The sequence below is a fragment of the Talpa europaea genome (assembly GCF_964194135.1).
Source record: "Talpa europaea genome assembly, chromosome: 12".
In the NCBI taxonomy this organism is placed as follows: Eukaryota; Metazoa; Chordata; class Mammalia; order Eulipotyphla; family Talpidae; genus Talpa; species Talpa europaea.
Genome location: NC_140079.1, coordinates 46435239 through 46559791, shown reverse-complemented (window position 1 = coordinate 46559791; position 124553 = coordinate 46435239). Strand labels below are relative to the sequence as shown.

Here is a 124553-nt window from a genome sequence, read left to right as displayed (position 1 = left end):
GTGGAGGAGATAATTCTAGAACTTAGGTGCTCAGAGGAGGATGGGTTTCATTGTCCCACTGGGGAATGTTTCTGTGATGTATGTCCAGAGAGGCCCTTTTTAAGAACTCAGATGAGGTCTGCTCAAGTACAAAGAGGGTTCATGAAAAGATCAGGGAATTTGCAGGAAGTCTAACTGGGACTCCCAGGAGGAGGTTGGCCTCGATCAGAGATTAGCACACTTTGTCCGTAAAAGGCAGACAGTAGTTCAGGCTTTACAAGCCAGGCTGACTATGGCGCAATTCCTCAACCTTGTTCTGTAATGCTAGAACTCTCACAGTTGTGGGCATGGTTGTGTGACAATAAAACCCCAGTCACAAAATAAGCAGCAGGTAGATCTGTCCCTGAGGCCGTGTTGTGCTGACCCCTAACCCAGTGGTCGTGCAGGAGTCAAGAATCCCCAGCCTGGGTGAAACCAAGCTAGACCACTCAGACTCTGTTCCCGGGAAACAAAATCAGGACTCTGGGCTACTGACTGAACTGGCCTGGGGGGGCCAAGCTGGGTGGTCACAGAGCCTGAGGTTGCTACGCTGGTCACAGACCAGCAGATGAACAGTGAGATGAGTTAGTCAGACAAGAGAGAATGATGAAGTAGATGCAAAGAAAAGAACAATGTAGGTCATGTGTCTGAGCATGTTCACCGAATCGTTCTTTTAACTGGTATAGGTGTTGAAACCTTCACTATAAGATATTGGGGTGGTGGGCAAGTACTGAGAAAATGAGGGTATCAAACCATAGAGAAGGGTTTACAGGTAAATCGTGGAAATAGGTCTTCACAATTCAATCTTTTGTGGTGTATTTAGAAGGTTGTATCATCTAATTCCAGAGCATTTTTATCACCCTGATGGGAAACTACAAATCCATTAAGCAGACACTTTCCATTCCTTTGCCTCCTCACCTCTGGCAACTACTCATTGACGTTATCTTTCTGGATTTGCCTATTCTGGACATTTCACGGGATTAGAAACATACGGCCTTTTCTGTTTGACTTCGTTCGTTCAGCACACCATGGTGCTTCCGTGTTGTAGCACATATAGGCACTTCATTCCCTAATGAGGCTGAATAAATATTCCATTGTATAGATATTCCACAGTTTAGGAGCCTCCCTGGTGGCCTAAGGGTTAAGTCTAAGTGCTGTTACTGTGAAGGCCCACCACAAAAGACCTGAGTTCGAACCCTGGCCAGGTAGCTAACCCACCTGGTGCAGCAGACCTCTCCAGTCTCGCCCGCCACTCCCCTCAGTAGTGAAGTCCAGTCAATCCGCCTGTTCTGTTCCCCACTCTGTCTCTGGTGAATTCTCTCACCGCCTCCCCTTCCCCCACATCTCTGGCCTACACCCCAGTTCTTCCACACGAAAATTAATAAATAAATTATTTTTTTAAAAAAGGTAAAAAGGATTATTTTAAAAAAAGAATTTAGATATGCCACAGTTTATTTACTCAACAGTTGATGGATATTTGGGGGTTTTTCCATTTTTTGACTAGTTAAGTATTGCTGATAAGAACATTTGTGTACAGGTTTTTGCAGTTCTCTTTGGTATATGCCGCAGTGAAATTGTTGGGTCATAGGTAACTTTATATTTACATTTAGCCTTTTAAGGAACTACCAGACAATTTTCCAAAGTAGCTGTAGCAATTTTCATCCCCAGCAGCAGTGTATGATGGTCCCAGTTTCCCTCTATCCTCCAGTGTTTGCCATTGTCAGTCTTTTTGATTATAGCCATGCTAATGAATGTGAAGGTTTTGACTTGCTTTTGCCTGGCAGATAATGACATTACACATCTTTTCATGTGCTTGTTGGCCATTTGTGTATCATCCTGGGAATTAGGTCTATACCAAACTTTGCCCATTTTTCAATTGGGGTATTGTAGATAATGCTCTGAGCATACGCATGCATACATTCCTTTGATTTAGTGTTTTTACAATCTTCAGGTAGATACCTGTGAGTGAAATTGCTGGATTATATTAGTAACTCCAGTTTTAGTGTTTTGAGAAACTTCTGTATTGTTTCTTATAGAGGCTAGACTGGTTCACATTCCCACCAACAGTGTATGAGAGTTCCTGTTTTCACACAACCTCACCTTGTTTCTGGTTTTTTGATATGGACTGTTCTCATGGGTGAGAGGTGTTATCTCGTTGTGGTTTTGATTTGCGTTCCCTGATAATAAATGATGATGAGCATTTTTTCATGTGCCTGTTGGCCATCTGTGTGTTTTCTTTGGAGAAGTGTCTGTTTAACTCTTTTGTCCATTTTTGATTGTTTTCTTGTGTCGAGTTGTATGAAGACTTTATAGATCTTGGATAAATCCCTTGTTGGATTTGTGATGTCTGAGTATTTTCTCCTGTTCAGTAAGGTGTCTTTGTTTTAATGAATTTCTTTCACTGTGTATTTTGCTTTTGTTTTCCTTGCCATTTTTACTTAGATCACTAAAAAGTCACTGATGTCAGTGTTGGGGACTGTTTTGTCTTTTTTTTCTTCTGTGTGTTTTATGGTTTCAGGTGTTACATCCAAACCATTATGAAATTAATTTTCATGTATGGTATGAGATAGTGGTCTAGTTTGATTCAATTGCATGTGGTTGACCAGTTTTCCTAATACCATTTACTAAAGATAATTTCTCCTTTGATACTTTTGGCTCCTTGTCATAAATTAACTATCCATATAAGTGTGAGACTCTCAGTTCTAGTCCACTGATTTGTGCATCTATTTTTATTCCGGTACCATACTGCTTTTGGTTATTTTTGCTTTGTAGTGTAGTTTGAAGTCTGGCAGGTCTACTGAAATACACTGCTGAGGGGAGCAGTGGGTAAGACAAGAGAGGTCTGCTGTGCCATGTGGGTCAGTTCTCTGGCAGGGGATTGAACTTGTGCTGCGGTGGCTGTTGATAGCTTCATAATGCTGAGATTTAACCCCTTGCGTCACCAGGGAGGCCCATAAAGGTTTTTTTAATTGTGAAGGATGCCATTGACTTGCAATAGTAGAAAATAGGCTAAAATGTTATGCAGGGCCTCCCTGGTGGTGTAGGCAGTTGAGCGCAGCACTGTGAAGCTGTCTGCAGCCTCTGCAGTGCTGGTTCAATCCTCGCCGGCCTTGGAGCAACCCGCCTTGGAGCAACCCACATGGCGAGCAGATCTCTCCTGTCTTGCCCGCTGCTCCCCTCAGCAGTGTATTTCGTCAGGCTGCCTGTTCTGCTCCCCACTCTGTCTCTGGTGAATCCTCTCACCCTCCCGTGCATCTGGACTGTACCCCGGATCTTGTATAAATATAATAAAATCTTAAAATAAATAAACAAACAAACAAATAAATAAATAAAATGTTTCACATTCATATGAAGTGGGTACCTTTTTTTCTGGTACTTTTTAAGCTCCTTTTTTTTTTTGGTCTTTGTTTCTATTTTACTTTACTTTTGATTATTTTTTCTTTTTATCTTTACAGATACCTTTAAAAAGGTTTTAAGTATACAGTTCACAGTGATAAGTGTACCCACATTATGGTGTAACAGAAGAATTACTTATAAATATATAAAAATATAATGTAAAATATAATGTAAATAATCTTAAGAGTGGTAATATAAAGTCTTTTTTAATGTTCTCAGAATATTAGCTTCCCACTGTCATGGATATTTCTGCTGTCTGGCTTTTTTAGGCTGTTTGGCTCCTGAGCTGCTGATGTGGATCCTGGTACACACCTTCTCAGATGCCAAGTCTCTCTTCCTCCATTCCTGGTGACTTTAAGAATGTTTTTAACTGGAAAACCAGTGACCTTCCCAGAAAGCCCAAGCTCGTGGTGGGTGAAAAAATGTTTACCAAGATGCACATGGCTTCTAGCCATGTCACTGTTTTCTTTTCAAAGATACTTTTGATTTAGTCTCAGCATTGAAATGCTGTCTACTTCAGTTGTTTTGGGGGTTTATTTGAGGGATGTGATGATACTGCCTTCTCAACAGATGAAAAGACATGTCTAAGAGTGTTTTATTAAATTGGAGTCCCTTTTCTGTCAGACTTCCACTAGAAACCCATATCTGGATATTTCTTGGTTTATTTTAAAGAACCATCCTTTTGGTTTGAATTATACAAATGTTTAAAAGTCATTCCTTCCCCATCCCGACAGACTCTGCTCAGCTTGTGCCCCAGGACTTTCAAGGGTGAAAAATGACCGAATCCCATTGAAGAGGGATACAGAACAACTGGTGGGGTGGGTGGGCATTACGAGAAATTTTGGCTTGAAGTTCTCTGTTAAATAAAGTAGCTTTTGAGGCCATTTATTATTGTACAGTTGCTGGAATGAGAGTGATTTCTATGATGATATTGGGACTGAATTTGAAAAGTTGGGGTTTGTGGGTCTGCTCTTCAAGTGGGGGATCTCAAGATTGAAAACAGTGAGCCTCATTCAAGGAAATATGGTGTTTTGCACAGAAATCCACTTTGAAAGGGAGTACTTGCTTTAATTGCCAAAATGAAATGACCACTGGCCAGTTGGTACCCAGCTCCCATGGGTATTTGGTTTGTTTATTGTGGTTTTGAAATCTTGACCTGTAGGTAAACCTATGGGAGGAAAAAGTAAATATGCAGACTTTTCTAACTAAATACACTGAAAATAAAGCCCATTTCTAAAGAGGACCTTTTGTTTATATACTTTTTTAACCACGATGTTGATTTCCAACTTGAATTGTTCTGAATTATGCTGTGGGAAACACCTAGGATTTACTTTGGAGCCTGTGGACAAGTCAGAAAAGAGGAAATGTTAGGTGTTCCTTTTTGGATTTTGCTCAAAAAGGTCAAGTAGAAATTGGGCAAATACGATTTTGACCTGGTTGTGCTGGAAGTATTCGAAGACCAGTGATGTGGTTGGGACTTCACTTGACTCTGGTTGGGACCAGAGTCAAGTCCACTGGTATTACTACTCAACTAACATCATTCTCTGTCATTGCCTCTGTAACTTAGTCTCATGTCAGTCCTGGACCACATGCACCCCATGGTGTGTAAGTGATGGAGTGTATCTGCTGATAGGAGCTGCTTTGCCTAAGCCCTTGTCTTTGTCGACAAGAACCAAACTGCCAAGATGTTGGCTGGTCAGGGTCATGCGGGCGAGTAGTGTGAGGAAGTTGTGCAACTTTCTTCAGACCGCCCTGACACCTCAGTGAGGCAAGACGTTTGTGTGTTACAGGGATGGGTCGAGCTCTGAGAACAGAATGCATTATTGAGGTTTTATGTCAATAGTTGTATTTTTCTACAGAGAACTGTTATCTCATTGTTAAATTCTTATAAGCTGGGAACTTTGGGGGATGCATGTTGGAGGCTGCTGGACCTTTTTAAAGTTGTAGCTCATGGACACATGTCTTTTGGAACCTTTCAGTAACCTGCATTGGTACCAGAGGTGATGGAAGTCTTGATTTTTTGAGTGCATGGGGTCCCTGGCATTTAAGCGCTTATGTCCTGGGTCACTTAGATGTGAGGGCAAATCCCATCCCTGTGCCTTGCTGGTGGAACTTTGGTGGATTCCTTCCCCTCTGCACACTTCCCCTCTGCATGCGTCTTAAGTGGGCATGAGTTATGTGTGGGGTCATTGCTCCATGCCTATGGGTATCCTCTTCTTGCCGACGTTCTTTCCTGCCACTAGCTCATGCACTGTGAAAGCTGTCATGGCATTCAAAATAACTGGAAAGAGGGCCTCCCTGGTATGCAGGGCTTGGAGACACAGTGCTGTCAAGCTATTACCAGCCACTGCAGTGTGAGTTCAATTCCCAGCCAACTAGAGGGCTGACCCACATGGTGCAGCAGACCTCTCCTGTCTTGCCCGCTGCTTCCCTCAACAGTGTATTCAGTAGATCTGCCTGTTATGCTCCCCACTCTGTCTCTGGTGAATCCTCTCACACACCACCCCCCGCCCCCTGCGCCCCTGGCTTACACCCCAGTTCTTGTATGCATAAATAAATAAATCTTTAAAACATAAAGTAACTGGGCTTCCCTGGTGGCGCAGGTGGTTGAGCTCCGCACCGTGAAGCTGTCCGCAGCCTCTGAAGTGCGGCTTCGATCCCACCTGGCTGGCGAGAGACCCACATGGCGAAGCAGAACTCTTCTCTCGCCCGCTGATCCCCTCAGCAATGTATTTGTTTAGTCTGCCTGTTTTGTTCCCCACTCTGTCTCCGGTGAATCCTCTCACCCTCCTGCGTGTCTGGCCTGTACCCCCCTTCCTGTATAAAAATAAATAAATTTAAAAAAAAATTAAAGTGACTCGAAACAGTTTCCATGATGGACAGCCTTTTCCCACTTCTTTCCTTTTCAGCATTTTCCTTTACCTGTTTGAATATACAACATTTTCTGAACATGGATAAGGCGGTTCAGGTTCTGTGATCTTCATTTCAGCATCATATCCTTTGTATTTTCTGGGCTGCCAGAGCACTTTCCTGGTGTTCTTTTTAATCCTGTATGGCACCAATAAATCTCTCTTTGACTTTGGCCCTGTGGCTGGGCTGAGCTTGTACTTTGTCCACTGTTAGGAACTCAGCTATGGCCAGCATTGTGACCTTTGCTGGTTTCCTTTTGGGAGTACCTGAAAAACCTACATCTTTACATCACTGTTGTGGCTTGTGGTTTTCGTTTGTTTTATTAAGTCTCTTACTACCAATGCAAATTTATTTTAGAAAAATTATAAAATGTGGCTTTGTTGTCAGGGGAAAAAGCCACCCATAATCCTGTTCGCCATGAAAATTCCCTCTTGGTGCACATCCTTCTCTTTCTCTGTGCACATGCATTGGATACGGTACTTGCATTTTTTTTCCACACAGTATTTTTTTATCTACTAATCTGCTTTTTTCATCTGATAATGACTATATTTCTATATTTTTTCCTGAACTGCCATTCTTTAATAACTGCAAATAAGCAATGGTAAGGGTGTATCATAATTAAACTAGTCTTTCATTGCTGAACACTTGTTTTGTCTCCTCTTTTTGACTACTGTAAGTAACATCATGATGACCAGCTCATCAATTCATACCTAATGACTTTTGGGGGTTACTTTTAAGTAGAGATCTTTCTTGACAGCTTCAGGCTAAGAACCTCAAAGAAAAATGCATCTTTTACAATTTATATCCTTGTCTACTTACTTGTTTTTTGTTCGTTCCTTTGTACTTATGTATGTTTACACATAATACTGAAAAACATGGTTCTAGATTCCCATCATTTCTGACTAGGAACAGTGTTAGGGAGTTAGGCCACTTCAGTTTTAACCTATGAATGAGGACAAAGTGTTCAGCTCTACCCAGATGACTGTTTCTCTGTGTAAGTGACATTAGTTGATGTCACACCAGCTTACTTTCCATTTTGGCCTTAACCACCATCTAAGTAATAAATGCCTACGACTGTTCGCCCTTGAGCAATTTAAGTGAAGTAGCTGCCCAGGCAAGCAGTCACATAGAGAACAAAAAGAAGACTGAGTTTGAAGCAACTGGCCCCAAAACCTTTGCTTTGGGGTTCATGTTGGAAACCCCCTTTTGCTTGCTCTATCCTTTCTTGCTATGTCAAAAAGTAGAGCCCATCCCTGCTCTAATTTCTTATTGTACTTCGGCTCCAGACACTCTAGAGCAGAAGTCGAAAGCTATGCCCTGCTAGCCTAGTTCGGCCCACTTCCTGTTTTGGTAAATAAAGTTTTATTGGCACCCGGATATGCCCCTTTTAGTACATATTATAGCCTACCGCTGCTTTGACTGCTTTCATGCCATAACAGCAGAATTTCAACATGTAGAGCTGAAAATATTGCCTATCTGGCCTTTTATGGGAAAAATTTGCTGACCTTAGAGCTAGGGGGTGGTGGAGATTCCCAACGTGCTCCTCCATGCAGAGCCACTAAGGTAGAACCAGCTCTGTACCTTGTGGTCTGGATTTTAACAGACACTTGCAAGCGTGTATTTCAAACTTGCTGAAAATTGAGCTAGCTGTTTTCAAGTGATATGGTTAATAGGTCAAACCCAGTTTCATTTCTCTGGATAGTTAGGGGCATCATCCCTCCTGGGTTCCCTGAGATTCTTCCTCTGGGTAGCAGCGATATGGTAATGATATCAGCTCTCATCTGAAGTGGTTAGATTTGAAAAGCCAGCCAGACTGTCATTAGCAAGGCATTTTCTTTTTGTTTTCAACCATTTCATTATCTCCTTAACCAAGCTAGAGTTTATGAAATATTTGACAATTCTCCTGATGTTTTCCTGTGTTTATGAAAAACATTCACAGTTTGTGTATAAAGCAAAAGGAGCTTGTTTTTTTTTTTTTAAAGATGTAAATTCTACTTACGGGATTTGTTTTCCCTATTCCCTTGATTTTCATTATGATGCAGAGAAAAGCCCTTGATCCATTCTGAGCCCCTCTCTAGCATTTGAGAGTTCTTCGAAATGAAAGTTTGGTGATAGCAGGTGTTCCTGGATGAGAACTCTGCAAACGAGTCTATAGCAAATTGCAAATTCAAAATCGACATATTTCAATTAAAAAAATGCAAGAACAAGTCCAAGGTACAGCCCTCTGTGACTTTCTTTTCAACCCAAGGGCTCTTTTGGGTTGGAAAAGGGATCAACAAACTGCCCCCCACATCTGACCCCATGAGATAGAATGACTTGTATATTGTTAAATGGTTGAAAAAGATCAAGAAGGAAATTCAAGGTTTTTTCCCCTTTTTTTTGCATAGAAGAACTGGGGTGTAGGCTAGAGGTGTGGGGATTGAGAGGTTTCACCAGAGACAGAATAGGTGGATTTACTGAAATACACTGTTGAGGGGAGCAGTGGGCAAGACAGGAGAGGTCTGTTGCACCATATGTAGGTTAGCTCCCTGGCTGGGGATCGAACTCGGGCTCAACTCATGCCTGGTAATAGTGGTAATAGCACTGAGACTTAACTCTACACAGCTAGGGAGGCCCAAATTCAATTTTCTCACCCACAAATAAGTTTTAGTGGGGTGCTACCACACCTGTTTGATTATGTATGTATCGTTGGTGATCACTTCTGAGCTACAAGGACAGAATTGAGTCCTTTAGACAGAGACCATTGGTCTACAGAGCTGAACACATTTACCATCTGACCCTTTTGGAAAAGTTTGCTAATAGTTTGCTTGAACAATCTAAAAAAAAAAAAATATGCATCTGATGTGGTGGATCCTGTTCATCTGTGTTCACTTCATCTTACTGTCATAGCTGTTGGTGTTAAATGTGGACCACAGAGTATGGTGGAACTACAGAAGCTACTTTAGAGGTAATAAAGCTTCAGTGCATCTAACTATAGTTTACTGGATGAATTGGAGAAGAAAGTGGAAAAAACAGTTGTGACGGAAAGCAAGATGGAGGTCTAGGTCAGGCTCAGGTTCTGTTGTTTAGAGTGTGACACGGGGCAGCATCTCATTTTGTGCCTCCATGTCCTCATCTGTGATCCCTCACTGTGGACAATGAGGACAAGAGCATTAATACTGGCCCCTAACTCACCTGACATAGGGTAGACACTCAGTACAGTGGGGTGTTTATATCAGTGTCATTATTCTTAATAAATTAAGGTCATATTAAAAAAATTTGATGGGGTTTTGTAAGGTATAAATGAGGGCTTAGTCAGCTTGGGCTATCACAACAAAATAGCACAAACTGGGCAGCTTTAACAACAGACGTTTATTTAAGTAGTTCTGGAGGCTGGAAGTCCAAAATCAGGTGCCAGCAGCATTGGTTACTGGTGAGGCTTCTCTCCTTGACTTGCAGATGGCTGCCTCCACAGCATGGCCTCACATGGCCTCCCTCGGTGAGTGCATGCGTCATGTCTCTCTTCTTATGAGGGTATCAAACAACAGGCGTCCACCCTTATGACGTCATTTAATCTCAGTTAGCTCATTAAATAAAGGGGCTCAGTTAGCCCCTTCTATAAATACAGTCATTGGGCAGTAGGACTTCAACATAGGAACTTGGAGGTGGGCACAATTCAGCCCATAGCATATGGTCAAGGATCTGGCCTGTAGAAGATAATCCATAGCTATTCATTCATCTCCTTGGCTAATGCTATGCCTCAAACATTAAATATTAAAAAACAAAAACCAAAAAAACCCTCCATGTGGTCTAGGAAAACACCCTGGGAATTGCGACAAAGGGTCTTAGTCTCCTGTGGTCCCACAGGAAAGTATTTGTGTGAAAGTGGGTTGTCGCTTCAGCCGTTGTTTTAGACTGTGACATCTCCCATGAATCAATCTCATGGTGGGAAGTGGTCTTAGTGAAATTAGATGTGTAGAACTTTAGATTCCACGTTAGTAGTCTCCTCCAGGGATGTCCATGCTGCTCTGGACCATGGTATGAGTAGTGAAGGCCTGTGTCGGCAGTTCAGTAGCCACTGGCTGTTATGTGGCTGTTTCACCTTCCACCTTAAGTACCATAAACTACCCAAATCCTCAGGCACAAGTAGCTACATTTAAGAATACTGCATTGCAGAAAACTCAAATTGGGCAGCTGCTTCAAGCTGTTTTCCCTGTGTGGCTGCTGTAACAAATGACCACAAACTTCACAGCTTAAAACCACAGATTTGTTATTTTACATTTCTGTAAAATCATGGTATTGGCAGAGCTGGTTCTCTCTGGAGGCTCAAGGGGAGAATGTTTCCTTTCCTTCTCCAGTTTGCAGAGATACCAGCATCCTGGGCGCATGGCCCCTTCCTCCATCTTCCAGGCCAACAATGGCTGGTTGAGTCTTTCGCATGATGCTATCTCTCTAACTCTGACTCTTCTTCCCTCTTCTCTATTTAGGATGCTTATGGTTACCTTGGTAATGCAGGATAATCTTATCAAAGTCAGTTGATGAGCGACATTACTTCCATCTGCAGCCTTGATTCTCCTTGCTGTGTATCATAATTTATTTAGGCTTGGGAAATTAGCATGGGGACATCTTTGGGAGTGAGCAGGAGCATTCTGCCTGACACAGAGCCAGACAGTAACTATTTTTTGACTTTGTGGACCCCATAGTCTCTTTCTCAACTATGCAACTCTCTCATTGTGAAGTGAGCACAGCCAGAGACAAGACAGGATTTGACCTGGCTGTGTGATTGCTTTTCTTTTGTCTTAAATGAAAAACCTCAAACTCACACAAAGGTAGACCAGTGCAGCAGAGTTCCCACATACTTATCAGAGGGCGTTTCTTTAAATCTTTGTTTATACTTTGCTATATCAACTGATTTACCTGTAATCAGAAAAGAAAATACACACACACACACACACACACGTAAACAGGTGGAACATCCAGAAAAAATAAGAAAAACCAACATTATGTTTTGAGGTTAAAAAGGAAAAAGACATCCTTTTCTGCACTTGTCTTCCATGATTATGCCTGCGAGCCTGGGACATTGTCAGAAGTGGTAGCTCATGTGGGTTTGTGGGTCAGACCTTTTCCATTAGAAAGGCAACCGCTTGCTTATGTCTCCTGGCCTCTCCTTATAAAACTGTGGTGGTAATAGAACCTTGTCCAGGCTGTTGGGTCTTTTTTTTTTTTTTTTAAATGTAATTTTTTTTTAAATTTTCTATATTTTTTACATCATTTTTCATTTTTGCACAATGTATGCATTTTCATCTTGGTTATAGTCCCTATATAATTCCCACTCCCCTTGTTTTGATCCTACTCCCTCCTGCCCCCCCCCCCCATAGTGTGTCTCTGGTTTATAGTTGCTTGTTGATTTTGATTTTTACTTTATTATAATTAGTCTTTTTCCTGGTCCTTTATTAAGGTTTTCTAAATTCCTGCTATGAGTGAGACCATGTGGTATTTTGCTTTTTCTTTCCAGCTTATTTTGCTGAGCACGATCCCTTCCAGCCCCATCCATGTTGCTGCAAATTACATGAGTTTATCTTTTTTTAATTGCTGAGTAATATTCCATTGTATATATGTACTACATCTTCTTGATCCAGTCATCTATTTTGGGGCATTTGGGTTGTTTCCATAGCTTATCTATTGTAAATAGTGCTGCTATAAACATAGGGGTACAGGTGCCCTTTTGAATTAATTTTTCTGTGTCCTTTGGGTAAATACCTCGGAGTGGAATTGTTGGATCATATGGAAGCTCCATCTTTAGCAGATTGAGAAATCTCCACACAGCTTTCCATAGTGGTTGGACCAGTTTGCACTCCCACCAGCAGTGCAGGAGAGTTCCTTTTTCTCCTCATCCTCGCCAACATTTGTTGTTGCTAGTTTTTTTAATATGTACCATTCTCACTGGTGTAAGATGGTATCTCATTGTAGTTTTGATTTACATTTCCCTGATTACAAGTGATGTTGAACCTTTTTTTCATATGCCTGTTGGCCATTTCCTCTTTGCAGAAGTTTCTTTTTAGCTCTTCTGCCCATTTTTTGATTGGATTATTTATTTTGTTTTTGTTGCGTGTCATCAGCTCTTTGTAGATTTTTGTGATCAGTCCTTTATCATTAGTGTTGTGTGCAAAAATTTTCTTCCAATCAGTGGGGTGTCTCTTTGTTTTGGTTACTGTCTCTTTTGCTGTGCAGAAGCTCTTTAATTTGATGTAGTCCCAGCTGTTTATCTTTGCCTTCACTATCTCTACTTTGGGTGATGTGTCTGTAAAGATATTACTGAGGTGTATGTCATGTAGTGTTTCACCTAGAGTTCCTTCAATATATTTTATGGTTTCCGGTCTTATGTCCAGTTCTTTAATCCATTTTGAGTTGGTTTTTGTGCATGGTGTGAGGTAGTAGTCAAGCTTCATTCTTTTGCATGTAGCAACCCAGTTTTCCAAGCACCATTTATTGAACAAACTTTCTTTGCTCCATTGCATATTCTTTGCTCCTTTGTCAAAGATTAGTTGACTGTAAATCTGTGGGTTTATTTCTGGATTTTCTATTTGGTTCCATTGATCTGTGTGTCTATTCTTGTTCCAATATCATGCCATTTTGATTATTATGGCTTTGTAATATAGTTTGAAGTCTGGGCGTGTGATGCCACCATTCCTTTCCTTTTTTTTTTTTTTTTCAAAGATTTATTTATTTATTTATTTATTTATTTATTTATTTATTTATGCAAGCACTGGGTACAGTCAGAAGCACGGGAGGGTGAGAGAATTCACCGAGCCAGAGCAGGCAGAAGGACCAAAGTACCCTGCTAAGGGGAGCAGCGGGTGGCAGGAGAGGTCTGCGCGCCATGTGGGACCCATGCCCAGCAGCCGGGGATCATACCGGGGCTGCAGGGGCTGCGGGCAGCTTCGCAACCCAGCGCTCAACAGCTGAGCCACCGGGGAGGCCCCACCTTTCCTTTTTTTTTTCCCAGGAGATCTTTGGCTATTTGGGGTTTTTGGTGGCTCCATATGAATTTCATCAATATTTGTTCTATTTCTTTGAAGAATGTCCTTGAAATTTTTATTGGAATAGCATTGAATCTGTAAATTGCTTTTGGTAGGATGGCCATTTTGAGAATGTTAATTCTTCCAATCCATGAGCAGGGCATGTCTTTCCATTTCTTTGTGTCTTCTTCAATTTCTTTTAACGGTGTTTTACAGTTTTCTTTGTATAGATCCTTTACCTCTTTTGTTAGGTTTATTCCCAAGTATTTGATTTTTTTTTGGTTTCAGTAATAAAAGGGATGGTTTTCTTGATTTCTTCAGATTTATTGTTTGTGTATAGGAAGGCTACTGATTTTTGTGTGTTGGTTTTGTATCCTGCTACTTTACTAAACTGATTAACTAGTTTAATTAGTTTTTCTGTGGAGTTTTTGGGGTTCTCTGTGTATATTATATCATTTGCGAATAGTGATAGTTTGACTTCTTCCTTGCCTATTTGGATTCCTTATATGTCTTTCTCTTGTCTTATTGCTCTAGCTAGGACTTCCAGTATTATATTGAAAATCAATGGTGAGAGTGGACATCCTTGTCTTGTTCCAGATCTTTTTTTTTTTTTTTAAAGATTAATTTATTTATTTATACAAGCACTGGGTACAGTCAGAAGCACAGGAGGGTGAGAGAATTCACCAGAGCCAGAGTGGGGAACAGAACATGCAGAGTGAGGAAATACACTGCTGAGGGGAGCAGCGGGCGTGGTAGGAGAGGTCTGCGTGCCATGTTGGACCCTTGCCCGGCGGCTGGGGATCGAACTGGTGCTGCAGAGGCTGTGGGCAGCTTCACAGCCCAGCGCTTAACCGCTGCGCCACCAGGGGAGGCCCTTGTTCCAGATCTTAATGGAAATGCTTTGAACTTATCACTATTGCGAATGATATTGGCTATGGGCTTGTCATATATGGCCTTTATGATACTGAGGTGTGTTCCTTGTATCCCGAGAATTTCAAGGGCTTTATCATAAATGGTGTTGTACTTTGTCGAAAGCTTTCTCAGCATTTATTGACATTATCATATGGTTTTTATATTTCTTTTTGTTGATGTGTTGGATAATGTTGATTGATTTACGGATGTTGAACCATCCTTGTGTCCCTGGAATAGATCCTACTTGGTCGTGAGGAATTATTTTATGGATACTATTCTGTTCAGGCTGTTGGGTATTGACATGATTCTCTAGTTCTGAGATGTGCTTCAAGACAAATGGGCATAGTTGCCTGCATGATATGGGGGGAGACCCTGACCTTGGAGCAAGGAAAGTTGGGTATGGATAGATTCCTGGTTTATCTACTTTGCATCAAAACTGTACTCTCACGTGGGCATTCATGGCCTTGGCCACATTGAACAGTGCACTGCAGATTCAAGAAAGGAATTTTGATAAATGGTGCACACACACATGAGTGAGTGTGAAGGGGGGAGGAAAGAGAATGATTAGTGTGTGTGCACATGTGAGCATCATATGGAACGTGTGGTACATGTGTTGGTGTGTGTGTGGTGTGTTATTGTCTATGATGTGTGTGGCACACATGTCATGTATGAACTGTGTGGTGTGTGCACATGTGGTTTGTAAGATTGTGAGGTGCATGTGGTGTAGAATGTGCCTTGTATGGTGTGCTGTATGTGGTTTCTGTGAGATGTGTTTATGTGGCTTATGGAGAGGGGTAGCCATGTGTGATGTGTGCAGGCAGGATTGGAGTTCTTTCTTGAACTGCACCTTTTACTATGTGAACAGATGTCACACTTATTGTGCCAGGGCTTTATATTTGTCATCTCTACCCTCTGGCATAAGCATAGTTCTCCAGAGTACTGTCATCTTGCCTATCTTCCCAATGAGGAAGTTGAGGTGGGTCCAGGGAAGTGACCTGGTCACAGTCCCATAAGTCATTGGCAGGGCTGGTATGAAGCCGCCCCGGTCCCCTGGCCTCTTCCCATCCAGCGCCACTGCTTCCTGTTCATTTGGCTGACCCCTTGCCTGCTGATGCAGATTGAGTGAGTTTGTGCAAGGAAGGTATATGGCATGCCCAACACACAGTAGGTCTCACTGGTACAACCTGTCTGAAACCCCAAGCACCAGACCCAATCAACAGTTTTCCCACTTGCTGGCCACCCATCCAGCCGATGACATGTCTGGGCTAGTGCCCTCTCATTGGGGAACAGTATATCTGTAGCTAAACATTCCACAGAGACATATAGTCAGACAAGCCACGACTATACGGGCCTCAGACAAGCTTTGCCACCGAAGGGGTTTGTTGCAAACTTAAAAGTCTGAGCTTTTAGTGTTTTGAGGTTTGGGGATGATGGGGAGGGAATTGTGGTCTGTGCTCAAGTCCCTGTCCTGGCTGTCACTGAGGATGTCGCCTCTCCTTTTTGGGACATGTCTGTCTGTGACGGGGCCACCCCAGAATTTGATGCCCACCCCATCCTGCTGTGTGTTTGTAAGAAATACTTTCAGAAGTGTGTTTCCTCATCATGTTGCTTCCTATGTTTGGGGGTCTTAACACCTTCATTGGACAGTTTGGGGTCTTCTGTTGTGGCTTCCATCTGTTCTGCCCTCCAGTGTTTTCAGCACAAACTCCTGTCTGCTACTTGGGGAGATGCCTTGTACCTGATTGGGTTCCGGTGTTTCCTTGCAGGTCCAGGAATTCTGTACGCTAGGCTGGAGTCATCATCCAGCCCCAAATCCAACCACATGACTTTGGCTCCTCTGATGAGCAAGGATCAAGACACCTAGTTGGATAGCTCGGTGGCTGATGTGAGTCCACTTGGGAATGACATGTGCAGTGTGTGATGTGTGGTATGTGACAAGCGGGCCAAAGACTAAGGCCAGATGACATGAGAGACCCCTGAGTTTTTAGAGCAGGTCACAAAAAGATTCAAACCCAATGTCAGAAAGAGCCATTTAGAGTACAAAAGGCTAATGGTGGATAAAAGTCACAAATTATAGCTTATCCCACAGTAAAGAATAAAAGATTGTCTTCTTTACTTCTGTTGGCACTTAAAGTGTTTAACAGATTCATTCACTAGAGAATTAGAATAACAGTTACTGATTTTCTTTGCTTCCTGGTAGTAGTCAAGAACATACACCAGCATTAGCAAAATAGCCTCTAGTCTAACAAAGGATTAAATAATTTATCAAATGATTAGATCATCTGAACATTTCAAATGGGTTACTGGCTACTTCAAGTTTTTTTAAGATCTTTTAAAAAGAAAGAAAGCAAGAAGAATAGTTTTGTGACTACAAATTCAAAACAGACAAAAACATGTTTTCAATTTCCGAAATACATTACCTGATTGGGGTTCTGAAGAATTAAATATAAAGAAACTGATACATAGCTCCTAGAAAACGCATGAGGAGCAGAGAAACAGGAAAGATTTCCTTTGTGTGTATGCTGCTATCATGTTTTTGTTTGTGTGTATGTTGCTATCATTTTTTTTTTTTTTTACATTTTAAAAGACAGGTTTATTAGGAAAAGGAGAAAAGAGAAAGAGACACCTGGATAGACACACTGGGCAGAGAGCTGCTGCTCCTGCTTTCAAAGAGAAAAGGTTTGTGATAGAAACGCCCGCATAGTCATAGTAAGGCAGGAGAGCTGCATGTGTACTTGTTTTTATGTATGATTATTTTGTTGCCTGTACTTAACTGAAGGAAGATTGGTATAATCAAGAAAATAAGCAAAAAACCTGCCTGGATATGTTATATACAGCAGATCAGAGTAGAGAAGGGTCATAGCTGTGGTGGGACAGGGCAGGGGTTCAGGAGAGGACAGAACATGTGAGCAAAGGCAAACACAAGCTGGGAGGTGAGCAAACATGGAGGTACAGCTCAGAATTAGTTTGATCTGCAATCCCAGCTGTGCCCTTGGGTCTCTGTCACTGTGGGTGAGTCTCATCACTCTTCAACCTCAGTCTCCTTCACTGTGTCATTTGAAGAGTTCATCAGGTCCCCAAAGTGGTTTCCTTCAACATTGTTTCATTATAACAGTGATGAGAATAAAAGTTGTTTTATTATAATGTTGACTACCTTTACACCCCTAAAATGAACAAAACCATATTATTCAAGGACTTGCTTTTTTTAACCTTGTTTCACTTAAAGTTACAGTTTCCAAGATCCTATCTGTGACTTTAAGTGAGGACTGAACTGTACAATAGTAACTGTGTCTCAGTTAGCTAATGCTGGGTAACAAATGTCCCCCCATGCTAAGTGGCTTAAAACATCCATTACAGTCATGTGTTGCATAACATATAGGTCAACAAAGAATCACATATACAATAGTGGTACCAATTGGCTGTACCATTTAGGTTTGTGTAATTACACTCTGATACACACAATGACAAAACTGCCTAGTGAGACATTTTCTGAATGTGTCCCTGTACTCAGTACATGCTGCCGCGGACCAGCACAGCAGTAGACGATGAGGCCACCTCAGGGTTGAGAGAAGCGTGCAAGGTGGTCAGGGCGTTGGTGAAAGAAATGACAAACAGACACACTTCAAGAGTGAAAATCTGAGTGTAATTTTCTTTGAGTTTGTGACCAGTATATATGTTTTCCAAAAGCACAGGGACAATGAATATCAATGAAATCAGCTTGCTCATGGGCTCAGCCTATCATCATCAGGGTGGTGATCTACATAACAAGCAATGACTTTTATAGAAGAAAGAAGGAAGTTTAGAAAGACAATAAGGGATTAAAGTTTGTAGTTCTAGAAAGACGGATAAGATTTTTAGCATTCTTGTAGTGGTTCCTGGTGGTCCTTTATCTTTTGATAAGCTTCTGTCTTTTCAGGGAACTTCCGCTGTACTTCCTCTGCTTCAGGGTGTTATGCTGTTCTCCCCCTGTGCGCTGGTTGCCCAGCCTGACCTAGGGATGGTTAGCCCTAAAGGTCACTGCAGGGGGAGGTGCAGCAACATGCTACTCTCTGTAGTGTTTCTCATTATTACTAAGAATAATAACAGACCTGGGGCAGCAGGAAAAACAGACTGTTAGGACTGGGGAGATGTTCACCAGTCACCTGATAGCAAATCCATGGTCAGGATTTGGAAATTACAGGCATGCTCCACATTAGCAGTACTGGAATCAGAAGGTGAGAGCAGAAGTTACTAGAGGTTATGTTAGGGGGAAGTGATGTCCTGAGTTAATCCCATACAGGCTTTGTGGACTCCACCCCCACTCCAGACTAAAACCATCAGGACATTGGGGAAGACAAATCCCATCACCACCAAGGGGAGGGTGGCTGGGACCTGAGGGTGGAGTTGGGCAGCCAGGTTGGATATAAAAAACCAAACACGTGGGCCTAGGGCTCTCTCTGGCTCGCGATCGCTCGCCTCTCGGCTTCACCGCTCCTGGCTGGCGGCCAGCTCTCAGAGCGCCATTTTGGGGTTCCTGATCAGCGGATCGGGTAGGACTCATTTAAAACTTTGTCTCCCGCTTTTCTCCCAGAGCTGTATATTTCCTCATTTCCCCTTCCCTTGTAAATAAACCTTTTATTAACCTTTCACGTGTGCCTGCAGTAGAGCATTGATAAGTCCTTTTAAGCGCGCGGGTGAGGACCCACAGTCAGGCACCCCGTTTTGTATCGGGGTTGCTCTACAACAGTTTGGCACCCAGCGTGGTTTCCAAGTTACACCCGCGGTTGACCAGCCCAAAGTAACATTCCTTGCGTTGGTCACCATAAGCGCACTAGTTCTGCAGGACTAGCAGTATAATATTTGTCGGAAGTGATGTCCTGAGTTAATCCCATACAGGCTTTGTGGACTCCACCCCCACTCCAGACTAAAACCATCAGGACATTGGGGAAGACAAATCCCATCACCACCAAGGGGAGGGTGGCTGGGACCTGAGGGTGGAGTTGGGCAGCCAGGTTGGATATAAAAAACCAAACACGTGGGCCTAGGGCTCTCTCTGGCTCGCGATCGCTCGCCTCTCGGCTTCACCGCTCCTGGCTGGCGGCCAGCTCTCAGAGCGCCATTTTGGGGTTCCTGATCAGCGGATCGGGTAGGACTCATTTAAAACTTTGTCTCCCGCTTTTCTCCCAGAGCTGTATATTTCCTCATTTCCCCTTTCCTTGTAAATAAACCTTTTATTAACCTTTCACGTGTGCCTGCAGTAGAGCATTGATAAGTCCTTTTAAGCGCGCGGGTGAGGACCCACAGTCAGGCACCCCGTTTTGTATCGGGGTTGCTCTACAACAGTTAGAGCAACCCCAGGACTTGAGATGCCTAAAAGGCAAACATGTTCTAGAAAATGTGAAACTGCAGGGAAAATGACAGAACTCGCCTGTCATTCTACCCATCAGAGATAACTACCATAAATATTTTGGTGTATTTACAAAAAAGAACAGGCCAGAGGTGGGGGGTGGTGGTGAGAGGATTCACTAGAGACAGAGTGGGGAACAGAACAGGCAGATCTACTGAAATACACTGCTAAGGGGAGCAGCAGGTGAGAAGGAGAGGTCTGCTGCGCTATGTGGGTCAGCTCCATAGCCAGGATTAAACTGGGCCCTCAATGTGGGCCTTTGTGGTGGTAGCGCTGAAACTTATCCCCTAGGCCCCAGGGAGGCCCCATTCAATACTGATTTTTAGTGACTTAGACGATTGGATTGGCTTTATATGTCCTTTTATTTTTTTTTTTTTATTTATTTTTTTTTTTATAGAGGCATGTTTTTATTTATTTGTTTGTTTGTTTGTTTTGTTTATACATGCACGGGTACAGTCAGAAGCGCGGGAGGGTGAGAGAATTCACCAGAGCCAGAGCGGGGAGCAGAGCAGGCAGAAGGACCGAAGTACACTGCTGAGGGGAGCAGCGGGCGGCAGGAGAGGTCTGCGCGCCATGTGGGACCCTCCTCCGGTGGCCGGGGAGCAGCCAGGTATCGAACCGGCACTGCAGAGGCTGCGGGCAGCTTCGCAACCCAGCGCTCAACCGCTGCGCCACCGGGGAGGCCCTATATGTCCTTTTATTGATCTTTGAAATTTAATCTACAGTAATATACAGCTTGGTGAATTCTACATGTGTATATACCCATAAGACTGCTCTCCAGAAATAGGTTGAGAACCATGTGCCCCTCCCAGTCATAACCACCTCATTTTTGAGAACTGAACCTGTTTATTTACATACACCTCCGTTACTACTTAAATTGCTTTCCAGTCTTCTGCCCCTATAAATGCTGCTGCAAATGTCCCTGTATACACACATTTGTCTGCATCTGATTGCTTCCATTGGATGAATTTCTAGAAGTTGTGAAATACCAGGTCAGAGGGTATGACTGCATAGAAATGCTCTCAGGAGAAATGCTGCAGAACTGCATCCCAGGAGCAGGCTTTGTGCATCTTTGTATTCCCTGGCTTAGAGAAAGATAAAAACTATTTTGAGTTCTCTTGCCTATCTTTGAAGCCCTTCCTAAAAGCAGCAACATATCAGGGGCTATTCAAAACCAGTTGAAATTGGTTTTACTTTTAGAGTAAACAGAATTTGCTGCAAAGTCAAACAGAGCTCTGGAACCCAATCTCTAGATACTTCTAGAGCTCAAATGTACATTGATAATACAATGATATGGCCGAATGAGTTAGTAAATGAGAAAGTGTTTAAAATATTCCTCCAGACTATTAAACTCAGAGCAAACATACAGGTCAAAGTGGGGTGGTAGATTGGCTTACCTTGTTTTTCCTTTAAATCGCCAAGAGCCCTCACAATACCATATTGAGGTAAGTCCAGTTGTAACAGGGTGGTCCCCAGGAAAGGGGGAGGTTCCCTGCCCCACCCTGGGGAGGTTCCCTGTTACACAGTAACTTGCCTCTTTAAATTGCCTAACTGCCAGCAACTTATTTAGACAGAGGGGCTGGTCTGTCCAGTATGTTCCTGCTGTTCCTGGCTACCACTGAGTGTCACAGTGGAATGCTGGTCCAGGGAAGTTGTAAGCTACCTGCTCATAGCTTCTATCTACGAAGCTCTTGCTTGTTATGCTTGGGCCACTGCAGCTGTCTAGGGAGAAGGAAGCCTGTTCCCTCCCTGCCACACTTGGCTGAGGATGCTCTTTGCTCAGGCTTTTGAAACAAACGTACTTACCACCTTCCCTTGGCAAAGAGATAGTATAGTCATGGACTCAGCTACTTCCTCTCCTTCCCTCTCTTGGTGCTTCCTCATCAAGAGTTCTATCCAGCACCTAGAAGCAGCAGCTAACATTTTCAAGACTCCTGTTAAGTATCTATACTTATCTCTTCACTTTTTACCATTACAAGCACCCTTTTATGTATGTTAAATACGGAATAAAACTGTATCTCTATGTGTCTACTTGCATCCTGTGTATCTAGTATCTGTTATGTTTAATAAAGTTCATTCATTATTGAACCCCACTGTCTATCAGATCTGTGAAACTGACCTGTATACAGATGTCTGTGTGTGTATATACAGATGCCATGTGTCTGAATCCGAGATGTTCATCCACTCATTTCACAAAGATTTAACAAGCATTTTTCTGTGTACTAGGGACATAAGAGTGTATCGATGACCTTGAAAAGCTCACAGACATCCTAGTATTCTTAGTTTAAAAAGAGCAGGTAAGTTGGGTGTTTTTCAGATTCTTAAATAACTTGATCCTGCAAAACATTGCTTATTTCTTTATAATCTTTGGTTTGAAAAATAAGATACTGTACATCTGAGCTAGAAATATAGACAGGATGGAAATTGCTTGGGAAAGAGGTTTATTTTACTTTTTTTTTTTTTAAAGATTTATTTATTTATTTATACAAGCACTGGGTACAGTCAGAAGCACGGGAGGGTGAGAGAATTCACCAGAGCCAGAGCGGGGAGCAGAGCAGGCAGAAGGACCGAAGTACACTGCTGAGGGGAGCAGCGGGCGGCAGGAGAGGTCTGCGCGCCATGTGGGACCCTCCTCCTGCGCCACCGGGGAGGCCCTATTTTACTTAAGAGAGATGAAGAGTATTTCCAGATGGGCGAGTTTTCTTCCCTGACAAGTGTTATGTAAACCATTTCACAAGTGTAGAAGCAAGCGACCACAGCCACGTGTGGAAACAGCCACTTTTGCAAATAAAACTTCCCAGAGCCATGGCAAATATAAGATTAACAGGTATAGCACAGATCCAAGGGACATATGTGGTTATCATTGGCAGCCTCTCTCCAGATTTATATCTGGGTCCTCCCGAAACAACGAGGGGAAAGAGGATTTCCCCCTAGGCTGTGGATATTAATCCACTCACCCCAGTTCCTGACAGGATTTCTAGCAGAGCTGGGGGTTGGGAGGAGCCTGGCCAAAAAGGAAATAAGGTGGAGAGGGGAAACCCTTGGATGTGACATAAACAATTTTGGGTTAACATCTCTGGGTCACCTTGGGTCTCAGTTTCCTCTTGTGTGAGACATTTGGTTCAGACAGTGAGGGTTTCAGCTTTCGGACACCGGCACGCAAAGCAGGGTGGAACCAGTGATTCTCAGTAGGTGCAATTCTGCCCGCCAGGAGAAATCTGGCAGTGGCCAGGGTCATTTTAGGTCGTCCTTTCCGGTAAGGGGGGGTGCTCCTGGACGAGGGGGCTGCGCTGGGGGAGGGGATACTCCTGGCATCTAGTGGGTGGGGACCAGGTGTGCTGTTGCACACCGTGCACCGTGTAGGATGCCCCTACAACAGAGGGCGCGGGGGTTGAGGTTCCCGGCGGAACTAAGGTTTACAATCTGAGGGGCAGCTCCAAGAGGGTGACTTTGGGACGCAGTCGGGGCGGGGGCTCCTCTAAGACGCGTTTTACTGGTTCCCGTAGGGGCTTAAGGGGCCGCAGATCCCCGTCCTGCACCCACGCCCCCCCGCCCCGCGTCCAGCATGTAAACCCTTCCGCTGGCAGCATCTAGACGTGCACGGTCTCACTCCCAGGACTGTCCCCCTCACTCCCAGGACTGCCCTCGAGCGGCTGGCACGGGCCCCCAACCCAGAAAGCTAGGCATCTCTCCAGCCGATGACTCCGTGCTCCCAGTCGGCGTCACGCGGGGATGCTTTCCTACCTAGGAGGAAACTGCCACCGGTCCCTACTACCCACAGCCCAGCGTTCAAGGGACGGGTGCGCTGGGCACGTTTAAGCTTCCCTGCCGGGCAGGGGGCGGGGCTTGCAGAGAGAGCCGTTGCCCCGCCCAACCGCCTCCCAACGGCTTCCCCGAAGAGGCGGTGGAGAGGGTACGCTGCGAGTCAACGCGCATGCGCGCGCATGCGCAGCAGAAGGGGCGGAGCGGGCTCGAGGCCCCGCCTAGGCCTGGCGCCTAGACCCGCCCCATCTCCCAACCTCCTCAGCGTGGCGCCGACGCTGCGTGCGGCGCGGGTTACCCAGAATGCTCCGCGCGGGGGCAGCTCACTGGAGTTTGCTTCTCGAGGCGGCGGCAGCGGCGGCAGCGGCTCCGGCGGCTCCTCCTCCTCCTCCGGTGGCGGCGGCGCCCCGGGCCCCGAGCCCCGGCTCCCCTCTCCGCCACCCCCGCGCGCCCTCTCCTCCCGCGGCGCCGTGGGGAACATGAGGCTCCGCTCCCGGAGGCCGGCGAGTGAGTGACCCACGTCCCCCGCCTCAGCCCGCCCGCCCGCCCGCCGGCCCGGCCGCTCCCCCCCGCCTCGCCCAGGCAATGACAGCGGCTCCGGCGTCTCCGCAGCAGATCAGGGACCGGCTGCTGCAGGCCATCGACCCCCAGAGCAACGTAAGTGCCAGTCACAGGCGCCGGGACGGAGGCCGCGTGGGCCCGGGACCCTCCCCCTCTCGGTTGCCCCTCGCGCCCTGGGCTCTGGGGGACCTGTCCGACGCCCATCTCTCCCCGACAGTCGCTGCCATGCCGGCCTCTCGTTCTCCGAGCCCGGCCCGGGGGCATGTCGGCCAGCCCGGCGGCGTTCAGTACGAGAGGCCGAGGCTTCCGTGCGGCCTGGGCGAGGGGAGCTGACGGGGGCCCAAACTGGAGCTTTTCCTCCCCACCCACTCCAGCCTCAAGGACACTTGCGGCTCCTGAATGAGCTCACCCGCCTTTCTCTCCCCCGGGGACCGGCGACCCCCGGGAAGCCCTCCCGGCGGGAGGTGGGGAGAGAGAAAGGTGGTGGAGCAACTGGTGTCCTGGGTATGACTGGGGTAGCCGGTGCTTGCCGCGTCTCGGCCTCCTGGGTGATCAGGGAGGACCTTCTTGCCTCTCCTCTAGGCAGGAAGCACCTTTTTGCCTTTGGAGGGAAGCCCCAGACTTGCTTTACTGTAGCCCGGTGTCGAGGGCTGTAGGAGAGTCCCCCTGGGTCCTGCCACTCCTCATGCCTTTGCCCGATCTCTCTTGAAGTCTCTGCCAAGGAAAGATGATCTTGGGGAAGGTGGGATCCTTCCTGTTGCCTTTCTGGGCCTAAGTGCCCATTGCTCTCCAACCTGACTGAGCTTCGCCTTTGGGTATGAATTGGAGATGATTGTTTTCCCTCCCCTTCCTTCAAGAGCCCTGCTTCCGCTGTCCCTTCCCCCAACCTGGGGGCCCAGCCTGGTGGCTTGTGACCTAGACTGTCAGGGTTAACTCCGGTTGTTGCTTTCTCAGGTGCTTTTCCACTGAGGCCACTCTTTGCAGAGGGACCTCCCCTTCCCTCTCACCCCCCTCCAGTGTATGTAGGGGAAGACTCACCTGTTCTCATATTTTCTCCAGGGGGTTCTTGGCTAGAGGGGTCATTTTCCCCTGTGGCAGGAGCAGGTTGAGCAATAGGAAGATACTGTGGCATCCAGGTATGAAGTGAGTCCCTGAATTTGTTGGGAGATCAAGAAGTGCCCATTGAGATCACTTTTTAAAATGCTGGGAATGGAAGAAAAAAATCATCTTGGGCTTGGCCAGGTAATTCTGGTTTTCCTCTCTGTGGGGGCTTTTCCTTTTGTGAGCTTAGCTAATTACACTTAGCAGTATGCTTTAGCTTGGTATTTTTGGAATAATTCACATTGGCTTACACATTTTTCGTAGACACTGAGGAGTTATGATCACTGTTAGGGTCTGATTTCTGTGTCATAAGTAATTCTCTTACCACTGGATTTCATGCCCCATTAAAATTGAGTTGGTGGAAATTGCCTTTAACAAATGTTGTATACATTTTTGTTATGACTTTGGGGGTGGTGTAGGCATAAGCTATATAAAACCTTCCAGAATTTTTGCTGTAACTGGTGTCACTGCAATTCCCAGAACTCAAATATTAGCAGATAAAACAAGTAGCATGAAAAATGTAGCATTGGTAGGTTTTGGTAGATTTGTCAATCAGAGTGCAATTTCTTGAATTCCATGTGCTGGCTTGCCTTTGGGAGAATCTGAGAGCTTGCTGAGATAATAGCACTGATCCTTAATGCCACCTGGGAGAGCTTTGGGATCAGGAGGCACTTTGACAGGCTGTCAAGATGTTGTAGATTAGTCAGGGCAGTGACCTTAGGGGTTCCAGTGTTGTGTAAGGCTGTCATCTGAACATCTGAAGGGTCCTAGGAGGAGAGGAGTGTGAGGAGGCAGAGGGATTAGTCAGTAACAGGGAGAGGGAACAAACCTCAGTTCTGGGTATCCTAGTGTTTTGCTTGGAACATAAGCCCTAGGTTAGGTTACATGGTATAGAATTGGGGGCCTATAGTGATAATGTGCATGGAACCCTACTCACCTAAGTTTGGTGGATAGAATTGGGAAATATGAGCAGTGAGGAAAGTGCTTCCTTTAAGTGTAGCCACTGTCCTAGACCATAGATGAGCATTGTTAAAAGCATGTGACAAGAGCAGGAGCTCCAGTGCAGCTTGGAGCAAACCCCACATAGATGTTCAACTCAGAGAGTGGAATAAGTTGCAGGTGGAGCTGGTGCACCCTGTCTGCAGTTTCTCTCCATCCACCGGAGCTCAGGTGGGAATGAATGACTCCAGCAAGGCATTGAGTATACAGCCAGCCTTGTCTACCTTGCCCAGTTATGAACTTCACTTCTGGATAGTTAGTTGACACATATTTAAGATGCTCATGGAAAAAGAAATGGGGACAGTGTTGAAGAGCCAACACTAAAATTAAACCTCTTTTGAACGATGCTACAGAGAATTGTGTCATGTAGTTACCTTTGTGGGCATGCAGTTATGGTTAATAAACTTAGCTTTTGCTTAAAAAATCAATGTCAGGGAGCTGACCTAATATCCACAATTATCTGAGAAGTTAGGGAAGTGACCATCTCCTTGACAGAGGCATTCTTTTTTTTTTTTTTTTTTTTTAAGATTTATTTATGCATACAAGAACGGGTACAGGCCAGAGATGGGGGTGGTGGTGACAGGATTCACCAGAGACAGAGTGGGGAACAGAACAGGCATAGTGAATGAAATACACTGCTGGGGGAGCAGCGGGTGAGACAGAAAAGGTCTGCTTCGCCATGTGGATTGCTCCCTGGCCGGCTGGGGATCGAACTTGTGCTGCAGAGGCTGCGGATTGCTTCATAGTGCGGTGCTTAACCCCTTGCACCACCAGGGAGGCCAGACAGGCGTGCTTAATGGAAAAGTGGTTTCTATGCTCTAAATTCTGCTTTCTGGAATACTTCAAATTTCTATAGCAGCAGGTCTCAGTAATTTCTGCCAACTCATAAATAAAGAAATCTTCTATACTCCATTTCAAAAAGCAACTAACAGGTTTCAGACCAACTGAAGTCCTACTCTGTTAGTGGTGTGTGTCAGCCCAGATGTTGAAAATCTCTCAGCAGTGCTGCTCAAGTTCCGGCTTAACCTTGCTTCCTTGTGGATGGAGTTGAGGACTATCCTCCTGCCCAGAAATCAGCTAGGCCACCGGGCACTGTCTCCTCAGGAGGTGGTTGGTTCCTGCTTATATCAGGCAGATGAGAATCATTTCATGAAAGTTGAGGCTCTGCTTTGCTGACCAGAACACAGGCTCCGTGCATATGCTGGTTTTGCTCTTCTCTTGAGAGCAGGAACATGGGCACACTTTCTGAGTCCTGGTAAGCTGGCAGTCCCGAGTCCTCTTGGACTTGTGACAGAGAAGCTACTTGGCATTCCTTTGACCAAAAAGCCTGTGACTGCACTGTGCCCACACTTCAGACACAGAAATTCCATTGCAAAACTCCAAGATGGTGCATCCCTATGAGAGGTGAGAAAATGGCACAGACAGGTGAGTGGCACAGTGCTCAGAGCAGAAGAGATCCACAAGAAAGAGGACTTGGACTCATTCTGCATAGACAGCTTTATGAGTGCCTCCCAGCAGGCAGGTTCTCCATTGACCAGCCTCCTCATTCTGTAGATGGTCAGATGCCAAGGTGAGGTGATCAAGGTGTCCTTGCAGAGAGGCACAGGCAGGCAGGATGATTTCCCCACCGAGGAATTTAAAGCTTTAGGTTCCACTTAGCTTTGCTGGGCTGCAGTATCCTCAAGCAGATCCTCAAGCAGAAACACCCATAAAGCCCCACATCTAGGGCTCAGATTTGGAAGGGGCAGCAGAGGCTAACATGAATTGCTCTATAAGTTTGTATACTTAACATGACTTTGTGCTACACTTTGCTAGTCCCCTGCAAAGGATGGTGGGGGAGGGGGCGTGTGTGTAAGAGAATTCCCTTGCCTGCAGGTACAAATGCTGGAAGTATTATGATGGGAGGGAGGTGCTTAGTGGGTTCTTCCATAGGCAAGAGTGACAGGATGCTTTTGTTTCTTACTGATTTATTTGAGGTAACTGGCCCAAAGTTAGGGACTTAACCTGAAGTTACAATGATGGTGCTGGTGCTTCCAACCCTAAACATCAATGTGCTGCTCTCAGATGAAAGGATGCCTTCGGAAGAGTCCAGAGAGGGCAGTGTTACTTGTGGTGCATCTTCTATCCCAGACATGTCTGTATGCAGTTACACCTTGGGTAGATTTACCTGTGATAGATCTGACTGGTCAATGGCATTAGGCAGCCTGTCCTTGAAACATCTTAAGGTGTCTGTCAGGGACCCTGTGCTAGAATCAGGGACAGAACCTTGATGTAGCATCAGATACCGTGGAACTTTTCATGAGTCTTATGTTTTAACTTTCTTTTCTGCTGGAAGCACTTTTGATGTTCACTTAAGATGCCAGGTTCCTGGGCCTCCCCGGTGGCGCAGCGGTTGAGTGCTGGGTTGCGAAGCTGCCTGCAGCCTCTGCAGCACCGGTTCAATCCCCAGCTGCTCCCCGGCCACCGGAGGAGGGTCCCACATGGCGCGCAGACCTCTCCTGCCGCCCACTGCTCCCCTCAGCAGTGTACTTCGTCAGTCTGCCTGCTCTGCTCCCTGCTCTGGCTCTGGTGAATTCTCTCGCCCTCCCGCGCTTCTGACTGTACCCAGTGCTTGTATAAATAAATAAATAAATCTTAAAAAAGGAAAAAAAAAAAAAAATTTAAAAAAAAAAAAAAAAAGATGCCAGGTTCCTGCAGAAAAGAGGAATCTTATACATTATAAAGTGGAGGACTGTTGGTTCTGTTTTTCTCCAGTATATTAAAGGATATGAACTCTAAACATATGGACCCTTCCTGGTCATCCTGGCTGCCCAAATTTAGTGATGTTCCTCTTGGCTTATACACTGTTGCCAGGGTGTATTAGGATAGTGGTATGGCATTTTAGGGCTTTTGGGAAACCACAGGTGACAAATGTTGGTTGTGGGGCAGTGTAAGTGCTTGTTGTGACTCCTTTTATCCCTCAGAAGATGGACTTTACATTCAGTCCTCTCAGCGGTCCTGGTAATCCTCAGGTGGTTTTAGTTGGAGTGTGTTGTCCTGCCTGGAGTGCTGTCCAGTCAGCCTGTGCGAAGGGCCTTTTATCTTGGTATAGATGTAAACGGATTGTAATCACCCAGGTCCTGGGCTCAAGATGCAGGACCTGCACCTGAAGAGTGCCAGACTTGGAGGGTGAGGGGTGATTTGGGGGGGGGGGATGTTCTCCTGTACCTCAGTTTGAATATCTGCATGAACATCTTCTTCAACAGAGCTCCAGTTTAATAGAATTAGCCTGACCTGATCTAACTGATCTAGTGGTGGGCTGCCTGCCCCAACCCCCATTATAACTTGCCTGCTGGAAGCTGGGTGCTTTATCTCTGCCAGTGGAACTAATATAGCCTTTTCCTTTTATTCCTGGTGGTAGTCTTTCCTGAGTCCTCCTAGTTCCTTTGGGGTCCACTAACTGACAGAATGGGAGACTGAGCTTGTAAGCTCATGGATGGCTACAGGCCATGCATTTTTAGCCTAACCTTGCTAATGCCCAGCTTAGAGCCCCTTCTGGAAGTGTTTTTCTTCACATTCTACCCACACTAGTAGAAGGTACTAACAGGGATTCCCTGAACTGGGAGCATTTCCTGCGTAAGGAAAATCTACCAATTTCTCCCATTTGTTCAAAGTCTTCTCAATGAATCCCAGGTCTTCGGAGGCAATACACTTAAATTTTAACCATCAATTGAGACATACTGCATGGAGAGATGTGGTAAACTGAGGTCAAATGCACATTTCTAGCAAGTGCTTATAGTGCTGGGTGTGGAGTGTGCAGACCTGGAAGTACCCAGCCCCTATCTAGAGCCTGTCAGGGCAGAGGGTAGGCATAGAGTGTGCACATGGGAGGTTGGGGGATCAGGGTGGTCTGACAGGGCTGTAGCTCTTATGTCCAAATGGAAGAGTTCTTCATGTATTTTATTCAAAAATAGTTTCATAGTTCAGAATTCTTAAGAGTGTGAAATGCCTTTCTAGAATAGTTCATCATTTGAATTTTCAGGAAAATCTTCGAGTTGGGGGTGGGAATTTCTTATTTTCTCTCTGGCTTGAGGTAAAGCTGGAAAATTATTGAACGTTGTGCTGTCTGGGTCACAGGATGAGGAAGGGGGAAGATGTTAGAATCTGTGAGGGCCTGGGAGGCCTGTGCAAGTATTTGAAGTTTTCCTTCTAGGCTTAAGTTTGCTCTGTGTGGCCTTTGAAGGCAAACCAAGACTGGGGAAGGCAGGCATTCCTGGGACTGGGGTGTAGCCCTGGGCCTTCCAGCTGGGCCCCAGACTCCTGGCCTCTGGGTTCCTCAAAGTTCTGTAACTCTGAAACCTGTTAAAGAGAAGGGTTATGTCAAGTGAAGTGCCTCTGTCAGGTAGATGGGGCTACAAGCCTTTGAATGCTCCTGGGACGACTACAGAATTTTCTGGATTCATCCATTGAGGAAGATGAATTTTGGAAAGCTTTTGGGTAGTGGAGGCTATAAAATGAATAGGTGCTGTTAGCTGAGTACTTACCATGTGTCCTATGTGATTTATGTCCTGGTTTGGTCTCTGAAACCACCACCACCTCTCACGTAGGTGCTTCATCTTTATTAGGGAAGAGCAGAAATTCAGGGATCAGCCCAGCATCATAAAGGGTCATATTGGAAGCTAAGTCCCATGGGCTCAGAAGCCAGTGGGATTAGGGATTCTAGTGCATTTCTGAGGTTTAGCCTCATAGACATGGAATGTTTGGCTTTACATTTACATTTCTCTCCCAGTTTTACAATCCTGTCCCCTTAAATTATTTTAACCTACTCATTCCTAACTCCTGTGTCAGGGTCAGTTTTTGTGATTGGAAACACTCAAGAACTTCTCATAATGACAGGTGTACTTTGAATCGCTAGTTTTTTGAGAAAACTCAATGACAGACACTACTAATCAAGACGTGCTTTGAAATGAAGTTATATCCTAGCATCAGAATAGCATCTACTTAAATCTGCAAGCTGACCTTTTTGTATGTGTGACATCAAGGATTTTGACATCTTTGTGTCACCTGTTTGGACGCCCTGTTGTCCCATTGCTCTTTTTTTCCTGGAAGCCTTGCCTGCTTTAATCTAAGGTTGTTTACCTCAGGTGCTGCATGTAACTTAAAAACTGTATTCCTGCTGGTAACTGGTCTTGTTGACTGCCTTTTCCAAACTTCGTGCAGGCTTCTTGGTAGCAGAGCATGAATTGCTCACCAAATGTCTAGAGCGTGGGAGCACTCGATGCTAGGAAAGGGCTGTATTCAGAACTAGCATGGTGCTGGCACTTCTCAGCTTCATGTGCTTCCTCTACTGTAATCCAGAGAGGCAGGTACTAATGAGAAAGCAGGCCCAATGGACACACGATTGGAAACACCCCATCCCCCCAGTCCCAGAGAGGCTGTTGGTATGACACAGGCTCTCCATCTCTGCCCACTCCAGCCCCTTAGCCAGGCCATCTGTGATATGCTTTGTGCTGGGTAAGAAGATTGTATCTGAGATGCTGTGCTTCTCTTTACCCCAACAGAGAGGGTGGCTCTTGATTTTAGAATCCTGCCTGCCCATGTTCCTTGGACACCTCTGCAAATGCCACCTTGTGATCCTTCAACTTTTCGGTCATGTGACAAAACCATTCCATCCTTGGATGCCTTCCGGCTCCTCTGGGCTTCATTTGTTAGGGCCAGGAAGTGGGTGATGCTTTTCCTAGGCCACACCTCTGGTGGGTCAGCCTCGTGGCTGCTTTGTGCACAGAATGATTTTGTAGGTGGCTACCTGGGACTGGCCTTAACTGGTGTGTTTGGAGTTCTGTGGCGTAGACATTAGCAGTCAAGTGAGTTACTGATGGAGCATTCAGCTATGTGTGACCATGATTGTACTGTCCTCCAGGTCCTGGTTTGCCCCTTGGCCCTGCTCTTACCTTCAGCATGGGAAGCACACTCTTCTTTAGCCCTTTCACATACCCCCGGTCACGCTTGATTCTCTGGGCAGCCACTGGAACCAGCAGCTGTCCACAGCATACTTGTGCATACTGGGAGCTGGCTTTTGCAGGTGCCATCAATGGCTTATTTTAATTGCCACCTCCCCACTAATTCCAACATAGCTCTCTTAACCCAGCCATCAGCCCGGTCCAGCTTAGGTAAAATGTGGAGCCATGATCACATCCTCTTTCCCTGGAGTGACCCCCAAGGTAGCTAACTGCTCTTTTCTTCTAAAGGCCAGCACCCCCTAAAAGCCACTTCCGGGAGTCACTTCCCAATTTTAGTTACCCCTCTCTTTATTTTGTGTGTATGCCTGGAAGCAGTTGTCAGGCTGGCTCTTTAGCTGTCTGTGGGGTGATGGCGAGGAGGTATGGGTATATAAAATAGGAATAGTTTGCTCTCTGCTATTGTTTCACATTGTTTCTGTCAGGTGTTCACTTAAATAATTGCCTGCACACCTATCTTCCACTTCCTAACTGTTGGTCAGCCTCCTCCAGAGAGAGGGCAGTACTATGTTCAGATAAGAACCTAAGCAAAAGGGATGATTGACTCATGTCACTCAGAGGCCGAGAGGTGGGTCTGTTCTCAGGGAAGATCCTGGTTTTCTCCCTCTCTGTCTTTCCTTTTGTTGTGTTGACTTCACACAGTGGACTGTCTTCCCCAACCCCTGCCAACTCTGGATTCGTCCTCTCTGACCATTATTCAAGGCAGCCCTCTCAGAAGCCCAAGCAGACATTTTCCAGCATCTACTCGGGGCTTTGGGTTAGCAGAGTATGTTGGATGGTCACCCCAAATCTGGATTTGGAGTTAAGCACTCACACAGGTCCAGATTGGAGGGAATGCCCCTGGGAAACATCAGGATCCTGTTCGTGGGTCAAGGGGGTAGTGGGGTAGGGAGCAAACTGGCAATATCCCCTGGGTATGTACTGGTTTAATCACCTTTGATGTGTATCTTCAAATAGTTGAATGTGGTGCCGGACCTGGACAGGTGGGTCTAGATGACAAAATGAGCATGTAACTAAAATGTGAGGTCCACAGTAAGTAATGGGGAGGTTTGGTTGGTGTGCAGTCACAGTGTAGGGTTCTGAATGCCCATGCCTTCTGACCAAACCTGCAGACTCTAATTTGCCTGTAGTCACACTTGCATACCTTGCTGCTACCTTGTCTTAGTGCAGTGCCATGGTACAACTCTGACCCCTTCCTAGGCTGAGGAGTACTTCAGAGTCCAGAAGAACCTCATTCTTCTGGTGCTGCAGTAGCTGCCTATACTACCTGAGAGATGGGCTCAGGCCGGAGCTCAGGGCTCTGCACTCTGTTGTTGCTCAGCAGCACAGACGGTCTGGGGGTTTGGTTGGCTGATTGTCCTACCCATTTCCTCTTGTCCGTCTCCTCCTGGTTGACAGAGACTGGTACTTGCACTTTTGGGCCTTGTCTCCTCCCCCTGGGTTAACTGAGAGTGGTAGGTCAGGTGTTTTCAAATGACCAGCTTCATTTTTTCCTCCCTCTTTTCCCGGGAGACTGTGCAGCACGTGGTATCCACTGTCCTCTGCTGGATGCTGGCAACTTGGCAGTGACAGGAGTGGGCCACATGTTAAGCTTTAGGTGCTTCTGTTGGGTTATGAATATTTCACTTTCACTTCTATTTTGGAGGAGCTTCTCAAGCATTTAAAGTTCTCCCTTTGCAGGCTGGTTGACCAGCCAGTGTTACCGCTGAGCTTTCCAAAGGCAGATACAACGCATGCCCCCACCGTGAGTGTGAACTTGTTACCTCTTCCCACCACCCCTTTTGCTGAGGTACGGGTGCTGTTTGGCATTGATATTGGATGGGAGAGGGGACAACTTCTTTGTCTTTGCCACTGGGTGTGTGTCTTCTGTCTTGTAGATAGACTTCTCCCATGTGGTGGGAAACATAGCAGCTCTTGAAGGGTAGGCCAGTTTGAAAACTTGTGGAGAAGCACTCTGACTTGACTTGGGGTGGGCTGAAGGGGGCCTTTTTAAAAAACAGCAGTACCTACAGGGATTCAGGGGCTCACGGGAGAACCAGGGCCTGCTGTGCAGATAAAACCACTAGCTGCTTCCGGACTTTTGTAGCCCCCCCATGTGGCAGAACATTGCTGCAGGTGTCTAAGGATTTCTGATGAGTGTGCTTGTCAGCCCTGAGCAGTTAGGGAAGTAGGTTCCTATTCATCGCCTTGAGGGTGTGGCTATTTTGTTAAGCACACAGTGGTCATGGTTTTCAACACGATTGGGCCAATAGAGCTCCTCCAAATTGGGCAATAGAATTTGGCATCATCTGGTTTGTAAGATGAGCTGAACTTGGGCACGAGTGTGCTGCTTGTGTTTGTCACTCACTCCAGGATTTCTTAGAGGGTCACTGTGCTGTCTTCAGTGCCTACTGGAGGGTTGGTGCTGAATGCCTGTGGAGACCTAACACTGAGTGATCCCTTCTGTTTCCAAGAGCCCCCTTTTTACCTCACTGCTTTTCCATCTTTTCCAAACCTCCTGCCCATGGGGCTTCCTTCCCCCCATCACTTTGGCTTTGCCTAGCACTATTGGGGCCCCATCTGGCCTTTAAGGCTTTCCCCAAGTGTTCAAAGCCACAGCATCTGGTAGTGTGTGATCCTTGCTCTCCAATGCTGAGTGTTCTGCTGTAAGTGCAGTCAGCCCTTTTTAAAGTGCCCTCTTTGCTCCATATACCCTCACTGTGCTGTTGGTTGGTGGTTCCATGATCCACTACTCTGCAGGCCACCTACTACCCTGGGCTACTACTGTGGGGTCCCTCTCCCATACTGGCCCCCTTCCTGCAAACGGCATCTTCAGGGAGGTTGAACGCAGCCGTTTCCCACCTAGTCTTGCCTCCTGCACTGACTTCAATTGGGCACCCCAAAACACAGACTGGATATTTTACCCCTCCGCTGGGCCATGTATCTGTCTGGATAGTGTATGAGCTTTTTAGATGGCATGTAGTAGAGCAGTCAATCTCCAGGTGAAAACTTGGGTTTTGAAGTTGGGCAGAACTGATTTGGAATCTTAACTCTGTTGTTCACCATGCAGCTTTGTATGTGGTTAGGTTTGCAGCCCTAATTTTTGCAGGAGGTCTGTTGAGAGTGGCTCAGGCCCTGAACCTGAAGAGTCAGGATGCTTAGTGTTGTACTAGCAGTTCTCAGACTTAGTCCGGCTCCATTCTCTTTCTTGTTTTCCTCTATGCTATGTCTTTCCTCCTTCCTCTCCCTCCCAAGTCCATGCCCCTTGAATGGGCATGTGAACTAGCCAGTCATAGGGCTTCATTTCTCTGACTAGTGATTGGTTTGGCGTTAGGCCTGTGGCCCAGTCAAAGCCTAGGAAAATTTTAGCACTTTGCTCAAGTCTGGGATCGACTTGGATAGGAGAAAGTGTGAGCTGGTAGCTGTTGGAATCTACTGTCTGGGGGCAGCCTGCCCAGCAGTGAGGCTAATGTAGAGGAACAACAGGAGGACTGAGGGACCATGATTGGGCAGGCCAAAGTGAGGCCTACCCAAAACCTTCTGCTGGGTGAGTCAGTTGATGAGCTTCTTTTCTTGATGAAGCCCATTTGAGCTAGCTTTTCTGTCACTTGCAGCCAAGAAAGTCTACACAGAGTTAACTGAGTAAATTGTGCTCCAGTCTCTGGCTTCAGCAGCACTACTTTCCCTGCTCCAGCCATTTTTCATGGCTCTTGGGTCAGCTTCTGACCTTATGCTCCCCCAATGCTGAGTGCTCTGCTGGGTGCGTCCCAGTAAGACCAGATGTCCTGGGAGGTTGTGGGCAGCACTGTTTCCTGGATGTGCTGGCATCTTGGTCCCATCTTCCTACAGCAGTTTAACCCCTCTCTGACCTTCCTCCCCACCCTAATTTTTAACTCGCTCATGCATAGTGAACCCATTTGTTATGTTGGGGCCAGTAACTGGCTTACCTAGATGTGGGGCTACTTCTGATTTCAAGCTGTGATGAGTACCAGTTGTGCCTAACTTGGAATTAGGAACATGGATTTTTTTTTTTTTTAAAGATTTATTTATTTATACAAGCACTGGGTACAGTCAGAAGTGCGGGAGGGTGAGAGAATTCACCAGAGCCAGAGCGGGGAGCAGAACAGGCAGAAGAACCAAAATACACTGCTGAGGGGAGCAGCAGGCATGGCAGGAGAGGTCTGTTGCGCCATGTGGGGCTTCTCAGCCCAGCGCTCAACCGCTGCGCCACCAGGGGAGGCCCCAGGAACATGGATTTTTATAAGATTTCAGGTTTGGTGGGACCTGGGTGGTGCAGCTGCCTACTGTATGGGTGATGGAATGACTGGTTCCTGGAGATACACTCCTCTCCTGTGATGAAGCCCTGGGGTGCTTCCAGTGGTCCATAGGGTCTCTTGGAACTGTGCTGGTATGGTCTGTTTTGGGCCTTAGGCCTGTACTATGTGCTTTGCACAGTTCTAGAGATAGGACCTGGGGGCGAGGGGCAGCTAAGCTGTTGCAGCTGCTTCCCCAGCCCACTCCTCTTCGGGTTAGGCCTGGGCATTCTCAGGTTAGGTCTGGGTACTTCCCTAAGTGGGCCTAAGAGGCTTGAATTCATATAGTGGCTTCAAGTTGTACTGGTGCTTTTATCTGGGTGACCTTGGGCGTATTGCTTATATTTGAGATTTGGTCTCTGTCTGTGTGACAAGGGCTGTTGGGTCTACCATCTGGTGGTGTCATTGTGAGGTACTATCATGTCAGTGCTTGGCTTCTGTTTAATCACTGAAAAGATGGTGAAGGAACTGGTTCTCTCTGTTACAAATAGGGATAGAGGGAGGGAAGTTATCTTTGCCCAGAGCCTTGCAGGTGAAAGGGGATTTTAGATCTACCAATGTGTAATGGACCTGCCACTGCAGTTGAACTTAGAGGGACTGGATTGCCTTCATTCTAGTGAGCGGTCCTGCTTAACAAATTAGGTGCTCACTGTCTTTTGGTGTAATTTTTATAAGGGCTATCTCATTATGCACTATATCTGTGGGTCTATTAACCAGAAACAGAGGACTGCTATATGTTCACTTTGTACTCGGTCTTATCCTACTTTATAAATTAAGCTGAGGCTCAGCCAGATGAAATAGCCAGTTACTTGGTTACCACATAGGTGGCCTAACCTTTGCTTTTCATCAGGAGATCACACTACCTTGTGCAGAGTAAAGGGTGTATGAGAATCTTGCAGAGCTCTCTCCTTCCTTTTGGAGCACTACATGCTAACAGAGGTGGTCTCTATCTGTGCTATCTCAAATGGCAGCCATGAGCTCCATGTGCTAGCGAGCACCTGATCCGTGACCGGTAATATCAAGGAACTAATTTTTTAATGTAATGCCATCCTGAATTAGGCAGTATGCTTCTAGGACCTGGGATCACTTATGGTTTAGTTAAAAGCTTGGGGCCATGCTGTCTTTTTCCAAAAGGAAAGGGAAGAGGGGCTGTTTCTGGGCTGGCCTGGGGTGGAGAATGGAGCTCTTGTTCCCTACCAACAACCTTTGGTCCTGACTCCTCCCCAGCTAGAAAGTGCTGACTTGAACTCCATGAGGTCTTTTCCTGTGGAAAAGAAAGCCATCTTCCCATTTCTTTTTTTTTTTTTTTAATTTTCTAGAGGCATGTCTTATTTATTTATCTATTTGTTTGTTTGGTTGGTTTATACATGCACTGGGTACAGTCAGAAGCGCGGGAGGGTGAGAGAATTCACCAGAGCCAGAGCAGGGAGCAGAACAGGCAGAAGGACCGAAGTACACTGCTGAGGGGAGCAGCGGGCGGCAGGAGAGGTCTGCGCGCCATGTGGGACCCTCCTCTGGTGGCCGGGGAGCAGCCAGGGATTGAACCGGCGCCGCAGAGGCCGCGGGCAGCTTCGCAACCCAGCGCTCAACCGCTGCGCCACCTGGGAGGCCCATCTTCCCATTTCTTAAGTGTAGGTTGATAAATGGGGCAGGCAACCAACTAGAACTTCTCTGAGCTTCTTACCCCACATTAAAAAAAAAAACAGGTGAATGGACAGACAGAAAGAAAAGTGTTTAACAGGCAGAAGTTAGGGGCTTAGAACTGGGTTCACATCTCTACAACTCTGTCTTCAAGCTGTATGTTCTGGGGCAAACCACAGCAAATATTCTCCAGATAGTGCTGTTCTCTATAGTGAGGACAAGCCCTGCCCTACTAATGAGTGAATAATAACTGAAGGTAATGTAGTGGGCATCGACCACACATAAGCTGCCTGCCCACTTTTCTGGTGGTAGGGTTTTTCCCCTAGATGAGCTTGCAGATATTTAACTTTGTATTTCACAGTTGCTGTTCTTTCTCAAAGATAGTCTTCTCTTTACTATGAGCAGTTACAGCATTGCATAATTTTACACATTTCTAAAAGCTCCCTATGGGTTGGGGGGGGGGCGGGGGGAAGAACAAGAAGAAACTGGTTGTAGACCAAAATCCTAGCCTTACAGAAGCAAAAGCACACTTGTTCTGCAAAGTGCTCAAATTGGAACTCCCAATCAGGTTTAAAAATGCCTGAGCTGTTCTAAATTCCCCTGTACTGAGATTGCAGATGGGTTGATCAAAACATAAACATGTGTGTGCTAAATTGCTCTTAGGAAGCAGTGTCTTTCCAGCTGGAGACCGAACTGAGAATCTCAGAGACATGACCAGACAGAATGTTGATGTGATTAATAACCAGAAAGTACATCTTGTATTCAAACATGTGGGAATAGCCTTGTCAGGTGATCAATTTGTGGCTGTAGGCTGACCTGTTGCTCTTCTCCATCCCCTAACCTACCTTCCCACCCAGCTTTTGACCCACAACACCCTGCTTCAGGGATCCAGGAGCTGCTTCCTATGGACCCTATGGAAACTTTTACCTTCATGTCTTTTTACCTAGGGTTTCACTCTTGGGAATTTATTTACAGATGCATGATGATTTTAACAGTATGGTAATGGATATATTCTTGTAATAATCACTATTGTTAAGTAAATGTCCTGGGAGGAGCTTAGGAAACTCGGTATAGCCACAGAGTTTGATAGCAAGGAACCTGAAGAACCATCCTGAACCTCTGTTCTGGAGGAAAACACAGAGCCCCACCAAGATGAAAGGAAGGAGTATTTTGTTAGTCAAGCACAAAGACCCGGATTTTGAGTAAAATGGGAAGCATTTGTGTGGGGCAATAGAAACAGTTGTTTTGTTTTATTTTGTTTTCCCTATGGTCCATTGTCTTTTCAATTAAACATTAAAAAAATGAAAATAGGGCCTCCCTGGTGGCGCCGCGGTTGAGCGCTGGGTTGCGAAGCTGCCCGCGGCCTCTGCGACGCCGGTTCGATCCCCGGCTGCTCCCCGGCCACCAGAGGAGGGTCCCACATGGCGCGCAGACCTCTCCTGCCGCCCGCTGCTCCCCTCAGCAGTGTACTTCGGTCCTTCTGCCTGCTCTGCTCCCCGCTCTGGCTCTGGTGAATTCTCTCACCCTCCCCGTGCTTCTGACTGTACCTAGTGCATGTATAAAACAAAACAAGCAAACAAACAAATAAATAAAACATGCCTCTAAAAAAAAAAAAAGAAAATAAAAATAGATAGCTTCAGCCTGAAGAGTACTTGAGGCCCATTGCGAGCAATCAGACATGGAGTGGATACAGGATGTGTACATGGAAAGGGAGGAGGTTCTGTGCATTTCTGGGAGGTACTGGGTAGCTGTGCAGCCCCTCACTCCCTCAGGTCTCCTCTTGCCTTGTGCTGGGCATACCAGCCCTGGCTGAAGGGACAGTGCTGGTATGAAGGGACAGAGAGTAGAGAACACCAGAGGTATGGTGAGCCCAGGTCTAACCCTCAAATCCTTGTCTTTTATTTCTTAATAAATGAAGTTGCAACCTCCTTCCTGTGCATCTTCCAACAAAACCCCTACAATAGAAGAGATTGAAGGCTTGGTGGGAAGGGGAGACCCCAGAGACTGTGCTGAAGTTGGGGGGAGCACTGTGAGAGGTTTGTGAGAAGACAGCCTTGGAGGTACAGAAACTGGGGTGGGGGACAGTTGTAGATAGCATCTGGTTTCACACATGTATCTGAGCACTCAGGATTGCTAAGAGGAGGCATGCGGGCCCCTTCAACCACATTTCTGTCTTGGCTGGGTCAGTTGCAACACTCTGCTTTCTTTACATCCGAGTGATAAACTACTCACTGCTTGAGCAAATAGGTGTCTGCTTAGCACCTTGTGAAGTGAGTAAGCCTGTGGGCACATGTCTGTCAGACAGTGCCATATGGCCCCTATCTTCCCTGGCATTAGTGTGCCCCAGGCTTTCAGTTCCGTGCACCCTTGCCTGCACACAGCTTCCTGTTCCATGGCTTGCCTCTGAAGGTGTCCACCTTCATCTCAATAATCTCACTTCCTGGGGCAGGCTGGTACCTGTGCATTTTCCACAGGAGCAGCTCTTTCCAGCTGCATTCTGACCTTGTCACTCTGACCTGAGCATGGCTGATTAAGGTCCATTGTGTGACCTGCTATGCCCCCCCATATATCTAGTGTTCTCTTCTCTCTTTGTGGGTGTGTGCCCCATGGGACCTGGCCGGTCCTCATCCTTCTGCTCTAGCTGCAGAGTTCTGTGTACCCTAGGTCTTGAGGAAGTACCCAGCACTCTGAACATCCCACAGATACCTCTTGTTCACTCTGAAGTTCCCTCCTCTTGGGTTTGCCTGCCTGCCAAGCAGGAGTATCTTCAAGGCCATCGCTGTGTTTTATCTGTGTTTCTATGACAGACCTTCACCAGGCCCCCTTGAGTGAGGCATCTTCTTCATTGGGATGAAGAACCTGTGCCTGGACACCAAATCCAGCTATGTGGCTTTGGGCAGATAGGTGACATCTTTTTTTTAAAGACTTACTTATTCATGCATAGAAGAACTGGGATATAGGCAGGGGCGGGGTGGCATGGTGGTGAAAGGATTCACCAGAGACAGAGTGGGGAACAGAACAGGCAGACTGACCAAAATACACTGCTGCAGGGAACAGCAGATGAGACAGGAGAGGTCTGCTGCACCATGTGGGTAGCTTCCTGGCTGGCCGGGGATGGAATTCGTGCTGCAGAGGCTGCGAATAGCTTCACAGTGCTGTGCTTAACCCCTTGCACCACCAGAGAGGCCCAAGATGGGTGACTTCTGTGCCTTATCTTCCTCCCTATAAAAAAGGAGTGATAATTTATAGAGCGTCACATAAGAGTTTCTTTTTTTTTTTTTTATAAATACTGTTGTGAGGTTTTTTTTAATAATATTTTTTTATTTATTTGTTGATTTATTTATATTTATACAAGCACTGGGTACAGTCAGAAGCGCGGGAGGGTGAGAGAACTCACCAGAGCCAGAGCCGGGAGCAGAGCAGGCAGAAGGACCGAAACACACCGCCGAGGGGAGCAGTGGGCGGCAGGAGAGGTCTGCGCGCCATGCGGGACCCTCCTCCAGTGGCCGGGGAGCGGCCGGGGATGGAACCAGCGCTGCAGAGGCTGCAGGCAGCTTCGCAAACAAGTGCTCAACCGCTGCGCCACCGGGGAGGCCCTCTTTTTTTTTTTTTTTTAAAGATTTATTTATCTATTTATACAAGCACTGGGTACAGTCAGAAGCGCGGGAGGGTGAGAGAATTCACCAAAGCGAGAGCGGGGAGCAGAACAGGCAGAAGGACCGAAGTACACTGGTGAGGAGAGCAGCGGGCAGCTGGAGAGGTCTGCGTGCCATGTGGGACCCTCGCCCAGCGGCCAGGGGTTTCCCCGGCGCTGCAGAGGCTGCAGGCAGCTTCACAGCCCAGAGCTCAGCTGCTGCGCCACCAGGGAGGCCCAAGAGTTTTCTTAATAGGTCAAGTTATGCCTGGCTGACCTCCTCCTTTCTGTATGTCTTCCAACAACCCCTACAATAGCAGGGACTGTGGCTTATTGGGAATGGGAGACCCCAGAGACTTGCTTGTGCTGGGGGTTGGGGATGGCACTGTGAGAGGTTTGTGAGAAGACAGCCTTGAAGGTACAGAAACTGGGGTGGTGGTACTAATAGGGCTTAGAAAATAGGACCATGAATACTTCAGGAGGCCTTTGGGGTCTGGTGGTAAGTGCATGTCTCAGATTCTTAGTCCAACACTCAGATGCAGGGCCCCTTTTGGATACTGTTGGTAGATGTGTAGTTACAGGGGCCCCAGATAGGGGGACTGCTGGGCATGCTGTGAAGAGAAGAGGCCAATCAAGATGCCCCCCCACACACACACACACACACATGCACACACACACTATACTACACCCAAGCTAGCAGCTTACCATTTGCCTACAGGGGGCTCTTGGTTTAGGAGGATTCTGAGACCAGGTTGGGGCTCAGGAGTAAGGGCCCAGTCAGTGGTCAGTTTCCTATATGGCAAAGGAGGGCTGTGTCTGCTGTCCCCTTACTCGGCCTGATGGGAACCAGGGTTGTATCAGAAGGAGGCAGAATGGAACCCATTTGAAGTAGTGTGTAGCTAGAGGCAGGAGAAGGCCTCCACAGAGACAACGTGGACAGGAAGGACAGGAAGACCCCTGGAGAGGTATTCCACAGCTAGGAACAGCCACTGACTGCACTCATAACTGCTGCACTCAGTACTGTGCCACCCATCTCGAACAGTATGGAGGGGACAATTTCTGTCCCTCTTGTCTGACTTGCAGTGCTTCTGTTATCAGCCGGGGTGGGGTCTCAGGGCAGGCACTATGCACAGTCTGTTCAGTCCTGAGCAACCTATAAGTTGATGACTCTATCCTGGAATAGGTGAATCCTAAGGTCAGGGAAGGGAAGTGACTTGCTCTGTTCCTTATAGGGTGCTTTAGGGAACCCATCCCTGCTCAGGGACAAGCATGGGGAGGGACTATGGGCACAAATGGGCAGCAGGGCCTGCATCAATGAATCCCATGAGGTCAGCATGCTCCTGAGATGATGGGCACCACCCTGTCCCTTTCCCAGGCAGCCCAGCATCCACACGACCAGCCTAGTTCCCAAACCCATCTTGTGTTTGCCTGCTTGTCCCTCCTTGGCTTGCAGGACCCTTCTCCCTACCCCCTAACCCCCAGTCTGTCCTTTGGGAGTCCTATGCTCTGCTGGTGTTACTTACCTGTCTCCTGCCACCACCAGGGGAGGCCCTATGAAAATTGCTAGAGAAGGAGGTAGCCTGAGATACCCTGGTCAGAGCTGGGCAGAGGCAGGGACTCGGAGTTCTCAGGGGTTTACTCCTGCCCCCTTAATGTGTGGGGTTTGGGTTAGAAAGATGATGATTAAGGAAGCACGGTTCTGCTCTTCCTCCAGCTGCTGCTGCAGGCCCACACATCTGCTTCCTCATTGCAGCTTTTCATGGGCTGCATGGCATTTGTTTTGTAGGGGACAAGTCTCAGGCTTTTCTGTCAGTTGAAGAGGATACCAGTAAATCAGTAGAGACTGGGAACTGGGGCCTCAGCATTGCCCACCTTGGAAAGGGCTTTACAGTTTGAAGGCAAACTTGCTTTATTTTGATAGCCAATGCGTTTATCTTAGTGGGAATAAGAAAAAATAGAACTTTGCTCCTCAAAGCCCAGATACTATTGCTCAGACTAAAGTGGGAAAAAAATGTAAAGGACAAACTTTAGGTGGTATATAGAATCCAAGTTTTCTTCCCACCCTAGCATCTGGGATTCTTGGGGGTCCCCTCTCTGAGCTGTTTGAAGGTGTGTATCCCTAGTGCAGAGGAGTTTGAGTGGGACTCCAGATTCGGTATGCGTTTTCTTTTTTTTTTTTCTTTTTTTTCTTTTTTTAAGATTTATTTATTTATACAAGCACTGGGTACAGTCAGAAGCACGGGAGGGTGAGAGAATTCACCAGAGCCAGAGCGGGGAACAGAGCAGGCAGACTGACAAAATACACTGCTGAGGGGAGCAGCGGGTGGCAGGAGAGATCTGCGCGCCATGTGGGACCCTCGCTGGCAGCCGGGGATCGAACCAGCGCTGCAGAGGCTGCGGGCAGCTTCGCAGCCCAGCGTTCAACTGCTGCGCCACCAGGGGAGGCCCTTGGTATGCGTTTTCTTACCCAGTCAGTGTACCGTATATTTTAAGATATTTTTTAAAGTTTTATTTATTTATGCATACAAGAACTGGGGTACAGGCCAGAGGGGCGGGGGCGGGAGAGAGGATTCAGCAGACAGAGTGGGGAACAGAACAGCGGGTCTACTGAAATACACTGCTGAGGGGAGCAGCAGGTGAGACAGGAGAGATCTGCCATGCCATGTGGGTCAGCTCTTTGGCCATCCGGGAATCAAACTCATGCTGCATTGGCTGTGGATAGCTTCAGTGCTGTGCTTACCCCCTTGCGCCACCAGGGAGACCCTGTACTGTATTTTTTATTACTTTTGTTTTCCTTATTGTAGCCAGTAGGTTTCTATTCCATAACATCCCACTTTCAGCTACCAGTGAACTCATAATATTTGGGTTGTAATCTTGTAGCCTTCTTGCTCCCTTATGCTTATTATAGATGCTGGGCACAGCTTAGTGGTCCTGTCTGTCTGTATTTTGGTTGCAGGTGGCCTGGGGGCTGTGGACCTGTGCCACCTAGCTTGGTGGCAGGGCTGACAAAGCGCATGCTCAACTTTGGAATGCTTAGGATGCTGGGACTGTTGGCTACTGCAGCACAACTTGTGTCTAGCTCACAGCCTTCAGAGGGTGTGCAGGGGATATCAGCTGTTGACATGACTTCTCAGTGGTATGAGTATTCTGGATTTCATTTCAGCTGTCTTGTGGTGGGGGGGGGGCAGAAGAATAGAGCACTGGACCCTAGGGCAGGACAGGATATGCTACCAGTTAGTATTGCTGAATTAGTGAGAAAGATGAGGTGCGTGTGGGTAGCAGACCAAACCCTCCCATTTGGGACCTGGGCCAAAGGCTAGTCATATCTGGATAGACTTGGAATGATCAAAGAGTCAGCTTAAAAACGGCCCTAGTGAGTGGCTATGTGATGATACAGTGGGAGCCTGTATGGATGATGGTTAAGAGGTACCATGCAGAACATGGCGGCGAGGAGACGCTGCGAGTAAGATCTCCCATTAAAAAAAGTTAATAGGGAGGAAAAGCGGCAGGTCCCAGTGAGAGCTGGGACACGGAAGATAAACGGACGACTCCAGCAAGCTGCCCAAAGAAGAAAGTGGCCATAAAAGAGGACCAGAAGGGAGGGAAGCGCAGAACCCTATTCTCCGACCGGCAGAGAGGAGGGAAACAACAAACCAAAACGGCCAACAAGAAAAACGGACGCAGCAAGTGGGAATGTGAGTGGAAAGGAACTATTTCAGCCACCACACCCCGTGAACGGGAGCTGTGGAGAACCCTGCAGGATCCGCCGCGGAGGTGAGCTCCAGGCGCCATTAAAGAGAGCCCCGCCCCCCAGGAGGAGACCAGCACCAGCACACAGCCCCGGCCGCCCGGTAAGCTTGCGCGGAAAGTGGCGCGCTGAAAAAGCAGACGCGGATCCGGATCGGATCGCAGCTGCCCAGGTCCCCGCACCTGCGACCTAGGCTTGCAGGGAGACCGCGGAGGCCCTCCCTGAGTGAGCAGGAACAAGGCGCCCAGGCAGGGAAGCGGGATTCAAAAGGCGCCATTCCCGCGCCACTGATCTGGGCTACAGCCTGCGTCCTGGAACTGAGGGCTTTGGAACTGAGACCCGGGGCACGAAATTAGGGGCGTGGGTTCCCCACGAAGGTGGGGCACAAGGCAGACACAGCACCCCAAAGCCGTTGAGGTGTATCCTACCATCCCCGCTCTGCTCCCTGTCCCACGGGGTGGAAAATCAGCTCCCCAAGGGCTCTAGGAGAGATCTCTGGCGCCACCTAGCCACTTGAAGCCAGCAGAGGCTCCTGAAGGAGCTAGTGGCCAGCTGGGGAGTTAGCCCACACTGGGCCCCTTCCCAACAAGTAGTCTGAGCCCACAGGGAGAGCGAGCACCCACAGCCGGGGCAGACCAGGCGCGCAGAAGAGTGTGCCTGAGACCAGAAGCGCAGGGAGTGTGTCCCACATCACCATTTTAGAACAGGGACATTTCTTTAGTAAAGACTACCTGCAGAAGGCTTCCTCAGGAGCCAGAGGTGAGCGGGGGAAGTTCGCCCACGCCAGACCCCCTCTGGCCTGCAGTCCAAGCCCAGAGGGGAGCAGGAACCCACCGCCGGTGCAGACCAGGCGCACAGGGGAGTGTGTCCCCACATCGGCATTTTAGAACAGGGACCTTTCTCCAGTAAAGACTGCTTGAAACTGACAGATGACTCCTGGAGGAACCAGAGGGGAACAGAGAAGCCCACCCAAGATGCCGGCCAGTCCCAACAACACAGTGTCCCAACGCATACGGCAAATTAGAAAACAGACAGTAGGGAGGAGAAGAACCACACGCAACCTAGCAACTCTCCAGAGAAAAAGCACACCACAAAAAGAAAACCAGCCCCCAGATTGCAACGACAATAACTTGGAAGAATTTCTGAGCCTTCCAGAAAGAGAATTTAAAATTGCCGTGATTAAAAAACTGACAGAAGTCATAAAGGAAAACAATGATAAGGGAAAAATAATCAACGATCAGAAGAATGCAATTGAGTCCCTAGAGAGGGAAAACAATGGTCAGAAGAAAGAAATTGAGTCCCTAAAGAGGGAAGTAAAAGAAATGCAGGAGATCAAAGAATTAATGGAAGAACTAAAGAATTCTGGGAAAAGCAATGAAAGCAGAATAGATGAAATGGAAGAACGAATAAGTAATCTTGAAGACACAGAAATAAAAAGAACCAAAACAGAAAAGGAAAGAGAAGTACGAAGGAAAAAGAACGAAGAAAGACTTCGGGAACTATCTGACTCCATGAGGAAAGGAAATATAAGAGTTATAGGAATACCAGAAGGAGAGGAGAGAGATGTAGGAACAGAGAAAATATTCAAAGAGATAATTGAAGAGAACTTCCCAAATGTGAAGAAGGAGCTGAAAATTGATATACAAGAAGCAAGAAGAACACCAAACTTCCACGACGAAAGGAAAAATACAGCAAGACACATAATAATAAAGCTCCCAAGAATCCAGGACAAGGAAAAAATAATGAAGCTGGCAAGAGGGAAGAAACAGATAACATTCAAAGGAAAACCAATCGGGCTGACATCAGACTTCTCCGAAGAAACACTACGGGCAAGGAGAGAGTGGAGGGACATAGTCAACAGACTCCAAGAAAACAGATGCCAACCAAGAATACTCTATCCCGCAAAGTTCTCCTTCCTCTTTGAAGAAAGAATATGGACCTTCCCAGACAAACAGAAACTCCGGAATTTCATTGCAACTAAACCCCCACTCCAAAAAATACTACAAGGAGTCCTAAAGCCAGAACCTCAGAGGGACGAATAACAATGAAAGAAGGCCAAAAAAAAAAAAAGGTTATTAAAAGAATAAATAAATAAAATCAAAGGAAAGACAAACACAATGGCAAATACAGATGTTAACATATCAATATTAACTCTAAATGTAAATGGACTAAACTCTTCAATAAAAAGACACAGAGTTGCAGCCTGGATTAAGAAACAAAACCCAACCTTTTGCTGTCTCCAGGAAACACATTTAGCTACAAAAGATAAAAATAGGCTCAAAGTTAAAGGATGGAAAACAATCCTAAAGCAAATGGACCAAAAAAGAAAGCAGGAACAGCTATACTTATATCAGATAAAACAGATTTCAAACTCAAAAAGATAAAAAGAGACCCCAATGGTCACTACATTATGATCAAGGGGACAATACTTCAAGAAGAAATAACACTCATTAACATATACTCACCAAATGAAGGAGCACCAAAATATATCAGACAACTGTTGACCTCTCTGAAAACAGACATCAGAGAAAACACATACGTAGTGGGAGACTTCAACACACCACTATCAACAATGGATAGATCAACAAGACAAAAAATAAGTAAAGAAACCAAAGCTCTAAATAAGGACCTAGAGCAATTGGGCTTAACAGACATCTATAGAACACTAAACCCCAAAAAAACGGAGTACACATTTTTCTCAAGCGCACACGGATCATTCTCCAGGATCGATCACATACTGGGGCACAAGACAAACATCAACAGATACACTAAGATTGAAATCATATCAACCATCTTTTCTGACCATGAAGGCATCAAACTAGAAATAAACCATAAAAAAGAAGGCAAGGAACTTTCCTACCTCATGGAGATTAAAAACCACACTACTGGAAGACCATTGGACTAATGAGGAGATCAAAGAAGAAATTAAAAAATTTTTTGAATTGAATGACAAGGAGGACACCAATATCCTAAATGTATGGGATGCAGCAAAAGCAGTAATAAGAGGAAAATATATAGCAATAGAAGCTCACATCAAGAAACAAGAAAGAACGCAAAGAAACAACCTAATCTCGAAGCTCAAAGATCTAGAAAAAGAACAACAAAAAAACCCCAAAACCAGTAGAAGAAAAGAAATAATAAAAACCAAAGCAGAAATAAATGAAATTGAAACTAAAAAAACAATCCAAAAGATCAATGAAACCAAGAGCTGGTTCTTTGAAAAAATCAATAAAATAGACAAACCCCTAGCCAGGCTCACAAAGGAAAAAAGGGAGAAAGCACAAATAAACAGGATCATCAATGAAAGAGGAGAAATCACAACAGACACAGCAGAAATCAAAAGAATAATCAATAACTACTATGAACAGTTATATGGAAACAAGTTTAACAATCTAGAGGAGATGGACAAATTCCTACAACTCTACAATCACCCAAAGCTAGATAAAGAAGAAATAGAACACCTAAACAGACCAATTACAATTAGCGAAATTGAAATGGTAATCAAAAACCTCCCCAAAAACAAAAGCCCAGGTCCTGATGGATTTTCAAATGAATTCTACCAAACATTCAGAGACGAATTAGTGCCTATCCTTCACAAACTCTTCCAAAAAATTGAGAAGGAAGGGACAATACCAAACACGTTTTATGAAGCCAACATTACACTAATACCAAAACCGAACAAGGACAACACAAAAAAGGAAAACTACAGGCCAATCTCCCTAATGAACACTGATGCAAAAATCCTCAATAAAATTTTAGCTATCAGAATCCAACAATGTATCCATAAGATAATTCACCACGACCAAGTAGGATTCATTCCAGGGACACAAGGATGGTTTAACATCCGAAAATCAATCAACGTTATCCAACACATCAACAAAAAGAAATATAAAAACCATATGATAATATCAATAGATGCTGAGAAAGCTTTCAACAAAGTGCAACACCCATTCATGATAAAAGCCCTTGAAATTCTTGGGATACAAGGAACATACCTCAACATCATAAAGGCCATCTATGACAAGCCAACAGCCAGTATCATTCTCAATGGTGAAAAGCTGAAAGCAATTCCATTAAGATCTGGAACAAGACAAGGATGTCCACTCTCACCACTGCTTTTCAATATAATACTGGAAGTCCTAGCCAGGGCAATAAGACAAGAGAAAGACATCCAAGGAATCCAAATAGGAAAAGAAGAAGTCAAACTATCACTATTTGCAGACGATATGATATTATACATAGAGAACCCCAAAAACTCCACAGAAAAGCTAATTCAACTCATCAATCAGTTCAGTAAAGTGGCAGGATACAAAATCAACACGCAAAAGTCAGTAGCCTTCCTATACACAAACAATAAATCTGAAGAAGAAGAAATCAAAAAAACCATCCCTTTTGTTATTGAAACAAAAAAAATCAAATATTTGGGAATAAATCTAACAAAAGAGGTAAAGGACCTATACAAAGAAAACTATAAAACACTGTTAAAAGAAATAGAAGAAGACACAAAGAAATGGAGAGACATCCCCTGCTCATGGATTGGAAGAATAAACATTATTAAAATGGCCATCCTTCCAAAAGCAATATACAGATTCAATGCTATTCCAATCAAAATTTCAATGTCATTCTTCAAAGAAATAGAACAATTATTGATGAAATTCATATGGAATCACAAAAAACCCCGAATAGCCAAAGCTCTCCTGAAAAAAAAAGAAGGGAATGGAGGCATCAGACTCCCAGACTTCAAACTATACTACAAAGCCATAATCATCAAAACTGCATGGTATTGGAACAAGAACAGACATACAGACCAATGGAATCGAATAGAAAATCCAGAAATAAACCCACAGATTTATGGTCAACTAATCTTTGACAAAGGAGCAAAGACTATATGCATTGGAGCAAAGAAAGTTTGTTCAATAAATGGTGCTGGGAAAACTGGGTCGCTACAAGCAAAAGAATGAAGCTTGACCACTACCTCACACCATACACAAAAATCAACTCAAAATGGATTAAAGAACTAGACATAAGACCTGAAACCATAAAATATATAGAAGGAAATATAGGCGAAACACTACGTGATTTGCACATCAAAGACATCTTTACAGACACATCACCCAAAGCAGTGATAGTGAAGGCAAAGATAAACAGCTGGGACTACATCAAATTAAAGAGCTTCTGCACAGCAAAAGAGACAATAACAAAAACAAAGAGAAACCCCACCAACTGGGAGAACATTTTTGCACCCAACACTAATGATAAAGGACTGATCACAAAAATCTGCAAAGAGCTGATGAGACTCAACAACAACAAAGAAAATAATCCAGTCAAAAAATGGGCAGAAGAGCTAAAAAGAAACTTCTCTGAAGAGGAAATGCAAATGGCCAACAGGCATATGAAAAAATGTTCAACATCACTTGTCATCAGGGAAATGCAAATCAAAACTACCATGAGATACCATCTTACACCAGTGAGAATGGCACATACTAAAAAAACTAGCAACAACAAATGTTGGCGAGGTTGTGGAGAAAAAGGAACTCTTCTGCACTGTTGGTGGGAGTGCAAACTGGTCCAACCACTGTGGAAAGCTGTGTGGAGATTTCTGGACCTACTAAACATAGAGCTTCCATATGATCCAGCAATTCCACTCCTAGGTATTTACCCAAAGGACACAGAAACATCAATTCCAAAGAACACCTGCACCCCTATGTTTATAGCAGCACTGTTTACAATAGCTAAGCTTGGGAAACAACCCAAATGCCCAAAAATAGATGACTGGATCAAGAAGATGTGGTACATATATACCATGGAATATTACTCAGCATTCAAAAAAGATAAACACATGCAATTTGCAGCAACATGGATGGCGCTGGAAGGGATCATGCTCAGCGAAATAAGCCAAAAAGAAAAAGAAAAATACCGGATGGTCTCACTCATAGCAGGAATCTAGAAAAATAAGGGACCAGGAAAATGAATAACTATAAGAAAGTGAAAATCAAAATCAACAAAAAACTATGAACCAGAGACACTTTTTGGGGGGTGGGGGGCGGGAGGGGAGGGATTGGGGTCAGAATGGGGGGGCTGCAATTGTATGGGGAATATAACAATAAAATTTATAAAAAAAAATATACATAATAAAATTCACCATTTTACCATTAAAAAAAAAAAAAAGAGGTACCAGGCAGCCTGCAAAGTTGAGGTTACCTCTGCATGGTATGAGGACAGATGGGGGAAAGGCATTCCTGATGTTTTCCATGTCAGTTTTTAAAAATGAGTTGCTTTGCTATTCACTTACTCTTGATTGTCTTAGTAGTTGTTTTTTGATTTCTGATCTTAAATATGATGGACAACATTAAACAACTATGAAAAGTAGACTTCTTACCTCCAATCGGTGCTGCCAAACAGACTTGAGAAAGTAGAGATGCGTGAGATTTATTAAGCTGGATGTAGCACAAAATGAAACAGCAGTTTGGAACCTTCCCATCAGTGTCAGATGGGCATGGCTTTAGGGTATGGCTTCAGATTCTCGTTTGGCCTCAGCAAGCCCTTCTGCTTCTTTTCGCCTCTGTCTTCTCATCTGTGGAATGGGGATAGTTAAACTTCTCATCAAGGCTGTTCTGAATTGAGATTATGGTCACCAACCAGCTGCATAGGGGCACAGGATGGGAATGACAACTGGATTGTCATCTGGAGTATGACTCATACTGTATGAAGTCTGAAAAGCGCCTGGAACTCCTGGAGAAAAAGTCAAGTCTCGAACTCAAGTCTGCTGCCCGTATGGACCTGGGGCTAGAAGGCCTAGGGGGTGCTTGTTAAACCCCTGCCATGCCCAGTGGGTATGAAGGGGACAACCTCTCAGTGCAAGAAGTATGGCTGAATGGTGGGGTGCCATCCTCAAGTGAGGTTTGAAACTGAAATGCCTCCAGCTGTCCCAGCTAATGGCAAGTTGTTTTTAGATTTGGGTTGTGATCTGGTATGTCACACAGGGACCTCAGGACAATAGGAAGGCTGACAGGGAGGGACAGCAACCCCTGTAACCCAGACCTCACATTGCCTAGGACATTTGGAGAGGTCTTGGGAGACCCCATTCCTCTTCCAGGCACCCCCTGTTCCTTTCTGAAAGAATGCTGTGGGAGAGGGGACAGATCTCTTCTGTCACCTCCACCTTAATTCTGCCAGCCTCCTGGATTCCTAGAAATGCTCTTGTACTATTGTGTCCCTCCCCAGGTAGAGTGACATACTGATAACGATCTTTGATTAGAGCTGAGGTAGGGACTCAGTTCTTTCTGTGTGTGTCTTTATCCAAGGAGGTGCCAGTGCCTGCTGACTAAAGCTGAGGCTGTGGTCAGCACTTGTAGGCAGTGTGGCACTGGTGCTGGTCCTAGAGGGTTGCCTATGCTAGGCCTATTTCTTTACTGTGCTGGCTGTCCTTTTGGGGACACTCCCATCCTCATCAACCAGGGCAGAGTAGCAACTCTGACATATACCACAGTGGTTTGGCCAGGACAGATTCAACTCTGTTTTCTCGCACCCACTTGGTAAATGAGGTGGTTTCGTAGTGCAAACTGGTAGTGAGCACAATTTAGATAGTACCAGTTGCCATCAAATATTTGGACCTTTAGAGCAAAGTGTAACACTCAGAAGTTTATCCCTAAGGAAAAAAAACAAGAGAAAGAGGTTGTATATCTGAAGTTGTTCATTGCAATATGGTTGCAGTTGAAGAAGCTGAAATGAAATGGAATGTCTAGCAATTGGAGAAGGTCAAGAAAATTAGGGTGCATTGATGGAACATTTTCTGTTAAAAATGATCATTATGGGGGCCTCCCCGGTGGCGCAGCGGTTGAGCGCTGGGTTGCAAAGCTGCCGGCGACCTCTGCGGCGCCGGTTCGATCCCCGGCTGCTCCCCGGCCATCGGAGGAGGGTCCCACATGGCGCGCAGACCTCTCCTGCCGCCCGCTGCTCCCCTCAGCAGTGTACTTCGGTCCTTCTGCCTGCTCTGCTCCCCGCTCTGGCTCTGGTGAATTCTCTCACCCTCCCGTGCTTCTGACTGTACCCAGTGCATGTATAAACAAAACGAACGAACAAATAAATAAATAAAAACATGCCTCTAAAAAAAAAATAAATAAAAAAAAAATAAAGATTTATTTAAAAAAAAAATGATCATTATGAAAATTAGGTAGCAATAGGAAGAATTGTTCAATGCAGAAGGAAAATTGAGTCTGTGATGTAATTTCAGCCTTGCAGTTGTGCCAGCTCTGGACAGAGTAGGTCAGTCACTCAGGGAAATGTTGCCACTGGGGCCTGGGCCAGTGGAGGTGTGGGGACTCAGGCTGAGCAGTAATGTTCAAATTCTACCTCCTGGGGCCACTTGGCGTTCAGGAGGACTCACAGGTGACAACAGTAGTAACTCAGTAGATGTTCTCAAAGGAGTACCCCTCCAAGTACTTGGTCTGACTGGCACACTTAGGTAGAGCGACTCACCAGCTGGGTAAGAAAGGAGTGTAGGCCTCCCCAGAGGACTTTGAAATCAGGGTCTGGAGATGTGGTGCTTGAGGGATGTGAGAAAAGGGGCTGACTCAGACTTGGGGGAAGCCTGCTCCAAGGGTAATGTGCTGCTTTGGACACCCTGAGGAAATAGCCACCAGGTAGGTGGTTGGGGTCCATTGACTATAATGGGTTCATTCATGGATTTGGTGTTGCCTGAGTGGGACTGCGCAAGAACAAGAGGGAAAACCATGGAGTATATGGAGCTTAGAGAGGAGCAGTTCAGTTGCACAGAGGCGGTCTGGGGGTCCATGAATCAGCTGTCTGAGATGAGGGGAGGGTGGCTGGCTGACAGATTGCTTGGGCAGAGTCATTTTTTGTTTTTAGGGCACAGAGCCCTAACAAACTTATTCTATTGTTTTAAATGTTAATGTCAGTGGTGGTAAAAACCTGTCACCTTTCCTTCCTTGGTTGCACTGTTGCATTTTCAGTTTCCATGGCCCATCATTCTTGGTATACCTGCATGGTGAGGGGGAATAAACATAAAGGTTAAAAAAAAAAGGTTTTAATGTTGAGAAAGTGATGTTAGCAAATGACATACTGAAAGAAATAGAGGGAAAAATGGAGTTCTCTCTTCGCAGTTCTTGGTATTCTTTGCTCTCTGTGTTTAAAATAAAACACATGGGTGCTAGTGAGCTTTTCTCAGAACCCTCTGGAGTTCCCCCTTGCTTTGAGGTTTAATGATGACACCTTGAGTCTCTGCATGACTCTGTCTTCCAGATTTAATGATGGCAGGTCTAGCCTTGAGTAGGCTATGCTTACCTTCTCTTTTGTGAGATGCAGGCATTTTGGGGGTCTTGGCAAGAAGTGCCCACTTTTGGTGATCAGGCTTTCCCTTAGCCTAGGCCCTCAGCAGGAATGATGGGAGGAAGCAGTGGATTGGGTATTGGTGGCAAATGGCCTTGGGAGCCTGGTAACCCTTCATCTTCCTAACAACTTTGCACTCACCTGCCCTGTCGAGCAGGGCCATCACCGTGTGGATAATCCTGCCCCCAGTTAGAACACTGAATTACGATGTTTGGTTTCCATGTTGCTTTAATATCTGGCTTTACAGAAATCTCATGACTTTCCTCTTCCTGCCTTTGCAACCCTTTGGCATAACTTTCAGGGTTGCCAAGGTGAGTTGGAAAAAATATCTGTTGTCGTGGTTAACTTCCAATATCACTGCACTGAGAATGGAAGACTCCCCAACTCCTTTGGGCCCTGCTAAGCAAACACATTTGCTGAAGAGTGACAGTCTTTTCTACCCCTGCTGCAGTCTCTGCCTGCCCTTCTCACAGGTGCCTTTGGCCTTCATGATCCTTCCTGGGGGTAGGGGAATTATGAGGCCCACCAAGAGTCACCCCCTGTTCCCATGAACCTCCCGGGGTAGGCCGTGCAGGTGGCAGCTGGCAACAGGACAAGTGTGTTTTCCCTTGAGACACCAATGTGGTGACTGCAGACCCTGATTTACTGTAGAGAGAGACCCCTGAGATGTTTGTAATATATGCACAGAAACTGGAGATACAGGTGGGACCTCACTCACCTCTCTATCCATCTGTTCATCCATCTATCAGTTGGTACTCACCAGTCTCTCCTGTGTGCCAGACACTGGTCTAGGAACTTAGGAGGTAAAAGTTAATAAACCAAGGTCCCTGCTTTTGTGGCACATAGCTTCTGGTAGAGAGAACAAGCATGACAAGAACTGGAGTAGAATGTCAGTGTTCCGAAAAGGGCAGGGTAGGCGTGGGGCTTCAGGGATCCCTCACTGTAAAGGGTGAGCTTTCCAGAGCTGTAGGTCTGTATCAAGGCAGTGGCTGAGTCGGACCTTGCTTTCCTACAGCTGAGGAGGGTGCCAAAGTGATTTGTTCTGACTTTTTGATGGTTCCTTGATGCTGTATTCAGGGGATCTGTGAGGAGTTTCCCAGGGGCTTTTGAAGTCCCCCATCTCCTTCCCTTGCCAGTTTGGAATGTGTGTTTTTCTCCTTACCAGTAGGGGACTAGTGGTCCTCCTGGAGCCCAGAGCTGGTGCTTATGTGTCAGACTCCAGAAGCAGGCTGGGTTTGCTTAAGTCCTGTGGGGGGTTTGACTGTGAGGGGGGCTGTGTGTGCAAGTTTTTTGTTTCAGTTGATTGAAGTTCTAAGAACTGATGGTTTAGTGATGTTCCCACAGCTGCCACCCTTTGAACAGTTGTGTTTCAGGGCAAGGGTTTTTATATGCTGGTTGATTAGAATGAAAACACCACCAAGCTGTACGTGATCTTTTTTTTTTTTTTATTTTAAGAGGCATGTATTTTTATTTATTTATTTGTTTGTTTGTTGGTTTGTTTGTACATGCACTGGGTACAGTCAGAAGTGCAGGAGGGTGAGAGAATTCACCAGAGCCAGAGCGGGGAGCAGAGCAGGCAGAAGGACCGAAGTACACTGCTGAGGGGAGCAGCGGGCGGCAGGAGAGGTCTGCGCGCCATGGGGGACCCTCCTCTGGTGGCCGGGGAGCAGCCAGAGGCCGCGGGCAGCTTCGCAACCCAGCGCTCAACCACTGCGCCACCGGGGAGGCCCTGTACGTGATCTTTGATTTAGCCCACCAGTGACACTTGGTCCTTGCTGGAGCTGAAGCACAATTCTCCTAGGAATTCTAACTTTGGACTTCGAAGAGGGTTGCCTTTTGGGCAGGAACTCAGGGAGTGGGTGAGGCCAGGGCCCTGGCAGCCCTGCAGGGGGTAAAAGGGCTGGAGGAAGTTCTGTCTACATCATATTGTATATAAACCTCCCAAGGTGACTCTGATCTCAAGGTCTGTGTGAAGCACTGCCACATTTCCAGCTCCAGTGATGCTGGTGCTGTTAAGTCCTGTGTTACACCTGAGTGCAGGGAGGGACTATCCCACCTTCTGGGAGGAAAGGTCAGGGCTCAGTCTCTAGAGCTTTCTTCCTGTAGAAGAAAGCCACATAGAACCAGGAGGGAAATAAGCTGTCACATCAGGAGGATGGATTTCAGTGGTGGCTTCCATGACTATCTGGAGAGGACAGACTCTGCAGAGATTTCCTGGTCTTGCTCTTCGAATCTGGGCAGTTGGCTCCCTCTCCTGGGTCTGCAGTTGAGGTATGAGGAAATCTTGTAGGTGTACTGATGAGGCGCAGGCTCTGAAGTTCAGCTATGGGTGGCTAATGAGCATTTTACTTCACAATCTGTGAGACACTTTACCCTGCTTCAGCTACACAGTACATCCCCTGGGTCTGGTCTGGCTCTAATCCAGGGATCACTCTTGCCAAGTCTGATTAGAATGTTCAGTCAGTTCAGTACACAGGTGTTTGAGAGGGGCATGCAGAATGTCCCAGAAAGAAACGTAGATGCTTGCTGATGCCTGCAAAGCCCAATGAGCTCCAAGGAGAGCATTGCATGTGGTTTTACTTTTGTTGTTCAGTCCTTGTGATACTCCTGGGATACCTGGGCATGATAATCCTCATTTTACTGAGAAGAAAAAGAACTTTCCACTTCATCTCCATCAAAGAAGCATCTCTTCTTTTTGCTCACTAGCCCTCCTACTTTTTCTAGGACCTTGTTGCATCTGCATTTTCCTCCCATGATAGTTTATAGCTTCATTGAGGTGAAATTGACATACAGTAAAACTATACACATGTGAAGTATACAATTTGCTATATCTTGACCTATAAATATACCTGAGGAATCATCAAGTCTATTTGGAAATGAACACAGTCATTTTCAGAAGTTTCCTGTTGTCTTTTTAATAATCTTCATTCCAGCCCACTTTGCCCAGGCAACTGCTTGCCTTTTTTTTTTTTTTTTTTTTTTTTTTTGGTCACTGTAGATCAGTTTGCTCATTCTGAATTGATTTTGTGAAATCATGCTGTTTTATTTTGTTCTGGGCTTGCTTTCAGTTTTTATTCAATTGATTTTGAAATTCATGCATGTCATATGTGTCAGCATTTCATTTTATAGATAGACTACAATTCATTTATCCATTTGTGTTGGTGGGGTTTTGGACTGATAATCTCCAAAACATCTTCTGGAGTAATTATACCATTTTATATGCCTACCAGCAGTGTATGAATGAGTTCAGTTGTTTTACATTTTGGCTGGCACTTGGTATGGTCAGCCTCTTTAATTTCAGTCTTTCTAGTGGGTTTGTAGTAGTAGCACATGGTTTAATTTGCATCAGGTCAAGGAAGTTTCTCTTTTATTCCTAGTTTGCTGAGAGTTTTGTCAAATGTTTCTTCTACATCTACTGGAATGGGAATAAGACTTCATATTTTGGCTGCGTGTATGGCAGGTTACATTGATTTTCAATGTTACCTGCACCACTTCCCCCATCTCCATCCCCACCCCACGCCAATATACACACAACACTTGAATTTCTGGCTTCCCTTTCTTCAATGTCTTCCTTCCTCATGTGGGCAGACTTTCCTTATCCTAAGTGTTCCATTGCCCATGCCTTAAGCCAGCTGTCCATTTCTGCTCATGCAGGCAAGAATGGACTGCCTGCATAGGTTAGTCGTGAGCTTGTGGTTGAAGAAGTGCTATATAGTTTGGGGTGGGGTTGGGGCTGCTGCACCTCCCCCTGCAGTGACCTTTAGGAATGGCTTTCGCCAAGGTCCCTAGGTCCGGCTGGGCAACCAGCAGGCAGGGGGAGAACAGCAAAACACCCTGAAGGAGAGGAAGTACAGCGGAAGTTCCCTGAAAAGACAGAAGCTTATCAAAAGATAAAGGACCACCAGGAACCACTACAAGAATGCTAAAAATCTTATCGTCTTTCTAGAACTACAAACTTTAATCCCTTATTGTCTTTCTAAACTTCTTTCTTCTATAAAAGTCATTGCTTGTTATGTAGATCACCACCCTGATGGTGATAGGCTGAGCCCATGAGCAAGCTGATTTCATTGATATTCATTGTTCCTATGCTTTTGGAAAACATATATATACTGGTCACAAACTCAAAGAAAATTACACTCAGATTTTCACTCTTGAAGTGTGTCTGTTTGTCATTTCTTTCACCGATGCCCTGACCACCCTGCACGCTTCTCTCAACCCTGAGGTGGCCTCATCGTCTACTGCTGTGCTGGTCCGTGGCAGGGGGGGTTTTGTGTTCTCAGAGGAAGCTGCGCATGGTGTGGCAGGAGATAGATGCAGTAGGGCACTCACACCTGTCTGGCTGTCTCCAGTAATCTTAGCACTTGCACCCTTGTGAGGACCCTGAGATGCTAAGTGCTTCTTTCTGGAACCTTTGAGTTCACAGGGCAGGAGTGTGTGAACCTGTTTCTTTGTGATCTGTGAGGTGTGTTCTATAATGTGCTGAAGTAGCCTCTTTTGGTGTTGCCTTGGCTAGGGCTCCTTTCTCTGGTGTCCCAACAACAATGTTGAGCCTCAATGGTAGTGTTCCACCTTTTAATTCCGTCTACCTGCATCTGCTACTTCAGTGCTAGGTGCTCAGAAAGCATTTAGTGACTTGTTGAAGGGGGTTCTAGAAGGTCATTGGTTCTCAGGATCCAATAGCAGCCAGGGTGGCAGACTGGTAGCTTCCTGGCACTACACCAGACAGTGTGTTGCTTGAAGGCATTTTTTAGCTGCCTGTCTAGCCTGGCCTAGATGGCATTATGTCTCAGGATCACAATCAGTGCACCATTGGGATCTACAGACACTTTTGTGAAACATTCTCCTTGGCTCCCTGGCTCACACAGGAGGAGCTGGGCACAAGCTGGTCTTGCTGTACTGAGTTGCACCAGAGTTGGAGGCCAGATCTATTCCCTCTGCATCTTTGCTCAGCTTCACCGTCTGCCAGTCCTGCCACTGGACCTTTTCAGTTAGTAGCACGGGGATATACCAATGTCACCTTGATGTTTATGTAACAGCCCCTTGGAGGTTGCCCCTATGAGCTCCTGAAATGCTGACTTCATTCTGGTTTTAAATGGCCCCTGTTCTGTGAGCTGATGGGTGGAGTACTGTATGTTTCTGTGGGGATGGTCATTCAGTCTTCTGCAGCTGGTATTACTGCTTGAGGCTGGTTAGAATCCCCTATCGGAGTGCTGTCTGTCATCATAAGCACTGCCAACCTGACCCTATATGAACTCGTTGGGCAGCAATCAAAAGCACTGGTTGACTCTCTGATTTCCCTGTTGTACCAGAATTGAAATGAACCAATTTGTAGATGATGCATTCACAGCTTTTGTACTCTGAAAAAAGGGCCAAATCATTACAAGAATTGGACGTCCTATGGACCAGATTCAGAGACCAGGAGTCAAAGTTCCATAGTTTTGTGGGAAGAGCTACTGAAATTAAAGCAGGAGGGAGAGAGAGAGACAGGTTCGGTATAGTAGCTATGGAGAGCTCTGCTCCCTCCCTTTTACTCAGTGTCCGCAAATCTCTCTGCCCTCTGCAAAGAGGTGCAAAGTTCCACAAGACAGCTACTCTTATCCTGGGCAACTTGTGAGATGCGCTTGCAATGTGGCCACAGCTGGAATTTCCATCACTGGAACTGAGTTGTGGCTGCAATCTCATACTCTGATTGTAGGTTCTCTGTAAACTGTAAGTCAGGGCTGTGTGAACAACTGTGGACTCCATGAGGTACAGGCGGGCTTAGTGGTGAGAAGTGCCTTTGTGCTTTTAAAAGTGGTAAGCTTGGGGGCCTCCCCGGTGGCGCAGCGGTTGAGCACCGCGCTGCGAAGCTGTCCGCAGCCTCTGCAGCACCGTTTCGATTCCCCTCCAGCCAGGGAGAACCCCACATGGTGCAGCAGACCTCTCCTGCCTCACCTGCTGCTCCCCTCAGCAGTGTCTTAGCTCCGTCTGCCTGGTCTGCTCCCCACTCTGGCACTGGTGAATTCTCTCACCCTCCCACGCTTCTGACCTGTACACCAGTTCTTGTATAAAATCAATAAATAAATCTTCCAAAAAAAAAAAAAAAAGTGGTGCGCTTCGGCCACTGCGGATGGGATACAGCATGGCCCCGGATTCATTCTTCCACTGAGAAGCTGTGAATGAGACTTCATCTTGAGACTGTGAGGCTTCAGGGTCCTACTGGTTAAGGTACCACAATCAGTGCACCATTGGGATCTACTGACAGTAGATCTGTAGAATGCTGAATGCCGGCATGGCATCTGTTCAGCAAGGTTGCGGACAGAGGAAGTCCTGGAGGCAGCACCTTCCAGAGCCAAGAGGGAGGATCAAACCCAGCTAATTTCCTTGCTCAAATAGCTAGGGTATGATGCAGGCTGGGCCCTGCCTGCCAGGTTCTCTTGCGGGGGGGGGGGGGGGGGGGGGTTGTGCATGCTACCTCTTGCACTGACTTGCTGCAGAGACAGTTTGAGTCACAGGACCACACCTGCCTGGAAACGTGTGTGGTTCATCAGAAGCAGGAAGTCTTATAGTTACTGAAAATGATTCCCTGGGACTAAATGACAGATAGGCACTTGCCTGGCAAAACACCACTTCATTCACCATGCTTGTACCCTCAACAGACAGGACTGATGCCTGCTGTGTGGCTGGCAGGATGATTCAGCCAGGGATGGCATTAGAATGCTCAACACATTGAAAGACTCGCAGACTGCTTGCTTCTCGGTGCCATCTGTGGCATGTTTTGGTTTGGAAGGACAGCTTGCTTACTGATGAACATTTCCAAAGTCTTTTGAGCTAAGTGGTTTTTGTAAATTCTTGTCTAGACCATTCTGCATTTTGAGAAAGTAGAAAAGATGACTTCCACATCATTGATTTTTAAAGTGAACTCTAGTTCTTTTTTTTTTTTTTTCAAAATTTATTTATTTATGCATACAAGAGCTGGGGTACGGGCCAGAGGTGGTGTGTGTGTGTGTGTGTGTGTGTGTGTTCGTGTGTGTGTTCACCAGAGACAGAGAGGGGAACAGAATAGGCAGATTGAAATACACTGCTGAGAGGAGCAGCGGGTGTGGCAGGAGAGGTCTGCTGTGCTATGTGGGTAGCTCCATGGCCGGCCAGGGATTGAACTTGTGCTGTAGAAGCTGTGGATTGCTGTATAATGCTGTGCTCAACCTCTTGCTCAACCTCTAGAGTTCAGGGAGGCCTGAACTCTAGTTCTTATGGGTGCTTTGCTGCTTTGAGCCCATGGAGTGAGTGGTTGCACTGCATAAATTACAGGGTCACAGGCAGTAGGGCCAGGACTGCTCACTGCCATTCATGCTTGGTGTGTGCTGCTCCTGGGATGGCCTGGCATGGGGCAGGCTCTATTGCCAGCATTTACCAAGTGACTCAGGGGAGTTTTGGGGGTGCCTGAAGCCCCTGCCACAGCAAACTAAACCACTTGCTATTATGTGTGTGTGTTTGGGGCTGATGGGGGGTGGTCTTCCTGATTCTAGGGCACCCCTGAAAGGTTAAGGCCACTTAGAGACATTCTGAAGGTGTTCTCAGTCATGCAGCCACTGGCCCTGTGTGGTTTCAAGGAGCTCTTTGTAACATGTACACTTCCCTGCTATGACAGAGTGCCAGTGTTGCCCACCCAGTTAAATTACCGGCCAGGCCAAGTGTGGTAGGAAGGCCTTTGCCAGGTAAGTGTGAGGACTTGTTCCACTGCCTTCTAGCTGCATGATGAACCTGGAGCTGTATTCCCTTCCAGATCCTCAGTTTATCTGTAATGTGGAGTTGGGGAATGGAAGGCAAGAAGGCTTGGCCCCTGGGCACACAGCAAGGGGTAGTCCTTTCTACGTGAGGCAGGTGTTCCTAGCCCACTGCCCATCATTGCCGGGACCTTGTCGAGTCCTGGATTTTCCCCTTTGCCACCATGACTGCACATGTACAACTTATTTACAAAGAGATTGGCGATTTCAAGTAAAACAGGAATCCTTGATGTATGGGGGAAAGGGAGCAATGACTGAAGGACTCAGAGACGCTTGGGTGTCATGGTTCCTCAGTTCACATTGGCCAGAAATCCCCCAGAGGTGCTGATACGCAGGGCTAGGATTTACCTCCAGAAACCACTGAAATAGGGGTAGGTTGAGGTTGTCCTGGTGGGTCTACCCACTGCACTTACTCTAGTTCTGCATGCAAATCCAGGGCTAGACCCACAATCTGATGCACAGAAACCTGTGATGAGCTTCAGTTATTTTTTTTTCCCAAGTGTGTGTATTTTTTTTCAAAGTTAGTTTTTTTGTTTTTCACTTTTTTTTTTAAAGGTTTATTTATTTATGCATACAAGAGCCGGGGTGCAGGCCAGAGATGTGTGTGTGGGGTGTGTGTGAGAGGATTCGCCAGAGAAAGAGTAGGGAGCAGAACAGGCAGATCTACTGAAATACACTGCTGAGGGAAGCAGCAGGCCAGACAGGAGAGGTCTGCTGCGCCATGTGGGTCACCTCCCTGGCTGGGGATTGAACTTGTGCTGCAGTGGTTGTGGATTGCTTCATAGTGCTGCTCTTAACCCCTTGCACCACCAGGGAGGCCCCCGAGTATATGGTTTTAAAAATGATTCTACTGTGGGCCTCCCTGGTGGTGCAGGCGATTGAACGCAGTGCTGTGAAGCTGTCCGCAGCCTCTGCAGTGCCGGTTCGATCCCAGCCAACCACGGAGATACCCACATGGTGCGGCAGACCTCTCCTGTCTCACCCGCTGCTCCCCTCAGCAGTGTATTTCAGTCTGCCTATTCTGTTTCTTGCTCTGGCTCTGGTGAATCCTGTCACCCTCCTGTACATCTGGCCTGTACCCCAGTTCTTATATAAATAAATAAATCTTAAAAAAAAAAATTCTACTGGGCTTCCCTGGTGGTGCAGGCAGTTGAGTGCAGTGCTGTGAAGCTGTCCGCAGCCTCTGCAGCACGGGTTCTATTCCAGCCGGCCAGCAAGAATCCCACATGGCGCGGCAGACCTCTCCTGTCTCGCCCACTGCTCCCCTCAGCAGTGTGTTTCGTCAGTCTGCCTGTTCTGTTCCCCACTCTGTCTCTGGTGAATCCTCTCACCCTCCCACACATCTGGCCTGTACCCAGATTCTTGTATGCATGAATAAATGTCATTTTTAAAAAAAATTACTACCATCTTGTAGGCAGGCTTTCTGAGACTGAGAGGCCAATGGTGTAGATTTCAGAATGTGGTCACAAGGCAGCATGGCCCAGCCATGGTGAGCAGCCTAGGATGTGGGAAGAGGTCCTGAGCAGCTGGGTTATGTGTTTCAGGGGAGGTCACAGGCTCAAAGCTCACAGGCGTGCAGGTGTGTGCCTGATTTCCCCTCTTGGGTCTCCAGTCTAGGATCTGAAAGCACTCCATTCTACCAGTGGTAACTGTGGAGCCTGCATCTGGGACCACCTACTGACTTTCTACCCCTTTCTTGAGAGATAAAGAGGCCAATGAATAGATGACCAAGAGCGATTCATGGGAAGTCATTATTGGTAGAAAGAAGAGACTGTTCTTGGGCTCACTGTTAAGGAAATACGAATCAATTTGAATTTATGGAAGGAGCCTTAATGAGAATATGAGATGCTCCTGTACACAGATGTCCCTAGTATGAGTTCTGCCCATCTTGGGAAAGCTGATTGCAGGTGGTTTTGAAAGGTATGTGAGAACTGCCAAAGAATCCTGACAGAGATGTCCAAAGGAGAAAAGGATACACCTGTTCCTGATCAAGGAGGCTGTGTGTGACCTGGGCAGCCAGGAAAACTATTCCCAAATAGCTGCTTGAAGGCGCATGAGCCCAGAGGCTCCCCTCACTCCTGACAGGAATAGAGGATATCTGTATGTGTGTTTATGCAGACAGTTACCCCGAGGGACCAGAAATGCTAAAGACAGGTGTCTTCCATGGTCAGTGACTGAAGTGGCTATTTAGGTGGATTGTGTCGGCTTGTCACAGTCTGGTTCTTCTTTCTGGCATCCTCTCTCCTCATATGTCTTCGATTGGATCCTCCAGGGTTCCTACAGTGCTGGGACCTTCAAGCCCTGGGAGCCCCCTCTCTGTAGGCATGCCTGAGACTCACCTACCTCCCTGCCTCAAGGGCTTTGTTGTGGGCTTTGCAGGCCTAGAACCTAGATGGGAGGTACCTTGGCCACATCAGACCCTTTTATTGGAGGAATATGAAGTCTGCTGCTCCTGTAGAGAGATTAGTAAGGTAGGATCCCCAAGTCCACAAGGCAGCCTGGTCTGGTACTACCCAAGGTGTCTGCCTGTCAAGTATGATGGGAACCAGGAATAAGGGTCAGCTTCTGGTTCCTGAACTCACAAGGAATGCCTGGGTAGTGATCCCCATACAGCACTCAGTACTCTCCCATAAGGGCCTACGTGGGGTGGTAGGTGGTAGGGAAGGATAAAGCCAGCGGGATTAAGCCTGCAGCACAGGACTAGAACTTCTAGACAGCACTAGTTCTTGACAGCACTAGTCTAGAACTTCTGGGCAGTCAGGCCAGAACGGGGAGGCAGAAGACACATTTTCTGCCAAGTCAGAGCACCAAACTTCCTCAGAGCTAAATGCCTCACTGTGTACACTCAGGAACCAAGCCAAGGGGGTTTGCATGAGCACAGACCTTCCCCAACCCCACCCCACTTAAGGAGGATCTTGGAGTGTGCTCTGGCCCCTGTGATGTCTGTTGTACCAGTCCCCAGCTTTACCCAGGTGTTGTGTCTCCCCCCTCTGTCTGGCAGCAGGACGATGCCTACAGCACCTGCTCAAGAACAAGGACACTTCGTGCCGCCAGGATTGTTCTGCGGGGACTGCTGGCTCAGGAGTGTGTGGGGACCCAGGGCTCTAAATATACCATGGTGAGGTCACTGGGGCAGAGACAGGCCACGTGGCAGGCCCAGGATCCCATTAGGCCAGCATCCCAGGGCTAGGGGCAAGGGAGCAGGTGGCCTCACTGCTCCCACTGGCCTGACCTCACTGCTCCATCTCCCCCTGCCTGGAATCCCTGCCCATGTCACATTAGATTATAGGCACATGGAGGAGGGACTATATGTCCTCTCAAATCACATCACATGGATGTTTGCGGACACAGCCCCGAAAGGACATCACAGGCAAGTTTTTGTTGGCTGAGGAGCAGATTGGTACCAGTTGGGGGAGGGAGGAGGGGGATGTCACTGTCACTGATCCCAGGGGAGATAGGACTGGAAGAGGTTGACCCTGCAAGTAGAGCAGATAGAAGAGTTGAGGGTACACATGCTAGCAAAATGACAGCCTCAAGGATGTTTGTTTACAGACCCCAGAACCTGGGGCCATGGCACATATATGGCAGATACAAGGTGTGGACCTGGACTGTCCAGACTAGGAGAACAGAGACCCTTTCCTGGCTGGACCCTAGTCCCACAACAAGGAAATGAATGCTATCAACACTAACACCTGGGGCAGGAAACAGAGCCTCCCAAAAGGAGGGCAGAGTGCTGATGCTTGGATCTCATCCATTGAGACCCCAACCATCTTCCTGACCTCTAAAATCCAAGATGACATGTGTGTCAGTTAAGTCTCTGGCTTGTAGTCATTTGGGCAGTAACAGAAAACTAGTATCCCAGAGTGCTGGTAGGGGATGTGGGAGTAGTCATACTGGGGGCAGTCACAGTCGTGGCCTTGGGACTGACAGCCCTTTGAGCTGCTGTGTGTTAGCCTGTTATACTGGTGCCCATTGTGATGACAGCCTTGTGTCCCCCCGTACAGTGCTGCACAGGTGGGGCCCTCCGCCATTAGAAGGCTGAGCAAAGTGGGAAGGCTAGTGATATTGCGCCTTTCTAATGTTAAGTGTGAGGGCAAGGTAAGATAAGGTTTTGTTTTCATGTGTGGTAAGTGTATCCACAAGCTGGTGTGTGCAGACTTGGATATGTAAGGAAAATTTTTGTAAGATACACAGAAATGTCACAGCAGCTAGTTGAATAGTCACCTATGCCTCTCAGGCCATTAGGATTTGTATTGTGCCAGTGGGGAGAGGAGAGGTGCTTCTTCCAGTCAGCCGCTTAGACACCTGCAGTTGCTGGGGATGTGAACTGAAAGGCTATTATTCCAGATCTTTCACTGGGATACTTTTCACACTTCCTAGCAGGCTGAAGCTGCCTCTTCATCAGTGCTATCTTGTGTGAAGAAGCAGAGACTCTTAATTTTGATGAAGCCTGATGTTGGTATTTTTTCTTGTATAGTTAATGCTTTGGAGCTTTGTCTTTGTCTACCCCAAGGTTGCAAAGATGATATTCTGTTTTGTTTGTTTTTTAAGAAGTCTGAGAGTTTGGGTTTTCACATTTAGATCAGATCTGTGATTCATTTTTGACTAAATCATGTATGTTCTACTACTTGGTGTAAATGAAATCACACATTATATATTCTCTGTGACCTCACTTGTCCTGGTTTGACCTTCACCTTGTTGGAGCACAGGAGCTGTAGTTTGCTCATATCTGTTGCTGTTGAATTTCTTGGACTCTTTCTTTACCTTTTGGGAGACTTGGGTGTCCTTACATTTGACCACAACCTTATGCCATCACCTCTCTGTAAAATGATAATAGTATCTCTCTACCGGGTTATCAGTGATGATTACACATGGTAGTGAGAGATGGAAACATGCATTGTCACCCAACATAGCTCATGTTGACGTTCACCTGACAAAGTCCATTGCCCTGAGAACTGACTGAGCTCCAGCTCTATCAGGTACTGTCAGCACCCCTGCAAGGTAGGGGTATTTCCACGTGTGCACTGTGGGAGGGGTCTGCATTTCCTGATCACTAGGATGAGTGCCATGCTGTGGTTGGATTGGCCTGTTGGTGTCTCTGGGCCTGTGTTCCAGACAGGGCCTGAAGCACTGGTCTTCTACTTTGTGACTTTTTTGCCCATTATCATACTTTGATGAACTCTACAGGTCTTGTGAACCTAACCAAATTGATTAGGTTACAATATCCATCTTTTAAGCTTGGTACTTTTTGACAAATCCTTTAGCCCCTCCAACCTGTACCCTGTTACATGGCAGAACAGAATATATCTCTATATCTCCCATATCCAGAAGAGACCTTGTTTCATAAATGTCCTTAGTTGCAGTTGACAGTCACACATGTGGGTGGTAAACTGCACACCCTGCACTAGAAGTGAGCGGGAGGAAGAAACTAGAGCTGGCTGGGATGGGGGAATGGCAAGGGTCTGACAGGTGACTCTTGTTTTGCAGATCCGGAACATGGTGGCGGTGCTGGAAGTCATCTCCAGCCTGGAGAAATACCCCATTACCAAAGAGGCACTGGAGGTTAGTGTATGGGGGTCCTGTAGGAACTGGGCAGCTTTAGTTCTGGAGTCTGGACTATTTTCTTTGCAGGAGCCTGGCATGTTTGTGGGAGAAGGGAGTGGATGAGAGAGCAGGTCCATGCAGGTGATAGTGAGTGATGGCCCAGGGTACTCTTGTTTGTTGTTGCCTTCCACAGTGTGTTCTCACCCAGAAAGTATTTCTAGCAAAGCATCCTTGCAAGTAGCCTTGGTAGAGTGGTGCTTCTGAAAGGCTGCCCATGGCCCCAGGACCCTAAGGTCCAAGGATGAGACTTTAGAATTTGGATTCCACATAGCATCCCAGAACCCCATAGGTTTTATTTTGGGCCTCAGTGTTAGTGTCTTGATATCTCTTTCTCTCTCTCTCTCTCTCTCTGGTTGTAGGAGACACGACTTGGGAAGCTCATCAATGATGTGCGCAAGAAAACGAAGAATGAAGAACTCGCCAAGCGGGCCAAGAAGCTGTTGCGGAGCTGGCAGAAGCTTATTGAGCCTGTGCACCAGAGTGAGGTGGCACTGCGAGGCTTAGCAGGCACTGCTGGCTCAGCCAATGGGGGTGCGCACAACTGCCGGCCGGAAGCAGGGCCAGCTGGCACACCCAAGAGCATCCATGATCTGAAGAACCGCAATGACATCCAGCGTCTGCCAGGGCAGCGACTGGACAGGCTGGGTAGCCGCAAACGCCGAGGGGACCAGCGTGATCTTGGCCATCCTGGACCACCGCCCAAGGTCTCCAAATCGAGTCACGACTCCCTGGTACCTAACTCATCCCCCCTCCCCACCAATGGGATCAGTGGGAGCCCAGAGAATTGCCCTGGCCCCTTGGACGGCAGTGGGCACTTGGGCCCTGAGGGCAGCCATCTGGAACCAGGTGAGAATGATAAGCATGGTGGCAAGATCCCTGTTAATGCTGTGCGGCCGCACACCAGCTCCCCGGGCCTGGGCAAGCCCCCGGGTCCCTGCTTGCAGACAAAGGCTGCGGTGCTGCAGCAGCTGGACAGGGTGGATGAGACTCCTGGACCCCCATATCCCAAGGGGCCACCTCGTTGCTCTTTTAGTCCCCGGAACTCACGGCATGAGGGTTCCTTTGCCCGGCAGCGGAGCCCCTACACACCCAAGGGCTCTGTGCCCAGCCCCTCGCCACGGCCCCAGTCGCTCGATGCCACTCAGGTGCCATCCCCACTTCCGCTGGCTCAACCATCTACACCCCCTGTACGGCGGCTTGAGTTGCTGCCCAGCACGGAGAGCCCAGTGCGCTGGCTGGAGCAACCAGAGGGCCACCAGCGGCTCACAGGAATGGGCTGCAAGACAGGACTCTCCCTAACTGAGCCCCTCCTGACCCGAGCAGGCTTCTCCCCAGACTCTTCCAGGGCAGACAGCGACGCTGCCTCCTCTGGTGGCTCAGACAGCAAAAAAAAGAAGAGGTACCGGCCTCGGGACTACACGGTGAACTTAGATGGGCAGGTGGCTGAGGCAGGCGTCAAGCCTGTCCGGTTAAAAGAGCGGAAGCTCACCTTTGATCCCATGACAAGACAGATCAAACCTCTGACCCAGAAAGAGCCAGTGCAAGCCGATAGCCCTGTGCACACGGAACAGCCCAGGACAGAGCTGGACAAACCCGAGGCTAAGGCCAGCCTCCAGAGCCCTTTTGAACAGACGAACTGGAAGGAGCTGTCACGAAATGAGATCATCCAGTCCTACCTGAGCCGGCAAAGCAGCCTGCTCTCATCGTCGGGTGCACAGACCCCGGGCGCTCACCACTTCATGTCTGAGTACCTGAAGCAGGAGGAGAGCACCCGGCGTGGGACCAGGCAGCCACATGTTCTGGTGCCGCATGACCCGCCCACCGACCTCCCGGGGCTGACCCGGGAGGTCTCACAGGACGATCTGAACCGAATCCAGGCCCACCAGTGGTCTGGAGTAAACGGTTGTCAGGACACACAGGGTAACTGGTATGACTGGACGCAGTGCATATCGCTCGACCCGCATGGCGACGACGGGCGGTTGAACATTCTGCCTTATGTCTGCTTGGATTGACCGGCTCTCAGCCTCCAAGTGTATTCCCACCTTGCAGTTAGCCATGGCATGTGGGTGGGCAGGTGGGCAGGGCCCAGCCGCCTCAGGTGGTTGGGAATTCGGCCTAGGCAGGAGGGAAGGGACTAGGGTCTCCAGGTCTCGCTGAACTCTTCCCTCAAAATTCTCCTTCTTTTGTGAAATGCTGCTACCAGTTTACTAACAATTGCAAAGGAAGGATCGCCTGGAAGGAAGGCCGACAAAGTGAGTTAAGAACTCTATAGCAAGCCAGCTATAAAAAGCGTTGATCCCCCACCCAGAAGAGGTGTGGACACCCCAGCACCCACATGCTGGGACCCCAGTTGCAGGCAGGCACAGAAAACCTGTGGGAGGTCATCTTGAACATGGCAACAGAAGCACGTGTCTCATCTATATGCGGTTTCTATTTCTCAATCTGAGCTGAGGCAGGGGGCATGCCACCACCTGTTTGCAGGCCACATGGCATTGGGTAGGCCAGCTGGCCAGCCAGTTTGACCCTTACTCCACCGCATCCACACATTTCTTTTTGGTTTCATTTAAAGCCCAGTTTTAAAGCAATGCTGCAATAATTTAAGTTTTCTAGAGTTTATTTTATCCTCCTTTTCCATCTGACCACAAGCCAAATAATTCCCTCTCCCCTTTTTTTCCTCTTTCCTGCACTTATCTAGAAAAGGTCACCTTTCTAGAGCCCCCTCCCCAAAACACAAAAGTAACTGGGTGCTACTGGTATGTTGAGCTCTACTATTGATGAGAGAATTTGTCTGTATGCTGGAAATACTCATAACCATTCCTTTAGATTTGTTTGCCTTATGGTTATTTGTCATAAACGCGATTTGCAAAAACAAGGAGCCTTAGTGAATGTACAGTACCTAGACTTCTGTGTTCTCAGGACGCGGAAGGAAGCAACTTTGCTATTTGGTCCAGTAAGTGGACATCTTGTGATATAAATGTGGAAATAAAAAAACCCATTTGCACAAATCGGTCTGAGAATCATTTCTGATTTGGTCCTTTACAGCCAGATCGGCCCTCTGAAAGATTCTGAATTAACTAAGGAGGCCTGGGACCCATGTCCAAAGTTTGGGCCCCCCATGCAAGCAAAGCCACATATAGGAGCATAAGCCTTCTAAGTGGAAACTGATATTCACCTGCTTTTATTCATTCATTCATTCATTGAGGGCCAAGTGCTATCTCTGTCTCTCTCTCTCTGCCTCTCAGTTTCCTGCTAACATTGGGTGAGAGATTGAGTGGGCTCATCAAAAAAATCATCTTGTCTATCCATACCTCACCTGCCACAAAAAATCCCTGCCAATCAACTTCCATGGCCCAGTAGCTGTCTTATCCCCACAATATATGTAGTTTTGGTGTCTGGGTGGGGCTATTTTTTTTTTAAAGATTTATTTATGCATACAAGATCAGAGGGACAGGTCAGAGTTGCAGGGTACAGGTCAGAGGTGCGTGGGGTGAGAAGATACACCAGAGTGAGTGGGGAGCAGAACAGGCAGATCTACTGAAACACTGTCGAGGGGAGCAGCGGGTGAGGCAGGAGAGGTCTGCTGCACCACGTGGGTTCCTCCCTGGCTGGGAATCGAACTTGCGCTGCAGTGGCTAGTATAGCTTTACGGCGTTGTCTTTAACCCCTGCGCCAACCAGGGACCCCCCCCCCCCAGGTGGGGCTAATTTTAAATAGAGCTTTTCCCCCTAGACTATAAAGTCTTAATTCAAACCCCTTGTCCCTGGAATAGGTCATCTTGCCTATATATACTTAATTTCACTAATGAGGAAACAGCTACCCCTTAAGAGGGGCAGCTCCCCTGGGTAAACCAAGGAGTTCAGGGACAGTCTATCTGGAACTACAGTTTTAGCACAAGACATAGCCTTAGTGTAGGACACACCCATCTCAAGAAAGGCCGGTGGATTAAGGGACTTTGAGGACTGTGGACCTGCCATCTGAAAACTGACTTGGACAATCAGTCCTGTACATCTCTCACAACTTGGGAAACGCAGAATTGTGAGGACTAAGTTAAATCATGTCAGTAGAATCTTGTGCTATGCAGTAAGTAGTTACTTTTCTAACCTCACACTGTCCTGTTTGCTCACCTTAATGTGGGCGAGATATCTAGCCCAGCGGTGCTGACATGCATTACTTTGAGTTTTAGGGACAGTTGAAGATGTTAGTATAGCATCAGGCCAGCATCCTGTGAACATCCTTTCTCAGAGGTGGGCTTTGGCTCAGATGGTTGCTCCCAGTCCCCACAGGCAGGAACCATCTCTGCTGGAGTCTACAGTGCCCCAGGGTACAGAGACCACCTGTCTGAGAACACAGATTAGGTTGATTGCTCCCCAACATTTTGGGGATCAAGTTAGGTTGCCACTTTTTAATTTGCCGAGTAAGGACATGTAAAAGGTAACTTTAACACCCCCCCCAAAAGTTAGAAGTGCATGATATTGTTAAAGCCGTTTAAGTAGTGTAAGATGATCTTGCTGAAAATAACCAGGTCTTTCCTTCGCTTAGTCTGTTTTCATATATAGTTTAATTTTTTTTTAATTAAGTGCCGCTGCTTTACATCCTTTTTAGTATTTTGACAGTATACGGTTTCTCCCAAGTGTGGTCACCGTAGCTCCGTGGGCAACGGCAGGCAGTGCGGCACTGCAGACTCCAAAGAGGGTGCCATGGTCGGGCTTCCCAAATTGTCCGGCGGGACTAAGCCAAGTCGCGTCCCTTCTCTGGGCTTAGATGTGTCCCTCTGTGAAACTTTGCACACGGCGTTCCTAGAACGAGTTCCGGGGGCCGGCGCTCTGGTTGGCCCCTGGATGGGAGTCTGTTCGTTCCCTGTTTGCAGAATCAGCCTATGGGGAGCTTCGCACAATTTGGTGTCTCTTCCCGAAAACTCTTTTGTCGTTTACCTTCGGCAGCTCTCAGGAATCTGGTTTTTGGGTGCCAGTATAGCGCGGACACCGAGGTCCCACCCGCAAGCTCGACCGCACGTTGAGGTCAGCGTCCCACAGCCCACAAAACTCCCGAGAGCCCCCACCCTCCGCTTCCGCAATAGACTCCGCCCCACCGGAAGCCCACCCGATGGAGGGCGGGTCCTGCCCTTGTACGTGATGGACGGCGCGTCGGCCGGCGCGCGGCGGTGACGCTTCGCAGCGTCAACCAATGAGAAGCGGCGTCGGCCGGCGTGCCCGCCCCTCCCGGCCACGCCCCCGCCCGGCGTCTGGCAGTCCGACGGGCGGGAAGAAGCGGCCCTCGGGAAGGATGGCGGCGGCGGCGGGCGCTGGGGGCCCGGGGGCGGCAGGCGGTGGTGGGGCGCGCGAGGGCGCGCGGGTGGCCGCCCTGTGCCTGCTGTGGTACGCGCTGAGCGCGGGCGGCAACGTGGTGAACAAGGTGATTCTGAGCGCCTTCCCGTTCCCCGTGACCGTGTCCCTGTGCCACATCCTGGCGCTCTGCGCGGGGCTGCCGCCGCTCCTGCGCGCCTGGCGCGTGCCTCCCGCGCCGCCGGTGTCGGGCACCGGGCCCGGCCCGCACCAGTCGCCCGGCCCGCTACTGCCGCCGCGCTTCTACCCTCGCTATGTGCTTCCGCTCGCCTTCGGCAAGTACTTCGCGTCCGTGTCTGCGCACGTCAGCATCTGGAAGGTCCCCGTGTCCTACGCTCACACCGGTGGGTGCCGGGCCGCGCTGCCCGGGGCTTCAGCACTCGGGTAGGAGTGCACCGGCGGGAGTGCGTCTGGAAGACGCTGCGGGTTGCGCTGGCTTTTATCAGGGGAGGGCCGCACACAGGGGTCTTGCGGAGAGGAGGCGCTGGGAAGGGGCCTGGGAACTGAGCTGGCGCATCACAATTGTGGGGTGGAGCGGAGGGAACTCGCACTTAAAGGAAAGGGCTGAAGAGGTTGGAGGCTCTGTCAAGTCCTCCCACCCCGCGGTAGAGTTGGACAGGCTCCCAGGTTGGATCCCTGAGCGCCCTTTACCTTTCTCTGCAGTCAAGGCCACCATGCCCATCTGGGTGGTCCTCCTGTCCCGGATCATCATGAAGGAGAAACAGAGTACCAAGGTAACCCAGGAGGGCTCTGGGCAGGTGATTCTAAGGGCTTTCTGAAAGATTGTTACCCAGGTGGTGACGTGGTCCAGGCCACTTGACTTCCTGTCGAATAAGGAAGTCAGTTTAGAGGCTCCTGGTGGCCCTTTTGCTGTTGATGTTCTGGAATCTCCCTGGGGGCAGTAGTGTGTGCGGTGTGTGTCCCTTTGTTGTCTCTGCTATGTGGTCTCAGGGAACTTCACAAGTCCAGCTTTCCTGCCTGTTTTGATTCCTTGCCTGGGCTTGCTGGCCCTGGATGACCAGGTCCCATCTTGGGCAGGCACCATAAGCCCCTCCAATATGACCAGGAATGAAACATCTGAATTCTTGCTGAAATGGGATTCTGACAGATTCTTTTTTTTTTTTTTAAAGATTTATTTTTATTTATACAAGCACTGGGTATAGTCAGAAGCGCGGGAGGGTGAGAATTCACCAGAGTCAGAGCGGAGAGCAGAGCAGACAGAATGATGAAGTACACTGCTGAGGGGAGCAGTGGGCGGCAGGAGAGGTCTGCGCGCCATGTGGGACCCTCACCCGGCAGCCAGGGATTGAACAAGCACTGCAGAGCTTCGCAGCCCAGCGCTCAACCGCTGCGCCACCGGGGAGGCCCTCTGACAGATTCTTACTTCAAGAGCTACTGGTCATGTTGGGGTCTTCTGGGGTCAGGAGTGAAATACTTGTCAAAGGACTCTGATTTGAGCAAAACCCAGCAAAGTCTTACACATTTAAAAAAGGCAAGGATTGTGATTGTCTGGGAATGGAACCAAAAACAGCATACAGAGTCCAGGGCTGCCTAAGGAAGATGCTTTGGCACAATCCAGGGTCTGTTCAGGATGCCAAGCTGGGTATTTCCTGACTTGGGGTGAGAGAATCTGTGGCTTCAGGCAAAGACAGTCTTGCTCTGTGTCTTGGAGTAGAAGTGGGTGTCCTGTTGTTCCAGGTGGTTATGCGGATGGAGGGCCTCTTTACTACAATCATCAATTTCAGACATTGTATATTTTATGTAACTTGGAGTGGCAGTGCTCTGGATCAGCTTGTAGAAACTGGGCCACCTTGGGCTGATTAGACCTAGATGTGCTCTGCAGCCTGTTCCCAGGTGACGTCAGGTGTAACTTGCCTGGCCAGGGTGGGAGTTGCCCTGGCGGTGTGTGGCTACATCACCTGATATAGCATTGTTTTTATCAGGTTTCCCCGTTGTATGGTACATTGTACCTGAGTAGGGCGAGGAGCCAAGACTTCCACAGTGGGAAAGAGACTGGGAACAGCCTAGGCAGGAGACTTAGTGTGGCTCCACCCTGTGAGGCAGATAAGGAAGGGAATCATTCCTGGACTCTGGAGAAAGACAGGACTCTAAAGAATAGAGTCACATGACAATGATGGCACCTGGTGATAGGGACAGGGAATTGGGGTTCTGCAGTCTAGAATCCTTGCTTTGTCCCAGGGAAGAATGAGAGGGGATCCCTACCTCCTTCTAAAATTCCATTAGTGGGCCTCCCTGGTGGCGCAAAGGGTTAAGCACCGCACTATGAAGCAATCCACATCCTCTGCAGCACGAGTTCGATCCCCAGAGTTCCCCAGAGTTCGATCCCCAGCCGGCCAGGGAGGGAGCAACCCACATGGCGCAGCAGACCTCTCCTGACTCGCCCGCTGCTCCCCTCAGCAGTGTATTTCAGTCAATCTGCCTGTTCTGTTCCCCACTCTGTCTCTGGTGAATCCTCTCACCCCCGCATCTCTGGCCTGTACCCCAGCTCTTGTATGCATAAATAAATCTTAAAAAAGTATATAAATAAATAAAATTCCATTAGTGCTGTAAAAGTGGCCTTTGTAACTGATAGTCAGAAAGGCTAGACATCAGAAATGGATCCCTTTTCTCCAAATTAGAGCCATTAGCCAACCCAAGCCATTTCATATACCAGCCCTGGAAAGGTGCACCTTTCAGAAGGGCTCCTATATCTGCACTCATTCCTGTTCATTCAGCCAGCAGTTATGGGTGCCAACTGTATACAAGTACCAGGATAGAGCGGTGAACAGAATCTTTCCTATAGGAGTTTGGGGCACAGGTGATATATGGGGCAGTTTGGGGTGGGTAAAGAGTGCTATACCAGGGAAATGCAGCAGAGGAACCTGCAGGTCTGATGAGAAGCTTCCCGAGGAAACTGCAGGTCTGACGAGAAGCCTCCCAGAATGTTCTCTTGAGTACTGTATGAACTGAAACTTTAGGGAGAAGGAGGGTCCCTGAAACCACACAGCGGAAACAACTCAGGGAAGTATACTCAGATGTGGATGTTGGGGAGTATATCCTAGTTAGAGGTGACTGCTTATTATAAGAGCCCCAAATAAGGAAGATCCATCCGGCTTCTGAGGGTAGGGATTTTGGGTTCAGTCTCTTTCAGGATTGGGGAGGTGTGATTTAGAACCAGCCTCTCCCACAACTGGGGTGGGGGTAGGGTGGGGGGGAGATGTCAGATCCAGTCTCTCCAAGAATCAAGGGGTTTCAGACCTAACCTGGGATCAGGAGTTTCAGAACCAGCCTCTCCCAGGATCAGGGGTTTTACATCTTGGTATATTGGATATCCAGTGGCAGCTGGATAGATCTGTTATGATCAGTCCCTGTTTGTGGGGCTCTTAATAGGAGTGATGGTGTAGGGGGTGGGATACTACCAATTATATGGGAAGGAATAGGTGGCGTCCCATTGATGAGGGAGAAGACAACATTGGAGGCTTCCCTCTAGGCATCTCTTTGGGCCACCCTATTTGACTCTAGCCATCCCTCTTGCCCTGTTGCAGGTATATTTGTCACTTATCCCCATCATCAGTGGTGTCCTACTGGCCACTGTTACCGAGTTATCCTTCGACATGTGGGGGCTTGTCAGTGCCCTTGCTGCCACACTGTGCTTCTCCCTGCAGAATATTTTCTCTAAAAAGGTATGTGGGCAGTGCATGTGGGGTGCATGTGGCATTCAGGGTGTGCAGGTGACACTTGAAAAAGGGAGTGGGGATTTCTTCAGTATTGGAACAAAAAAAATTCCTGTTGCCCTTCTGGTTTTCTCTTTGTTGTTTGTGTTTTAAGTAGTTTGCTTTCTATTACAAAGGTAATGTATGTGCAATGTGAAGAAATATAGAAAAACCCAGTGGGGAAAACAAAACTAATTGAGCGCCTACTGCATGCCAGGTACCATAATGGGTGCTGGAGATGAAGAATCAAAAGAGACACGCCAGAAATTTCTACTCTACTGGGTAAAGTCACCACAATGTCCCTAGAAAGAACTACTCAACGCAAGAGGATTTTTTTCTGCACGGTTTTTAGAGTTGTAATATTACGAATATATTCTTAAGTTTTGCTGCTTTGTTCCAATACTGTTGTAACACAGCATTCTTACCATTCATAATATTGCTCTTAACTCCTAATTACATTTTTTTTCAGCACCACACCACAATTAATGCAGTCAGTTCCCCAATTGCAAACATAGGTTGTTTCCATCTGTTTGTTAAAAGAAATGCAGTAATAAACATCTTTGTGCGTAATGCTTTCCTCTTTTTGGGAAAGTATAGGCTTATAGTTTCGGGGTGCAGGGTAGGAGATGTTCATGACTCTATATACTTTATCTGGTTAGATTTCAGAAGAGCTGTGTATCAATTCAGACTTAGACCAGCAGGTTTTCAGGGGGCTTGTTTCAGTACAACTTCCTGGGCCTTGAGTATTGTTGGGGACTTTTGTTTTTTTTTTTTTTTTTTCATTCCTTCATACCTGAGCCCTTATGCTTGTTTCAGGCATGGACAGTGTCATCATGGGTGCCCTGCAGGTTAGGCAGTCAAGGTTGGATCTCAAGGTTAATATACAGTCATTGCATTTGAAGCCTTGGTAATTGGAGCCCCTCCTGCCACTTATATTTTCTGTCAGTTTTAAAAGAGGCTTCTTTCTTCAGGTACTGAGAGACTCTCGGATCCACCATCTCCGACTGCTGAACATCTTGGGCTGCCATGCTGTCTTTTTTATGATCCCCACATGGGTCCTGGTAGACCTCTCGGCCTTCTTGGTCAGCAGTGACCTGGTGAGTTGGGCAGCAACACACCCTCTTCTTGCCTGGCTCCTTTGTGTGGACTTTGGGGTGTCCCAGCTCTTTGAACACTCAGCCCTTTGTCATGACTCATGTTGCGGCTACTTGAGGAAGTAAGTTGGTTTCCTTTGTATTTCCTTCTCAGTGCACTAGATCCCCAGCTGATGGCCGCTGCAAGTATACCAGTGGCATTAAGGAAAAAAATACCAACATGGGACTCCCTGTTCTGCCAGTCCAATTTGGATCTTAATTCAACTTCTTAAAAACAGTGCTTACACTGCTGGATTCTGTCTTTGGTGTCATTTTGTGCATATTTTCCATTCACTCCCAAGTATCCATTGCTCTGCATGCACAGGAGAGCCCCACCCAGCTGTAGGGCTAGATTCCATGTGAGAAATGAGTGTAGCTGACAGCAGTGGGAAGGAAACTGCTTATTAGTTCTTCCAGACCAGAGAGAGGAACTTAGGAGGTTCTCCAATTAGGTAGCTTCATTCAGCATTGGTTCCTTGGGACATTGATGAAAAGAAAACAAACCCTAGCCTATGTTGTGTGAAACAGTGTTATTCGTGCACCTGCTTTCCTCTTTCAAGTACCTGTGGTGTTATATAGAGACTTAGGTGTCTGTTAGGGCTTAACAAGGCCACCCAGATTCTTGACATTGGTCCTTCGTCCCTTGCTCCCCCTGTGGAAGTCATGGAGAGTATCTTCATTTTCCAGTTGAGGAAACTGGCTGTTTCCTGATTTCCCTTCCATAGTCCTTAGCTATAATATTTCTGTGTAGAACTTTCTGTGATCAACCAGGGCTCATTTATTATCTTGGAGTATAGTCCACGAATGGCAGTTTAATACTTCTCTTTCCTCTTAATTACCAACTTTCAGGGTCAAGAGCTACATCCTACTTTAAATGTTAATTGGTGAATTGAAGTGTGTTTTTTGTTGTTGTTTTGTTTTTTAAGAAGGTGGTGGGAGGGTAGAAGAGGAAACCAGATTTCTTTGACTAAATCTTGCCATATTGTTGGGCTTTGGAAATAAAAAGTTTGATATATTCAGTACAGAAAAATTTATTTTTTCAGTATTATTGTAAGCTCATGTTTGTCATTTGCACACATTCTTATCCACATTATCCTGTCTTGGCTGGTGGACATTTTCTTATCAGCTCCCTGCCCTTCAACACCCATACCAGCCTTTGGACATGCAGGGTGCCCACCCTCATTTTGTGCATCATCCCAGACCTGCAATCTGTCACTCCTGTGGGAATCCCAGTTGCTTTCAGTGGAGAGCAGTGTCCAGGGACACAGCCTGAGTGCTGAGTATGCTCGCTGCTCTTGGCTTGTCATTGCTTTTAAGCCTTTGCGGTGAAAAACCAAGAATGTATTTGGGGGCAAAGGGGAAGAGTTCATACTGATGTCCCAATTCCAATTTAACATTATAGGATTTTTAAAAAATTTATATCTTTTCTGGTATGCTTTGATTTTTAAAAAGTTTGTATCTTTTCTGGTATGTTCACTTCCTTGGACTAGTACTCAGAAACATTATTCTACTGTACACATATGTAGAAAATAACTTCAGAGTGAGAGACTCTGAGGGACAACTGCAAGTTGTGCATTGAGGGAAGTTTAAGATTTCTTCCCAGATCTGTTTGTCCACAGAACATGTTCCACTAAAGATGCACAAGTGTAATACTCTGCTCTGAAGGCATGTGGAAGAAATGTCTTCACAATGTGCCTGTGTCCCCAACTTGTTAAGCAGTTTGTTTATTTCCATTTGTTTTCAATTTTTAGGTATTGCTTTCTTTTCTTGCCACCACTGAATGTATAAAATTTTATATTCCCCAAACCAAACAATATGACAACTTGTAGCCAAAGAAATCTGACTTGAATCCCTTAACTTCCACCCTAAACCTCTCCTCTGCCCCCCCCCCACACAGGCAGCCATTTTTATGCTCTTTGTGTGTGTTTCTTTTCCCAAGTATAAACAGATCTCCTTACACAAAAAAAGTAACTTTTTAGATATTTAGAAAAAAGTGCCTTGCTCTTTTTACTCAATTATATGTCTGGTTGATAACTCTATATTGACATGCAAGGTCTAGCTCATTCCTTTGATTGGCTGCTGCTGCTTATATTTAGGACATTGTTAAAATTTCATTCTGGCAGTTGCCCTTTTTGTAATACCTTTAGTAACCCTTTCTTTCTTCCTTTTTTTTTTTTCTTCCCTTGTTGGGGCCCATGTATGTTTGGTCAACAGCCCTAGGAGCATGAGGTGTCCCCCAGTGCTCCAGCATGAAAGTGGAGGTCCTACCTCTCTGAGCTCCTCTGCCAGTGTCTCCCTCAGAGACGCTGGGTAAGTTAGCTCTGACCTGTGATGTGTTCTGGGGTGGGAGTGAGGATCAAGTAGGACACCAGCTGGGGTCTGCTGTTTGCCATATTACCAATAGTCAGAGACTACAGGGGATGGTTCTTGGGTGGTTGGAAATTTCTGCTGCCCACAGCTAAGGTGAAGCCAGGTGGAGAGGCCAGACTCTGGAACAGGTGGCCTGATTCTAAAGCTTGGACAAAATACGTGAAATAGCTAGTTGAGAACTGGAAAGTAAGGGATCGGTGGCCAACAGGCTGGGGAAGAAGGCCAGAATCTGAGTACTATTGACCAGTGGTGAATCTGCCTTTCTTTTGCCTCCAGTATCTCCAGCTTGAACCTGAAAGAAGTAGCGGGCCCTGACTGAGAACAGAGCAAGGAGGCCTCTACTGTGGCTCAGGGAATAGGAAAGGGGATTCCAGACTTTCAGAGAGTGGGGGAAATCCTTTACTGGACTTTTTCTGTTTACTTTGTTACCTTCATTCTCTTGTGTCCCAGGCCTTTGGCAATCCTGTGGTGGTTGTGCAGGACAGGTAGCAAGAGTACCAAGGCACCTGAGATGCAGAAGAGGTACACCCTCCTGCATTCAAAAGATGGTATCAGCCCCTGCTGCATGTCTTTCTCTCTTTATCTGCCACATGGTCACCCTCAGTGGAGGTCAGTCTGCTGGAAGGACACAGCACAGTGGGGTAATTAAGCCCCAGCCTTCTGAGAACTGAAACAAGGAGTCCTAGGAAACTAAAAAGTACCAAGGAGATCATGGAGAGGAAGAAGCTGGGGAACATGACTTTACCCCTGTGCTGTGCCTGTTGAGAATCTCTTCCTGAACAGCATACCAAAAATGTTGAAGATGAAAGCATGGAACTGAGACTGATCACAGGATAAATGTGCACACAGGACAGCCACATAGCACTGAGAGAGCTTTGCAAAAATTGACTGCAATCACAACCCACAGAAGGCTGGTCAATTTTGTAGTCAGAATCCAGCTGTGTGGGCTAAAACAAAATATCAACATTCTTCAAATGAATTTAAACAGACCTACAGTCTTACAATGTTCTAAATATCAAGAATACGATATAAAATTATGTGGCATGTGAAGAACAGGAAAAATTCAAGTCGTGGGAGAAGATAGTCAATAGACACCAGGACCAAGGTGACACAGATGTTGGGGATTATCAGACACAGCACTGATTACAGTCATGCTCCTGACTGAATTAGATGAACCAAATGGAAATGGAAGAAATAGTCACGTAAAGACTCACTGAATGGATTAAAGAACAGAATGGAGATAACAGAGGAAAGCACCAGCAAACTTGAAATTAGATCAACAGAAAGGATTCAGTTTGGGAGGGGAAAAAAGATGAAAAGACAAGAAATCTTGGAAACAAAAAACCTAGGAAAACAGCAATTTGAATGACTGGATTTCTTATCAGAAACAATAAAAACCAAAAAGCCATGACTAGTATTTTTGAAGTACTAAAACTGTCACCCTAGACTTCTGAACCAGTAAATATAGTCTCCAGAATCAGTAAAACTACAGAAATCAGCAAGGAAAATCACTCAGCTTGACATATAATTTTATATTTGTAGAAGATGCTACCCAGTAACAGCAGAATAGACATTCTTTTTCAGGAATACATGGAGCATTCATTCGCCAGGATAGACCCTGTGCCATAAAACTTTAATAAATTTAAAATGAATTAAACATAAAAAGCATACTGTCTACCTGTCATGGCATTAGAAGTCAGTAACAGAAAATTTCTGAACACTTGGAAATTAAACAGCAAATTTCTAAATGATCAATTGGCTCAAGAAGAAGTCTCAAGGTAACTAGGAAATATTTTCAACTAAAGTAAGACTGACAGAAAAAGAGAGAAGACAGTATAATTACCAGGAGTGAAAGGAGTATCACTACAACTTACATATACAATTTCAACAACACAGATGACAGAACAATTTTCATAAATCCCAAGACACCAAAACTCACCTACTCAACTTGAAATAGATAACCTGAAAAGCCCTGTAGCTATTAAAGAAATTAAATCCGTAGCTTAAAATCTTTCAAAAAGAAATCATCAGACCCAGATGGTTTTACTGACAAATTCTACACCTTTTAAGAAAAACTGACCACCAGTTCTTCAAAATATCCTCCAGTAAGCAGAAGAAAAACTAAAAAAAAAGACCAAAATCCTGCGTGAACACAGAGGCAGAAGCACTGAGCTAGATATTAGTAAATCAAATTCAGCAATGTATGAAGTATAACACTATGAAAATGTGGGATTTAAATCAAGAATGCAATTGATTATTTGAAAGTCAGTGTAACCTCCTTTAACAGTGTAATGAGGGCCTCCCCGGTGGCGCAGCGGTTGAGCGCTGGGTTGTGAAGCTGCCCGCAGCCTCTGCAGCGCCGGTTTGATCCCCAGCTGCTCCCCGGCCACCGGGGGAGGGTCCCACATGGCACGCAGACCTCTCCTGCTGCCCGCTGCTTCCCTCAGCAGTGTACTTCGGTCCTTCTGCCTGCTCTGCTCCCCGCTCTGGCTCTGGTGAATTCTCTCGCCCTCCCATGCTTCTGACTGTACCCAGTGCTTGTATAAATAAATAAGTAAATCTTTAAAAAAAAAAATTTTAAAAAAAAAAACAGTGTAATGAAGTTAAGCACAGTCATATCAACTGCAGAAAAGGTATTTCACAGAATCCAATATCCATTCATAATTTTTTTTAAATCAACAAATTAGAAATAGGAGGGAGCTGCCTCCTCTAAGCAACAGCATTTTATATTTAACGTGATGATGAAAGATTGAAGCCTTAATCTTAAATTGAGGAATAAGACAAGATGTTCACTTTTCAGAACACACTTATTCTACATCCTAGCCAGTGCAATAAGGTAATAAATACAGATTTGAAAAGAAATGAAATTCTTTCTAAACAAAATCTTGTTTCTGAGGATTTAGTGTGAAAATTAAACTGAGTTTTCTCCTCTGGCAAGCCAAAAATGAAAAAAGTTGAGATACTTTCATGTATGATCAATGTTTGTGTATATGTGGAAAGAGTCATACATTGCTTAACACTGGGGATGTGTTGTAATATGCACCATTAGGCAGTCATTGTGTGGCCATCATAGAGTGTGATTACACAGTAAGATTGTACAGCCTACTAGACACCTAGGCTGTGTGGGGCCACTGTTGGCTGTGTAACTTGTTGACCGAAATGGCATTACGAGTTCATGACTGTGAGTGTGTCTGTGTTCATATATTTTATAAAACTTAACTCTTAATAGACTCTAGACCTAAGTTGAAGCCCTAAAGTGAATTTTAAAAAAAAAGCAAAGCCCATAAAGAAAAAACTGGTAAAAAGGGCATTGTCAAAATTATAAACTGTGCTCTGTGAAGACACTGGTTAAGTAAATGCAAAAACAAGCTACAGACTAGGAGGACATATTTGCAAGTGACACACGAACAGAACTTGCATTCAGTATAACAGATTGTTAAAACTTCAGAAAAATCCACTTTAAAAATAGGCCAAGAAGACTTGAATAGATGCTTCACCATTGAGATTGTACAGATGACATGTTGATTGGCCCTTGATTAGCTGTGAGGGAGCTGCAGAGTACAACCTTGATGAGGTAGATGCCATTTGATACTTGTGAGAATGGTGAAAAGAAAAGTGCCGATGGCACCAACTTCTCAGGGATGAGGCACAACTAAAACTGTCTTTTAAGTTGTTGGAGTGAATGCAGAATAGCATGGCTTGGGTGGTTTCTTATGGAGTTAAACATACACTGACCTCATGATTGCTGTCCCACTCCTGGGTACTCTTGAGAAAGCAAACTCAGGTTTACACAGAAGCCTGGACATGAATGTTTATGGTAACTTTGTGACCTCCAAAAGCTGGAAACAACCCAAATGTCCTTCAGCAGGTGAATGGATAAGGAAATGTCCGTATTTTCATGTAGTACTCAGTGGAACAGTACTCAGTGGTTTAAGAAAACACAAAAAAAGGTCCCAGCTATTGTCTTTTTATCACAACTTGAATGGGTATCAGAGGCATGCTGAGTGGAAGAAACCTGTCTCAGAAGTTTCCATGCCTGTGGTTCTTTGTTTTCAGGGAAGACTGAGTGAGAACACATCATTGATTACCAGGGCTAGGAGAAGGGGCTGTTTTGGATATGTGCTGAATTCTGCTTGGGGCATTGGCTACATGAATTAACACATGTGTTCAAATTCATGAACCTCTGCAGTGAGGAAGACACACTCCACTCTGTTGTACCTCACCAGGTTGGCTGGGTTCCTTTCCTGAAAGATGTCTAAGCAAGCTGGCTGCCTTGCAAAAATAGCCTAGAAGTCCATATCCTTTTGATCAGGATTCCTAGGAGGGCAGTCCAGTTCCCCAGAGAAGCATGCGGGCACCTGCATGCTTCCCAGTGGCAGTCATCCTAGCTAGGAGCAGAAGTTGCATGGCCTACAGCAGGTCACCTGAGTGTATCTTGCTGACCTTTGAGAGGACCATGTGATCTCTCCCCCTTGGGGGTAGAGATCGAATTAGGTAACTGCCCTCATGCTGTTTCAGTTCTTGTCCTGGCATGGCCACTAGACACCAACATGGGGATGGGGGGTGGGGAGGGTGGCTAGCTATATCCTCCTATGGTCAAGGCTATGGTGTTTGTTATAGCAGTCTCAGCAAGCGTAGATGAGGTCTGCTAGTCCCAGCCACTCTTTGTCCAGGGACAAGGGAAGGCTTTGGTTACCTCCTGCTCATGTCCTTTGGATACCAACACCCCCTCTCAGAGAGATTATTTTTGTGCATTCCTGAGGGTCAGAGGTTGTACCTTTTGAGCACCTCATATCCCATGACATGCCTAGGTCATTCCCCAATAAGCTGCATCTGCACCCTCTCCTAGCTCCACTAGGGCAGGTATGTGACCAGAGTGCTGTTCTGCTCCCCACTCTAGACATATGTGTCCCAGTGGCCCTGGACACTTCTGCTCCTGGCCATCAGTGGCTTCTGCAACTTTGCCCAGAATGTCATCGCCTTCAGCATCCTCAACCTCATCAGCCCTCTGAGCTACTCTGTTGCCAACGCCACCAAGAGAATCATGGTCATCACCGTGTCCCTGATTATGCTGCGAAACCCAGTCACCAGCACCAATGTCCTGGGCATGATGACAGCCATCCTGGGGGTCTTCTTGTACAACAAGGTGAGTCAGGGAGGCGTGGGGAATGAGGAAGGCGGTAACCCCTAGACACCTGGGGAGTCATCTAAAGTTAGTTGAGGGGAAAAGGAACGGGCCTTGCCAGGAGCCAAGAGGTTGGGTTCCATCTCCCAGCTTTGCTACTGACTGGATATGGTCTTGGCAGTCTTGGCAGTCCTGCCTACCCAGCCAGTAAAGGTGACCTCACACTGGCACCACACTCCTACTAGGGCTTTGTTGGAGAAAGGCTCTTGTTTGGTCATTAAAGGATATGGGAAGGGCAGGTCTCACCGGAGGCATGCTTGCATTGGTCCTGAATGGCCATATTGCTGTGCATGGTGAACTTCCCGCTGTCCTGGGACGTGTCCCAGGGAATGAGCAGATGATCTCATTTGATTTCTTGACCTGCAGACCAAGTACGATGCAAATCAGCAAGCCCGGAAGCACCTCCTCCCTGTCACAACGGAGGACCTCAGCAGTAAAGAACACCAGAAGCCTCACAACGGCATCCTCTTCCCCCAGCATGGGGACTATCAATATGGCCGCAACAACATCCTAACAGATCACTTCCAGTATGGTCGACAGAGCTACCCAAATTCCTACAGTTTGAACCGTTATGATGTGTAGTCTAGAGGGCAGGGTGGGACCTTTGTGCTACTCCTTCCCCCACCCCCCAGCAGCACCAGAAACTTCTGACAACCAGTGAATGTACAACCCAGTCACGGGGCCATGGGGATGGTACACAACCATCAGAAGACCCTCAGGCAGCAGACCCAAGTCCCTGTGAAGAGGACGGTCGAGAGGAGCGCTGGCATTTATTGCCCTTTCCCTGGAGTCTCATCTGAGGGCTGTGTCACCGTGGAGGTCTTGGCCAGGTTTGACCTTTCTCCGTGGACTTGCTCCCAGGTCCTATATTTCATAGCCCTTGTTCTGTCCAGATGATGTCAAGACCTGCTCTGGAGAGGCTGTAGAAACAGATCCCACAGTAAAGAAAAGAATGGCTTCCCAGGGGCTGAGAAAAGAGGGGTGCACAAGTAACAGACCAGCATTTAGATTGATATGCAGCCAAAGAGGAGCATGACAATTATGAAAAACATCTCCAGCCACAGAGCTGGACAGCTTCCCTGTCATCTCCATAGCTGTTTGCAGTTCCAAAGGTTCCAAAAAGAAAACTGATCAGTTAGTATTGAGTTCTTGGAGCCTGGGTCTTTGAATTGCAGGTCTGGTTTGTATCTGGCCTGAGCAGGGCATGTCTCTGGGTAGGAATAGAGTGGAGCAGGAGATTATGGTCATTGGTCAGTGTTTCATGCTCTATTTCCCTAATACCCATTTTGTCTTTTCTGGTTGAGTCTTCACCACTTCCGGGATGACTTAATCGGGTGGTTGGTGGAATGCTGCTCACTTTATGAGGCTCTGGCATTTTTTAAGGGAGTGTTTTATAGTTAAGTGTATGTGTTTATGCCTTGGTTCCCATTGGGGGACGCATGAGGACTGGCTTATGGATCAAAAGTCCTTTTGATTCGAAAAGTACTGTCTCAAAATAAGCAAAATCCCTACTGGTGATGCCTAACCATTTTGGCATTTAGTAGGAAGCAGCAGAAGTGTTTCAACCACAATCACTGAAAGTGAAACAAATCAAGAATATCATCCGAGTAGTCTGTGTGACAGACAAGCAAGTGTTTTCACATTATGATCTAAATCATGTCCTGGTGAAGGCTGAACGCCAAGCTAGCGTTTGGTTTGCCAATTCATATTCTTTGGTCAAGAATAAGTTTGGGTTTTGGCAGAATCACATCAGGAAGATTTTGTGATCCCAGCAGAAATCCCCATGTGCCAAGGTCCAGGTCAAGGTCCCCATCTTTTCTGGCACCACAAAAGGACTGCCCTCTATGAGGGGGCCACTAGCTTGGCTGGTGAATTCCTTGGTGAGAGCTGCCTTCTTCCTTCAGCACCACCCCAATCTCTTGGACAGGTTTTTGGGGTAAGCAACATATGGGACAGCAGGTTACCCTTGTACCTCCCGGTGAATGAGAAAACTCCCATATACAGAGGAGTGCTAGACACCTGGTTGGTTGGTTGGTTGGTTGGTTTTCGTGATTGGGATTTTATATTTGAGAGATTACATTTTCTCAGCTTGAGAGTTGGCTATTCCTAAGAGACTTAGGGGTCCCTTCTGGCCTGTGAGTTTGCATACCTCTGGCCTCAGGGGTCCCTGTTGATTGTTGCTTGCTCATTTTATCTTTAGTTGGGTCCCAAAATTTGAGACCATGTAAGATAGGAGGCAGCAATCCTGAAGGTGTAGTGTGTGTGCTGGTGCTTTCCCCAGAGGGGCTGGAGTCTAAATCTTCTCACTGGTGAACAACAGATGGGGATAATTTTGCACTGCAAACATACAACAGTCTTTTTATTTGTAATAACTGATTTCTTGAACATACACTCAAACTCCAAAATGAATTATGCCTCTCTTCAGGTTTAATGACGTTTCTGATGTTGATGAAATTTGTATATTGCCTTTTCTAATGCAGGATCTGCTGGTGAAGGGAAATAGCTGACTGGTTTTATTATGGTTTATAAAGGGTATTTAATTTTGTACATAAATTTGCAGTAAGTACATACACTGGAATGAATGACAATCTTATTCAACTAAATAATCAGATCAAGACAAAGATACACTTCTGAGACTTGAAAATTCAGAATTGACATTAATCTCTTGAAGGCCATTTTCCTGTCACTACTGCCCCAGCCTCTGCCCTCTCCTATGTTCATGCCTGCAGCTGTCCCCTCCTACCTGAGGTTTGTGGCAATGGATTCAGTTTACCCATCCATAATACAGTCTGGCCTGCAACACTAACCCTAGCCCAACTCCTTCATTTTACAGAAGAGGAAATTGAGGCTCAGAGGGCATTTCTATATAGTGCTTGTTCACTATTTTGAGAATTAAGCACCTTAAAAAACTTACTCATTATAGGGAAAACCAAATTTCCATCACAAAGGAGAGAAGCCTATCGATATATATATTCAAGTGGAGCACCTGGAGTTTCTGACATCATGCAACAGGCCCTTCATTATCTCTGGGATATGACCAGATCCAGATTGCTCAAGTTCAAACAGCCTTAAGGGCATAGAACATTGAACCGTTAAAAGATCTGCAAATTGTGAATTCTCTTTTCTAAGTGTCATCTGTTTTCAAGACTTAAATGCTATAGACTGTTCTGTGGGAATGATACTGTGTATATTCATTGATGGCATTTACCAAAAATAAAAGATGGTCTCCAGGGAATTGAGACTGGTCCCAATTTGTCACTGAGGGTTTCTTTATAAGTGTGCTTAGCAACTGAACTTCTAAGTAGTAGAAAGAATAAACCAACTTGGTTCTCAAATTCAGGTATATTACCTTTATTTCTGAGCCAAAACTTAAAGACATGTGATTTGTGGATTTAGGACATTGTAGAATAAAAGAATTACAACTGAAGAGTTAATGATATGCCTTTACTGAACAGACTAACATGGAAAATCCAAGAATACTGTGTATTTCTGAGGAATAATAGCTAATATTGAGTACCCACTATATGCCCAACACAGTGGTGGCTTTTCATATACAATCCTTACAATCAGTACCTTTGCACTGTTTTTATTAATCTTACTTTACTAATGAAAATGAAGCCCAAAAGAGTTATGTCACTTGTTTGAGGTTATAGAGCTACTTCAGTTAACCTCCAAAGCCTGTATTACTCCTAACAGAATTTCCCTTCAAATGCAGTAGAAGGATATTAGTTTCTGCTAAAACAATTGCCTGCATCTTTTAATTCTCCCGTTAAGTGATTTACTGAGCATGTAATGTCTAGTCAGACTCCAGCCTTCAGCACTGTGTGCGCGTAGAAGTGGTAGCAGCAGACAGGTGCTATTGGCAGTAAGTGAAAAAATGCTTAGAGCATCTGAGGGGCACGAAGGAACATTTGAACTTGCATTACATTCACAGGGTCTTTGCACAGTCTGTGTGCCTTGTTAATCATCAGAGCTTAAGGGAGGCATCAGCACCAAATGAGAGGGAAGTGGAAAAAGAAGTCAAGGTTTCCCCTTGGTGCAAGACTGGGACCTGGGAGTGTCTGAGCAGCCATCATAAAATAAGCTGTTCTGGTTTACCTCACCTTTGTCATATACTCCTAAGAGGAGTCACTGCCATCAAGGGGTATATCCTCCCCTTCATTTCCCCGGCATACTATGGTAGGAGCCCCCTGTCAATATAACTCAGGTGGCTTTGTGGCCAGTCAGTTGAATTTTGGCCTCACAGGCTCTGCATCAGGGGTAGAAACAGGGCTTTCCACCTGGCTGGGTTTAGGATGGCCCCATTGTTCAGACATCCATTTGTTTCCCCAGGGCAACTCCTTTGTTTGTTTGGTGACACGTGATCAGGCCCAAAAAATGCTCCTTACTCCCAGACTATGTTGTAGCACCTTTCCTTCTGCAGTGGCTACAGCTAGTTGAACCACAGTAGGTCCAGTTATTGCAGGAGACGAGGAGACAATACCACTAGGCTTTAGCTTTACTGAGACCACTGGTCTGGATGACTCTACATTTCTTCAGTCACCCACTACTTTTTAAAATAACTTTTACTGTCTGTATTTTTAAGTTTGAAAAAAATTGTTCAAGCACATACATATGCTTGTGAATAGTTTATCTTGTGACTAGTTTATCATGAAATGCTACACAAGAAAATGGACACAACAGTTGCCTATGCACATTTGTTTTTTCAAAACTGGCATAGTATACATGTTATTTTGTAACCTGCTTCCTTTTTTAAAAGTAATATGCCAGAAACATTTCTGGGTTATTAAATATCCTTCCTTAATTGTGTCTGTGTACATGGTATTGTGGTTACAGAAATGTGACTTAATGAACCTCTCCCTATTGCTACACATTTAATACTACTTTACAAGGTAAGTTTGCAGTGCACACATAGTGCAGCACACACATCTGATTTGGAATAAATTCCTCATGGTATACTTGCAGGATCAAAGCAGGATTGCAAATTTTAAACTTCCACTTCACATCTTGAGTGGGCCCCAAAAGCAGATGCATCTGACCAGGGGTATGCATTTTGAGTCTTGTTTCCAAGTTCTTGAAACCATCACTGCAGTAGCCTCTACTTCTACCAGTGTTCTTCTACTTTCTTCTTACCAATGGGTTCTGATTTAGTCCACCAAAATGAGTCGCAGTGAGGTCCTATGGTGCTTAAAATTTCAGTCTCTTCTTAAACACTGTAAAATAAATGTTGGAAAGTAGTGATCACTGTGCACAGGCTTTCGGGGGGGCAGTAAAGCAATATCCAGGTGAAATATGCACACCTTTTGACTCAGAACCAAGTTTATATATACACTAATAGTGGCCTAACAACAGAACCAGACTTAAATAAGTTACGGTAAATCCCTACCACAGAGTTCATGCAGCTATTAAAATGACCACACTGATTAACCTGTTTTAGTTCACACATCCTGTTAGGAATCTGGAAAATGTTGTGTATGTATCTTCAATTCATGCAAATGCAGATATTGTGCGATACTGTGCTATCTCTAGCCCATCAATATGGACCACAAGTTAAAATTTATTGATATAGATCTTCACTAGCAATGGAAAATTGCCCACTCACTCCAGACTGTACCAGAGTTCCCATTGCCTGCAGTGTTTACATAGCTAGCTGTTTCCCAGTTGGGCTGTCCTTGCAAGCCTCACTGGGGAGGGCCTTCCCCAACAGTCCTGCCAGTGTAGGCCCTACCCTGATTTCTTACCATGGTCTCCACATCCTATTTTCCTTACTAAAACTGTTGTTAATGATACATTTGCTTATTGATTTGTAGGTCTGTGCTCATCACAGACTGGGATCATAAGAGCAGCAGTTGGGTTGGACCTGTTCATCCTTAAGTTACAACCAGTCTGCATTTTGTAAACCAAGAATGGTCTTTACAGGTGAACATTTGCAATAAACTGATGACAGCGCAGACTAACTTGGACCCCTCTCTCCTCTCGTGGGGGAGGAATTTAAAACTACTCAATTTCATGGTAGTTTTGATTTGCATTTCCCTGATTACAAGTGATGTTGAACATTTTTTCATATGTCTGTTGGCCATTTGCATTTATAGCAGCACTGTTTACAATAGCTAAGCTTTGGAAACAACCCAAATGCCCAAAAATAGATGACTGGATCAAGAAGATGTGGTACATATATACCATGGAATATTACTCAGCATTCAAAAAAGATAAACACATGCAATTTGCAGCAACATGGATGGCGCTGGAAGGGATCATGCTCAGCGAAATAAGCCAAAAAGAAAAAGAAAAATACCGGATGGTTTCACTCATAGCAGGAATCTAGAAAACTTAAATAAGGGACCAGGAAAATGAATATAAGAAAGTGAAAATCAAAATCAACAAAAAACTATGAACCAGAGACACTTTTTGGGGGGTGGGGGGCGGGAGGGGAAGGATTGGGGTCAGAATGGGGCGTTTGCAATTGTATGGGGGAATATAAAAATAAAATTTATTATTTAAAAAAAAAAAAGAAAGTATTTAAAGAATAAATTTTTTGCTGTTTAAAAAAAAAAAAGAAACCAAACTGAAAATTATAAATGATATGTTATGGATAAGACGCAACGCTGGCAACTTAGAAAGGTTTTGTCTTATCAAAAGGTGGGTAAATAAACATCCTTTTTTTGTTAAAGTAAAAAAAAAAAAAACTACTCAATTTAAAAAAACAACTATTTTGAATTCCACCGTTATGGACATTTTTCTCTTTGGTTATATGAGTACCTACATAAGCAGGTCCTAAAATAAGGTGGTTTCTTTCAACAATGCTGAAGAGGGTAAACAAAGTTGTTTACCCTATTTAGAGGTCCCCTTGCTTTTGTTCTACCTCCTTTCCTTTAAAGTCGCAATTATTAAGAACCTATCCACAACGTTAACTGAAGGATTACTTTAAAATCCTGGCTTTTGCCTTTTGGCCCCCTAGGTCGGTCTGGCTCTTTACATAAGAACTTTGCTGATCCGTGGCCTAAAGCAATACCTGGAACACTGGAGAGAATTCACTGGCGTCAGGGCGACAGATTATATAACCGTAAAATAGAAATCTAAAATGCTATCTGTCTTGAAAAAAATCGTAAGTTACAGTCACCAAGTGTTGACAGTGGAACGTCTTCTGCCCTGGTCACCCCTTCCACGACTGACAAAGATTAACTTCATCCTTTTAGAAGCCATAGGACCACACTTTTCCAGAAGTGTCGGCGCCCGCGGATTGTGGGCTCTCACCGCGCTGCTACACCCGCTGCCCGGCTACCTCACCGGCCCCAGAGGCGCGGACGGCGGGGCGGGCGGGTAACAGACCAGCCCCAAAGTCGTCGCGGTCCAGCGGGAGGCCGGACACTCACGGAGCATAGCCCCACCCCCGCCAGGCACGTTCCCCGGGTCGGCTTCCACCGCTGGTCTGGGGCCTTCCGGACGCTTCTCACCTCCAAGTCTCTTCACCGTAGCCCTGCGAAAGAGACATGTGGGTCTGACTCGGGTGGGAACTCGTAGTGGCCGGGTAGGTCGGAGAAGGCCCCGGCCGCTCCTAACGGCTGCCAGAACCCTTCCTGCGGCTCGGGCACGCCGCGCGACAGAAACCCGCTTCACGCATGCGCGAGGGCGCCCTGGCGCCAGCGCGCGGCTTCCGGTGGCTTCCTCCCGCCCGCCTCCTGCCCTCACTTCCGGCGTTTCCTGGCGACGGCCGTAAGTGACGGGCGGAAGCGCCCACGAGGTCCGCCGTAAAAGGCCCTCTCGCGCCACTTCCGGCCGGCTTCCGCAGACGGCGCTGGTGGGCGATCGTGAGGCTCCGGAGGACGTTCCCGGCGGCCGAAGCCATGGAAATGCCGCTGCCGCCTGACGGTGAGGCCCAACCCGGTCGCGGGGGCCGTTTCTCTTTCCCCGGAGTCCCCTCCTAGCTCGCCCCGCCTACCAGGGGGTACCCGGGCCCCAGAGGGGGCGGGGCTCGGCCTCCCGATCTTGCCTGCGGCCTCTCCCGCGGGTCCCCGCATTCCCGGCGCGCGCGTGGCCCCTGCCGGGACCCGTACAAGAGCGGCCTCAGTGGGGCCCACCCCAAGAGACCCCAACCCAGCGGTCGAGAGCTGGGACGCCAGGGCCTCCAGATTGGGGCGGCCCTCGCTGACGCCGCGCGTGGCCCTCTCTTCGTCCTCCAGACCAGGAGCTTCGAAATGTCATCGACAAACTGGCCCAGTTCGTGGCTCGCAACGGGCCCGAGTTTGAAAAGATGACGATGGAGAAGCAGAAGGACAACCCGAAGTTTTCGTTTCTGTTCGGAGGCGAGTTCTATAGTTACTACAAGTGCAAACTGGCGTTGGAGCAGCAGCAGCGTGAGTATTGTCCAACTCTCAGGCCGTCCCTTACACGATTCTTTCCAGTGGTTCCAGTTCGGTCTCTGCCACAAGCCACCGTTCTTGGGGTCGTGTGCTTTAGCTTCCTGAGCCCTTCTGGTCTTCCCAGGGCCCTGCACCTAGCGTTTGCTGGGTTCAAGCGTAAAGGAGAACGGGGTTATCGATCTGCCTCTGGGCTCCAGATCAGGGATTCCTCTATTGTTTTGCAGACGTGACAAATGAGGTCTGCTGTAGTTGAGTGACTAATTCAGTGTTTTCCAGTCAGGGAGTGATAGAGGTCGGACTGGAGTCCTCAGGCAAACACTGTCCAGCCCCGTGAGTGAGCTCTCTATCAGTCCAACGAGGTTTTTGTGTGTTTCAAATCCTGCATCCCGAATCAAAATGAATTGCCTTTCTGGGTTTACTTTTTGGTAGATGTTAACCGATGTTTACTGATTTGTGCATCGGAATTTTGTCCTTGGCCTAAACGAGTTTAAAATGGAGTTAGGAATCACAACTGCCCCTTCAGCGGTAGGTAAACTAGTAAGAAGATGGCAAGGTCTGTCTTGTTGCTAGGGAATCCCTCTCTTCTAGATTCCTATTGGAATGAATGAGTAGAGGATTGCCAAGTAGATGGCCACTGAAAGGTGAATGCTCCTTGGGGCCAACCAGACTTTATCATGGTTATCATTGTGCATGAATACATGGTACATAAGCAGATGCTTTATAAAGAGTTTGTAAAAACAAAACAGGAGAGGTGGATTGAACAAGTTCAATGCATTTAGGGATCTACCAGGAAAACAATGGGCAGCATAGCCTGGAATGGAATTTGGGTGAGTGAGGCAAAAGTTTGATCAGGAGTGGTAAATGCCAGAGTAATGTTTGGGGTTTCTCCCACAGTCCATGGGTTCTTCTGGTGGCTGTTTAGGTTTGAAATGGGGAGGGACAGATCAGCCATCTGAAGTTGTAGATAAACTGTTATATATGCTTGTATGTTTATGGAGCAACCATTCCTTAATCCCACTATCCCAAATTTAAGATACCTGGTATAGATGGTGGGAAGCCAGGGCCAGTGGACAGTAAGGGAGGCCTGTAGGGGGACAGAGATAGAGGAGAGGTGAAGAATTGAAAGTGGCGCTTAACTGTAGAATAGTTGAGAGATGGGTATGATATGAAAGGAGAATTTTTCAAGAGAGTTTGAACAAAGGCAAGCTAGGTCAGGGTTATGTAGCCAGTGTGGATGGGCTAGAGGGAGCCATTAAAAGGTGACTGAGACTGAAAAAGTCAGTAGGAGAATGGAAGGGGTTGTTCATGGTAAGGTATGGATTAGGTCAGCAGGCTGAGTCAGGAATGAGCATAGAAACAGATGGGGCTTGGGGAGAGAACCTGTGATAGAGGGAAGCACCAGTTGGATATGAAGAGGGTGACATAAACAGGCAGGGGAGGACAGGGATTTGACTCAAGTGAGGGTCAGAGATCAGGGACTACCTTGGACTTGGTACCATACAGGGGAATGACAGGGTAGGCTAAGATGGGCTTCTAACAGGGAAAGAATGGGGTTCAGTATGTGCTTTCTGCAGGTAATAGTATCTCAAGCAGAGTGAAGAATATGTTGTAGTTAGTCAGCTAGAAACTGAGAAAAGTGTCAGACACAAGACAGAACCTGTGGAGGGACCCAAAACCTAGAAATTAGGGATTTTTTGAGTTGCCTGAGGGAGGGTGCAGAGCATGGTGTACTGGCTGACCAAAGACTTAGGAAGTCACTGTCACTCTAAGTGGGGTGCTGTGAGAGTTTCAGATCTGTAGCCACTGTGTCACCAGTCCTTCCTTCATTCTGGCTTGTGAAGGCTGAGCCCCAGGACTATTCCAAAATGTTTCCCAAGATGGTGAAGGACCTGTTTGGCGGTTGTTTTATTGTTGTTGTTTTTAATTTCCTTTCTGTCATGGAAATTACGCTTTTGCAAATTTCAATAAAAATTAAACTATGAAATTTCTGTAAAAGTACCAAAACATGCCCTTGCCATTTCTATACTTGTCTATTCTCAATATCACTTGCTTCTTCTGTATTTGGCCAGCCATCAGCTTGCAGCGTGATAGGGACTTGGTGTTGCTGATTGCTGAACATCCAGTTCTTCCCCCCTGCAACAGCCAGGTCTCAGTAAGCTTGGTGATTCCAGGGATCCAGGAGGTCAGGCTCACATGCCATGGCCTCTGCCTGCCTTCCTACTTCCACCTTTCAGCTGGGAGCACCTGGGAGGAGAAGGCTGAAAGAGCAGGACTGCACACAGGAGAGCTGTTCTAAGCAGTATAGATGACAGCCAAGTTGTGGCACCGATGGCAGGGACACAGACTGGGGTGTGATCTGAGAGGCTGGCTGGACAACATTGGGTGACTTATTAGTGTAGGGTGCTAGAGAGAGGGAATTGCATGTTCCTTCTACATGTGGGGTGAGAGGGCTCTCTTAGAGGTGCTTGTGGAAAGTTAGTGGACTCCACATCCAAAGTTCCAGGAATGCAGGGTGGAGGTGACAGATTTTGGGAATCATAGTGTGCAGATCCTTAGATCGTAGCCTCAGGAATATATCAGATTTCCTGGGGATGCTGAGAGGAGAAGGGGGCTCACTACACAGACAGGGCATCCCAACCTTTGAGGTAGATAGGGAAAGACTGGGGTGGCCTCACAGTGGCTGAGAAAGACATGGACTTGAGACAGGTCCAGTGGACAGTAAGGGAGGCCTGTAGGGGGACAGAGATAGAGGAGAGGTGAAGAATTGAAAGTGGCGCTTAACTGTAGAATTGTTGAGAGAGATGGGTATGATATGAAAGGAGAATTTTTCAAGATGGGAGACTTGTGTGTTTAGATGCTATGGGGAGAGTTGGGGTCAGTAAAGGGAGAAATAGCAAAAGAACATCTCCTGAGGCAGCATCCCTGGGAGAGCTGGGGGGGAGGGATATGGGGGGGCCCAGAAATCATTCCGTAAATTGTCCACCCGAAGGCCCATGCTAGACCTGAGCAGTAACTAAAGCTCAACCACAGCCTCAGTGACACCCTCCACCCCACTGCTCTCTTCTGACTTTGTGTGAAGTCTGAGTCCCCTAGGAGTGAGACTCCGGAAGGCTGCAGCAGTACATGGCACTTGCAGACCAGACAAGGCCCAAAGGCAGAGAGGAGTCCATCCATCCTGTACCTTTCCCTAAAGACCGGTCCTCCTGTATGACCACTTTGCAGGTTTAGGGGCTTGCTAGATGGCCATCCAGCTGGGTCAATTGCATGTCTTAAGAGTGAAATGTAGGGCCTCCCTGGTGGCGCAGGGGATTAAGCACCACGCTATGAAGCAATCCACAGCTTCTGCAGCACGAGTTCAATCTCCAGCCGGCCAGGGAGCTACCCACATGGCGCAGCAGACCTCTCCTGTCTCGCCCACTGCTCCCCTTAGCAGTTTCAGTCAGTCTGCCTGTTCTGTTCCCTGCTCTGTCTCTGGTGAATCCTCCTACCCCCTGTGTCTCTGGCCTGTACCCCAGCTCTTATATTCATAAATAAATCAGTCTTTAAAAAAAAAAAAAGTGAAGTGTAGCTGATGGGACAGTGCCAGAACTTCGAGCTACCTGCTGAGGAGACTGGAAGGGCTGATTCTCCCAAAGCAGCTATGACCTGCATTCATCAGTTCAGGCCTAGGTTAAGTGTTAGAAGGTGCAAGCAAATAGACTGGGGCCAGGACAGTGGGTAAGATTAGATGCCAGTAGAGGATGACATGAAGGTAGATGGGAACACAGAAAGGGGGTCTGGGAGTAGGCCAGGTAGGTGAAGTTGAGGACTGGGCTGACTTGGGTGGGGAAGAGGTAAGTAGGTAAGTGTCGCAGCACGGAGGTCCTCTTGGAGATGGTGAGCATAAGGAGGGGGAGCCTCTAAATCTGCCTGAGAGGTGACCAAAGAGATACCTCCTCATGGGATCCCCTTCTTCCTCTCCTGCCAGTCATCTGCAAGCAACAGGGCCCAGAGCTGGAGCCGGCCACTGCCCTTCCCCCCCTGCCCCAGCCCCCGCTCGCTCCTGCAGCACCCATCCCGCCGGCCCAGGGCGCCCCATCTATGGATGAGCTTATCCAGCAGAGCCAGTGGAACCTGCAGCAGCAGGAGCAGCAGCTGCTGGCCCTCAGACAGGTATGTGGTATCCCCCTTTCCTTCATCTATTAGCCCTGAGATAGGGATCCTGTGACAGGTGTAGCTGCTCCTTCCTCCCTGCCCTTTACTCACCAACCTCAAGATAAGAGCCTTGAGTTACCGTCTCTCCCTCCCTTTTGTCTGAGGTGGGTACCAGGAATTCACCCTATGCCAGTCTTTGCACCTGATTATTGGGACTAATAAGGCGGTCAGCAGGGTCATTACCATACACCACTGCCAAGGACGAGGCTGCTCCATGTCCAGGTATACATCAGCTGCTGTCACCTCAGTGCTGCCACCACCCATGGTTTAGCAGGACCACTGGCCCTGGACAAGATTTCTTCTCATTCTAGTGAAATCATTGCATGCTCTTTGACTCATGGGCTCAGGCAGATGCCTACAAGAATGTTGGAATTGTCTAATGCCATTAGAATTGTAACTGAGCTCAAAGTACCATCTGGAGCCATGGGCAGTGGCAGTTCCTCACTAGGTCACCCCAAGCTGTCATGAGGAAGGGCCCTTTGTCCTGATCCATCACAGTAAGATATTTTGATGAAATACAATCAGATGAATTGCCAGCTAAACAAGATAAATAGAAATGAGACTTACAAAACCCAGTGCCTCTTTTATTACTAGATTCAAAACATGACGTTATTGTCAGACTGTGAAAACAACGTTCCCGAATGCTCACCTTCAGTGTCTGCACATCACACGTAACTGTGCAGTCGAGTCCTACAGCCCTGAACTGACCCTGTCCCCACAGTGGCAGGAACTCAGCCATCTCTCATTTTTGCCCATCTAAAGGAGTAATCCTGATGTTTTGATCTGCATTTCCCTGATTATTAATGAAGTCCCTGTCCTAACTCCTGGGGACCATTGATATGTTTTCTCCCTGGTGGTTCATACCATCACTCATTTTTCTGGTTTTGTTGAATTGATTTGTGGGGGTTCCTTGTTCCTCTGGGTCTAACCCTTTCCATCGCCTATCTCTGGGTCAGACATCATCCCCTGCTTTATCCTGTCCTGTTTTGACCTCTGCCCACCATGTCCCAGAAGCGTGTGTAGGCTGCAGTGTAGGGAGGCAGCTGAGACCCCTCCTCAAGTATTTGGTCCCCCTGGTCCCCTAGGAACAGGTCACAGCGGCCGTGGCACACGCAGTAGAGCAGCAGATGCAGAAGCTCCTAGAGGAGACCCAGCTGGATATGAATGAATTTGACAACCTGCTGCAGCCCATCATCGACACATGTACCAAGGATGCCATCTCGGTGAGCTTAACGGGGGCTTCCGGAGACACTTCTCCTAAGGTATGCCCCACAGCCTTCCTGGGCCAGATGCTCTCAAGGCTCCATCTGCCCCCTTCTTCCTTCTTTAGCAGCTTGGAGGGGCAGGACAGACATAGGCAGGTTGGCTGCTCCTAGCTGAAAGGGGGCAGGAAGGCAGGCAGAGGCCATGGCGTGGAAGGTGAATCTGCCCCTCTGTGCCTCACGGAGCTGCCCCACTTACCCAAAACTGGCTGTTGCAGGCCGGGAAGAACTGGATGTTTAGCAATGCCAAGTCCCCACCACACTGTGAATTGATGGCTGGCCATCTCCGGAACCGCATCACAGCTGATGGGGCACACTTTGAGCTGCGGCTGCACCTCATCTACCTGATCAATGATGTGCTGCACCACTGGTGAGGCCCACCTCCCCTCTTCCGCTCCTGTCACCCATCCAGGATCATGGGGTCTGTGGATGGAGACTGGGTCACTTAACCTTAAACAGGGAGGGCACTCTGGACCAGAGCCCTCCGTGGGGAGTATACCCTGCCTCCACACCACAACGCCTTCCCAACCCCTCACCTTACCTGGAACTCTTCCCTCCTGGCTCTAGGGGGCAGTGTCTCAGCACTTCCATGTTTCGGCTGCTCCTTTTCCTGATAACATGTACCCATCAACTCACTCCTCTACTTCAGGGTCCCTCCCACTGGGTCTACTTTGCTGACCTCTGTGCTACCTTACCTAGCCCACCACCTCCCCCCACCCCACACACCACCCTTCCAGGGCCAAGTAATTTACTTCTGCACAGCCTCCATGGGTCCTAGTACCAAAGGCTAATAGGAAACTGGACTTAGGGGCCAGGGGCAGCAGGAACAAGAGGCCACAAGCACATGATGGTGGTGGAGCTGGTATAGCCATGAGGGATGCCTGATACCTAGGGCTTTGAACTTGTCCAAGCCCCCTTAGATCCTGTCGTACCCAGTCTTGTCCCATTTGCTATGTGACATAGGTAACTCCATTTCACTCAGCTACTTCCAGTGTCTTTCCTTGATACTCCATAGGGAATAAGCGGCCCCTTGTGACCTTCTCTGCTCCTGCCAGCCCTCTCTGTCTGCAGGGAGCTCTGCAGCCATATTCTTCTTGGTCTTTGCTCTGTCCTCCCACAGGACTACCTCCTCTCTGAGATGGCTTCTAGTTGGGCACTCACTCTCTCAGCTCCCCAGCTTGCACAGCACCCAGAGAGTTCCACCTGTTCTCTTTCTGCCCCACATCCTCCCCAGGAGACAATCATTTGGGTTCTGCCACTATCCTGCTGGGTATCCTTTGGGCCTCTACACCCTTTTATGCACCCAAAGGGGATGGAGCCAATTGCCTCACCTCCTGGGCCTTGGGTTCTGTTTCTAAGGCATCCTAGATACCTGGCATGCCTGCTATACTCCCTCTGCCTCCTGAAAACTGGGGTCCCCACTTGGGTCTACTTATGCATAGGGGGATGGTCCCAAGAGGCTGCACAGACCAAGCCTGAGCCCCTGGCAGCCCTGATGTCCTTTGTGGACAATCAGGCTCTTAGAGGCCCTGTGTCTTTCTCTCCTCACTGCCACCCCAGAGGGAGGGGAGGGGCTCTTCATTGATGAGGAAACCAGACTTCCTTCCTCCCATCTGTCCCTCAGGCCCAGGCCCCCAGCACAGGTCCTGTGGGGAGCCCAGCCCTCGTCCCGCTGGGTTGGGAGCCCATGTCCCGAAAAGGCAGAGGGTGCTGTGGCTGGAGCCACGATGGTAACGGGCGCGTGGCCGGGTCCCGTCCCAGGGCCCTGACGCGCGGAAGGTCTCTCCCTCACAGCCAGCGCAAGCAGGCCCGGGAGCTGCTGGCTGCCCTGCAGAAGGTCGTGGTGCCCATCTACTGCACCAGCTTCTTGGCTGTGGAGGAAGACAAGCAGCAAAAGATTGCCCGGGTACACAGGGCAGTGGGGTGGTGGTGGGAGAGGGGCAGGGGTGTGGGATCCTGCTTCCCCTGACACGACCTCCCCTCCCTATACCAGCTTCTGCAGCTCTGGGAGAAGAATGGCTACTTCGATGACTCCATCATTCAGCAGTTACAGAGCCCAGCCCTGGGGCTAGGCCAGTACCAGGTGCGTACTGTGCTCAGCACGCTCCCAAAGTTGGGGCCCATGGCTCCCCTGGGTTGAATACAGTGGTGTAAGATGGCATTAAGCAGTGGGGAACCCAGCCCTCCTGCAGGAGCCAGTGAACCTCTCTCAGGGGAGCCTGCCAGACTTCTGGCATGCGTGTGACCAGGTTGCCCAATTTGGGCACAAGTCTCTGTGGTGTCTTCCACTGTTTGCTCCCATCTCCTGGTTGTAGTCACTTTGTGCAGTGTCCCCTCTTTGCACTTGTGGCAGCAGGTGTAATTCACCCTCTTGTCATGAAGGATCTGTTTTCCCGCTCAGGCCTGGTTGGCTGAGTGTTGTCCTTTTCCTCTGTGATGGCCCTAAATGCCATCCTCCCACAGGGGAGTAAGTTCTAGGATGTTTGTTGGCAATGTGCTTTAATGACTGTGTGACAGCCCACCGCTGGCTGTCATGCTGATTCCCACTCTTGGGGAATTATAAACTGCACTGCAACACACATCACAATCACCAAGTCTTTGACTGGATTTGGGGCACTCAGGTTGTCAAGATCATATTGGTCATTTTATGTGATAGTCATCCCTGCTCCAGGCTGCATGCCACTTCCCTACCTCCCTCCTGGGAGGCAGTTCCTGAAGGTGTGGGACTGCAGGGAGTGCCAAGCCCTATAACCCCCCTGAGTTCCACTGCTCTCTTTTTGCTGCCAGGCGACACTCATCAACGAGTACTCCTCGGTGGTGCAACCAGTGCAGCTAGCCTTCCAGCAGCAGATCCAGACCCTAAAGACGCAGCACGAGGAGTTTGTCAACAGCCTGGCCCAGCAGCAGCAGCAGCAGCAACAGCAGCAGCAACAACAGCAGCAACAGCAGCAACAACAGATCCAGATGCCGCAAATGGAAGCCGAAGTCAAGGCCACCCCTCCACCACCTGCCCCACCTCCAGCCTCTGCGCCTGCCCCATCTATCCCACCAACTACACAGCCTGGTATGTGGCCCCTCACACTCACCCCTGGGAGGCAGCCCCAGGAAAGCACCCTGCTCCCCCAGAGGAGATTCTGTCCTATTGGGTCCCATTGTAGGACCAGATCTAATCTGTTTGTAAGCACTAGGCAAGGTAATTTCAGTTTATATCCAGTTCCTTACAACTGGGACAATACTATTCTGTATTAACAGTCCCAGAATGCAGATAGAGAGGAAAGCTACCAAAGTCATTTTTGAGACTAGGAGAATTTTTACACCAGATGAACAAGGACAGGGAAAGAATCCCAAAATAGATTCCGGGATATCTGAACAAAGGTGCAGAAATACTAGATTGAATCTTAACAAATGAAATCCAGCAGAGTATTTAAAAAATATCTGGCCAAATAGGGTTGTTCCAGCAGTATATAAGGATAATTTAACATAGAAAGTCTAATAAGGTGATGGGTCTCATGGGAAAAGAGAATCTTTTATCTAGAGGCAGGAAAGATATTTAATAAAACTCAATGATTAAAAACTTCCAAGTAAATGAAAATGGACATGCAGAAGGAGGGTGTTTACAGTAAAACTTTCTCAGAAGGGCGTATGTCCTGTGCAAGGATTTATTTGGAAATAAATTCCTAACCTGGGTTGACTGGGGGTGGCTGTTGCTGCTAGGCCCTTCTGACTAACTGCTTGCCCGGTTATAGATGACAACAAGCCTCCCATCCAAATGCCTGGTTCCTCCGAGTATGACACCACAGGAGGGGTCCAGGACCCTGCCACTGCTGGCCCCCGGGGCCCTGGACCCCACGACCAGATCCCACCAAACAAACCCCCATGGTTTGACCAGCCTCACCCTGTGGCTCCTTGGGGCCAACAGCAGGTATTTCTTATTTTTTTTTTAAAGATTTATTTTATGCATACAAGAGCCAGGGCACAGGCCAGAGGTGTCGGGGGTGAGAGGATTCACCAGAGACAGAGTGGGGAACGGAACAGGCAGATTGACTGAAGTACACTGCTGAGGGGAGCAGCGGGCAAGTCAGGAGAGGTCTGCTGCGCCATGTGGGTTGCTCCCTGGCCAGCCAGGGGATTGAACTCATGCTGCAGAGGCTGCGGATAGCTTCATAGGTTGCGTCTTAACCCCTTGCGCCACCAGGGAGGCCCCAGCAGGTATTTCTTAAAGCTTATGGTGGGGACAGGTGGGGCAAGCTTGGGCCTGAGTGGAGCCAGGCAGGTGGGTGGCAGTCTCTGCAGATTAATGGGTTTCTAGTGGTTCACCAGGCAGGGGCAGCTGTGTGCCCCTGCTGCCTTGGGAGTCTGGGCACAGAGATGTGGGCAGACACCATGGCACTGCTCATAGGGTCAGTCACCTGATCTCATATACCTAGAGCAGTACCTGACTGATGGTGGGCCTGCCGCCCTCGCATGCTGGGGTTATGGTCAGGCCAGCTCTGTTGTGCCGGACCCACAGGGGCTCATGTTTGCTTTTTGCCTTGCAGCCTCCCGAGCAGCCCCCCTACCCGCATCACCAGGGCGGGCCACCCCACTGCCCACCCTGGAACAACAGCCATGAGGGCATGTGGGGTGAGCAGCGGGGGGACCCCGGCTGGAATGGCCAACGCGATGCCCCATGGAACAGCCAGCCTGACCCAAACTGGAACAGCCAGTTCGAGGGCCCCTGGAACAGCCAACATGAGCAGCCACCCTGGGGTGGGGGCCAGCGTGAGCCACCCTTCCGCATGCAGCGGCCACCGCACTTCCGGGGCCCCTTCCCACCCCACCAGCAGCACCCACAGTTCAACCAGCCGCCTCACCCGCACAACTTCAACCGCTTCCCGCCCCGCTTCATGCAGGATGACTTCCCCCCACGGCACCCCTTTGAACGACCGCCCTACCCTCACCGCTTCGACTACCCTCAGGGGGACTTCCCTGCCGGTGAGTTCAGGGATTGCTCAGCCCCTAGTTTCCTTAGCACAGGTCCTGTGTGCCAGGCGGCCTCGGGAGCCTAGCAGGTGACTGCCGGTGTCAGCATGATCCCTGGTGTGTCCCCCAAGCAAAGTGACAGGCAGAGCTGGTAGGGTGATTGAGAAGTCAGTATAGAACCCCAGAAGGTGGGAAGACTCCAGGAAGGAGAACTGAGAGCCTGGTGGGCCCAGCCCATTACTTCACCCTGGCACAGGGTACCATCTGTCCTTCGGGCAGGGGCAGACAGGGTCTCTTAGAGCACACAGGCAGTGAGTGGGACACCATCCTTGTTTTGTGGGTGTTCTTTGGCTTTTCTATAGCTTAGTTTTTTGAGAGGCTCTCTGGTTTTGTTGATTTTCTTTTTAAAAATTCCTACTCTTAACTGTTTCTATCTTAATTTGTAAATCCATCCTTGACTGAATTCAGCTTGGAGACCATTTAGCACATTTATATTACATGGTTTTGTGAGTTTGGGGGCTACTAGAACGTAGCACCAGAGACAAGCAATGTGCATAGCAAGCATTTAGTCTCTGCCCTGCAGGCTGGAGGTCCAGGATGAAGGTGTGGGTAGGGTGGGTTCCTCCTCTCCTGGCTTGTTTTCCTCATGTCCTGTGGGAATAAGGCTCTCCGTGTATGTCTGTATCCTAGTCTCCTTCTCCTAAGGACTCTGGCCAAATTGGTTCAGGGCCTCCCTCCCCCTCCAGGACCTCATTATAACTTAACACCTTTTTAACAGCCCTTTCTTCAAATGCAGTCATGTCTGAGGGACTAGGGGGGTGAGTTTGAGGGAGCATTGCTGTTGTTTGGTTCTGGGATTTCCCTGTGGGTCTCTTGGGAGCTGCTGTGGGTGCTGGCCAGACTTCTCAACCGGGCTCATCCCCCTCCTACATCGCCCTGCAGTGAGTGAGGCAGCTGGAGAGGTGTCGGGCAGGGCTACCGGTAAGTGGGTGTGGGCATCCTTGCCCCTCTGCTGCTTTCTACCCGCGGGCACCTGTCACTGTGGAGAGCTGTGTTGCTCCCACCCGGCTCACAGCCTCCCACAGACCTGAGACCAGTGTCTCTCTTGCAGAGATGGGCCCCCCGCACCACCACCCTGGCCACCGCATGCCTCATCCTGGGATCAACGAGCACCCACCCTGGGGGGGGCCCCAGCACCCTGACTTCGGCCCTCCTCCCCACGGCTTCAACGGGCAGCCCCCCCACATGCGGCGACAGGGCCCTCCCCATATCAACCACGATGACCCCAGCCTGGTCCCCAATGTGCCCTACTTCGACCTCCCCGCTGGGCTGATGGCCCCCCTTGTGAAGGTAACGTGTCACAGCCATGCATGTGCTGTCTCCATGTGAAAATTTGTGAAGCAGTTCTCAACAGGCTACAAAATGCTGCTTCCAGGCCTCTCCCCTCACTTTCCCTCCCCAGTGAACTTGACTGGCCAAACATTATGCCCAGCCCAAGGTCTTTGTCTCACTCTGCAGAGACAGTGAGCAAGCCCATGTCCTCTATGCCTCTGTACCCCTCAGAGTGGGCTGGGCATGACCTCTTGGTCCTGGCCCTCAGGAGTCCTGTGTCCAGGGGCTGATGGCAGAGGGACTTAGAAAGGGGCAATCTGCAGACACAGATACCAGGGGAGAATGGCCTCAAGCCTTTGCTGTGGAACCATTGGCAGTGTCACTGCCACTTCTGTCCTAAAATATTGTCAGACAGGTAGTTGAGAACGGTCAGGTGGGGCAGCTGGAAGCAGAGGGGTTTGGGGGCAATGCTTGGGGTAGGAGGTAGAACAGAGTATACAGCCTGGCAAAGGGCTGAGGCTGGTCTGATCAAGATGGGACCTGGGGTAGAAGACGGAAGCATTGATACCTGGGCTCAGTGGCACATCTGTGGATAAACTGAGGGTTCTTTCTGTCACAAGCTTGGAGACAGTGTCCTTGTATGTGTTTTCTTACAGAAGATTGGCTTTTACCAGCCTTAGAAGTTCCCCCAGCCTCCCTAGTTAGGAATGCATTTGGTGTGGCTGAAGCCCTACAAAGGGTTTGGAGTCCCTAGGCAGGGCAGGTTGAGGACACTGGTGCCACCCTAACCTAAGCCCAGAACCCTGTCCTCCTGCTTCGCCAACTTCTGCAGTACCTGGGTGGGCCTGAGGGTGTGTCACTGGGCATAGTAATGACTGTGATCTCTTTGCAGCTAGAAGACCACGAGTATAAGCCTTTGGACCCTAAAGATATTCGCCTCCCACCCCCCATGCCGCCCAGTGAGAGGCTGCTCGCAGCTGTAGAGGCCTTTTATAGCCCACCCTCCCACGATAGGCCCAGGAACAGGTAGGGGCTTGAGGGACAGGGCTGCAGGGCAGAGGCGTCTCTCTGTCCCCTCTAGCCTGTCTTCCCAAGTTTGCTTCATGAGTCCCCTGACTTTCAGCCGGGCTGGGGTGAGGATGAGTGAGGACATGTGGAGGTGTCCAAGAGAAACACCACTGCTTGAGTCAAGAAGCCTGTTTATCTTGGCTGTGGGCAATGTGTGTCACAAATGATGGCCCTTGATGGACTTTCTAGGTGGAACATGTTAGGACAAGAAGTCCTCTCAGCTGCTGCTGCATATACAATTTTGTCACATGGCTTTGTCATGTGGCTTTGTCACGGGGTCCCCAGGATACTCTACTCAAGCAGTCTCATTGCCAGGCCTGCTAATTTGGAACCCCTTGTCCCCAGTTACAATGACCACAGGCCATGAGGTTCCCCTACCTCATCCCCTTGTCCCCCAGCTATTTTGAGGAACCTGGGGATGGAGGAGATGTGGAAGCTGGGGGAGTTAGTTGAGCACATGGTCTGGCCTCTCTGCCTGCTTCCTTGTCTCCGAAAACGCAACCATGGAGTGAGTGCCGGAGTACTTTTTGTGTGAGCTGTTCTCAGGTCCTGAGGAAGTAAGGATAGAGGCCTCACACCTGGGAGGCTGGTAGAGTGGTTTTTGTTCTTGTGGGAGGGAGACTGGCATAGTCACAGGCTGGGGGGACCCTGTCTTACAGTGAGGGTTGGGAACAGAATGGCCTCTATGAGTTCTTCCGAGCAAAAATGCGCGCCCGGCGGAGGAAGGGCCAGGAGAAGAGGAACAGGTGAGTGCTGTGCTACTGCATTCCTCCCCAGTTTCAGGGGGTTGTTAAGACCCTATCTTTGCCTATCCGACTTGTCATTGTGTCACTCTCTGACATGGGTAAAGGGAGGTCAGCTCTGTGGCCTCTGCTGGTTCAAGGAGTTACTGGGCATTACTTCTCATAAGGCCTAAGTAAAACCTGGAACACAGCATGGGAGAAACTTGTGCAATCTATATATTCAGCCAGGCTGTTGATGAGACGCCCTTATGTGGATGGGTGCATCTCTACTTGGGGTGAGGTGCTGGCTGGGCTCAACAGGCCTCTCCCCACAGTGCACCCTCCAGGTCTCGCAGCAGATCCAAAAGCCGAGGGCGTTCGTCTTCCCGCTCCAACTCGAGGTCCTCCAAGTCATCAGGCTCATACTCGAGGTCAAGGTCTCGCTCCTGTTCCCGCTCCTATTCCCGCTCCCGATCCAGGTAGGCAGGGCACCATCTCTTGGGGTTTGCAGCTCCTGTGGCCCCCTGTAGATTAGATTGTGCTGACCACTGCATTGTCCTTCCCTCCCCACAGGAGCCGGAGCCGATCACGCTCCTCAAGAAGCCGCTCCCGCTCCCGCTCCCGCTCCCGCTCCAAGTCATACTCCCCAGGAAGGAGACGCCGCTCACGGTCTAGGAGCCCCACACCGCCGTAAGATTTCTGTGGTGACTTTCAAGTGGCCTGTTAGGGGCATGGAATCCTCCGAGGCTTTGCAGTGAATATGAATGTGTTAGAAGATGCGCTCAAGGCAGCACCCCAAATGCTACATAGCACAGTCTCCGTACCTCCTCTCACCAAGGTCCTGCCTTGTTATGGTTACACTGTAAAACCAGAGGCAGTAACTGGGCTCTGTGTTCTAACCATTTTAGGGGTTTGGTGTGAACTGCCCTTGTGCTAAGTGTGGGACAGGAACCCCCTTTCTCTGGCTGACAAAGCAGAAATGGACAAAGGAGATGTGTTTATGTGTGTCCATGTTGGCCCATCTCCCACTTGTGAACACTCACAGCTATATAATTATATAGTTATAGCTCCTTGCTATAATTCTGAGGACTTTCATCCCAATAAACACATCGGCTCTTTGGTAAAAACATAACCTGTCTTCATTTTAGTTCTTCAGCCGGCCTGGGTTCTAATTCAGCACCTCCAATACCTGACTCCCGGCTTGGGGAGGAGAACAAAGGCCATCAGATGCTGGTGAAAATGGGTAGGTTCCCAGGAAGAAGCTGCTCCGGGCACTCAGGAATGGGGTATGATTGAATTGGGAGAGTTTCGACCTTGTGAGAAATTCTGAAAAGGGGGGTAAGCCAGCAGGGTTTCTGCAGGTTTTCTTACACGTGCCAGTTATACACCACCTGTCTGCATGTTGTGCAGTTCCCAGGGTGCCCCTGGGTCACCTTCGTAGGTAAATGCACCATAGTTTGCTTCTTTTGGGGATTATAACCACTTGTCCCCCTTTTTTCCTGAGGCTGGAGTGGATCCGGCGGCCTTGGTGTGAAGGAGCAAGGGATACAAGACCCCATCAAGGGCGGTGATGTCCGGGACAAATGGGACCAGTACAAGGGTGTGGGCGTGGCCCTGGATGACCCCTACGAGAACTACCGCCGAAATAAGAGCTACTCTTTCATCGCACGCATGAAGGCCAGGGACGAGTGCAAGTAGGCAAATGGCGGTGGCAGAGGGTAGGGGCCACTGGGCGCGCAGTCTCCATCTTTGGGGAGCAACAGGAGAGGGGACTGTGGCACACCTAGTGACAAACACCATGCCCAACAGTGGCAAGGTCTGGACTCCCCTACAAAGCAGCTCTGCCGCAGAAGCCAAAGGCCCACGAGATGCCCCAGCCCACATGGCGTGAGCTCACTGCCCATAACACAACCGGAGAACACAAGACCCTCCACCCCAGACAACGCTTGACATAGAAGGAACAAATGTGCCTCCCTTGGCAGGCAGACCTGAGCCTCTTCATCACGAGGGCGCATGTGGAGCCAAAGCAGACCAGCAGGACCATGAGACAGGCCACCCACCCACCTCCCCATCCATGTGTAATGCTACAGCTCAGGCAGGCGCCAGCACTGCTCTATCTTTAGAAATGGAAAAACAAAACCTTTTTGATTTGTAAAGTTAAACAGGGTTTTTATTTTTATCCCAAATGGTTTAATAGTTTTAGAAAAAAACAATTACTGATCTGAGATGACCCCTGTGAAAGATTGGGAGACCTGATTCCTCTGAGACATGCTGGCCCTTTTAGTTCAGTTATTTTAGTTGTTGAAGTTGAATTTTTTTTCCTGAATGTTAGCCATTTGCTATTACCTGCAGAAACAGGTTCTGAGGAAGCTGATCTGAGGCATCTGCAGGTTAGGGGATGATACCACAGAGAATCAAGCCCTCAGTGTGTGGTGTTACATTTTCTCTTAGGAGCCCCAGCACCAGTGCCCATGTGGTGGCCACTCAGATCCAATGTGGGTCTCCCCACCCAGTCACTCCCTCAGCCCCACCTACCCACCTGCCCACAGGGAGGCCAGGCCAACAGGGAGCCACCTCCACCTGAGCCACCAGTGACTGTCTGTGGGCAGTGTGATAAGCACCGCTTATTTGTACAGAAACATTTTTGAAAAATTCTTTTCAATAAGATGCAAAATCCTCTCCAACTTTTCAACCTGATGTGGTAAAATATTTGATTTTGTTCTAGATTTCCTGTAGCTGTGAACTGTTCAAATGTGTCTGATTCAGGATAAAACGTAAACACATGCTGTTAACAATTTCTTGTGGATTTTACTGTTCTGCCTTCAAATAAAGATTTTTTTTAAAGACCTCAGTCTTTTTGTGTTTAAGTGACAAGTATGCTGGGCTTAGTGGGAGGAGGTGTGTTGAGTGCAGATGGTGCCTGATTGTGGCCCTCTGACTCAGCCTGTTCTCTCAAGGGAGTCGCCACATGGGCACCTGGCCAGTGGCCTTGTTAGTCACATTAGTTTCATTAGATGGGGCTTGGAATTCCGCCATCTGCCTCACTTGTTAGGAAGCTAGCACTTGGTCAGGTAGAGCAACTCTATTGGGCCACTGTTGCATGGTGAACAGGCATAACTCCACCTGGAGGTTCATCTCTGCTAGCCTGTCTTGTGTCCTCAGGTGCTAGGTATACTCGGGGCGGGGGGCAGGCCTGTAAGGTCAGTTACTGACTTAGAAGAGGTTGAAGCCAAGATTGCTCAGTTGAGTCCCAGGCACCATCTGTCCCCACCACTCAATGTCACAATGGGAATGTGTGTGCATGTCAGGCGGCGTCCTGGAGCAACTGTGAGGTCAGACGAACTTGTTCTGCCTGACCTGGCATTCACAGCTCCTCCTTCACCTCCTTCAGCGCATCCTCCATGGTCAGCAGGGCAGGCCTGTGGTGCCGGATGTACTGCAGACCAAAGGACAGACAGACACATCACTGCCAGTCTACCAAGGCTTTGGGTGCTGAATGGCACCTGTCCCTTAAGGGCCAGAGCCACATAAAAGAAAATGGTAAGTGCCGTGTAACTGCTATGGAAATGAAAGAGAAACCCAGGTAGGCTCTGGGCAGGGCAGCCTGCAAGAAGTGAGCAACCAAGGCAGGCAGTAGAAGCTGACAGGAGTACATGGGGTAGGGAGAAGAGCCTGGGTGTCAATATCAGGACCTGGGCACAACCAGTAGCCGAAAGCCAGGGTTTCAGCCTGCATTCCATCAGCTAATGTATATCCAACTGGAGCAAGTTAAAGGGCCCCACACAGATCCAGATTCCAGAGGAACAACTTTTCTTCAACAATTTGCAAGAAAATGGGGCCCGGGGTGGCGGGGCATGCAAAGAATAGGAGGAATAGGGCCTGTAGAACTGCAGTTCTCAAAGTGGGTCTGCAGCCTGCCAACAGTGGGGGCGGGGGCGCCTGGGCGGGTCACAGCACCTCAGGAAACAAAGTTGAGAACTGCTGCTCTAGATTAGAATCCTAACGAAAAATAGGAACAAAAGGCACAATTTTGATGAGACAAGTAAAAATCTGAACATGATAATCAGTGATACTAAGAAAAGTTCATTTGGTTTGATGTTATAATAGGACTACGCATATATTTTAAAGTCCTTCCTGAGATACTTGTAGATAGAATGATAAAAGCCACCATGTAGAATGTTTGATGTAGCATGATGTCATTTCTATAAGGAAATATACATGTTACATACATTATATTATGTACAATATTGTAAATAATATACATTATACATTGGAAAAATCTAAAGAATATAGATTGAATAGCTAATAGTTATCTCTGAAATTGTGGAGGACTTCATAAGTTACATCACTGAAACAAGCTTTTATAAAATAACATCTTTTATAATTAGATAAACACTAAGATTTTGGAGGAAAAAGAGATGAGGGTGACAGCTTTTGAGCCTTGGGCTATGGGATGGGGAGAGGCCCTGTCCAGCTGGCATTTGGGAAGGGTCTGTGGAAGGACAGGCCTTGGTGAGGAGACACACAGCTGAGCAGCTATTTTTTGTGTCCCACCCGTCCAGACTATATCATGGACAAGGAGAAACAGTTGCCCTCACAGGGACAGGACTGGGCCACCAACCTCCCTCCCACGACAGGTGCTGTGCTGACCTCTTTGGTTTCCTCCAGTGTATGGTAGTGGAAGGTATCTTGGTCCAGGGACTGTAGGAGGGCCCTGTGCAGGTGCCGGCTAGATTCCATGAACTGCTGCGTCAGGTTGAGCTGCTGCTTCAGCAGGTCGTTGAGTGCGAACACAGTTGGGCTGTAAGCTGTCAGGGCTGCCAGACCCCAGTCACACTCATGCACTTCAGCCACACACCCTTTTCCCCTTAGTATATCAGAACGGAAGTATAGTCACATGCAGATTAATGACATTTCAGTCAACAAAGGATCACAGATATGACAGTGGTCCCACTAGACTGCACCATATAGGTTTGTGTAATTAGACTCTACAACGTTCACACAACGTACTCTTCATGCAATTGCCCAACAACACATCCTGAGAACACAGCTCTGTCACTAAGCCACACACGACTGTAGTGAAGGCCCCACCTGCTCTGTCCATCCATCCGTCTGTCTCTGGTAAATGAACTGTGTTCTACTGACGTGTGCGTTTCAAGAGCTGTACGTGTCTAAGGCTTACTCCCAGGCAACACTGAAAATCTTCACCTTAGAACCCAACACAAACATGTCTGGGCATCTAGCACCCAAAAATGTGCAACCGCATGTCATTCCAGTAAATCCTACTGATTTAACTGTGCACTTACTGGTGGCTGAGAGGGAAATTTTATACAATGCGTTTTTAAACGTAATTAAAATAATTTTAAGAATAAACTGTGCAACTGTTAAAAATGAACAATATTAAGACTACATAGTAACATGGAAAAATCTTTGAGGTTAAAGTACTTTGAGGTTAATAATAAATTTTGCAGGGTCTCCCTGGTGGCGCAGTGGGTTGAGCACTGCACTGTGAAGCTGTCCGTAGCCTCTGCAGTGCAGGTTCGATTCCTGGCCAGCCAGGGAGAAACCTACATGGCATGGCAGACCTCTCCTGCCTTGCCCGCTGCTCCCCTCAGCAGTGTCTTAAGTCCGTCTGCCTGTTCTGCTCCCCGCTCTCTCTGGTGAAGTCTCACCCTCCTGCACCTCTGACCTGTACCCCATTTCTTGTATAAATAAATCAATCTTTAAAAAAAAGATTTAGAAAAGAAAAAAAAATTTAAATAGTAATAATAAAAAATAAATTTTTCAAAAAAGAATGGAGTTTTTTTAAGTATATAAACATTTTGTTATAACCAGCATACTTTAATACCTTCATCTCAAAAAAAATGATCTTAAGCAAATTGAAAAGGTAAAACAATAGGTACTAGACTCTTCTTGTGTCATGAGAGCTGTCGGTCACCCCAAAGAGACCTGGCATAGTCGGGGCAGTCAGGCACCTTCCTTTTGCCTTAGGACAGGCTGGGCCTCCCCAGGGTCCCAAGATCCTTCAGACTCAGCAAGGATGCATGGTCCATGCTCCCTGACCTGGCAGCTGTTCAGTGCTTGCTAAGTATCTTGGGGAAAACCTGGGATTCTAGTCAAAGATTCAAAGAAGATCACACACACACAGTCCCTGTGGGAAAAGGGATTATAAGCGTGTTACGCAGAATCCTCCTGCTTAGTTTGACACTCGTTCCATTTGCCAGACAGGCTGAAGGTTCTTGGACTCTCTCAATCTGTCGACTTGGGATACCAGGAACTATGGCTGTGGCCCTTGGCTGTGACAATCCCCACCAAAGGGTTCCTCAAACTCAGCACTAATAGGGAACACCACACCTCAAAGGATGGATGCAAATCTGCAGGAGAAATGTGTCTTCTTCCCCCAAAAGACCTGCTGAGTCAGGCAGTTACCTTCGATGGCATCAGCGCTGACCACATGACTGGCAATGGGCACAGGGTCCACGTAGGCACCTCCCAGGGCTGGCCCGATGGCTGCCATACCGGCCTCTGCCCAAGGATGAAGGGGGATGATGAGTGGGTCAGATTCAGTGCAATGACTTCTCAGCAACAGACATGCTGTTAAAATAAGCCACGTGGGGCCTCCCTGGTGGTGCAGTGGGTTGAGCGCTGCGCTGTGAAGCTGTCCACAGCCTCTGCAGTGCAGGTTTGATTCCCAGCCAGCCAAGGAGCTACCCACATGGTGCTGTAGACCTCTCCTGCCTCGCCTGCTGCTCCCCTCAGCAGTGTCTTCGGTCCGTCTGCCTGTTCCGCTCCCCACTCTCTCTGGTGAATTCTCTCATCCTCCCGTGCCTCTGACCAGTTCTTGTATAAAACCCCAGTTCTTGTATAAATAAATAAATCTTAAAATAAAATAAAATAAGTCAGGTGAATCTGTTCTTTCCTCTTTTTGACCATGACCATGGCCATACCCCTTGCTTTTTTAACCTCTCCCGCTTCAAAATTTTTTCCCAAACCTGCTTTCAACTTTCTGGCAGGTTCTCTGGCTCACAGTTGCTGGTGTACCACCGAGGCACTGTGCCCACCCACCTCTGCTTTCCTCTACAGGCCACTGAGGAAATGCTGCCTGGACACTACTGGTTGGTTTATTTGGCTGCCTTTTGTCTTTCTCTTTCTCTTTTCAACATTCCTAGTCTTAGGAAAATAGCATCACGTTTTATAGTAGTGTATCTTTAAATTACAAAAATATGGACAGAAACACACACTTGCTGACCACCAGCTATAACACAAGAAGGGCATCAGAGGGACGTGGAGAAGGCACAAGGGTTCTGATCACAGGACCAGGTTTCAATACCATAGAATCTGCTAACGATCTGACCTGGCACATCTGGTGGACTTTTCCTCCTTGGAAACGGGTCCCACCTCCAGCTGGTCAAGCTCCCCAATCAAAATGAATCTATCAGGCCAGTATTACACCCCCTTACACTGTCTAGCAACAAGCTGTGTATACATTGTGGGCATTCATCTAGAGGACAAAAGGAGCACAAGGACCCTAAAGAGTGTTGTGTCTGAGCACCTACCACTAATGTCCCGCCTCATGCCCCGTACACCCTCTCCTTGGCCCTGGGGGCCCCCTAACATGCCTACCTTTTGTCCACTGGTAGGTGAAGGCGGGTTCCAGGGTCTGCACCGCTGTTTCCTTCACAATGACTCTAGTCACGTCTCTGGCCTGCTTCTTCCGAGATTTGGGCACGGGTGTGGGAAGGCCAGTCTCCAGGCTGGAGGAGAATTCAGAGCAGGTATCCAGTGTCCTGTCCAAGGGAGACTCCTCAGAGTGCATTGTCAGCTCAGAAGCTGTGGGGCTTGGAGAATTTTCAAAATCTTCTGAGTAGCCAGAGCTCACCGTGCTGGCTGTGCATGCCTGAGACATTGGCATTAGGCTGGCAGAGGGTGCAGACTGCTCACTGAGGTGCTCTGACACCTCACTTCCAGTGGGGGGGCCCACTGCCCACGGGCTTTCACTAAATGTCTCTTCCCTCTGACCTTTCTAAAAGGAAGAATAGCAGAGGTCACTATTAAGTGTTTTCCAATGGTCAACGTGCTCAGAACATCAGTGCATTAGGATGAGGTGTGGGGGGGCACATCTGGGCCCAGCAAGTAGGCAGGTCAGGCGTGGGGCAGAGTTCATTTCTTATAACTTGAGGTAGTATCAGTTTCTAACAGTCTGAGCTTCAGGTGTACAGCCTGATATTTTGGCCCTTGCAAGCGAGCAGCGCCCTTGCAGTGCTTCAGCAAGGAACCTGAGAGCACGCCCCCCTCAGCAGTGACGGAGCACCCATGGCAGCAAGCAGTACAGTCTGTGAAAGTGTCATTATTATGGCCCACTGCCCCTCAGTGTCTGTGGGACTCGATTCCACGAGCCCTTAGGACACCAAAATCCAAGGATGCGCAAGTCCTTTATATAAAATGGTGTAGTATTTGCATAGAACCTACATTAAACTTCCCACAGGCTATAAATCATTTCTTGATATTTAGTTTACTGAGAGTTGTTTTATTTTACCATCGATAGATATTGGACTTTTTGAATACTCATTGCCAATTTATTGATTTGATCATATAGTTTTTCTCCTGTTTCCTTTTCAAATGTCAAGCCAACCTTCAATTCCTGTGAGAAAACCCACTTCATCAAAATGTGTTGTTACTTGTATATATTGCTGGATTTAATTTTTTAAGGATGTTTTATTTTAAATTCCTAAGATCTATCTGTCCATAGTTTTCTTCTTCTATAATGTCCTTATCTGCCAAACTAAACATTCTATAAAGAGTAAAAATAACCTTGAATGCTGATGGACCAATAGATAATATTTTTAGACAATCATATTTTTAGATAATCAAAAATGAAAGGAATCACCAACTGCATGCATACTCAGACTAGAGAAAACGAGCAGTGGTTTCTTCAGACAGCAGGAAGCGCGTGTCAAACATTAGGGCTGAAGGTACGAGGGAGTGATTTCTCTCTCAATATTTATAATACCTGGGCCTCCCCTGGTGGCATAGTGGTTGAGCGCTGGGCTGCGAAGCTGCCCGCAGCCTCTGCAGCACCGCTTCAATCCCCAGCCACTGGGAAGGGTCCCACATGGCACGCAGACCTCTCCTGCCGTGACCGCTGCTCCCCTCAGCAGTGTATTTCATCAGTCTGCCTGTTCTGTTCCCCGCTCTGGCTCTGGTGAATCCTCTCACCCTCCCGAGCTTCTAACTGTACCCAGTGCTTGTATAAATAAATCTTAAAAAAAAATTTATAATACCTGACATAATATAAATGCTCTGTATTGTTGAGAGAATTACCACAAGAAAAGTCTGTACATGTTCAGTACAGATGTGACCACAGTAGGTCTAACTACACAGTACAATAGGTCCTGGGATAATTAAAATGTTGCTGAGAAAAAAGAAATCCCACCAACACTGAGTGATGTAATGACATTACTGGAGGACCTGATTTGCTACATAATATTTCACTTAAAGTTGCAGTTTCCAAGAACCCACTGTACATATTTTCCATTTGAGGTGGTTGAATCTGAGGATTTGGAAACTGCCACCGGGCAGCCAAATGTCTTATTAACATGCATTTGCTACTGAATTGAGAATAACTATTAAGAATAACTGGGGCTCTGCTGTTATGGGTAGTTTAAATGGGATCTGCTCTAATTCTGCATTAAATGGTTTTATCCTCTTATCACCTAAATCAGGATCTCTCATGGGGCACTTGACATTTTGTGCAAGGTGGGGCGGGGCATGTGCAGTGCAGAACGCTGAGCAACCTCCCTGGTGGACACCCACTTAGATGCCAGTAGTAACCCCGACCTGAGTCACCATATAAAAATGTCTGTGGACATCACCAGTGTCCCCTGGGTGCACAACTGCCCTAGGGCCTCCCTAGTGGTGCAAGGGGTTGAGCAACGAACTGTAAGGTTATCTACAGACTCAGCAGCATGAGTTCGATCCCCGGCCAGCCATGGAGCTATCCACATGGCACAGCAGATCCTGTCTCGCCTGTTGCTCCCCTCAGCAGTGTATTTCAGTCAGTCTGCCTGTTCTGCTCCCCACTCTGTCTCTGGTGAATCCTCTCACCCCCCAAACCTCTGGCCTGTACCCCAGTTCTTGTATGCATAAATAAATAAATCTTTAAAAAAAAAAAATGAACCACTGACTTAAATGAAGCTTGACCATTGCCTTCCTATGTAATGGCCTACAAGGAAAAATCAGTTAGCTATGCTTACCTTCTGTTTCCAATCTGATTTCTCACTGACAGCTGGAGTCAGATCATCAAGGGATAAAATATTTATCCTAAAATCTGTAATTAAAGATGTAACATGACAATGTTTACTCATTTATTTACTATATAAATGTTGACTTTCATGTTGTAGTCGGCAGGGCTGAGTACTAGGGACAAGAGACAGGAAACCTAGAAGGCTGACTCCACCAGCCCAGGTGGCTGACTCCACCAGCCCACACACTTTCTCTAAAGGGCTGGAGGGTGAATGTTTATGACTCTGCAAGCTACACTGTCTGTCACAACTACCCAGTTCTGTCCCTATGGCACGCAGACCGGAGGTAAATGAACGGGCGTGGCTGTGCTCTAATAAAACTTTGTTAATAAAAACATGCCATGCCTCCTGGCCACTGGTCTAGAGAGATGATCATGACTCAGTGAAGCTGCACGGTCACAAGTGTGCACAAGGGAGGAGGGGGGGTAGAGACACCTCAGCAGACTTAAGATTGGACTCTAAGTGTTCCTAAGTTCTCATTTAAAGCATGTTAAAGGCACTGGATCCTAAGGTGAAGGACCATGTTGGCATGCCAGCGAGCCCATCGCCAGAGACTGCAGACAGCGTTCCACAGAAGGCACAGAGTGGCCATGCCAGGTCAGAGGGGTCATGTCTCCCAAAGGACACAGGTTGTGAGTTGTGCCTCTAGGATGGCAGGACACTGTCAGCAAGGACTGATGGCATCAGGGTCTTCTGTACAGGATACATGGAGCTGGGGGTGTTAGGACGAGAGGAAGAGGGACCTGATCACCCCTCTGGGGAGGTCAGTGGAGTACAGCCCCAAAGGCCCACTGAAGGCCTGCAACAGGCCAGGACCCAGATGGCATCCTACCTTATTGTTCCAGTCTGAGGGGTTCGTCCCTCCTCCAAGAACCTCTGACACTGAATGTAGGCACAGTTAGGTCCAAAGATAGGTTCCTAAACAAGCTTTTCAGTTGGCCCATGGCAAAGACCCTAAGGTAGATTTTGGATTTGAGCACTTTGGAACAATGTTGAGGAATAATGACATCACTTCCACATTGGCCAACCCTTTCAGGCATGCCTTTACTGGGAAGGACTGGCTGAGGTGCTTCACTCTCACTGACTTGACTCTGGCCCCGCCTTACAAATGGGAGAACTGCGGCACAGAGAACCCAAGACCTTAAGGACAGTAAGAGGAGGATCAGGATGTCCATACCAAGTATACCAGACCCCAAACTCAGATTTTCACTCACCTCTCCTAGCTGCCTGCCTCCCTCAAAGCTGCATCTGGATAAGGGAGGGCAGGGAACAGGCACCAGGAGAGGATCCCCAGGCCAGTATTGAGGGCTCAGAGGTGGCTTAGCTAGGCAATATGGACAGATGGGGGAGGGCAGGGGCCCAGGCCTGTCCTATCAGCCTACAGCTACCTTCCTTCTTACCCAGGGAGGTGGCCTGGATCAGGCTAGCGAGAACACCCATGTATGCCTCTCTGGCCTAAGATGGCAGTCCGTGAAGGGACTCAGAGGATTTCCTCACATGTGTAGCCTAGACTCCAATCCACTGCATTCTCTGACCCTCACATGGGCACATGGAAGGGACACACCTCTGTTGGTGTTGCTTCTCCCCCTCTCTCACTGGGTGCCACCTTGGCATACTAAATATTTTAAGCTAAAGAAATCTGAAGCACAACAGGAGTCTGACCTTCACCCCTGAGACAGATCTTAAGATGCCACACCAGGTATCCTGGGCGTGCAGATGGCGTCGCCTGGAACTTGAGCAGCCGCATGAGAGTACCCAAGACAATGGCCAAGAACAAACTAAGAGGACCTAAGTCCAGGAATGTATTTCACATAGCCAGCCAGAAAAACTTTAAGGCTAAAAACAAAGCAAAACCAGTTATGACTAATCTGAAGAAGATAAACATTGTGAATGATGAAAAAGTTAATAGAGTGAATAAAGCTTTTGTAGATATACAAAAGGAACTTCTACATTTCTCAAAAGGCCTTTCTCTTGAACCTCTGCAGAAACAGCTGACTCCTCAGCAGTGTCATGAAAATGAACCAGTTAATGTTGATGAAGCTACAAGATTAATGGCTCAGTTGTAATACACTGATGATGCATCAAATTCCCAAGAAAAACCCAAACAAATAAATTAAATGTTTTATACAGAAAAAAAAAAAAAAAGATGCCACACGAGGCCTCCCTGTGCCTGGAGGAAGAGAGCCTCCTGAGCCAAGAGCAACATGGACAGGAATCTGGATGATGCAGGCCTAAGTTTCCCTGCTTTACTGCCCTTAGTTCATTTTCCTTTGCCCTTTGACGTTGTCCCACACCTTTCCTATCTTCGAATACTCAGGTTTTCATTTCCTTATGAAGGTTTCCATGTCACTTAAAACTTTCACAGTCACGTGTCACTTAATGATGGGAATACAATCTGACACATGTGTTGTTAGGGGATTTTGTCATTTTATGAAAATGCATTAGCAGTGGATTTTGTATGATAAGAGGCCATGATGAGCAAAACAACCCGAGGCCAAATGGACTAAATGAAGCACAAGGAACAGATGCTGTCAACATGACATGTGAGAGTTGGCTGCTGGTGTGAAAGGCTGTGATGGTATGACAGCTGTATGTCATTTGGCAACAGGAATTTGGGGACCCCATCTTATATGTGCATGGTCCATCACCAACTAAAATGTTATGGATACATGACTGCATTAATGATTATTCACTCTCTGTGGGCTTTTCTCCTGTCAATGTTTGAACCCTAGGAAAGCAGGTAAAACTGTTAGGGGGAAAGGATGTTCTGAGCAAACTCCATATAGGCTTTGTAGACCCCACCCCCACCCCATCAAGACACTGGGAGCTACAAATGCCATGATCCCCAAAGGGAAGCTTGCAAGGACCTGAGGGCAAAGTTAAGCAACTATGTTCTCTGTCGTTTTAACAGGCCATTTGGCCAGCGGTTGCTCTCTTGGCCACGCCACGCACTAGGTTTTTCGCCAGCTCAGCGGGTCAGCGCTGACCTGATTCCAGGTCAGCGGAACAGTAGGACGCATTTACGAACTTTTCTCCCTCTTTTCTCCCTGAGTTATTCATTTCCCATTTCCCCTTCCCTTGTAAATAAGCCTTTTATTTACCTTTTGTGTGTGTCTGCAGTTTAGCATTAATAAGTCCCCTTTAAGCGTGCGGGTGAGGACCCACGGTCAGGCAACCCATTTCATATTGGGGTTGCTCTGTAACAAAACTATTTTCCCGCACACACACATGGTCATGCGAGTCTGTGACTGTACTTGGACCAGCACAACTGGCATGTACTGGAACACATCATGCTCTCAGACAGAGTTTCTAAATGAGGGAAGCATCCCAAGTGGAAGAAATCAATACAGGTATCTCACCTTTGTTCTTCCTCCTCTTTCTTAATACATGCAATGTTAAAATAAAAATATTGCTGACTAATGTTAAACTATTAATAGCAGCAATGTTTAATTGTGACTGGTTAGAGATTTGATTCCTTTTCTGAACTGAAACAGGAAAGGAGGCAAATTTCTCTTTACAAAAAGGCCAATTGAGCTGCCTTTGTGTGGTCTGTGGCTCTAAAGGATTTCTTCCTGGATTACTGCTCCATACTGGGTCAGAGTTACAGGATGAAGATTTTAAAGATTTAACTTGGCCCCTTCACCAGATTAGGGAGCTGAGGGTGTGACTCAGCCCTCCATGAACTCCCTGTGGCCAGAGCCCGTGACCACCACATCAGGGCCCCCTAAAGAGCCTCCTGCTTCCTGCCCGAGGTGACCTTACACAGGGACATTGGTTACCGTTCAGGCTCTCATCAGTGGCTTTGGAGAGCAAGTCTTCCTGCAGCCCAGTCTCACTCCTCCCTGGTGAGGGTAAGTAGTCATCATGCCCCGTCTTGGAGTGCACTGACTTCGAAAAGGTACCAATGCCGGAGGCTGTGCCGCCAGAAGTGTGGGTCTGTGGGGAGTGAGTTCTTGAGCCAAGGCTTCGCAGGGTGCTGGCTGCTGCCTGGGATGTTGACACATGCGATGTCCTGGCTGGTTTTGGGCAGGAAAGCTCCTCGCTCGGTAGGAAAAAGGCTCTTGGTTGAACTGGGATCTGATGCTACTTTGGCAGAAATAAAAGAAACAAAATTACCAAACAGCTGATAAATAAGTCCTTTATGGTGGACATCTGTGGCTAGCAGGAGCAAAAGCCTAAGGCTTCCATGATCAAATCATTATCCCTCTCTCTGCCCTCCTCATTTCTTGAAGTCAAGGTACAACATTTGGACAAGATACTGTTGGGATTAGAAGCACTTCATAAATAATTAGAACTGTCACTTTTCTTTCAAGTGCACATTTATAATGAAACATTTTCTGTATCAGTGTGGATGAACATATGACAGCCTGGACCTCGACAGAATTAAAATCAACATGCAGATTTGTCCCTTAGAGCATAGTTTTCCCTTCCGTTCCTATCTACTAAGACAGCTATTAAAATACAAAAAAAAAAAAAAAATTTAAAAAACCCAAAATAAAAAGTGACGGCAAGGATGTAGAGAAATAGGAAGTGTTATACGCTGTTGGACAGCATATAAAATGCGGTAGCTGTTGTGGCTTTTCCTAATAACTTACACAGAGAATCCCCAGAGGACCAGTCATTCCGCTCCAAGGGGTGGACCCAAAAATATTGAAAACAGGGATTCCAATGGTTATGTGTATTCAAACGTTCGCAGCCACACCATTCACAATCATTAGAAGGTGGAATAACCCAAATGTCCACCAATGGGTGACTAGATGAACAAACTATGGCCCATCCACACAGTGGGATAGCACTCAGTCACAAAAAGGATGAACCCCAAAAACATGATGCTGGGTGAGAGAAGCTAGACAGAAGGTACATGCTGTATCATCCCAACTCTATGAAATGTACAGAATAGGCAAACGCACAGACACAAAGCAGATTAGTGATTACCAGCAACCAGGGGAGGAAAAAACGGGGTGTGATTGTTTAATGGTAATGGGGTTTCTTTTTGGGGTGATGGAATGTTTGGGATTAGATGATGATGGTTGCACAATATAAAAAAAGTACTAAACACTACTGAATCATTCATTCTTTGGTAGTTAACTTTAGGTTACATGAATTTCACCTCAATAAAAAAAATAACTGATGTGTCCTAAATCTCATCCTGACAGAGCAGGCCCACAACAGTGCCTGTGACTGGCTGAAATCCAACCTTTCCTCATTAGACCCTTTTCTGATGGGTGCTCAAGTAGCCCATGGGTGACGGCTGCCTTCAAAAGCCTCTAGTACTATGACATCAAGGCCAAATACAAACTTGTTAAAAATAAATACAGGAAAAACCTTACCAAGAGTACTTTTATTTGTTCTTTTTCACTGACTGCGCTTCTGGTGCAACCCTGCTTCAGACATGTTTCTTTTTCTCTAGAAGACTCTATCAAACTTCCTAGCAGCTCTTTTACTTCCTCTTCATCACTGTCTGGGGAATCCAGCTTCCTAATAGGTTCTTTCTCTTTGGGTGTTTCAAAATTCCTCTTTTTCCCCAAAAGTGCTTCAGGAGATATATTTTCAATGGCTGGTTCTCTCTTCTTTAGAAACCTACTAATCCTCCCATTTGGAGGGTTGCTCTCAGTGACAGGTATTTCATGGGTTTGTTTCTGGGGGGTGTAGTCTGTATTCTGTGAAGAGAGTTCAGCTGTACTCCTGGGGGGAATTTTGTCTGCACTCTTTGGAAGACTGTCAGAGGTTTTGGGGTCAGATTCCATGTCAGACAAATCCCTCTGCAGCCTCCGGCTCATGATCTTGGTTTCTATCTGAGCCAGCCTGGAGAGCACGGAGTTGGCTCTGAGCTTTGAGGCAGTGGTTGGAGGTCTAGTAGAGGAGAACCTGGGCCCACTCCCCAGCACATTGTGTTCTTTCAGGAGTGGGGGTTTTTCGCCCACACTTTGGTTCCTCTTTAGAAATCTGTTATGCCCAGGTACTATTTTGGCAAGACTTCTACTGATTTTCAAGTTTCTGATTTCTTCCATCTTTGAATCTTCTAAGGAAATATCACTGAAATCACCAAAAAAATCATACCCAGGGTATCTGGTTTTTCTTGATGAAGTCATCCTAGGGAATAAAGAAAGCTTACAGTAAGAAAACCTAATGCATGTATTGTGCAGTCAAAAATCTCTCAATGCCTCCCATCACCTCAGGAAAGATCAAATGCCCCTCAGCCAGAGTCTGGCCAGAGCCTTCTCTTCAAGTCCAATGAGGAAAACGAAAATGACTGAATACCACTTAATGAACAGTTAAACACCAGGTCTTAAATGAGACATGTTACATATTAAACACAGGAGTCCATATTTCTCAGGTTCCAGAGGTGTGCCAGGTACTCTGCTCACAGCAGAATCTCATTTCATCTTTAAGAAGTCCTGTGGGGGCCTCCCTGGTGGCGCAGGTGGTTGAGTGTTGCACTGTGAAGCTGTCCGCAGCCTCTGCAGTGCGGGTTCGATTCTGGCTGGCTGGCGAGAATCCCACATGGCGCAGCAGACATCTCCTGTCTTACTCGCT

The 124553-nt window shown here is 47.3% G+C and overlaps 5 protein-coding genes across 6 annotated transcripts; 4 read left to right on the top strand and 1 right to left on the bottom strand.

Moving 5' to 3' along the window:
* Positions 1–23967: 23967 nt before the first annotated feature.
* On the top strand, positions 23968–70084 carry MED26 (mediator complex subunit 26; the record flags this gene model as incomplete). The annotated part of the gene is made up of 3 exons (XM_084249704.1): positions 23968–24039; positions 67956–68030; positions 68432–70084. 3 exons carry the CDS (start codon positions 23968–23970, stop codon positions 70082–70084), a joined length of 1800 nt encoding a protein of 599 aa, XP_084105830.1.
* Positions 70085–73355: 3271 nt separating this feature from the next.
* Positions 73356–86397, top strand: SLC35E1 (solute carrier family 35 member E1; the record flags this gene model as incomplete). The annotated part of the gene is made up of 6 exons (XM_084250463.1): positions 73356–73758; positions 74078–74148; positions 76960–77097; positions 78099–78224; positions 85531–85776; positions 86182–86397. The coding sequence occupies 6 exons, from the start codon at positions 73356–73358 to the stop codon at positions 86395–86397; spliced, it is 1200 nt and encodes a 399-aa protein (XP_084106589.1).
* A 7262-nt stretch (positions 86398–93659) lies between these two features.
* On the top strand, positions 93660–109413 carry CHERP (calcium homeostasis endoplasmic reticulum protein; the record flags this gene model as incomplete). Of its 2 annotated transcripts, none has more annotated exons than XM_084250588.1 (17): positions 93660–93684; positions 93996–94169; positions 98143–98327; positions 99455–99592; positions 99850–100001; positions 101426–101537; positions 101625–101714; positions 102419–102695; positions 103378–103553; positions 104170–104605; positions 105705–105943; positions 106818–106951; positions 107653–107739; positions 108051–108194; positions 108289–108405; positions 108864–108958; positions 109220–109413. In XM_084250588.1, 17 exons carry the CDS (start codon positions 93660–93662, stop codon positions 109411–109413), a joined length of 2775 nt encoding a protein of 924 aa, XP_084106714.1. The 2 variants fall into 2 exon arrangements, with proteins under 2 accessions (XP_084106714.1, XP_084106713.1); XM_084250587.1 differs by having other exon boundaries at positions 101393–101537.
* A 1666-nt stretch (positions 109414–111079) lies between these two features.
* LOC311181569 (uncharacterized protein C19orf44) lies at positions 111080–124060 on the bottom strand (the record flags this gene model as incomplete). The annotated part of the gene is made up of 7 exons (XM_084250016.1): positions 123380–124060; positions 121796–121952; positions 117969–118042; positions 115339–115738; positions 114145–114240; positions 112366–112532; positions 111080–111151 (listed from the first exon to the last, which is right to left on the bottom strand). The coding sequence occupies exons 1-7, from the start codon at positions 124025–124027 to the stop codon at positions 111080–111082; spliced, it is 1614 nt and encodes a 537-aa protein (XP_084106142.1). The 5' UTR covers positions 124028–124060.
* On the top strand, positions 119780–120286 carry LOC311181331 (ribosomal biogenesis factor-like; the record flags this gene model as incomplete). Its single annotated transcript, XM_084249703.1, has 2 exons — positions 119780–119902; positions 120020–120286. The coding sequence occupies 2 exons, from the start codon at positions 119780–119782 to the stop codon at positions 120080–120082; spliced, it is 186 nt and encodes a 61-aa protein (XP_084105829.1). The 3' UTR covers positions 120083–120286.
* Positions 124061–124553: the final 493 nt, after the last annotated feature.